Here is a 142,674-nt window from a genome sequence, read left to right on the forward strand (position 1 = left end):
CCCTTTTGCACCAGCCAAGCTCCAGGAAACACTGCAACAACAACTTAACGACAAAACATTCAAGCACCTGCCTGTCAACACAACGCTTTAACCATTGCTTTATTCCTTTCACCGGCTGTTTTTGCAGTAAGCACTTCCTGCACATTCCCATTCAAATCTCAACTCTGTTGTATTTGTTATATTCTCGTGTCTGCATGAGAGATTGTTCCAATATTAAAACTGCTTGCTTTTGTATTAGCTTTATCTTTAGCAGCTCCAACTTTTTGCGTGTGTGTGTGTGTGTGCTCTGAATTAGTTAATCACTATTCTCTGTGTCTCTCCATCCCTCCTCCCTGTCTCTGCTCATTGTTTATCAGCTCAAACAATCAGCGGATATATAAGCGGGTCACCAGCCATGCATACATTCTACCACCAACTCCGCAAACCTGTCAGTGGGCATCCACTCAGATAGTCTTAACGCTCCCCCTGATTTGATATTGGGAAGTCGTTGGTTAGAGCTGACACCATCTTACATTATCTTTAAATCCACATATCAAGCCACTCTAGCATTAGGGTTGACACTAGTTTTTCACAAATGTATCTTCGATGCCCATCTACTGACCGTTTGCTAAAATTCAATATTAGTTGCACAGTGATGACAAAATGGCTTCATAGATCAGTCACAGGATACTGTTCATGGAGTATTTACTCATAGTTGAATGGGGATTAATTAATGTAAGTCATCTAGTTATAAATGGAACCTAGTGTCAGGAAATAGGGAAATCACCAGTGCTGAATATATTCCAAAGATATGACGAAATCATTCGTCAAGGTACGCATTGGTACTAATCATTGAACCAGTTCATCTCAAAAAGTAAACCAGAGCTGAACAATTAACTCAAAGTGGGGCTTATACCAGTATGTATTTTTTTAAAAAGTCTTTGACAGATATAATTCATTTGAATGTGAATGATTAGGTGCCATCTTGGCTCTTAGAGGAGTGTTGGACTGGATCCAGGATGGCAGATGGTTGCTTGTCTGCAGGGCTTGGATTCCTACAGGGCCTCTAATACAGCAAACACAGGCAACTGGGTGGAGGAGGAAGCTGATATTTATTGTCTCTGTGTGTGTTTCTTTTTCTCCGTGCATTTCTTACCTTTTTCTTATCTTCAATTCTCTCAACACCATTTGAGGTTTTCCACCTATTCCATTTTACCTTCTTTTTTCAGTGGTTCCCCTTTGGTTCCCCTTATGTTACAGTGAGAGATAAAAAATATGAAAATAAAACAATAATGCTAGAACTGAACTGAATGCATGTTCCTCCTCCTCTTGGTACTAAGAGGAATTTATGTTTGATTGATTTCTGTAATGATGTGATTTAAAATAGGACCTGCAGTGCAGGTCATGAGTCCTTAAAGAGGGAATCTCTGACTTGCCTGACTACACCTTTTAAAAAAATCACTTACTTTATGTATTTGAACTATTTTGCTGATTCTCTGATCATTGAGATTCAAAATTCTCCTTTTTAGGATCAGTTGCTGATATTAAAGACTCAAGTCAGTCTTTAAAAAAAATTGATTGCCTTCTTCCAAACAAAGACACAGAGAATACAGAGCAATAGAAGAAGAATTATAGGTATTCATTTGTTTTTGTTTTTTTTTGTTTTTTTTGTTTATTTCATTCAGAGGAGAAAAATGTGAACTGGATATAGCGTTCCTACAACAGAGCTGGAACATTATATTTGCATCATTCTCATGTCTACAGCCATTCATTTCTGTAACTCTTTGTCCTCTCTTTCCCTTCTCTGTCTCTCCTCATCACTCCACATTTCTACCACATTCTGTCCTCTTGTGCTCTTTCTGTCTTTCTCCCCTGATTCTGACTCAGTGCCATCCCTCTCAACCTCTCTCTGCCGCTCTCATCTCAACATCCCATTCTCTTTTTACATCTCGATCTCTCTCCCGGAGCAACAGTATGTATACACCCGGTTGCCGAGGCAACATGAAGAGGCCACATGAGCGGGTGGATGAACAAAAGACTAGAGACCCTCATCCAGAGAGAAAGAGAGAGAGAGAGAGAGAGAGAAGGAAAATAGGATTTCATATTTGGGCGAGGGGTTTGGTTTATGTGGAAAATGAGAAGGAGGGAGGAGGGTAGCAAAGGTGAGGTGAGTTCATAAATGAAAGAGAGAGGAAGCGAGAGAAGGGGGAAGGTAAATGTGGTTAACGGAGCAAAAGAAAGGGGGAAATGAAAGAAAAAGAAAAGAAAAGCCTAAAAAATGCCACAGTGCATTATGTAAAACTGCAGCCTTCACACTGCCATGGCCAGAATCTGAGATCGTTGAAAACACTTTGACGTTGAAAAGATTAGGTGTCCAATTTTTATTGTTCACACCACATTGTATCATTTTATTGTTGGAGTGAGATAGATGGAATTTTCAAAGTGATTTCTATGAGAATTCATTTATTTAAATAAAAAAAAAAAAATCTGTCCTGCATCTACGTTACTTGCTCCATCTTATTCTGTAGCAAAGCTAAGAACATGCCAGTCATGTGTAGTGTGTAATGTAGGACAGCAGTGATGTGTGTGGCACGATTTGTGCCTCTTAGCCACTGGGATGATTAAAACTGGAAGAATGCACTGCATTTTGAGTAACTGCAAGAAAAGCTGTCAGCAAAACCCCTCATTTGCTAAATTTTATGAGATTTGTTTAACAGTGATTTTCGTTTTTGTTTCGTTTCGTTTGCTCCAAACAATACGTCCAGTACGGGAAGCCAACATCTTTAGGCCAACTGTCAATCAAAGAGTCATGTGTCCATAAAATGAAATTCAAAGTGTGATAAAACATTCCCTCAGTATTATGGCATTATAGTATAGTTATCTGTGAGTGTTTCTTGCTTTGATCTTAGATTATACTCACCTTTTACATCCACTCAACATATTGTATTACTTTTTGAGTTTTTCATGCAGCCTCAAAATTATATATTTGTTAGCTGAACCAATTGAGTCATCTGATGTGATCATTCAGTAACACAGAAGCAGTGTTTTTATCATAAAATATAAGTATATAGTATTATATGCTGTATAATTACTCTTTGAACAAACCCTGTCTTCCAGTTACTGCGGCTGCACAGAAGAAAACAGCTAAATGGCTGAACTTTGATCAGCGTCTTTGGCTCCTTAGCTTAGCTTTTAATTACGTTGCTCTTGTTGATGCTTATTCTGAACAAGAAGGCTTTTTTCAGTATCACATATTAAGTTGTAACCAGGTAATAATTAAGGGGAGAAAAATTGGGCTTGGGAAAATGTCACGTCTTCCCTTCACTTCAAGACTTCCACTCATTATTTTTGCTCTTTTTCATTAACCCCCCCCCCCCCCCACTCGAAAAGGTGTGAATTCATGCGTGAAAAAGCGGATAAGAAGAAATATGTTATGGGGCTGATTGCCTCGGGGAGGATGTTGTCCTCTGCGATTTGGTTTTTTGGAGGCAGACTGACCGCGCTCTCTGTTATCTATACAGTCACAACCCGAACTCCTCCCTCTGAGTCCATTAACCTTTGAAGTCTAATTATGAGTTGAGTTATTAGCATATGCACTCCTATTTGTCTAAGTAAACGTATAGCACCCTGATCCTCCTCAAAATATACCAAGAGACCCTTCAGGCTATAGTGGGAGAACCATATTCAATTATCCTGCCTATTAAAACCTGTCATAATTGTGTGTGTGTTAGCTGAATAAGGACGGTCTTATGCAAATATAATTACACCAATTAAACCACAGTGGGGCCTCAGGGGTGGTGGCGGGGGGTGGGGGTGGAGGATTTGGGTGGAAAGACTGGCAACGTTTGTGCCAGTGTGTATGGTGGTTGTGGAGCTTCGTCTCTACTGTCTGTGTGTGTATGCAGGTTGATGTGCACACGTGTGGGTGTTGACATTCTGGGAACACTGTTCTTAACACCCTCTCCTCCATCCCCCAATCAGCACTACCGTCACCCCATCCCCCCTTAAAACCTGCTTCCCTGTCTTTTATGTCTTCAGGGAGCTGAAGGAGCTCAAAGGAGAAGCTGGGGAGTGTTTGGAGCAGGGATGGAGGAAGGGATGAGGAAATGAAGGGAAACAGAGACTAGGATACCAGAGAACACCAGAAAAAAGAAAAAGTGAATTAGCTGTGCCTCGGAGCATATTAGCTGACACTGAACAGGAGGAATATAAAACTGACCATTTTCTTGATATCGGTCAGCGATAATGTGACCGATATCATGAGTAAGGATGTGTATAAAATCAACAGGGAAAATTTCTGCCCTTTTATCGGCAAAGAATGAATCTGTAAAAAAAGATGTCCTTCACCTTGTTTGAATTGCTCACTCAGTCACTGAGTTGAGTTGGCTTTATGAAAATAATGTGAACTGTAAATTAAAAATGATTTTAGAAATAGTTCCAAATTGTTAAAATGTTCGATCAACCTTTCACTATTGGTTGTTTGTAGAACTTTCAACGATTGGTGCAGCCGGTGAAAATAGGAAATTCTGTATTTTTTCAAACAATTTTAAAAAAAGATAAACAGATTTTTTTTTTTCCCGAATCTGTGTGTTTGTGTGGACTCTAGTACTTATCTACTCTCAGCAGATACAGGTACAGACAGGCTTAAGTACCTATGAACTGACTGAGCGGAGTGAAACAGCATCAAGATGATGTGTGAAAGTCCCCATCACTGTATTCCTGGATGATTCCTGCTCGATTTTTGCCTCAGGAAAAATCTGATGGATTTGCTGAAAAACAGTGAATCAGGGGCCAAACTGATGTAATACTTTCTGACATGTTTCTCCTGAACAGATCCAAGTAGCTGGTTTTTGCCCAGCGGATAACACCACCAACCACGACTGTCAGATTAAATTTACCCACGGGAAACTACCTGTTCATACAGCCGAAAGAAAAACAACTGAATATTTTGTGACACTGTCTAAAAGGATGTTTTCAGTCCCGTCTCATGGGAGATAAACTCCATGTAAAGATGCAATTGTATCACCAACATCAGTTGTGACATGAAGTTGTTATCAGGCATTTGTGTATTTCCAGAGTGTGGTGACAACATCATACACTTGACTGCATCTCATTGTGTTGACAACATCACTAAAGACACTCAATGAAGCACAGCCAGGTTTGAAAGTAGAGAGCTATTAAAATGTTAAGTTTATCAATGAAAGAGCAGAAGCAATGACTGAAGCTCTCTTCTGAAGGCAGCAAGTATTTAAAGTGTACTGACCACAGTGTAAATAGTATTAAGTGTGTTAAATACACTCACATAGATACTCACCAGCTTTCTGTGACACCGCATATCGACCAAATTACCACAAAATTGATATCCAACAATTTGATTTGCATTTTATTTCAGTTTCACACATGATAAACTGAAGATAGAAAAACACACCTTCCATTAAAAAAAAAAAAAAATCACAAACACCTGAGGATTCATTAACGTTGAGTTGTGTAGAGAGACAAAGCACATTTCTCTCTCGCTTCCATGTGCACACCCCGTTGGAGAAATGTTAGGCAGTGAAACATGGCCTCCCAATCCCTGTCCTCCTGAGGGAAGAACCCTTCCTCTCTTCTTATACAGTATTTAAAGAATATGTGATATATTCGCTCTCCCTACTTTGCAGTTTGTATTTTTAGTTCTCAAACTTTAGGTCGTCTCCTCTTATCTTCTTTTCTGCTCATCAGTTGACAGATGTTTGGGAGGGAAAGATTCCACTCACTTCCTCCTCCCTCCTGTCCACCTGCCACTTCTCCTCTCTCCTTTTAATTCCCTCTGAATTTATTCTTTCCACCCCCAGTTGCAAAATCTTAAAATGAAAAGGCTGTTGTCATGTGAGCAGACACCCGAGTTGGATTCATCCCTCCCACTGTCCTTCCACAAACCCGTTCTCCCTCCTGATGAAATTATGAATTCATATTTGTGTGCTGATTGTTGAACCATTCCCTTTTATTAATAGAAATGATGTAAGTGTGTTTTTACCGTGATTGCATTCGTCGTCTGTCCAAGCATTTTCCCTTTCCACGGCCGTTATAACCAGCCACAAACCAATTTACCCCTCTCTTTATTTCTATTCCTTGTTCCACCCCCACTCCTTACTCTCTGCATCTACCTACTCCCCACTTCAACCCCTTTCTCTTCACCTAATGCATTTCATCTTGTGAGCTTGTGGGAACAAAAGAGAAGGGTAATCGTGAGGATACAAACAGGTAATAAAAGCATACAACAACTAAATGATGCCAGATGAAGACTTTATTGCATATATTTGTAGGCATATTATCAAGCATTTATCTGGTGTAGTCAGATTATTTGTGATCCAAAGGCAGATTTTAAAACATATGTACTCTCTCCTTTCTTATAAAATAACTAGAGATACTGGGGATTGAACCCAGGACCTCATACATCCACTCCACTGAGCTCCATTCCTCCAGCTGAAAGCCCTGTACATTATAAATGGTCTGTTGCATCGGCACATGATCAGTGCAGTTACTTCAGGAGATCATCCAGATGCAAGTGAATTAAATTCATGTTCATATCAAACACTAGATTTAATATTTTTTAAAGTGAGCTGGTCGGAGAAAACATACAATGCTAACTCAGATAAGCACTCTTTACAACTGTGATGAGCAGAAAGCAGAACCTGTCTAACCAAAACTGGGCGCGCTGCAATAGAAGAAGGCTCTGCTTCCATCAGAAAGGAAAAATCTGACGATGCGTGGAGCACAGACATGCAAAAACTAAAAGAGTACGAGTTTGGGATACAGGAGGATGGATGATTGAGAGCATAAATGTGCAAATGAAAAATCTGTGGAATTGAGGAAGTTGAATAATGTTGAGATGAACTAGATCTTTGATTCAATGTTTTTACCACCTTGTGGAGTTTACAAAGAAGTGAGATTGCCTCACATGCTTTACGGTTTTACATGAAGCTCAGGAGCCAGTGGAGATGCTGGGGCTTAATCCCAGGAACTCATACATGCAAAGCTACCCAGGGACTTGTAATCCACTTTGTCAGGGATCATATAGTTTTATTATGGAGGAATATGGGGAGGTGTGACATTTTGGGAGACACTTTGGAGATCCAGAAAGTGTTATTGCAGAGAGAAACATCTACATGCTGCCACTGTGATCCAAAAATAGAAGGATGTTTAGTGGTCAAAAGACTGTTGTATAAATTGTGCATTGTTGATGTTATTTACAAAAACAAATATCTTTACATTATCTTTTCCTCGTCAAAATGTATTGTGTGTATTCCTGGTGTCCAACATGTACTGAGTGCATTTCCATCTTCATGAAAAGCTTTCAAAAATGCTTCTTTGAACATTTCAAATAGCTATTTGTGTACATTAAAGATAGGTACCTCCAGAAAAAAAAAAGAAAGTTTAATGAGTTCATATTTCACAAAAAATAAACAGTCACTCAGCATAGCAAAATATCTGGAGACAATCCTAACATAAAAAATTCTATAGTACAGATTGGAGATTGCTTTAGTCTCAGACAGGAACACATTAGCAGAGCGAACTATTTTATCAGTGGGCCATTATGTAGAAAGAGATACGTAATCAACCACTGAATCAGCTGAATGAAATGATCTTCTCCCTCTATAATCTCCTATACTTTTAGCTCTGGCTGCCGCATAATTATTCCAGTGTGATATTACCCTGTCTGAGTGCAAGGTCATTTTTCCAGTAAATGAGTGTGCAAAGCTTAAAATGAACTCCTCGATCTTCTTGTTATATAGCTGTGTAAAAATGTATGACGGGTCTGAGCTTTGCAAAACCTTTTGGCAGAAACATTTAATTCGAATATGTACAGTTCATTCCGAGAGCACATCTTACCAGGCTCAATTTTGGAATTGAAGTTGCCAAGTTTGTAATCATAAAGACCAAAATAGGTGGTGTGCCCACAGAGCTCAATGCTAGCAATCCAGTCTGCAGAGATGTTAATGGCCCTGTAGGCGAAATACTAACATCAACATGATCTGTTTTACACTGATAACCTCCTGAGACCCAGTAATGCTTTCCAGTTTGGCTTAGCATGTTAGCATGCTAGTATTTTGTAATTAGTAGGGTTCGTTTCAGCCAGGCAACTCATTTAAGCGTATCTTCAGGATGAACAGCGACGGGGTACGTCACTATGAAGTGAAATGGAGAAAACTGGTCTTGATTGGTGTTGAAGCTGGACTCAGTTCTGTAGTTCTGATTATAGTACAGACAAATCATTGCTTGCTCTCAAAAAACACTTTGACACGAAAAGACCTTGAACAATTTTAGTAAAGTGGCTGTTGTCTGAAATGGGAGAAGAAGCATGTTTCTGCAAAAAACAAACAAATTTTTTTTTTTTATAAAAATCAAGCATTGTGTTTTTTCTCCCTTAAATTCCTACTTCTACTTACTGGAAAGCATGATGACCATTACGAATGGCGAGTTAAGTTGAGACTCATTCTAGCTCAGTGCAAATCAATTGTCAAGAACAGCTTAACACATAATAGATCTGTTTTATCCCTCCAGAGAGCAGATCTTATCATTTAGGAAAAAATGGCCGCGGTCGCGTCACATGGTACAAATCTACAAGTAAACATCTTGTCGCATGTTTTTGTCCACTAACCCTCACATATGCAGCACAATGATAATGCGTGTACAGATGACAATGAGGCATTTTTTTCCCCAAAAAGTTTCACTTAGAATGAAAACCAAATATGACAAATCTTTGCAGATACACAAATGCGCTGAAAGCTGAAGTGAAGGAACACATTGACATGACATGAAAAGTAAATATTGTACTGAGAAACTTAAGCTAATAAGGTCAAACACAAGAATTGTAGCTCTGTGCTGGACTCTTTTGATGTATTGTCCCTTAGAGACTTGTCTCCCAGGAAACTGGTCTTACCTGCTGACAACCACTTAAAGAAACATATCAGTCTGACATACTCCTACACAAAGGCAATGGTGGAATGAATTTTTGTGAACCTCCGAGGAAATCATTTGGAGTTTAAAGAAGAAGCAGTTTTGAAAATGTGCCGGAAATTTTGATACAAAAAATGCTTGCAAGAAATGAAAGGTGTGGATGAATATATCAATGGGACATACAAGGGAATGCAAGACCAATAATGTAACTAAATCAAACTGCTATGATTTGCTTACCATGGATAATTCCATCAGTTGAAACTTTGCATTCCGGATTATAAACCGCTACTTTTTTCTCACGCTTTGAACCTTGCGGCTTAAACAACTATGCAGCTGATTTATGGCTTTTTACAATACATTTAGTGTCACATCAGACCGATGATATTACCCAACAGCTCGCAGTGGACCGAATGAAATTGTTCAAATTAAATTAAACGCACCCACAATAAATTCTTCAGATTAGTCATGTATTTTGCGCTTCATGCACACACCCTAAACGTACGAAGCAATGCATATGATGCAGCTTTCAAGTTAAAGATGATTGATCTGGTGAAAAGGCAAAAGCTTTCTGTGTAACATATTTCCTGCCATATGCCATTTCCTCTTCCCTTGAAGTTGTCACCCTGCGTGCCTGGCCACACCTGTAGATCTGCTTCTTCTTCAGCTCAATGATTGTAAAACTCATCTTATATAAAACATAAACTGCTGTTAAAATTAGCTTCATCGCCCTGAAGCACACTCACATTCAAAATCCTGTTCTTGAGATTTGTTCGCTGCAGATCGGAGGTTTTTATTTTATTTTTTTTCTTCAAACTAGTCATGTATTAATGTCACAGTGAGCCAAGGAGATCCACTTTGTACTCGGCACTTGTTTCTTCAATTAGATCTCAGTGGGGTGGAGGCGTACAATGTCATACTCGCCCCAGGCTCCCTCCTACCCTCTCAGCTTCTCCACACAATTGGAGTGGGTTAACGGGATTAAGGGGACATTTACAATGGGTTGGACGGGACAGCGAATACGTTGGCTAGGGCTCCATCATGTTATGTAGTTGGATACCGCTCAATGTGTAGTGTATTTAGGTCAGGTTTGAAAATCCCATACATTAACAGACACGCACAAATACTCCCTTAATACTGATGAAAGAAGAAACTTCAGATAGATAGATAAGATAGATTCAAGCCACATGAGGAAAGGGTGTTTAACACAGTTTAAATTCGGGCTCAGGAGGCTGTGTGGGAAGTTTGTAACTTTATGTAAGAAACAGAGTCTAAAATATAAGGGAGTTGATGTTGGGATAATCTACTTAATCTGATTGAGGGCAGCGTTGTCTTTACAGGCTCAATTATTGATAGCACCATCTGCTGTGGAATCAGTCTACCAGAATGCCACACATAAGGAATTAGGTTAGAGCAACACTGGGTAATAACAGTTTACCTTTCTTTGCCATAAGGAGGCTGATACTGGTGGATTACATGGAACACTATTCTTCACAGTCACAACAGGATGCATGTGGATTTTCGATCTTTAGCTTTCGCTGTGAGTGTAGCCTACCTGCTGCTGCTCTGCCCCTCAGAGAATGAAAAGTGGATCTGGAAATCAATCCGCTGTAATGTCAGCACGCACATATTAAAGTGAGGGATACGGTCATGTTATGTTCCAACCATTAGCTTAAACGATTTCAATCATTCTTATCATATCTCTTTGCAGCTTACGCATGATTTATTATTAATCATAATTAACTACCATTTCTAACAATGTTAAGATATTTCTTTTAGCGTTTTGTGTTGAATAATTTTTCAATCAAATTGTTTAATTATGTTTACCTGTTGTTTTTTATCCATTAGCCTACCGTTATCTACCAATTTTCGGCATATATTGTTGAATCATTTTTCTCACTTCTTATTTGAGCCACTCTTTCCCTGCAACTGCAGGAGTAACCTATACTGCCCACGTACCCCTGGTTGGGAAACCACCCAGGAGATGATTAGATTCAGCAGCGTTTAGTTTGAGCCAATGCCCAGTAGCAGGATTGACATCTGTCAAAGCACTTTGTGATCCTTACATGGATAGCGCGAATGATTATATTTCAGCTTACAATAAAGAAAGGTTCCACCACGGGCGTACAGGCTAATTATAGCTGAAACAAGCCCTTTAATTAGATGAGGTTTTTTAATAAGATGTGGTGCATGTGTGTGAGTCTGTGTGCATTCATGTATATGTTTGCTTATATCCGGGTGTGTGTGTGTGTGTGAGACTGTGAACATGTAAATAATTGATTGTTTAGCACAGTTTGAGCATGTTAAATTCACAGCACATGGATGGCACGCATTTTTTTCTCCCATGGCTGTAAGAGACACATGCCTGCAGTCATCTGCTCATGTTTGACTGATAACTAGACACTGAAAACAAGCACAACGCACTGTATGTGATGATGTGAGACACCTTTGTTTCCCCTGCCAGGCATTGTGTTGCAACAACTAAAGAGATGCAGCTGCTGCCACAGGAAAAGCTGCCCAACATGTATTTGTGTTTCTTGGATGCATCAGTCGTGTTGCATTCATATCACATTGGGAAACATGAAATGTCGGCAGAATAAAGCTACAATTTGGGATTGCTGGGAGAAGTTTTAATCCATGAATTTAAAGACAATAGACGGTGGATTTGATTCATTATGACAGGCAGGTGACATAACTGTATACAGCCTGAAGAGATTCATGGAAGTTGGAGTCAAATTGGAGTAAATGCTTGTGGTTATGGCTTTCTCTTTACAGAGATAAAAGCATGCAGAAGTTGTTTCAGATTCTTGTAGGTTTTGTTTTTCTTCTGTAAGCCTGAGACAAAAGGCTTTGCCACCATCCCTTCAATTACCTTGTCCTCTGTGCTCTCACTCACTCATCTTCATCCGCTTTATCCGTATCCGGGTCGCGGGGCTGCTGGAGCCAATCCCAGCTCACATCGGGCGAGGGGCGGGGTACACCCTGGACAGGTTGCCAGTCCATCGCAGGGCCAACACACAAGGACAAACAGAGACGAACAACCACTCACACTCGCATTCACACCTACGAGTCTCCAGTTAACCTATACATGCACGTCTTTGGTCGGTGGGAGGAAACCCACGCAGACACGGGGAGAACATGCAAACTCCACACAGAAAGGATTCAGGCCGGGAACTGAACCTGCGACCTTCTTATTGTTTTTGTTCACAAAAACAAATGTGAGGCAGGTGATCGAGAGACAAAATTACATCAAGCAAGCCACTTTTGTATATTTGTATTTACAATGCCATAATGTGTCATGATGAAGAATGGGTGGATGATAGCTGTATAAGATATTAGCCCTAATTTCCCACTCCTCAGATCAGATGCAAATCAGGCTAACGTTTTTTGGCCTTTTTTTAACATTCATCGCCTGTCTTTGCACACGCCTGTTAGCAGGTTTTGGTTTTTGACATATAGGACTTTTGGAGGACCCTGAAATATTATGTTTAGTGAAACATAAAACACACATCACTTTCATGTCTATGCATTGAATAGAGAAATCCATCTTGTAGACATTAAGACTTGAATCTAAACCAAAAAAGTGGACTTTTTTGGTTTGCATTCTGAGGATTAAAATCAAAAGAAGATTATGTTACATAAAACAACTTCTGTACAAGAGACAGCTTAGAATGGTGAATATTTATATTTATATTTACAGAGCAAAAAGTTTAAATCAGAGTTATCATTTGCTCTGTAGAAGAGCAAGTCTCTCAGTTTCTTACAGACAGTTCTAGGTTACAAGAGACTTATCATTGAAAGCATTAATGTAAAGGAGTCTTGAACATTCAGTATTTTATGGTCTTATGTGACTGAGAAAGATGCCACCTTTTAAAAGGAGCTATAACATTTATCTGCTTATGGTCCACTTTGACTGAAATCTCATCTAATTAATTTTTTAAAACTTTCTTATAACCGACCTAATGTCTGTGTACCTTGAGATACCTGGGCAAAAATGCATACGGTCATGGAACATTTTGGTGGGCTTAAGCTAATCAAATGCTTTAACCGAGTGTTGATTCCGATTTCCAGTGTCACCTGGGCAAAGAACAGCAATTCAGAGCCACAGTCTGAACGCCCTCCATGAAACAGCACAGTGCATCGATGGCAATTAGTGGGAAAAGGTTTTGGGCTCTTCGTTCAATTTCCTCCTCAGCAGAGGTGAAGGACGCGGGTAAATCAGCTGGCAACAAGCCAACTATGTTACAAGAAGATGAAAAGAAAAGAGGAGGGGGGTGCGCCCTGGACAGATCGCCAGTCCATCGCAGGGCCAACATATGGAGACGAACAACCACTCACACTTATGGGCAATTTAGAGCTACCAATTACCCGAAACATTCATGTCTTTGGATGGTGGGAGGAAACCCACCTAAGTACAGGGAGAACATGCAAACTCCACACAGAAAGGCCCCAGGCCGGGAACCAAACCCACGACCTTCTTGCTGTGGGGCAACAGTGCGAACCACTATGGGGCTGTGCTGCCCTGATGAACTCCATCATGGGTTTAATTAGCTAAATGAAAGCTGTTAACTGAATTAGTTTTTCTGTGCATGTCGCCTTTCTGCTCATTCGGCAAAAAGCCCCCGCCCCTCTGTAACACCCCCGACCCACCCACAGACAATACAGATCCACATTATGTACTGGAACAGAATCGAAAGGCAAAAATTAATGACTCATTTCTCCAGCTAATGGATCAGCCTCAAATTTGTTGGATTTAATGGAGACTCCTCAACAAACTATGCTTTCATCGTGGTCAACAAAGTCCCTGCTCCCATGTTGACCCTGTTGTCCAAGGCCGAGGTCAGTGTCGCATGAATGCATATATATGTGTGTGTGTGTGCATGTGCGTGCGAGTGGCCCAAAGCCGATAAAGGATTCGAGGAGCAGCTCTTCCAGTGATTCGAAGTCATATAATTACATTTGCTGGAGGATGCGTCTTGTCTCCCTCAGCTCTTTCCTCTGTCTGATTTTCTCTTCTGTCAGCCATAAAAATCCCCCCAGCTTCAACCAGTGGTCCCCAACCATTAGTCACGCATGCACACACAGACATGCACAACCTTTGACCTAACCCCGTGTCTGGTTTAGTTTGACACACAACTTGTACAACTCCATGCACGCACGTACTGTACAGTCAGAATGAACAATGAACAGTGACAATGCATTAGGAGACATGAACACCAAACACATATTAACCAAAGGAGTGCAGGGTCATGGATTGCAGCTTCCTTACATCAGGGTGTGAATATTAATGTGGAGGGACAGATAAGCAGCCGTGGCAATCCCTTTAAGGCCATACTCCTCACTGGTTGGTGCTTCTGTTTAATTTATGCCAATCTTAGCAGCGAATTTATGCAAATGTTGTGCTTCAATTTGAATCAGTTTGTGGAGCGGTTTGAGGGCCTCAATCAATGTTGCATCCTGCTTTGTACTTGGGTCTGCTCATCTTGTTTACAGATATCTAGGCAAAATGCTTTTTGCCTGATATCCACATTTACAGCTCCTATTTAGCAACACTATATCTGCACCAGGATTTGGATCAGGGAATCAGACGTTTCAGTGCTTGCTTCACCTGTCCAGAAGGGGGCCGCAGTTTTAGGAGGTTCATGGATTTCTACAGTCTGAATTTAAGCATCCTTATTTCTTTGTTTTATCCCAGAGGGATGGCAATTAGCCTGAAAGCCTACTGACTCAGACGTGGACCTGGAACTAAACTGACATTGATGAATATTCACATCACCCAGAAGTCATGGGTGAAGGCTGGGTGGGGTTAGCCAAAGTGCTCTCAGTTCCAACAGCTGCAGCAGCGTCGCAAATAAAGACATCTATTGTGATAGTGAGTGATAGTTTCGTCATTCAAAAGTCATCGACCGCGTAAAGATGAGACACGCACAGTGTGAGCTTAATCTGGCTTCATTAGAGACGGCGCCGCTCACTTCTTAGCTCCATTTGGCTTTTTCTTTATCATCGCTCCCTCACCTCTGACCTCTTCCACTCCTCCTCCTTCCCCCTCTTCATCTACCAAATCCTTTAATCCGGGCACCTCTCTGACCCCTCCCTTTTGTCCCAGAGTTGGGGTACATGTCTGTACCCCCGCCCCGTGAAATTAGCCGTTCACCACTGCCAGCCGTGCTGCTCTCCTCCTGAGAGAAAGAGGGAGGAAGCTGGAAAAAGGGCGTGCATGTTCTGAGTGTTTCATCAGTGGCGACGGAGCAATTAATCAAAAAATATTAACGCTGTGTCTGAATTAAGGATGTTGCCCTCATCTGATTTCCAAATAACTGTCATTTCCTCCAGGAATCACAGAGCCTCGTATTTTTAGGCACTGAATAAGAATTAGTCTGGACAGAAAACAACCTCTGTGGGGATTATTGGTGTGGTTAAGGCCTGGAGGCTGTTGACCTCACATCCACTGTTTAATCATCTTTACTCTGGAGGCTGCGCCCCTCGCAGTGCCAGATGACTGACACACAGATTAAGGAAACTATAACAGAGTGAAGAGATAAAAATAAAAACTTCAACCTTTAAATGACTGTTTTGAATGAGGATGGTTTAATTATGTGGAACATTTTATTTGAGCAGACATTTTTTTACTTCAATTTAAATGTTTCCCCCGGTTAAGTATATGCATGGGTGTCACTGTGTTAATGGTGGCTATTAATGTGTGTAATATTTTTCCAGACATAATGGCTGATCAAATGTTAATGATTCACAATTTGAGGTGCAGCTCAAACAGTTTACAATCAGACATTGCAGTCCACCTCGTGCTGGAACTTTGAAGGCCCGACTGACCTCGATCGTTGAGAAACGTATTTTTCAAAGCAGATTCATTTTATTGTAATCTTTGCTGTGTGTTATATCTCTGACACTAAACAAACAGTACGGGCTCTTTAATGTGAAATGACTTTCTGAAGGAGGCACACAGCCGCACCTGCCCGCGGGACGTCATCCGCTTACCTGTTGTCCTCTAGTTATGTCTTTTCCGGTGGGCGGGGCTCGAGGAGCTCAGCTCGCGCTCCCAGCAGCACGGCAGCCGGTCACCGCCTCATCGCGCTGTTCACCCGTGCCGGCGCTCGAACCTGAGCGACACTACGCGCTCTCCATATTTCCTACGCTTCTTAGCGTCTTTTCTCGGATTTAAAGGCCATTTTCTCGCTCGAATCGAATGGGATCGTTGCAAAGTGAAGGCGAGGGGAGATTTTGTTGCTAGCGGCGGGACAGGCTCAGCGACACCGGGCAGAGAGCGCGGCTTCAGCTCGCTGCAGCCCGGACATTATTCCCGCACGACTGGAAGGTACTTTTGGATTACTTTGTCTCCCAGTTAGTGACCGGAAAACGGCAAAAAGACCGGGACAAATAAAGGATCTACTGCTTTCCAGCATTTCGCCTCTCCGTGGTGGCCGATCCGATCCCCGTTTGCGCTGAGCGGATGCTTGCACTTCAGCGCGCTTTGTGCAGACTGTAGCCACCTGGAAGAGAAGGAACCTGTAGCCCGAACCAATAATAACATATCTAACAAGTATTTGCTGCAATAAAGAAAGTACAATTCATAGATCACCGTTGGACCGAGAAACCTGAGAAGCCAAGATCGGGATCAGGATGCATCTCAACTGAAACTACGAGTCCAGGACTGAGGAGTTGAAATCGGATCGGACGAACCTTCGCCCCGGCTCTTGGACCTGGAAATGAGCCGAACCAGGATAACTCCTGTCGGGGCCATGCTGTGGCTGCTCTGTGGGGCCACCTGGGCAGCGACTCTGGGCGGACTGGAAGGCGGAAACATCCGGAAAGGTAAAATAAAACAAAGTCTTAGGCTGTGTGTGTGAGTGGTGTTGATCGCCATATTTTTAAACAGTAATCTTTTTTTTGTTTTTTTTTTTTGTTTTACCTGCTATCTCAACAGTTTGATATTTGTTTCTGCTGCAAAAAAGTGGCTCACGACGTTTGCATGTTTCAAAACAATCACTCTAAGAGCGACACCTGCAACTTTAGCCGACTTTGCACGTTGTTTGGCATAAAGTATCCATATGCAAAGCTTATACCCAATTTGGTTTTATTGTGCGTAATAATTTTACTGAAACTGAAGGCTGCTTTTGTACTGTAACCTCTGCTCCGCTCCGCCGCTTCTGCCGCTTTTACGCACCGAGAGCGCGGCGCCAAAAGGCTGCCTTCTGCCTTTAGTGTTGTTTGATAAATGAGCGATGCTGGCGAAGCAAACAGGTGCCAGACTTGTTCTCTGACCTCAACGCCAACACAACAAGTGCCCAGACTGGGCCGAAACATCGGGCTGCTGGTCGATCCAGACACGCAGCAGCTCCCAACGAAAACGCGCTCCCCTTTGGAGAGATTGGTGACAGGTGCTGTTGGGAATGTGGCTTCTCGTTTGCTCTCATCTGCAGGAGGCAGAGGTCAGGATCAGTGGGAGCTGCCGGTGATTCAGCATCTTCGTCTAAGACACTCAGTTGAACGGAGACCCTTAAATATGAATGATGTCGAAAGTGTCCTTTTACTGTCCAAGTGCCTGTGTGTGCATCACATTCACACCCATATTAAAAAAAAAACGTGAAGTGGGAAGATGATGAAGGAAAAGAGGGGGCTGGACGCAGAATTTGGATGGCTGTAAGCCCGAGTGAATGGAAGACGAGCTCGGATCTCTAACAAGCTCCCTCTTTGTGCTGTGACCGTCATGGTCAGCAGCACAGGCTCACCAGCCTTCCTGTTTTCTGCAGACTGACTGACAGTTAGAATGGAAAACATAAAATGAGAAGGGACATCCATCTCATCAAAATAATAAGAGGCTTATGTGGAAATAGTCATACAGAGCCATTTTGTGACCCTCTGAAGATTGGAGTGCAGTCTGTGTCAGTGTGTCTGTCTTTCCATTTGTCTATGGTTTGAATGTATTCTCTTTGTCTGCAGGGTAATAACTATCTATGCAATCTCTTCATTTGGCCCTGTTGTTCCTCCTGTATATTTTTCTTCTTTCAGTCTCCTTTCATTATTTTGTGCCTGATAATTTGCCCCAAGCCTGTTCTGTCCGTCTGGACCATGTGACGGTGTTTACACCCAGATGCAGTGAGGAGGAAAGATTTAGAGGTTCATTGCGTCAGTGTGTGTCCATTGACCATCAGCCTGTATTTCAGTTACCTGACTGTTTTAATGGGCTTTGCTCCACGGCTGCACTCTGCAGCAGAGCTTACTGTGCTTTAACCCTTTGCATCCCCACGACTGACCTGCATGCAAACACGGCCATTTCCTCAGACAGTTACCGCTTGCTGTTGAAATCAGGCTCATATGCTGAATGAATGCAGTATCTGTAAGTTGGGTCCCAGTCTATGTGTGTGTCATTACGCAACAGTGGCCTGTGGCATGCAGGCCCTGCAACAAATACAGTGTGAGTGAGTGCCAACACAGAGCAGTGACAGGGAAATAAACAGATAGGATGACCCACAAAGCAGCTTTCCTCATACTCACAAGCTAAACAGTAGATGAAGAGATGTACCATTATAATTAATGTTGCATCATTGTTATTCTAGGAAGTTGCTCAAGGGAAACATGCAGGACATACAAACATACATTCCTGGTTAGAGTCACAGCAATCACTTATGTTAGAAATAGTTGACATCCTTAACAGGATGTATGTATGTGTGTGTGTGTGTGTGTGTGTGTGTGTGTGTGTGTGTGTGTGTGTGTGTGTGTGGCTGTGACTGTGGGTGTATATGTTTCTGTGCTTGGACGTGTGTTTTGATAACTGCAGAGAGACTCTTAAGTAAGACAGTCGAGATGTTATGCGCAACCAGTCAGGTGATGCGTGTGTTTGTGTTAAGCTTTGTTTGCATGCACAGTAACATCCGAGTGTTGGAGCTGATGGAAACTGCTGCCGGATGCAGTTCTGCTGGAGCAGTCTCCAGATGCTCTCTGACATTAATATCACTGGAGGCTGAATCCTGGTAGGCTTGGTGATATGCTGCCTTTACAGCTAGCACCACCAGTAGGCACAATCTTGTTCAGCATTTCAGTTTTTGACTCGAAGAGTTCAGCTGTACTTCAGGCTGAATGTATAGAAGATAAAACCTTTTAATTTAGGTAATATTACATGTCTCTGGTAATGAGAATGGTTGAGAGATTGTTTTTTTTGTTTGTTTTTTTTTTAATCTCACTGTGGTACATATTATCTTTGTTTTGTATCAGTGTTATGAATTGTGAAACAACTATATCTATATTGGGAAGTTGTGTTCAAATGAAACTGGTTGTGTGTCTAATTAGGCTGTCGTGGAATTTATCCAACTTTCTGGTTAAGTGTTTGGGGAGAAGTCATAAAAGCTGCTTGGCTGAAATTACTCACTCATAATAATGTTACCATTAGAGTGTGGGATTCTACCTTCAAGAAATCACAAACAAGTCTGTTTGCGATAATTTAGCGTCTGGCACAAAACACACTCATAAAGTAGAGATTTCTAAAGAAAAGAAAGGCACGCAAAGTTTAGATTACACAGCAGTGTTGATATAACTTCTATGATGCCTACTGGAATAGACTATAATGTCCCAGTGAAAGAGAAACTGCACACATTTTACACTGTGTGTCTGTTGTGATGCGTTCAGAGAGCAGCCCCTCTGCCAGCCACAGTCAGTTTCAGTGATTTAGCAGCCGTTTTAATGCTCCTCACATGAAACTCATTAGGGTGTCGACACACAAGGGTGGGCCTGGCTCCCGTTGCTGCACCCACTATACGGACCAGGCTCCCTTTATGGCGAATGAGAGAGGAGCTGCGTCTGCTTTGACTAGTTTGGTTAGTAACTATGCAGATACTGCAAAGAAGCATTATGTTGCTCCTCAGGCCACCCAGTGTCCATCTGTACCACCTGCCTGCTCGACAAAACCATACTTTCTCTTTGTTTGTAGTCAACAACAGCTTAACAAGAATCTCTATAAACATTTCTCACTCCGGTAGCTGAAGAAGAGAAGATTTATTAGTCTATTCTAGTTATAGTGCCAACATTTACACTTGGCCGGTGGTGAACTATGTGTGCAGGTGGTTGGGAGTCCAGTATAAGAAAGATTATGAAAAAAACAAACAAGCAACACAGTCACTGCCTTGGTTTAATTGAAAACTGTTGGGTGTAGAGAGAAAGGCTTCATCTGTGTTCGGGCCAGAGCTTCTCATGAATTTTACTTTAAAACTAATGGTTGCTAAATGTGTGGGGTGTTCAAATTTTTGCTTTTCAGGCCCAAATAAATTTCACAATTTTTTTGAATTTCCTTATGTGAGATAGCTGATGATGACCGAAACAAAAGTCACATAGGTTAGCTGTCAGAACATTTAAAAGAGCTCCTCTTCCTATTTCATTAAAAGGTCATTTGTATTACAGAAAAATCTATATTTGTTTTGTTTGTTATACAGCCTGTGAACCTTTACACCGCATTGTATATGGTCATCATGCTTGCTGCAGACGAAACATGTTGTTTGGATGAGTGTTTGGGCCAAAATGTGCAATTGGGGTCAGTGTTTTTATATCAGAAGGGTGTCTGGGGATCTGTCCAGGAAGAGTGAAACCACTCTGTCTCTGAGAATGCAGATGGACTACAGTAGATTATGTGTTTGAATTGAGGCTGCATTGTTGTCTCCCACTGGGGAGTATGAGGCGGTTACGCAGACCCCACATCCTATTCTCTCTCTTTCTTTGTTTGTCTTCCACAGTGCTCGTCCCTCTTCTTCTAAGAGTAGATGATGGGGCTTGGTGCAGTTGTAGTGGTATCATGGGAATGAAAGAAATGCCATCATGCTTCTTTTAGTTTTTTTGCGATAAGCCCCTGGATCTTTAGTCTGACTGCATAACCGAAAGCACTTTCAATTTACAACCTGTCTCTCTTTGGCTTCAACAGAAACGCAACACCTGCTTAGAAATTTTCCCCCTTGGCCTATTGGATTATTAAAACTAAGCATCTCTTCCTGTTTCTTCTCATTTTTCTCTTATACTTGTCACTAAGGACATTTCTATTTACTATTCATCACACATTTATCACATCTGCCTAGGCATCTTTTAAAATGTTTTAAACTAAAATAAATTGGTGAAATATATGAGCCAAAAACAAAGGAATTGATTAATAAGATGAAGTGAACGACAGAAGAGAGAAAGGACTCCCAGCTACCATTGGCCACCTACAGAATATATTCTCTCACTCCTTCATATGTTCGTCAGCAAAGTTCATCGGCTTCTCAGACGTTTGTGCTCATAATGCTCTCTCTATGAAAGTCTACAACGAAGAGAATTACATTAGCAGAGCACATGCACGTAGTTGTTGGAGCTTTCTCCCACGTTGTTTGTGAACGGTCAGCCCACACAGACACTCCTGTGACTGGAGCTTGTCAGCATAAAGGTCAAACTGAGTCAGATGTCAAAGGCCACACACACACACACACACACACACACACACACACACACACACACACACACACACTCTCAGCCACACATGCACGAACATGCAGACACACACACACACAGCCGACGCAAGCAGATTCCCATTGTCACATTCCCAGATAGATTTCACGATTTGGATTCTTGGCAGTTTTTTGTTTCGTTTCGTTTTTTTTTTTTTTTTTTCTTTTTGCACTGCCCTAAATCTGCATCTTGTCCGCTGTGCGTCTTTTCCCACCTACATTATCGGCTGGGAACAGTTTGAACACACAGTTGAGGGTCAGAGTCTCAGTGGGCTGATAGTGCAGGTGGGTCGCTTGTAATTCTCCATCATCCACATTCATTCATTCCTCCTTCCAGCCTCATTCTCACTCCCTCAGTGATGGAAATCTTGTGAAATGTGCTGCGTCATGACGTTGAGACTGGTTAAGTACTCTGGAGTTTCTTGAGGGTTTTAGTATGGAGGGTATAAGTGCGTTGAGTATACATTACCTTCAGACAGCTTTAAACCAAAGATTGCTGTGCACATCTAAAGCATATATGATCAGCTCATTGGCATTCACCCTTGTTCCTGCCCTCATCTCCTTCCTCTCTAGCCCTCTGTTGCGTGAAAATCCCATCTGATAGAAAGCACATCGAAAGCAGTTATATTGTACAGAGAACAATTTTCAGCATTTTGACTCATGGAGTACACTTTATTTTTTCTACCACTTGTTTTATTTAATTTCGAGTTAAAGGGGGAGCTTCAGTCTAGTATTTTAATCAAACCTGGACAACCCCAGAGGCATATTAAATTTAAAGTTTTATTTCACGCGTTGAACGGTTCAGTGAGCTTGAAGACCGTCTCCTGCTGGTCATTACTGCTGACTGTTGTCCAGGACCATCATCAGTCATATCAATTCCTATTGATTTATTGGTTCACCAGCTGAAGGTGGTGTAAAGGAGAATGAAGACAGTCAGAAGGAAGGTCACATTTTAAGAATTGCGAAAGAAACTGGCAGACACGCGAATTAAAGATGGGCAACAAGGAAATAAGCTAATTGAAATAGATCTGATAAATTTTGTGGAGGTGAGCCAGAATCAGAGAATGAGATTCATTCATTCACTGATCTGTCTCACTTAAGTCAAACCCAACCAGACGGACAGGAGGGAGGGACTTCACAGATTTGAGACAAGGTCACTGACAGCATCCACTTAACCTTAACCATACAAAAAAGACAATCACACATAGACACCCTGCAGTCACAAAGAGACGCTCTTCAGAGACGTGGTGGTTGTTGACTCAGGACTGATTAGAAGAGTAGAATCAACAATCAATTGGCCTGTCAGTATCTATCAGGTCTGCCTGTGTGTGTCTGTTTTCAGGTCTAGCACTGTATTTTATTGTATTTCCATCATTATCTCATTCATAATAGATGAAATTATTAGGAAGTTGCTCAATGACTGATTACAGACATGGTTGAGATTGTAATAGGCTTTGTTTACATTTCAGGCCAAGGGTGTGTGTGTGTGTGTGTGTGTTCTAAGGACAGGATCTGTGTCAGCATTAAGGTAAAGGGAGCTGTATGGGAGGGAAAGGAAGCACACTTTTCCAACTGATATCCGCTCAGCCTCTGCTTGTAGACACAACACTCACACATGCTGTGAGTCTGTGAAAAGGTGGAGGGATTGCTTACTGGTGAAAGGCTTCACACCAACGCTGCACTGGGCGTTGTAGTGAGCAGCCACCTATTCCACATTTGTGCCTGTTGGCATTTTTTACTACCACTAACAGACGTGCGCAGAGGAAATATCTTGTAAATTCCAGCTTTACTGCCCTCTTACAACTTTCCTACATTTCCACGTCCGTACAACCGTCCCCCGGTCCCCTCCCAGAACATTTCACCTGTGAAGATATACAGTAAATAGATCAATTCTTCTGGTATTTAACAGTATCGAAAACAGTGAACATCTTATTTTGATTCTGCTCTAATTTGCACTTAAATTGGGGGCTTAGAACAATGAATAAATTTAAATCTATCTACTGTTATACCTTTAAAAACAGTTTATACTACACTTTAAATTACCATTTCAAAAATAGTTAAATAACAAGCTTGAAGGAGAATTTCTTCATGTTTTTGGGGCCTCACCATCTGCGGAGACTATATGACTGATTGACTAGCACAGGCAGCTTGTGTGGGCTTCAGTCTCCCATTTATTTCTAAAGCCGGGGGAGACTGTTGTTGGTAAATGCAACATTAAGGAAGTTGAAGAGAGGTCTAATCTGCTGTGTTTCAGTGAGAGTATCAAAGCTAACCCTTCAGCAAACACACCAACAGCATTGCATTGTTCTCTGGTCTGTTCTCAAGTTACCTGGTTCTACCTCAGTTCGATGCGTGCTTGGCCAACACTTAATAACAATGATAACAATAAATATAATAAATAATAAAGAATGCATGCACATTTAATGTTGGAAGCATAATTAAAACAAGGTCAGCCTGATTGTGTGTGAGATATTCATTTTGTATTGTGGCGGTGCTATGAAGAAGTAATATGCTAAACTAAACAAACACAATCTGTAAAACACATATTGCATCCCCTCATGATGGCCAAAATTTAAGTTGAGCTGATTTCCAGGACAGAAGCTCTGGGATCTCTTTGTTCCTGTGTGGGAATATGCTTCTTTAATCCTTAGCATCAATGGATGTAAAAAGGCCTCAAAGGGCCACCAATGAGTCCAGTTTTAACAGGATAGTTAGGGAGGAAGTCTATGTTGAAAACCTGCATTGTTTCATATTTGTTCTTAAACGTTATATGTCGCAAAATATTTTTGTATTTAATGAAACTACGACAAAGCAAGCCTCCAGCCAGGGTGAAATACAGCTTAGACCAACTGTACAAGACTGACAAGGACAACAGAAATGGGAGGTATTCGGAGTCTAGCAGACGTTTTACCCCATTTTTCAGTGAAATCAACAGAAAGCCTGTTAAAGCATGTGTAATAAAATCAACACAAAAGCAATAAAGTTGCTTTGCTTAAAACAGGAATTATCTTTGTTATTGTGAAGCCATTGAAATAAATAACTCCCTCCACCCTCCATATCCTTTGTATTGTATGCTGTATTACCCAGATGATAGCAGTGTAAATGTAAATGCATGGGACACCGATTGTTTAGCATACGCTGAAGTTGCTCTGAGCTTTCCCCTTTCATCGGAACTGGACCATCAGGCAGAACTGGCTTTCACTTAAAAGCATGAAGTCTTTGTTAAAACTGGTTTCAGTGAATATAGAAACACACCACATGCTATATATAGTCAATTTGTTTTTCAATTAAGTTATGAGAGAGCGTGTGTGTGTGTGTGTGTGTGTGCGTGCGTGCGTGCGTGCGTGCGTGTGTGTGTGTGTATGAGCACCAGGGTGTTTGCAGTGTCATGCAGAGTAACTTACCACTCCTGCCATGATCAAGACAGCACATCTGGTTATAAATCCAATACAGCTACTCCTGTCTGGAACACACACACACACACACATATGCATGCATACTGCACTGCTTGTTTGCAAAGTGAAGCCGAGTAATAAATATCCTAAATAAAAAAGGATAAAGTGTGTTTGTGCGTGTGTGTGTCTGTGCATATTGCACAAAAATATCCATTTCCTCTCTGTGTGTTGTGTTCATTTTTACTTGGCAGCCACCTCCGTACACTCCTTCTCCCTCACTCTTGTGTGTGTGTGTGTATGTCTTTTGGCAGCCATCTTTGGCACAGAACCACAGGCGTCTTCCTAACACACAAACACAAACACACACACTTGACAGTACGGGTTATCCTGCTGGTCCTGCTTTGTGTTTATTGATTGTTAGTGTCTCCTGCTTCCAAGAGAGTTTCTTTGGTAATATTGTGCGTCTGTGTGGGAGTGTCTGTGTATCTACTAGTAAGTTTTATGAGTAGATATTGACTGTGATGTTGACTCTCTCGACGTTGTCTCCATGACTTACTCAAGTTCTCTCTCACTTTTTTTTTGTCATCCTCTTTGCGATATTGACCTCTCTTTTGTGTTTATTTGTGTGTGTGTGCAGTTAAGGAAAGCAGAGAAACATTGGGAGCCTTAATGGCCGGAAACAGACTGAGGCTAACACAAAGGGAAAACTGTCAGCACCCCCCACACTCACAGTCAAACACACACATACACACATACTCTCAAATCAACACACATCCAGGTCAACTTCCACAGCCGTACATGAGGATGTGTACATCCACATGGACTTTTAGAAAACATTCCTTCTGTGTTTTTGCTGTTTTGGACATGCTTGAGCGTTGAAATTATGTTTTACTTCCATATACTGGAAGTTATGAGTGTATGTGATTACGTATACATGTGTGCGTGGACAAACCTCTCATTAAATTCCCCCCTCTGTGTCTCTGTGTGCCTCTCTCTCTCTCTGGCGTGCCCTCTATCCCTCCCTCAGTGCCACTTGGTCTCCCTCCCCTGCTCTCTTTATTGTGGTTTCTTTTAATTGGAGTCTGAGGTGGTAATTACAGGGAGGGAAGGAGGGAGCTCAGGAGAGGCGGAGGAGGAGGAAGACGAAGAAGTAGTAGGAGGCAGGATGGGAACCAGCAGGGTTGTGGTCTGGGAGCTACAGCAGAGTAAGGGGGAACACCTTTTCAAGGGGGGCAGTTTTTGGGAAATGACCCAAATGTGTTTGCAGTACAAATATGTGCTGCTCTAACACTGTTAAGTCTGCTGACACTGCTTCTCACTCCACATACATCTAGGATGTTAACGCCATTTCAGCTTTTGATTTAAGGAGGTGTGCATGCTTGTATGTTTGCCCTTTTCGTTCATTGTGTATATTTGCTGAATAGTTGGTTTCATCCCTGTTAAATAAGTAAAGTCCAGCTGCTCATCTGCATTTTTTTCCTCTGAATTATGAATTATGATGTCTTTTGAATGTTTGCATTGTTTGAATTTTATAATCTGACTTTTGTCTGCACAAATTCGAAGCCATCTGGACTGTCTGACACACAAAGAAAAACACATGGTAGGCTCATCTCCCTGAGGCCTGTGTGCTGTTCAAATAAAGTGCTAGACATCGGGCACAATTTCTCTCTCTTTTTTTTTTTATTTTTTTTTAATTTTTTTATTTATTTCAGTCCTGATACTTTCCCAGCAGACGTTGGCTGGTTCGTCTTTAATTTTGCTCTTGCAGTGAGTGCAGGTCTGTGTGTTTGTCTGTTTGTGTTTATTTTGTGTCTGCATGTTAAGGTAAGAAATGCTGAAGGCCTCAGTATTTCTGCTTTCCAGGGGGGAGTAACCTGTGTTAAATGAGATACAGTAGCTACCTCCTCTCCCGCCGTCTGGGACACACATGCACACACATACAGACACATACATACAACACAGTGGAGAGCCAGCCGTGCTGTAAGGATACATTAATGCTGATCCACATTATCATAATTGAGGTGTCTGCTGAGTCTGTATGTGTACTTTGTGTGTGTGTGTGTGTGTGTGTGTGTGTGTCCAGGGGGAATACAGAAAGAGAGAGACAGGGTCTTTAGAGCCAGACTGACACCATACTTTCATCTTTTAGTGAAACATTACAATGGGAGACAGGCTCCCTGGAATGTGTGGCTGTGTGTGTGTGTGTGTGTCACACACAACATCACTAAAAGCATTACACACATTACACTGATCTCGAGAGCATGTCAATATTACAAAGCTCTACACAGTAACATCATAACCGGAGATGGTTGCAACACAGTACAAAACACACAACCTGGGCCTTTTTTTTTTTTTTTTTTTTTTCCCGAATGGATGTGAGTGCAGATGAAAGCTCATAGATTCAGTCTGCATTTAAATAATTACAAGAAACCGTGTTCGGTCCTCAGACAAAATGTGAATTAAATCTATGGAAACAGGCAAAACATGGAACAAGTCTCTCATGAAACGGTAGCAAATTGATCCAATAATGATTAAAAGTTATAATTTACTGTGTGACATCATAGATAGCAGAGAGTGTGCAGTCAGATGGCACGATGACATCACATTGACTGGCAATCTCATCAGCTTAAGTGCTTTTATTCAACAGTGCCCTTGTCCACATGGGACAGAATAGAAATGAGATCCCAGACATCCATGTGAGGTTAATATTCTGTTTTATATGCTACAAGGACACAGAGGAATCTGGGCAGTATACTTGTAACTAACACCATACAGACTTTGCAAGCACAAATAAACACAAATAAAATGTACTCATAACACATTATATCATTTGTGTGAGTTAGTGAACAGTCCGACACACAAAAAATCAAACAAACAAACAAAAAGACTGGCCTACTTCCGTTTAAGAAATCCAACAAATAGCTGATGTTTTGGGGAAACGTTTTTTTTTTTTTCCTACAAAAAAAAACAAAACCTCTGGTGGATCAGTCATATTTGCAAATTTTAAACAGATGATCATTTAGTTCTTTAAAATTGAACATATAGATTTGAGAAATTTGGCAAGCGATTAATACTTGAAGCAGTTCATGAAGCTGAAATGCCAAATGTCTGTTTTCATGTGAAGATATGCAGCATACTCGTATCGCATTATTATAAAACGCAACTCTTATGGTTTGGAATTGTTAGTATACAGTTTCAAAACATGGTCATGAGTTTTGTAAAACTGTGTGGAGTATTTCTCCACTATCTTTCGACATGTCATAGAAATTTAAAGTGATTACTGGAAAAACGATATAAAGTAAAACCTGTTTTACCAGAGAGAATACCTGCTGTCCATCTCAATGAGCCGTAGCAGACGTTAAGAAAGTTTAAACCTGGAAATTCCTGTTCACTGTCAACTGCCCTCCCCTGTTTCCTTTACCCTCAAACACTGTGTGAAAGAAAACCTCCTTTATTTGCCTGCAGGCATTTAAATTTAAATTTTATCCAGGCTTAAACAAACAGCAACTCAGTGCACTAAATGAATCATCTATTGAACTAATGGGCAGTTGATTAGACAGCAATCTGTTAATGGGTTGTGTGGAGCAACCACTGAATAACAGGACTTAATGCATTAAAGCTGCTAAGAGGTGATGTAGGCTCATCCCACCCAAACATATGGGTTAGGTCACACTATGAGTGTGTGTGTGCACGCTCAAGAGGGACAGCCCTTAATAAGCTTGTAGTTTGGATGCTAATGTGAATTACTTAGATGATGAGTTTTTCTAACACTTGTGTGTATGTGTACATTGATATTATGTAGTTGGTGGGCTGCTGCCATAAGAAACCCTGACGGGGTGTTAATGCATTGCTCATGATTGGCTCAGCATGCTCCTATGTGTCCCATTCTGTAGAGGTGTTTATGTGCAGAGGAAGTCACACTGTGTGTGGGAATAGGAAGTCGAGTTTAGCCAGGTTACCTAGTTGCACTCATGTCAGAAAACACAATAGACAGAGCCATTGCGGAGTCTCTCAGATATGATTGAGCAGCTTGTGTTTTTGCCTCAAGTTTCAAGTGTTGTTGAACGATTAACAAAATGAATGGCTTATTGAATTAGCCCAGGGAGTTATGTACCTACCTGTGCAAACAATATTCTCAACAGCAAACAATGAGCTATTCCGTGTACTATGCTGTGCTGTGTAACAGGATTTTCAGATTACTTAGCTGATTTAGCAATAAAGCAGCAGTCAGGCACATGCCATAATCCAACAGGTTCAGGGAATTTGTGAAAATCAAAACCAGCAAGTGAGTTCAGTCATTACATGTTAAAAAAAAAAAATTATAATAACTGATTACATGAGATTGTGGAAAAAGTATAGATCTCAGAACTGGAATGCTAAAAATGAAATTCTGTTCAATAGTCAGAGTGAAAAGTGACACATTATCTATAATAAAGAACGTGTGAAAATGGTAATAAGGCTGCTCCCATTCAGTGTTTCTCAATAGTGACTGTTTTACAGTTTACCTATCAGCAACAAGTAACAGTGGAAGGGAAAGAATTTTCTTGCGTGTGGATGCATACACGCACTGTTTTCCCATCATTATGCTGAGTTAATATTGTATAGTCCTGTGTGCACATTCTTGCATATGGGTGCATGTTTCTAGTATCGGAGTGCAGCATAAACACACTTACATAAGTACGTGATGCATTAATTTACTTTAAAAACACATTTCCATTTAAAATCTCCATAAATGTCAGCCAACAGATTATTTCTACTGTAGAGCGTATAAATAATACTAACATTTGACAGCTCAACAGGGACAAACTATGAATTCAGCGGGTACAGTTTTTACACGAATGTTGTGAACATTGATTCTTATTTAGTTGTTTTCAGTTTCAAGTGTTGGGAAACAAAGCCAAGTGACAACCCACCACAATGTCACATGATGTTATGCTGTTTGTGAGCTGCCGTCTTGAAGCCTCCGATTTCAATCGATTCTAATTCCATTAAATTTCAACCGTTTGACAGACTATTCAGTTTCCGGAGTATATATACACTCAGTCGCATTCAGCATCACGTTGGGAGTTTGTTTTGTTCAGGCTGTCTGACTGGTTTGCATCATGAAGGGGCAGCGGGTTTGCATATCACGTTTTTCTTGTTGAAACAGAGACGCCAGAGATGTAGGGAAAGATAAAACGGTTGTCAAATTCAGGTAAAATATAGCGCCGACGATTGCATTAAAATTTAAAGTTTAGTCAGTGAGAGGTATGCTAACGGTCACGCTACAACTTTAATATAATCCATGATCAATTCTGCTGGTGATACAGAAGAGTTTACTGTTCATTGCTAAAATGACCTGTATCTGTTATTTTAACACTGATGTTGTTGATGTAAAAACGCAAACCACAAAAAATCTATCTGTGTGACTTCCTGTGTGAGACCTCAGCTCAGTATAGTTTATCTTTCTTGAGCATGCTAACAGTGAGTTCAACCAAGGTGAATCTGCCAGTTTAACAACTCAGCCACGAGGAAGTCAAATTTAAGATAGGAACAAAAATAAGGATTCAGGTTATAGCAGTGGTCTGAAGGTTGACTGAACTGTAGATTGTTTGGTTAGGTGAGATAGGAAGTAAGGGACAGAAAGAGAGAGCGTTAATGGACTAGTCAATTATTCACTCCTAACCTTTTCACTGTCTGTTATTTTAGTGGCTCACTCAGACGAGCTTGAATTGTGTGCTGAAGTGTGCGTTTTTCTGTATGTGCACTCACAAGAGCTATACATGCGGTAGGGGTATTTGCATTTTGTGTTGTGTGTACGAAGAGTCATTATGAAGGACAGAAGGCCACACTATAGATTTAACACTGGCCTTTTTGTGACCACGCCTTTACTGCTCACGTATAAAGTGTGATGTTTCTGTACACATATTATAACATGTGTTTGTTTGTTTTTCCCCAATGTTTTTGTCCTTGCTTATCTCACTCTGTGTGTGTGTGTGTGTGTGTGTGTGTGAGGCCAACCCATCCATTGTGAAACAATCAGTTGCTTTTGGCCTCACATATTGGCCTCACAGCTATCAAACTCGGATAAAGACGTCAGATAGAACGCACTGATAATGTTATAAAAGGGAACCCAGTGCCAGAAACATTTATTTTAAACAAACTCAAGTGAAAAAGAAATCTAGGAGACGTTCTTATAAAAGCCTGTAGCCCATATCTATAGTTTGTATAATGCTGCAACAGATTAATTACGCTTTAAATATTGAAGTCACAATTTTGCTGTGTCTTTTCACACATACAAACACAGAAGCTGATCAGCTGGTTGAGGTTTAGTTTAAAAGCCATAACATGGACAAAGCTTTCCTTGTTAGGTCAGCCACACACACACTAAGAAGGAATTTGCCATTAGCCAGGACTGAGCTGAGGGTCATTAATCTTGCTTTACTTGGAGCAGACTGACCAACTCACCCAATGCACACTCACATTTACACACACATACACCCCTGCTGTCCTTTTTTGTTCTATCTTGTTTCTTGGAATTTAACTCTTGTGTCTGTTCACTGTCTTTCTGAGAGGAGAGGTGAATTTAAGTTCCTGCCATCAGGTCTGTGTCCACGCACAGGTGTGTGCATGTGTACGCAGTGAGGCATAAGCAAACCGAGACGGGCTGGTTGTGCCTCATTTGAATTCCAGTGATATTGTTGGCGGTCAGCTGTTATTTGCATATGGAAGTATTTGTTCATCTGTGTGTGAGTGTTTGTGTGTTGCGCACAATCAGATCTGAAGGTTTGGGTGGCTGATGGGGATTTCAAATGTGGAAGAGCTCAAACTCCTTGTTTGAGCTCTTACCCTCTTACTCCCAAATATGCACCTGTGCTTCAACATTCATGTTAAGTGTCTCAGAAATGTTGTGATGTTTAGTTTAGTTCTTACCACAATTCAGTTTTAGGGTCACACGCACACACACACACACACATTGCTCTTGGATGGATTCATCACAGATAAGACAGAAAGATGTGAAGGGAACATTTTCACCAGGACAAAATGAAAGTGGCTAGCACGAGAAGACGATGATGAGAACAAGGACAGGAAGTTAAGGCAAGCTGTCATGTCTTGTGGCCTTATGGTAGCCTGAGAGGGGGAGAGATGAAAAGAGTTTCTTCCTCCTCCCTGTCTCTGTCTCTCGCCGTCTCTCCCTGTGTGACTCTCTCTGCCTTTCCCTTTGGGTTTAATCAAGCAGACGGATGGTTCAACCCAGTCCAGGGGGAGATTTATCATCAGCGGGTATTAATCTGTGTGACAGGGGTTTATTTGATGGGCATGACCACCCCTGCTGGCTCACTCAGTGGATGGGTCTGGAGCTAGTTAGAGAGAGGTGGCTGGGGGGGCAGATGTAGCTTTAACTTTAAAAAACTACCTTTTTCTCAGAGGGAGATAAAAAGGAATTGGGAATCTATTTTTATTTACTCTGACATGAAGGGAGATTAAAAGCAGGGGAGAGATTTGCCCTTTTTATTTAGAAGGTCAACAACAATTAGATGTGCAGTGGAGACCGGTGCTGTCAATATTATTAGACAGCTGCGTGTGTGTGACAGGGAGAGATGCACTTTGTACACCCGTATTTGTACATATTGTGTGTGTGTTTCTTCTCCCCAGCCTGACTCTCCTACCCCATGAATGACTGATCTTTAGTGCTGATTATGTAACAACACAGCAGCTCTCCAGAGTTTTTGTTCCAACGCTGTGTCTCCTCAGGCGGGGGGGTGGGGAGGGGGGTGTAATGAGACCCATCCTTTGAATACTTTATAAAGTCCTCCCTCCAGCTTTTTCTTTTTTTTTTTCTTCTTTGACCCAGCTGCAGTTTAGTGAGTTCCTGTTGCCCGTTTGGAGTTATGGGTTCTGGTTGTGCTGCAGGAGGCAGCTGAGGGGAGTGTAAATCACTTGTGTTGTGATGCTGAACTGTGCTGACTCACAGGTCTGAGTGCTAACAATGCACTGCACAGATCAGGAGGGTCTGTGGAAAAGGTTATTGAGCAGAGCAACATGATGCTTGGCGACACATACACCATCCTCTATCCATCCAATCATCAAAAACTGACTGCTAACAATGTTTTTGTGAAATATAATTTCTAATGTAAAATCATATTTCTGGGACCTAAAAGCTGTGAACAGAGTTCATAAGATCAATGTGGCAAAAAAAGGTCAAGCATTGCAGCAGAAATTCTGTCAGTCACTGAGCAGTTAGGAAGGTTTAGAGGATGTGATCATTGTAAAAGTTGTATTCTAGGAAGAGACTCAGGCTAATGCTATTAAGTAGCGCTAAATGCCACAGCTTCATCAGAACAACCTTAAACTGTTTGCCCACTTCTGTCTTTCTTGCCCAAATCTTGTTTCTTGGCACAATAAGAAGCTTGGCAGGCTGTGGTTAGTGACTGACCCCCCCCCCCCCCCCCCCCCCCCCCCGAGCCAAACCAATTTTAGTTTTACTCACAACAAACAAACACACACATGATTCAGGGCAACTGCAGAGTCTTGCAGGTGTGTGTGGCAGGAATTGGTGAGTGGGCGGAAAATACCTCGGGACATGAGTTCTCCGTAACAGCGTGTATAATATGTATGTTGAATATGTGTGAGAATGTCTTTATCCTACTGAACGTGATTTGTTGAAGCTAAATGTTCAAATAATTTGTGCAGATGTGTTTGACATGCTGCTGCTTTTGGTTTGATGTGACCTTGTAAATGGGCAGCTTACCTGAGAAGATCAGTTTACGGGAAATCTGCGCTGAATTTCTTGTCTAGAATGAGCGGTGAATTTTTCCACGATTTAACTTGTTGACACTAAAGCTCAACACCTCAATTAGTTGGTGGTTCAGTCTTTTTGGTTTCTGTAACCTTACGCTCCTGTCCTGCAGCTTCAGGCCCCAGACCTACTTCTACTTCCTGTTGCATTTAGGAAAGATCTTAGACTATATTTTTGTTTGTACCTGTGGCTGACAACAGTGCCATTCATAGAGCAAAGACGTTACAAGCATACAGTTCTTGCATAAATCCAAGTGAGAGCTTTTCCTGCACTATCCCAAACAGAGTGTGTGTGTGTTTTTGTATATCCCCATTGTATTGGAGATGGGGTCAGGAAGGAAAGCCCCGCCTCTTTCTTTCCCCTTGACGCCCAGAGTGACAATGACGTCTTAGTGCAGGTTGGAGCTGCATTGCATCGTGGGAAATGGCTTTTGCACTTCACCGCAAGAAGATGCACACAAGTGGACCGACAAATACTTTCACAAACACTGTGTGTGTGTGTGTGTGTGTGTGAAAAGACGAGGTACATTAAATCAGGTTATGAAACTCACTGTGTGTGTATGTTTTCCTGTGCGTGGGTGTGTGTGCGCTTAAGTGAGAAGGAGAGATGGGGTGAGGGGGTAGACAAATGAATGAAGGCGGCCCCCCGACCGCCTTCACTGATCATTAATCACTGATGATTAATGACTTGACAGACTGTGTTGCGTGTTTATTCTTGTGAGCATGTCCTTGTGAGTCTGTGTGTGTTTAGGATTCTCCTCAATCCGTAAACATTAATGGAGATCCCTAAAATCAGCTGTGTTGTTGTTGATGTGCCCAGTAAGCACCATCCACGGTCTATCTAGATACACACACACACACACACACACACACACACTCAGTTGCCTGAAAACCTTGAATAGCTTTACCCATACAGCCACACCGAGGTGCAACCCATCTTCCTTAGGGCTCTTTGTGCATGTGTACAGTGTGTGTATAGTATGCATGTGCTGCTATTTGCATTATTCTCACTTCCTCTCTACAACTGATATTTTTGAAATGTCTAACTGAAATGATCTCGATCGTGCCGGTAAATGCAGGACTTATTTAGTCCAATGTGGCTGTGTGTATGTGTTTGTCACGTCATTATCTCTCAGGCAGAAAAGGTTAAACAGCAGTACTCCGTTGTACTCTCCAGCTCCCTCTCCGCCAGATTCATGTCCTAAACTTCCATCCAGCATTCACCCAAGAAAGGAAAGAGCACAGACTGAGCTTGTGCAGTGTACACTGAGAGTCCTCTCCCTCTTCATCCACCGACATGTGGGTGAGGAGTGCATTGATTCTCATGGTCAGGCATTAATGGTATAAGGTACAGAGTTAATCTTAATCTGTTGATTCATGGACCACTGGGCTTTGTGATTGAATTAGTACAAACATTTTCAAAATGTTTGTTTCTCTCCAGCTTTCAGTTAGTTGTGAATCATGGTTTTCTAAAGTTGAATGTGTCTTCTCACCAACAGTCCAACACTAAACATGATTCACTTTACAGTCAAATCTCCCACTGCAAAAGATGCAAGCAGGGTTTCTGTCATCTTTGCAATTAAAGAAAATGATTAAAGATAGTCCAGTTATCAGAGCAGTTGCTGTCAGCAGACTAATTGTAGGCTCCAAGCCATGATGCTGTAGTCTCATGTATGTATATTTAAATGTCTATGTCTAATATATATTACACATACAGTATATCACATTTCTTCGGCAGCTCAGCAGGCAGGAGGCTTTTTCAGATTCACATCTCCTTAAGTATTTGTGGAATTGTCTGTTTGAGAAGTTGCAACTCACAGTCTCACCCTGATCCTCAATGTTTGAGATGTGATGCTTGTAACTCAACCCACTTGATTCCAGTTATCAGTTAGTGTCAGACGCTGGTATGGCATCATTTTAAAGTGAACACAGTCTCAGCCTCACCCCTCAGCCTGCCCCACTTTAAATGTTGTATGTAAACGATCTGCATGACTTCTTCCTCACCCTTTAACTCCCCCTCTCCCTCTCTGTGTTGAAACGCTTTATCTGCCTTTAACATCAGAGACTTGAGGTCGGGGAAACATCTTGCTTCGTATTTTAATGTTTCAGTAGAATGTGTGTTTACCCATGTTTGAGATTTCTCTGTGTGCTTCTGTGTCTGTGTGCGCTCCGGCTCACTCACAGTGCAGTGAATCAGCACAGGAACTTCAGCCATGTGGAAAAAACCAAATCATTTATTTAACATGGATTGTCGTGTGTGTTTGTGTGTTTAGTTGAGGTATGAGGTGGGCTCACAGGCTCTGGTTTCATAACTGCATTAAAAATGTGTATGATGTGTGTGAATTATGTATGAATACGTTGCTTTCTCACCTGTCCAACAATACGTTCTTTAGAAGCTAATGGCTCAGCAAAGATCCTCATTACTGTCAGATACCATCTCCTTCAGCCAGAAAACACACAAAGACACAAACACACACAGATCTACCTTTCAAGCTATTGTCACAGACAGATGATTGCGTGTGATTTGTGACAGCAGATAATCTAACCGTCTGGATAATGCTAATAGACAGAAACACAAACAAAAAAGCCAGCATTTTGTGACACATTCGCACAGTCTGACAGTGCATGACAAGGATTGTGCTGATGTGCACATACACAAAAATGTGTGAGGGAAATACTTTAAGTTCGCAGTTACTTCTAAGTAATTTGTTGCACCATTAAAGTAAAATTGATCTTTCTTCTGTTGGTTGACCTCACAGGACGGAGAGACGTAGTGCTCTGATTGGTTGGCGGCTTTAGAGGGCGTGTCCAGAGCTATCTGTAGAAAGGTCAAGGAGGCACCTGGTCTGGGTTCATGCTCTGATCCAGCCTCTGACCCGACCAGACAATGAATAAATAAAATGTGCTGGATGTGATAGACACTTTTGAGGTCATTCATCCCCTGGGACTGTGACTGTGTTGATCTATTGTTTGTGACACAAAATCACACACAAATACACACGCCCTCATGTCTTTTAACAAATGTTTTATTCATGTGTGACTGCGTGTGAGTAAGAGGTGTGTCTCTCAACGCAACAAAAAAAAAAAAAAAAAGGGTAGACAAAGATGTGAGGTCAGCGATACATAAATTATTTCACATACACAGTTGGAGTCTCATGTAATATTTGTAAAAACAACATTTGTTTTACTTTTAAATCTCTGATTGATGGGTTTTGCATTTCCATTTTTACGTCTGCGACATGACAGGTCAAAAATCAAAATTCATAACACTCTGTCTCATGAAAGTCCAACAAAAACAGATTTCTGTCCAGCCAAATTAAAGCCAGCATTTCACCCGTTTCCTGCAAAGCTGACATTTAACCAACAGCACACTTCTTATTTCATACTTGCAGCATCCATCATCCTGGCAGTTGTTATTAATAAGTGCTTATTATTTTCCCATGTGACCCCTGGTCCTGTATAAGCTTTCAATAGCCCAGTGGCAGCAGAACGTGATGTATGACGTATGAGGCTCCATCTGTTCGCTCAGTTTGGGCTCTTGGTACTGAGATTTGCCTGCAGGATAGATAAAGCTATCAGCACTGCAGACATACTGGGACCCTCAGCAGCAGTTTTACATGAACAGAAGACTTAACCTGTCAACCTTTGCTGCTATATATCACCCAAGACACGCACGCACACTGAACCACTGCTGTTTGTAACAGGTAGCTCAGAAAAACCACATGGTAAGCAGGTTTCTTATGAACCTAGTTATTAAACATTTTAAACACACTGGATTGATTGGTACTAATCTCGTTCTGGCATGTTTCATTTACAGACAGCGGGAACACAGTAGAACCTGCCACCTGCGCCTCATTAAAAACCCTACAGCGCTCAGATCAGCGTGCAATGCTTGAACAACACAGGCCTCCTCTCACAATCCAAAAACATGCAGGTTGCATGGAAAACCAAATTACCTGTAGGTGTCTGTGAGGATGAATGATTCTTTGTGTCAGCGCAGTGATAGACTAGTGACCTGTCGAGGGTGTAACCCACCATCGCTCAATGTCAGTTCCCCCACAGCTCGGACATATCACTTATCCCTAAATCCAAGTCAGGAAAAGAAGCTGCTGCAAAGTCACCCAACACGTGTGTTAAATTGTGTTTTTTGCATTTAAGCGGCAGTAAATTGGGAATATGCGTTTTGACGTTTTTTAGAGATTAGAATTGTTAAAATAAATCACGAACTAGTTAATCACTAATGCAGCAATGATATGTGTAAACATGCTCTATATATATATATATATATATATATATAATATATAATATATATATAATTGGGTTGCAGCATGTTTTTTTTTTTTTTTAACCAAAGATATTTTGGCACAATCAAACGATCTGGTGGTATAGATAGATTGTTTCTACATGAATAATCTGCATCTCTACCATTTCCTGCCCACCTCTCTCTCTCCCCTTCACTCACTTTCACTACCATAATTTATTCTTATTCCCCAGTTCCTCTTGTGTGATTTGGATTTGGTGTTATGCTAAATAGCTTCTAAAAGTAATCTGTACACACACACAAACACAGGGGGAGGTAGTGAACTGCTAAAACAACACTGAGATCCAGCTGACCTTGATATACTGTAGCAGCCAAGTATGGATGGAAAAAGCCAGAAAGACAGAGCAGGAATAAGCAAATAGAAAGTAAACGAGGAAGTACAGAATTATTCTCTCTCTATATCTCTCTCTTTCTTGCTCATCCTCCTTTCTGATTTGGAATCCCTCCATTTTGTTTTGTGAGGCCGGTTTCTGCAGCTGCAAGGTCATCGTCCATCATCTACCACTACAAACACATTCATACTCACTCACACGCACACACAAACACACAATGGTACTGCATCAAAAGAGTTGTTATCAGCTCCTGTGGTGCTAAAAGTGTGTGAATGGCTCATACTGCTTGGAGAAAGGGGTCACAGGTCAAAGATGGTGTCATGTTTGTGTCAGCGTCTGCTGAGAACGACTGGGGTAGAACTTCTAATATAAATACACTGGCAGCCTCATGGTGAGTTGATCGCATGTCTGATTTTAACTGTGAGGGTGTAGTTTGGGCCATTTACTGCAGGAAGAGGTAGTTATTTCGGAGATGTGAGAATGGCTTGTGTCTCACTAACAAAGCAGTCATTGTTCTATACAGTGAATGAAACCGAAAGGAGAGGAGCAGGAGAACCATTGTGGGAATCGAGGTACTGGTGGTCAATCAGCATGACCTTTTCGGTCATGCTGATTGGAAATAGAAAACTCAAACATTAAGCATTTTGGCGTACACCCACTCCCCCAAACACGATTACACACATCCCCGTAGGGTTCATCGGTTGCCAGTGGTTAAATCTTGTCTGCTTTAATCTGTGATCTCTGTCAGTGGCTGAACTCGGTTCAGTACACTGGCCGCTTTGTCCCATTGTCGAGGACAGACCCAGCCCCAGACATCATGAGTACAATGGCTACCACAGACACAACATGGACTCAAGATGTGTCCTTTTGAACGCATTGTCGACTTTGAAAAAGAGAGTTGTGGTTTTCACAGCACAGTTTCTTTTGGAGGGATGACCACGGATTGGATAATATAGATTGAGCGCCAATGTTCGGCTTCAAAGTGTTGAGAATGTAATCTACACACTCAGCTGTGGTTGGTTTATTATATTCTCCCAGTGAGAGGATGACAGGTGAACATTCATTACTTGAGATACATGTCCTTAAGCATAATTTTTGATAAAATATATCGAACTGAATGCTTTTTTACTGTTGATTGATCATTTCAAATGCTTTCACGTGGTGTGTTCGGAGTTAAATGACACCATCGGAAGTGAGAACCTGTCTCAAAACTTCACCTGGGTCTTATTGGTCTTCTGGCCTGGTCATGAGGTTGAGTCACTGAGGCAGCATGTGATTGGGAGGATGGAAACATGAAAGTAGTGAGCAGTGTGTTTGCATGAATTACAGGCTTAGGTTGTGGAATCGAGGATGTAGGGTCTGGTATGTGTGTCACTTTGGCCTCCTCCAGCTGCCTGTGTGGATGGAGGGTATTTTCTGGAATATATCTGCAGAGACCACTGTTCCCCATTCTTTCATTCATTTTATACATTCCATGTTTTTATAGTGTTCTTAGTTGTCACATACTTATTTATTGTCATTAATATAATAACAATAATAATAATAATAGCGGTGTTGCCCCACAACAAGAAGGTTGCAGGTTCAGGTCCCGGGCCTGAGGCCTTTCTGTGCTGTCACTCAACCATCAAGGCAAAGAAACTCTGATTAGATAATTGAACTTGAAGCAGTTTAAAGTGATATCAGTGATTCCTGCTCCTTTTCCAGTCTGTATAGGAATTGTTTTTTGTTTTTTTTTACAATCTACTATGTTGAAAGCAGTATTGAGGTCTCAAAGAACTAAAGTGGCTCAATACTCAACATCATTGGCCAGTAAAAGGTCACTAGCGTTAATGTTGAAACAGCTTTTCCCACTCCTCCACACCCCACTCCTTTCCTCTTCTCTCCACCCCTTTGTTTCTGTCTGTGAGACAATCAAATTACTATTAATGGCGTGACCTTTAACCTCTGCTTTCTACCTCAGGGAAGGGGGTTTATGAAGTTGAAATTGGGAAGAAAGGAAAGGAATGAGACGGATGATGGAAAATAAAAATGAATCCGAACATCAGAAAGCGGTAATACGAATGTACTGTCAGCAAAATCAGTGTCCCAGATTCATCTCCTCTCCTCCCCTCCCCTCTCAAAACCATTTAGACCAGCAGGCAGCTAATTGATGTATCTATAATTGATTTTCACAGTTTCCCTTCCCTATTAGCCTCTATTACTATCTGGTCCACTAATGGCCAAGCTGCTAGCTTCCTGCTCAAACTTGCTCTCAGGCCTAAGCCACCTCCCGCCCTCTGCTACTCCACTGTGCATTTTTTAATCATTATTTTGCCACTTTTAGTATCCATTGGCTTTCTCTTTTATCTCGTCTGTCATTCATGTGTCATATTATAATCTGTATGTATGTTGCATCTATGAGAGCGCATTGAGACAACAGGAAAAGGACATATGAGAATCATGTGGGTGTGGATGGAAGAAAACCACTTTGTAGGTGAACAGTGGCTGTAATCAGTTACAGGAAATGGGCTTTGTTAAATACTAAAAGCCATTGTAGCCAAAGTTGAAGCTGATCATGTGATTCACTCACACCCAGACTTAATAACGCTTTTATTCATCATCGACTGACATTTAACTTGTCAGTCAAAAACCTCTTAGTGATGGTATGCGTGGTCACTTCCTGCAGGTTACAAACGTTTACTCAGTGTTTGGTTTTTAAGTGAAACCAGTATGAAAACAGACTCTTCTTTTCCCATTTCAGAGAAGTACTGATTAAAAGCTGAACTGCAACTAGGTTGGCTGGGTGCATATGGTTCTAGGTCCTATTGATCTTCCCACTTGAACAGCAGTAAAAGCTGACCTTTGGCTTGTGACCGCAGAGGTCATCAGTGACACACATGTGACACCAACCAGCTGTTGCTTCAGCACTTGCCTGTGGAAACCACATGCAGATAGTTGCTAGAACTGTGTGGTTTTTTTGCTGGTTTAATGAGAAGTGTGTGGGGTCTCTGTGCTACAGAGAAAGATTTCCCAGTCACACGCAGACCACCATGCCACAGATATACACACATGTGCACAAACCCACCAATGCAGCAGTTGTGGTATCGTATACCTGCTGCAGTATGTGCTGCCTAAGAGCAGCCACCCACAGAACACATCTGCTGAGAATCATCTCGGCGTGGATTTGTGTCTCCTCCCGAGGTGTACGTTCATCTCAAGCCATTTGGTTTTTGCTCTGTAATGGACAGAGAACGTCTGTAACAATGGTATTATAGATGCAAACCTATAACACAAGCTTTGCATTGTGTGCTTGAATTAGAACGATGAAATGTCGTTCCAACTGTAAGTTTCAGCTTTTGTAACATATTAAAAGCGGTGGCATCGATCAATTATCAAGCCCCCCCCCCAAAAAAAAAAAAAAGAAATAAACAAAAACTAACAAAAAACACTGTAGGTGGAAGAGAAACTGCAGAACATCCCCAATGCTCAAAACTCAGATCCTAAGCTCTGGTAACCAAAATGACCTCAAGTCAATTTCTCAGAGGTAAAAAGTGATGTGGTGACTAAAACCCTCCGGGAAAAGTAACTCTTTGCTTGGACTGCTTATAATTCACAGCCACACAAAGGCCATGGTCTGTCAAGTTGGGTCTTAAGAATACATTGCATCATTGCCAGAGATAATAAGCCAAAAAGGGTCAGAACAACGGCTGTAGTGTAGCAGATGTTGTGGCTGCTCCAGCTCTATTTGGCTTCAGAGACGCAGCTTCCTTCACTGTTTAGTCTCGATCCACCAGGCAGAACCTAAACACAGTTAGACAGGTGAGCGTCTGGGTGTGTGATGTGTGCCTTTGTGTAAAAGATGTGGCCATATTAAAAATGTGTGTAGAATGGTTTCCTCACAGATTTACGGGTAGTTATGTTTTTAAAAATAATAATTATGTCAATAATGGAAATATTTTACCCTTATTAGGCCAATACTGGGGACATACCTAATGTATATATATTTTTTTTTCAGACACAATAGGAATTCATTATATTTATCTGTACAGTCTTACTGTAAGATAAAAATAACAAGATTGTGTTGATTCAATGACTCATTCATACAGAACCACCCCCCCTTCCCCATCCTCCACCCCTCTCTCTCGCTCTCTCCTTCTCTTTCTCATGTACACACACCATCAGTGTGAGGACTGGTGGATGCTTCAGGCATCACGCTCCTAAACCAACACACTGACATAAACAGCGCACACACTCACTCGCACATGCTAATCCTGCAGGGCATGGGCGAATTTAGGGCAAGCCTGATTAGTAGTGCTATTGCTTATCACTCAGAGCCAGAGAGAGAGAGAGAGAGAGCGAGAGAGGTTGGGGGTGGGAGAGAAATTGGGGAAGAGCATAGAGGTGGTGGGAGGTTGGCATCAGGGGAGAAGGGGATGTGAAAATTGAAGCAAAGTGGATTCACACAAAGGAATTTGTTTTTCAGTGTCATCATTTATTCATCTATAGCCATCCAAATGAAACACACACAACTGCACACTGGAACACACCTGAAGAGGAAAGAGGGAATAATAAAAGGACATTAGAAGATGAAGAGTAGCAGAACATTCAGTGAGGAAGTGGGCAATCAGTCACTGCAACCCTTCACCTCCTCCTCCCTCCTTCCGTACTCTCTGGCCTTGTATAATTTCCTTTCTGCTGCTCCCTTTCCTCCCGCCTACATCTCCTTCAGTCTTACCCTCTTCTCCTCTCTGGCTTTTTTCTCGATGCCTGGTAATCTCCCATTTCCCAAAGGACTTGTGTGTGTGAAGCAGAACCTCAAAGGAGAGGCCAACGCTGTGCATCAGGGTCATTTTGTGTTTTTGATGTCTTTACCTGTGAATGGAAAGGAGCAGGGCCAGAGGTGCATCCCAAAGTGAGCTGACTTGGGAAGAAAATGGTGATGGGAGGTTTTTGGTTTGTAACTATTGGCTTTGTCGGTTAAAGCCCCCCCCGCCAAACTAAAATGTGTGCCGCGCAAACAATAAAAAAATAACTTAAAAAAAAAAAAAAAAGTCAGCGTTACAAAAAATAAGAGAAATTGAATACGCTTTTAATGAGAGCATGGACCCCAGTGCTTCTAATTCATTAGCATGTATAAATGCACTTTTGATAAACTAGTGTAATAACCATTTATTGCTTGGGTTATTTGGGTTAACATAATTTCGTTATCATTACATAGAAATGGACTTTTCCCTACCTAAACTTTAAAACTTTAAAACTTTAAAGGATCCACAAGGGTAGTCACATTTTATCACAGCAGCCAATTCCATCGCTTTTCACATAAAATAAAACCTCCACACATGGTCCTAAAATGTTTGCAGTTTAGAGATATCATTTAAAAGCCACCTCTACTGCCATTAAACACAACCCTTAAACCAGTAATTGACTTTCAAAGGTCCTAAAAACCATGTGGTTTCTAAGTATAGTGTTTTTCGATGGAAAAATCAGTTCAGTCACACACAGACACACACAAACACACACACTGACATTTTGTTCTGATAAGACAGACATTTTCATTTAACAATTCATTTCAAGGTGGAAATTGTCAATGGCAAGAAAAAACAGACTATCAGGAGGACCTCGCAATGAGACTCTGATGTGTTTTTGAATCAATTTCAGTGAAGAGTGACCTTGTTCTTTACCGTCTGTGTGCCCCAGATATATTTGGTGTGTTGCAGATGCAGGACAAGTATCATGCAGTATCTATTAATCTTTATTTTTATTTATTCATTCATTTATTTATTTATTTAAATTCAAACTGAAACCTCCTTTGTTGAACACACCACCTCCCCTTTTTTCGTACTTACATGAACACTAACAACAGCTGGGGACAGGATATGCCTGAACAGCTGACATCCGTCATCAAAGCAAAGACAATGAACTACTTTGGAACCATAAGGACGGGTTACAAATCCTTACTGTCACACACATATACAGTGGTTTACATTCTGTCAGTCTGGATGCCTTGTCCATAATTCTTCGTATAGTATAGTGCTCTTTATCCTAATTTAAAAGCCATTCTTCAAATGACAGCGGGATTGTCTCACTTTGTGCAGTGCTACATATCTACTGTTACTCGTCATAATGTAGGCTGAAGTGAAGCATGGAGGACTGGAGTGTGTTAATGGCTTCGTAGTCTAATGCGACAGTCTGCCCAAAGCTGGCTTATTACCTTAACCTGTAGAGTGCATGCCCCCACCCCTCGAATGCTGCTGAACAATTCTGAGAAAACCACAGCTGGAAATTGGCATTGAGTGGATGATCGGACTATAAATGTGTGTTTCTGCAAAGTGCACAACTGTGTGGATCATGCAGCTGTGTCCTGTCTCACCACAGGAGCTGTGTGTGTATGTGTGTGCATCTGTGTGCATGTATATCTGTTAAGAGACTGTGGGGGCAGGAGCATGTGTGTGAGCCTCTCTGCATCTTTTTTCCCCATCCCGTTAGTTTTGATTGACAGATTAAGGAGGGAGGTGTATAATTTATCACTTCCTGGTTGGTCCAAACCCACAATGCCCTGCAGCCAGAGACTGGGGTTGGTCCCCCAGAGCAAAAAGCAGTTTATTAAACCCTTAATGGACATGCCACACACACACACACACTCACAGACTTTGTTGGTCTCTCTCCCTGGCTGCCTCTCAGTCATGTTTAATGTATAATGAATGAATGATTCATGGCAGGGGAGAGGATTTTGTATTTTAGGACTACTTATTCATTTATACTCACACCACCCAAGGTGTGATTTTTATTTCAACATGTATAAGGTCGGTGTTTTTTCCAGACACATTATCTAAACCGTTTTTAGCTATAATTCTTTATTACCCAGTAAATCCTGTATTATGTATGTATTGCCAGGGCATTTTGAAAACGCTTTAGCTAGTTACCACTGCGAAATTTTTAATATTCACACATTCGGGGAGGGCAGTGAAGGTATCATACTCTCTCCCACACCAACACCCTGCTTAACTTTTACATTTAAAGCTTCCCCAATCCATATTTGTGCATAAATAATTGATCAGATTTCTACATTTAGTCAGGAGTGATGACTGCACTTCCACTCAGCTGTTCACAGCATTTCTTCAGCTCATTGTTTTGGTCTTCTGGTCACCCAGGCTGCTCACATCAGTTTTGTCTCCAGACAACGTGGCCAGGAGAGGAAATACTCTGATAATCCAACTTGGTGTTTCCGTCCGGCAGAAAAAGTAAGCAACAAGCTGCCAAAGCAAGTGAAGCATTTATCGGCTGAAGAGCCAGATGTTTTCATCAGGAGTAGGTATAACAGCAGAGTTAAAAAGGAATAATGCTGAACTTTGGTTTACCATTCATGATTACTAGTGTTTCTACGTATGTGCTGATGTTTTAACAGAGATATTTGTGACATTCTAGGACAATATACATATGACACTAATATGTCATACGTCCTGCACCGGGCAAAACAAATCAAGGAAGGAAGCAGGAAATTTATTTGAGTGTGGAGAAATAAGAAATAAATGATAAAATATTGGGTCAGCGTTTTTCTACCAAATAGTGTGTTTTCATGTGGTTTGATCTTGACGGACTCATTAAATCATATCTGTCAATTTGTTTATGTGGTTATGTCTGTTAGTTAATTCACATTCACTGCACAATTAGTTTACTTTGTCTCTTCCACTTTAATCTGTACAGCCATCACTAGTCTTTGTTGTAACATTTGTCCTTTTAGTCCCGTCATCACCACACATGCACACCTGTGCATACACACATCACGCATGCACACATGAATGGGCAAACAGTGATGCACAGGCAGGAGGTGATATTTGATACATGAGCTTCAGGGTCCTGCTGTCAAAGGGAGATATTTACCCAACCTGCAGAGCATCCTCCCTTCCTCTGTGACACATGCCAACGCAAATTTATTCGCAAAGGGCTTCGAACAAGCAGCTCCGTCATAGCCTCATGGGGATAGAGGAGAAAAAGCAGATGGAGAAAGTAATTGCATTAATATTTGCAAAACCATGCATCAGGCCTTTTTTAGTCTGGATGTGTAGGGTCAGAGGTGTTTTTATGTGACTGTGTGAGAGGGGGTCAGATGGTGTAGCTCTAGGAATCATCTCTCTACATTAGGGTGCACAGCAGGTGGTGTTCTAATGTGCGAGTGTGTGTTATGCCCTACATAGCCAGCAGGGACCAGTTTCCAAGGACATCTCTCCAGACCTTGCCTTTGGCCTATGTCACAAATGCTCATGTCTGCTTTGCTGCATGTTTGTGTGTGATTTGGCCCATTGAAAGGCAACTGTGTAGAGACAGTTTGAAGAAATAATGCCTCTGTGATGAGGGGGTTGCTGGGTGACGACAAGATGGATGGATGACAGCAACAAAGAAGAGGCGACTTAAGTATGAAAAGGAGAAGAAGGGATGTTCTCATTGCCTCCTTTCATTTGAAGTCACCTTTGATTGACAGATTGAGGATTAAAGTGTTTATTTCATTAGTTCAGGGTGTATGAGTGGGAAGACGATATTAAACTACAATAGCTTAATCAACATGGAGACACTTGGCTGATGCACACATCATCAGTGTTAGGGAAACTTCAAATGTAGATTTTATTATTGTATAGTACGCAACTCAAACAACAAATAATTTGAATTTCATTTGTCTACAACAATTAGACCCCTATTTCCCCACCCGCTGTGAAGGCATGTTCACTTTCATGTAATGCATTTCTCAGGCAACCACCACCACCACATATTTGACCTTTGTGTAGCTCATATGCAAAAGCCCAGCCATGGGCAACGCTGAATGGTCGCACAAAGGCGGCATCACCATGGATAAACATCCTGAACATAAGCCCGAGGAACAATCACTACAGCCAAACTTAAACCGACAAGAAAATTTCCACCACTGAACTATCATTATTGGGACATAGTATTATATAGTTTGTGTACGACCGGTACACAAGTGCCCATCAAAAAACACAAACACACACAGACACAAGAGTTTCAAGAAGTGGAAGACCTTGGTGAGTGAATCACAGCTCCTTTGCTATTTGACTTGCCTGGAGGCTTTTAGCTGAGCAGATGGCTTCTTAGTGAATGAAAAATGACATTCATGTGAAACAGACAGACTCGCTGGATGAGAGCGTCTTGATGGAGGCAGGGGGGCTACTGTCTGTGATTTGGTTACAAGCAGATGTCAGTGCATCGGGGTCTTTTTTCATCTCATAGAACAACACAGTAAGGCTCTAAGTGGAAAACCATGTCTGCACCAAGGCAGTGCCATTTATCAGGACATCCTGAAATGGTACTGTGACTCCCGTCCTCCATAACAGAGGATAATTGTACCAGTGTAAATCTTTTAGTTGACAGCTGCTAAAGTGGGATGTCAAGTGCCTCAAATTCTATTTCTGACCCACAGTCCAAAGGATTTCCCTCCAAAGATTTTGGTAACTATTCTTGTTGTAATGCTGTTGTGCTGTTAAATGAGCTCCCCTTTCAATGTGTCACACTGGACCTACAGAATAGTACTGGGTGTGTGCATGTATGTGTTTTCCCTCTTTTTTCCCTCTTTAGAATTTTCCTTATGTTTGTTCTTTTGCTGAATATTTATTACTGAGTTTAGTGCTTTCACGTTAAGTATAGTAGAGTGTGTGTTAGTAGCGAGTAATAAGCCTTTGAATTTGCTCTGCTTACTAAGAAGACATGAAGATGATAAACGCTGTGTGTGTGTATACAAACGTGTGTCGTCTATGTCTATGTGTGGAGTCATTTCATCTGTCGGGGTTCATCAGTTGTGTCGTGAACAAGGTGTAATGTAAATTAATATGTATAAATTAACTACGTAAATGAACAAATATGTAGACATATTTGGAGGACAACTGATAGTGTAGGAGTGTGAGAGGGCAAACAAGAGCTGGGACACAGTTCTAAAAGCTTTTGGGATCTTGTTCGTAGCTGAGATTGCACTTCAAATAATATGTGGAAGCATAATGAATTATTCATCCCATATCATGATTGTGTTTATTTTATTGTATTCCTGCTCAGTAGTGGGGTTGCCTGAATGAAATATGTAGCATCCCATTTTAAAAAGAAAACCGACGAAGAGAGAATTATAAAAATATATAAAAGATGTTCAATACAACAAGATTGCAGTAAATGAAGGAAACAAAGTAAAAAAAAAAAAAAAAAAAGTGAAAAAGACTGATGAGGAAATGGATTAGAGGAGTTAATCTTTAGCAGGGTGAAACAAGGGTTACTCTCATCTCTGTCCATCCTATCCTCATCCCTCAATTCCTCAAGTTTGATTTCTTTCACTCTGTCACCCATTTGTTCTCACATTTGCTCAGCTGCTGTAAACAAATATATCCTACTTTAGATCTTGTGGAGTTAGCATTCATGTTGTTTCTTCTGGTTGACAGCAGGGCTTGTTTGTCCTCTAAAATTTGAAAAAATAGATAAAGAAATCTCCCTTTTCTCGTTTTGCTTCACTCCAAAGATATCCTGGATCCGAAGAGGTTCGGGGGCGTGGCCAACTTCAGTACGTTTCTACTAGACCGTTCATCAGGCATGCTGTTCCTGGGAGCCAGGGATGCCATCTTGTCTGTAGACACTAATAATTTGGACAAACCGCCACTCAATGTAAGAAGTGTGTGTGTGTGTGTGTATGTGTGTGTGTGTGTGTGTGTCACATTTGCTACACTACACATTTTCAAGTTGTCTTTTCAAGAAGGGCTTTTAGAGAGGAAATGCTTTTATTATCCCAAAATGAAGTAGGTAAAACAAAATAATTCATTTCTCTTAACTCTAGACTTCTCTCAAAAAATGTTTTCAAGTTTTTGATATTTTACTGGAGTGAAGTAGTCGATGCATTTATATTATTTATTATTTATATTATGTGTATATATATTTTTATTTAAGTATGAAGTGTAACAAAGAAATGGGAACAGACCAAGTCATGATGATGTACATCATGACTTGGTCTGGATTCTTTGTCATTCAAACCATCTCACTGAAGAGATGGAAAAACTGGCATGTTTTTGTAACAGTTTTTGATGGAGACAGTCATTGACAGACTGTTGGGCTGAACTAAAAATGCTAAGTGATATTATATGAATGACGAAATCACTATGACGGACTTGAAATGACGAAGATCCATTAGCATTTTACAGTTGAAGAAGCTCGGTCAAATGAATAATTAAGTTAATTTCATTCACCTGCTTCAGCTCATTCTCACCCTGTCATTAGCAGCATTTCTGTTTGCCCTACATGAACAAAAACAGTGATGCAATAAAGTAAAAATATTTACATAGTCTGCTGACTGTCAGGTAAGAATTTAATTTACCTCCCTTCTCTGTTGATGCAGATTACGTGGGATGTGCCAGAGGAGAAGAGAAGGTCCTGTGTGGCAAAGGGAAAGACGGAGGTGAGAGCTGTGTGTGTGTGTGTGTGTGTGTCTCCCTGCACAATATACATGGTTGCAATCAACACATATGGAGGTCTACTGTATGATTTCCTAAAGCTGTAGGAACCGTGCAGCCAGCAGCAGAGGATCCCTGTAAGTGGACATTTACAGTGATTCACAGTATTTACCGTCGCTGTCTTCTCCAATAATCCTGTTGAAATAACGCTGTACAGAAACATCCAGGGATATCCTGGAAACCACAACAGCTACTCAAACAGCTGTATGCTCAGTCCCTCCAGTAAAAACCTGTTTGTGCTTCGAAATATGCTTCTGTTTTGCATCCAATTTCAAAACCTTGGATTCACTAAATGCAGAGTCAAGGTTCAGACTGTTTTTTAACAATTGGTGCCTTGAATGTATTTCTTACTCTGCCATTGACTATTAGATTATTTAAAGGTTTTTGTTTTTCTAAAATTGCTGATGTATTACCTAAGTAGATTGGATAATTACCTACAAAGACTTAGTTGCTATAAAAGGTTTTCTAATCCTTGCAGTTGGTAAGAACTTATTTTAAATATTTTTTATGTTTCAACTGTCCTCTGACATTTGAAATAAGTAATTATATGGGCGCATATTGTGCGCTTCAGCATGCATTTGTATGTGTTTGTGTCAGGACCCCGTGCTGTTAGACATCAGATGGGAAGTTCTGGGACTTATGCCAAGATCTCGTCAGGAGTGTGTGTGTGTGTGTGTGTGTGTGTGTGTGTCTACTTTGGTCTGTGTGTGTATGTAGAGACAGAAAGAGCAGGAGAGGCTGTGTGTGAAGCCAAAGATGCCCAGTAACTGTCTTTGGAAACTAATTAAATAGAGCATTCTGTACACTCATTTTGCTGTGATTACAACAGGACTTCAGTCAAACTGCTTACAGGAAACTAACTGCACTGGAGCTCCCTTTGTTGAGTAATGTCTAAATGGCTAACTGGTTGTAAAAGTGTACTGAGCAGTATCAGGTTAAAAAAAATCCTGGTCATTCTCAAAAATGCCTTTCACTTTAGGGAAATTAGGTCAAATCAGAAGATAAAGAAAACCAATGAAAGGTCAGGATTTAGATGAAGGGAAACCTATTTTACACAATCACCACAAAGGAGGGTTTCCTGCTTTCCAGTGTAAAGGGGGGGTGGATAGGTGAAAGACTGATAAAGGCAGGAAAGAAAGATGTTGTTTTTCAGTTGAGACACTAATTCCAAGATTACATGTGAGTCAGAAGGATTTAGAAGAGGGAGAGCAGATAGATAAGGAGACAGGAAGGGGAAGAGTGACAGACAGTGGATGGTCAGGAGGGATGAGGAGTAGCATTAGAAGAAACAGAGGAGAAGTAAAGGATGACGACTGGAGAGACAGGATAATAGACTCAATAGGAAATGTCCCTGAAGCTGACTTTTGGAAACAAGGTGTGTGTGTGGAGGTGGGGGGGGGGGCTAAATGTGAATCATGCAAAAGCTACAGACTCAGAGGGGCAAATTGGGGCATGTTACAGACACTGTCACCCGGGTGTTGGCAAACTCAGGAAAACAGAGGATGTTGTAACAGATGAAAAGATAAAAAGATACTTCAATATATTAGTCAAATTCACAATAAGTGTTGTTGTTATTTTACCACGTACAAGGAAATTATGTTCAGTGAAAATATGTACAATGAAATCAGTTTTTTCATGACTAAATTTTGTGGTACTGTCGGTACTGTTTGGTGTACACTCTTCCGTCATCGACCACGTCCCGGCCTACTCGCCCTGTCCCTCGTACGCTGTGTGTGGGTTTTCTGCTTGGGTGTTTAAAGCATCAGCACATCTGTAGTATCAACACATGGTGACAAACAGATAAGAACACTGCCGCTTGTTGTTTGAATGTGTGAAAAATAGTCCGCTATAATGAACTTTGTCAAACATTATTTTTCCAGATTGAGCCTGGCTCTTTGTATAGGCATGTTTTTGAGATAGGGTTAGGCTTAGGGGTGTTATAATTAGTCCTCAGGTTTGTGATCATTGATATTCTGGCTGTCTGAATCCCTTTTTTGAGGTCAGGGGGAGAATACAGTCATGACATGGTGTGTGCAGGATCAAGTTGGCAGAAGAGAGCAAGTGAAAGAAATGCAGAGTAGAAGGAGAGAACAAAGGTTCAAATCAAAGGAAGAAAGTAATGCCAGGTTTACGCATGGTTTAATCTCCATAATTGTGTTTTGAGTAAATAAGAGTTGACATATAAGCTTGTAGATGTTTTGGTGGCAAGACACTTCATTTTCTACTGTGAGCACAGAAGCTACAGAAGCTTTCAACTTGAAAGAAGAATAATTAGACCCAATTACAATGAAGGATTGTAAAGAATCAAATACAGTAGAATAGAGCCATTTGATCCACCCCATGCCAGAATGTGAATGAAACTTATTAGAATGAATGAGGTTAATATGAGCCAATGAAATAGTTAATCCAGAGTTTATCCCATTGTTATCAGCCTCAGCTCTCCCCCTTTCTCTCTGTCTCACGTTGAGTATGTGTGTGGGGTAGACGATGCTGGGGGGCTGATTTGGCTGACATGATCTGGGCATCAGAGAGGATCAGGTCCTTGGGGAGGAGGTGACTCAGGCCCAGAGCTGATCCAGGGTGGCATTCACAGAACACACAGACGAGCTAAATAAAACGGCCCGTGTCGCAAGTTCGTAGTAACTGGGAAGGGAAAATGGTGCCTCCTCCATTTCCAGTATGGTTGCAGACATAATATAAGAGATATAAAAATGATGATGAGAAGATGAAAGAAAACAGGGTTCAACAAATACACTGTTGATTGGTGTATTTCTCAGTATTATTTATGCATGATCATGAGTAGTCTTGGGTTTCATATTTGCCTGTTTGTGGGTTATTAAGTTGGTCTCTGCCAATACCAGTGGGGGTCTCAAATGTCTCCTTCAACAGTGGGTTTCTCCAATTTCCAATTAAAATCATTGATACTGCAGCTGCTCTCAGAATCCTCTTTTCCCCCGCAAAAACAAGCAAGGACCTCATGACAGTTAAATAATGTTTAGCTTTAACACACCGTCATAGAAAACAATTGATGTGAAGATCCAAACTGTTTAATATTGATGTGGTTAAATGTAAACTTAGAATGAGAATACCGATATACAGTACAGGCTAAAGGTTTGGACACACCTTCTCATTCAAATGAATAGGAAAGTGTGTCCAAACTTTTGGGCTGTTCTGTATATTTCAATTATGATAATGTTTATTATGTGCCCACCTTTGTTTTTTCACTAAAATGCTAAAATGTGCTAAACAGTGACATGTAAACATTATTGGAAAAAAAACAGCACATTTTGTTTTAATTTGTGAGGATTTGTGTCCCTCTGCAGGTCGACTGCCACAACTACATCCGGCTGCTGGAGTTTCTGGAAGAGGGAAGCATCTATGTGTGTGGCACCTATGCCTTCGACCCCCAGTGTGCCTTCCTGGTTAGTGTGTGTGAAAGAGACCATCCCGCTATTTGTGTGTGAATTTATTTTTTGCCGAGATATTACGGGGAAGATCTGTGCACATTATGAGCCGCAGATAAATCTCTGTGACAAGTTCCCACAGTCACTCATACCCCAGGCCTCCATCAAAGGGTCAGGCAGAGGAGCACGCACTCACATGCTGTTAGTCATCCTCCCACAGAAGCACATTTAGTCACATTTAAACTAAATAGTGCTTTTTAAACTGTAGTCACGCACTTCCCTTTGTAATTATAAGAAAAATGTCATTTCAACCAGTAAAAGCTTTCAGATGATTTGTTGCCATTGACATTTTCCAGCCGGTACTTCGAATGCTAAACTCACAGAAGCTTTTACATGAGCGATCATAATGTCATATCAATTTAGGTTTTCCCTAAATTCTCCTATTTTCCTGTCCTCCTGAAGGAGCTCTCCACTTTCACACTGAAGAAAGCTAAGGATGGAGGAGTGCAGATGGAGACTGGGAAGGGCAAGTGTCCCTTTGAGCCCAGTCAGCACTACACAGCTGTGATGGCAGGTAAGGGCTATGATTGGCGTTGATGCTCAGTTGATAAAGTGTTATTTGTACGTAGAATTTTTAAAGAACTTCTGTTTATTTGTTCACTTTTATTTATTTTCTCTCAACTACTTCTTCGTGTGGTGTTTGTGTGTCTAGGTGGGATCCTATACACGGCAGCCACCAGTAACTTCCTGGGAACGCTGTTTGACATCTCCCGGGCAACAGGTCTTGAGCAGGAGCGCATCCGAACTGAACGATCCATCAACTGGCTCAGTGGTGAGACGCACATGCACTGTCACACACCACTGTAAACCAAATCCACACATCCACACATCGGCATTTCTTTCTTCATTCTTTTCATACAGGAGTAAGAATAAAGTTCTTGTGTGCGTGCGTCTTTTTTAGACCCGGAGTTTGTCAGCTCAGCCTTCATACAGCAGTCAGCTGACAGCAACCCGACAGGAGATGATGATAAAATCTACTTCTTCTTCACTGAGGTTGCCAAAGAGTATGATCTCTACACCAAGGTCAAGGTCCCCAGAGTGGCACGAGTCTGCAAGGTAACCCTGCTCCCTGACTGAATCATTCATTCATGCATTGCCTTTATTGAATCTCCATTATCTCTGTCCTCCTGTGTGCTCAGTCTGATGTGGGCGGGATGAAGACTCTTCAGCGTCGCTGGACCACCTTTCTCAAGGCCCAGCTGGTGTGTGAGGACAAACCCAGTGGTCAGCGCTACAACATCCTGACTGATGTTTTCACCATGCAACACACACAGGGGGACCCCAGCAGCACACACTTCTATGGACTCTTCACCTCCCAGTGGTAAGCTAAGTGCTGAAGAGCAGACCAGCGACATTTTCACAATTTCAACTATGAAATGAGAGCGATCGCGATTCATATGGGAGGCAGAGGTGGACGGCACTTCTTGGTGATAGCCAAACTATCAGATGATAGTCCTTGGACATTAAACATTTTTAACTGTTAAGAGATCGAACCATGCCTTTTCTTTTTCACAGGGAACATGAAGAATTATCAGCAGTGTGTGTTTTCAGTTTGTCTGACATAAACAAAGTGATGGATGGTCCCTTTAAAGAGCTGAAGAAGACCTGTGAGAATTGGATCAACCCTGAACCCATCCCCACACCAAGGCCTGGCCAGGTGCTAAACTGTCTCATGCTTCCGGCTGAACACCAACACTCTCTGTTACATTTACTGTCCTAGTATAAATACTCTGATCTAACTTTTCTTTCTCATTCTCTCCATATTTTTTCAGTGTTTGAACAATGCATTAAAGGCTGAAGGATTTGAGTCATCTTTAAAACTCCCAGACAAGGTGCTGACATTTGTGAGGGACCATCCCCTGATGGAGAACAGTGTCACTGCAGCACCCTTGCTGGTGCGCAAAAGAATCAGATACACCAAGCTGGCTGTGACCCAGGCAGGCAGCGGGGAGGAACCAACAAGAGCAGTCCTGCACCTCGGAACAGGTTGGGACAGATGAGGACAGAGGGCAGATATATTGAACTGAAAGTAGAAGAAAAGAAAAAAGAGAAATGAAACTGACATTTAAATTAAAATGTGCAAATGTGGAAGAATTTTGTGAAAGACGTTACTTTGATAATGGGTCTCGGGACATTTTAAATCAATCAAAATTTGTAGAAAATTGCTCAAATAGTCTAAATAACATTAGGTTTCAGTATGAAATAAGCAAAATAACTTTAATGATAACTTTATGTGTTGCAGACCGTGGGGAGCTCCACCAGGTGGCGGTAGTGGGCCAGAATGCCACCTTACTGCGGGAGATGTCCCTGTTCACAGCTCAAGAGCCTGTTAACAATATATTACTTCACAAGGTAGAGCTCGTGCATCCTTCACATATAGTTTGGACAAGCAGTAATGCATATATTCACGTGTTGTGGCATTGTTGTCCAGTGATTCACTAACAGTTCCTTGTGTTTGCAGGGCCAGGCCCTGGTAGGCAGCCCTCTGTCTCTGGCTCGTGTGCAGGCTGAAGGCTGCGCTCTGTATCCGAACTGTGAGGTGTGTGCCAGGGCCAGGGGCCTGGGCTGTGTGTGGAAAGAAGATGCCTGCAGGGTAACGGCAAAGTGAGTACAATGAGATTATCACGTTGAGGCATTTATTTTTATCGTCAAACTTGCTCATTATTGATCAGGTAATCTGTTTGTTTTTATGACCATATTTACTTTTTATTCGGATGTGGTCAGGTTGCTCTACATATCAAGTAGTAGTGACTGTAGGGAGATGCAGTTTCACAAATAAATGGGTTGAAGGGATGTAGACAATCAAGGAAACAAGAAAATGCTCAGAAACCAAAAGAGTTTGAATCAAAAACGTGAAAACATTTTTTTTGTGCGTGTATTCAGACCTGGTCCAGGTGATACAGTGGAAGATGCCCTGATGAAATGTGACACAAAGGATGGTAAGCGTCAGATCACACACTCTGCTCTTATTTGTTTGCGCAGTTTTCTGTGATTAACCTCTCTGCTGTCTCCCTGCTCACTCTCTCTCCTCCAGAGCGTTGCCACCCATCCCCCAGAGAGCTAAAAGTTTCCATGGGTCTGCACCTCCTGTTGCCATGTGTCCAGCTGTCTCCCAGGCCCTGCAGCTGGGAACATCCTCCGCACAGACACACCAGGCAGCACCACTCCAACCTGGAGGTGACTGTCACTGAGGAGACCCTGGGAAAATACATCTGCACATGCCAGGTACACAGGCACAACTACCATCAATCATTTTCCCAAATTATTTAAAAGCTGGTTTTATTCACTTTTCTAGCATACATGCTGTTGTTGTAAACTGAACGGTTTACAATAGTTTACAAAAACTGAATATTTGATTAAATAAAAAACTGTCTAGATTTTACTTTTATTTTATTGTAAAAATGAATATCTCTGTCCTGTCTGTCATGCCTTTCTATTCCAGGAGGTAGGACCAGCTAACAGAGACCCCGTCCCCTGCCGCAGAGGAATCTATCACCTGACAGGAGAGGACCCCAGTCTTGGAGGAACAGTGGCAAGAGCAGGAAGTCGCCACGTTCTGGCTATTTACATCCTTGTCTTTGTTGCTGGTTTAGTGTTTGGTGTGTTTTTCCTGTACTTCATAACCAGGCGGCACAGCATCCGCCGCCAAGGCCATCACCTGCCAGATAACTCGCTGTCGTCAGAGAAAGGCCGGGACTTGCTTGGCTCCTCCGCTACTCCACAGTCCCCTAGCAGTGCCAGCTTGCTGTCTGAGGGGTTCCGGCTGACAGAGAAACGAAATGGGACTGAAACTTCAACCACAACAGCTACACTCTTCAGCAACCAGGGGAACGGTGGTCACCATGGTAACAGCTACACTGGCAACTTGATCCACAGCAACCCAAGCAATGGCCACGGGAACTCTTTGTATTCCAACTGTAACACAAGCAGCAGCGGGATGAAGTTTTCCTCCGAAATTTTAGCTGCAGACATGCTGGATGGAAGGACAGGGGAGAGGGAGAGGGTGAGATCCGAGGGGGGTGGGAGGGAGTCAGGGGAGGGGAATGAGGTGGATGAAGGTCTGCAGGATGGCTTAGCGGAAGGAATAAAAGGACTAGAGGAGGAGCTTGCCAGCTTTCCCATGTTTAAATCACCAGCACCACTGGCTAAGTGTGAAGAAAGCTCAATATGATGAGTTGATATAAATATATCTGTGATTGCCCCATCATGCATCCTCCAAACAAACTGATCAGTGCTGGGGGAACTGCAAACTGGCTCCTGCCAAATGCCTTTGAACAGGAGCTGTGACATGATGCCAGACTGCAGAGATGTAAGAGGAATATGTAATAAGTTTATGTCTGTGTATGTGAGAGAGACTTTTTGCATTTGAATAGAATGGTGAGACAGAAAGTGTATGAACAATTTTTGGGAGAAACTACAGATTACTGAGTTACTCAGGATGAATAAATAGCTGATAAAACAGCTGAATAAATATATCAGATGTAAATAGAGCTGTAAATATTGGCAGTCTGAAGCTGACTGTGGACCTGAAAGTTAGCATGTTATATTCACATCTAAAATATTAACAAGGAATCAAAGATGAAACGTCCACGTATGTAGACAAAAGCCATATTGTCTTCTCCCTTGAATTCTGTTCTCTCTCTCATTCTCTTCTTGTGATGGCACTCTAAAAGAAAAGGGCACTTTGAATCTTTCAGCACCTATCTGTGTATTTATATTTCTCTCTCTCTGACACACCACTCAAATCCAAGACCTTCACGGGTCCAAAGGCACCAAAGGACTGTTGCTCCATAAACTGCCCAGTGCAGGGCTTCAAGCAGATATGTCACTGTTGGACTGAAGAAACATACGCTGCGGTTGGGCCATTCCTGCCTACAATGCCGCAAAGGTCAAGAGGATGATAGCTTCAAGGTCACCTATCAGATAAGTGTCAGTTTGGAAAACCTGACACTGCCAGCTGCCCAGGTATGTCGCTGTTATGAGACAGTAGGTAAAAGGCTCCTAAAAGATATTGAATTATTTTGCAGGATTACCATGAACCAGACATAAACCACCATCACCTTGTGTCGTGAGTGTGGGTTTCAACATAAAAATTTATTGTTTTGTCATGTTGTTTTGTAATAAAACCAAAATGAGTTGCTGTGTGGTGAAATTCTGGATGCGAGAATGTGCAAAACTTTTAGCTCTTTTTCATTTAGATAAGAATAACTAGATAAGGTAGAGAAAAAAAAGAGTTGACACTCTATATATATATATATATATATATATATATATATATACATATATATAAAACAATGTTTAACCAGCAGATATGTACGAACAATTGGCAGTTGAATTGCGCAACTTTAACTAAACAGAAGGGGTGTGTGGTGTGCAAAATTTGTGTGCACCTTCACACCTTTATGTCCACATCACATTGAGAATGTAGCAGTAGATGAAGCCATGAGTATCATCCACAGTCAGGTTTACCAGCTCCGGTTTCGTGAGGTCCAAAGGCAAACATCCGTCTTTCTCAAAGCCCCGATATAATCCATGATAATCCAAAAGTAATCATAGGTGAGGTTTGACATTTTCAATCCCTCAACACATTTTATTGATTCCACCATACAAAAGATAAACAATGATCTTAAAAGAATAAACCTATTTTCAAGCAGAAAGCGGATATGCAGCAGGAACTGTGAGAAATCTACAAACACACAAAAGCAAAACTTATATCTGTCCTGCTTATTTGATACTTTCAATACCCCTAACCCTAACCCTCACAAATTGTGAGAGTAAACTGAAATATATCCATGAGATAGATGGTTTAGTGGACAAAAGCCAGACATTGAAATAAAAAAAATAAAAAAAAATTTACAGAGCCGTTAACAGACATTCGTCTGTGTAACCACAGACCAATTAGCATCACTTGTAATTCCCCTTTCCACAATTAGTCTACATTAACATTTTTAACATTTTTTTGTTTGTTTGTTTTGGCTAAGACATCAATCATATGGTTTCATTTACTGAAGTTGTCCAAAGCATGACTATTACCTCAGTCATCAAGCACTTCAGTAGGCTTTCTGTATCCAAACAGTTTGAAGTCCTTCTCGTAGATCTTGTACAGCTTCTTTCTGTCCTCTAGGGGCACTGCTTTGAACCAGTCCACCATCTGGTCAGAGATGGTCATGTTTTCATAAGACACTGGAAACTTAATCTTACTCTGCAGGTTTAAGGTTGACAACAGTTGTTCAGCATCTTCCTGAAGAGTTTCCTGATGGCCAATGAAATCATACCTGAGAGGAAAAATAATGCAGTCATCAGAAATCATTGGATGTTAAAGGAGGTGAAACTAATTTTTCTTGTTTCAAGGAATGGCAGAGCATGAAACAAACGAGACTTCATTAAATAAGCTCTCATTTCAGTCAATTTAAGGAATGAAATTCCTGAAAGTCAAACATAACAGGTAGAATGAAGACCTGGCAAACGTTTCTCTCTCTACTGTTACAATATATTTTCACAGAGTACATGACGTTTATAACTTTTGTCCTGTTAGCAAAGATGGCCTTACTCTATGAGACAGGGCCGGCACAACCTGTTCATCTCTCTCCAGTGAGGTTCAAATGGGTTGCACTTCCGTGTCTCCGGGTCCAGCAGATACAGAATGAAGTTGTGAAATGAAAGGTGTATGCCTGATTCCAACGCTTGCTTAAATGTTTCTGGTGGTTTAGAATGGTTGCCATACCTTTTCAGTATGTACCTCCCATAGTTTTTATAGAATGGCTCATTTATTTTAAAAAATTTGTCTCTGAAGGCAGAGATGAGACGGATGAATGGGTCTCGGACAAACAAGAACTTGGTGTAGTGCTTCAGCTTTACCTGTAGTCAACACAGAAGTATGATGTAGATGAATTATCTGCCACCTGAAATTTAAGCTTACATTAAGGAAAGCAGCTAATGGACATATTTTGTCATGGTGAGGACACTTTCAAAGTCATTGACTGACCTTGATCTCTGTTTCTGGGAGGTCGCATAGATAATTTAAGCGCTTATCGGTGTGGACAGACACATCAGGAATTGACATGGGGTCACTGTATGGTTCACCCTTATTCAGGATGATGAAAACCCTTTTCCAGTTGGTACATGCCACCTGCAGATAAGAACAAGTACAGGAGTTGTGGATCTGTGCCCCTTTCCTCAAGCACACTATGTCTGTATTATCACTAAAGACAAAGCACAGAGTACTGTTTGAGATAAGATAATAATCGTGTGTGGAAATTTGTACGTCAAAGCAGCAACTGACATATAGACAATGCCATATGTGACAATGGAAAGCACACATGAATAACTACATTGAGTAGAAAAAAGAAATTGACAGAACGAATAAATAAATGAAAATATAAAACAACATTAAACCGACAGAAATGTAAGAAGAATTGGCAGTTGAATTGTACAATTCAACTATGTTTGTTACTAAGTAACTGAGGGTCAAGTTTTAAGACGAAGAGTAAAATTTTGTTAATAATCAGGTTTTGTGTGTTCATGTCTACATCACCTTGGGAATGTAGCAGTAGATGAGGCCATGAGCATCATCCACAATCAGGTTTTTCAGGTTTTTGAAACTTATCTTGCCAGAAAGTGCCTCTTTGTCACAGATTTCTTTAATCCGCTGCTTCCTCAAATGCTGCACATTCCACTTCTCTGTCGGGGTAAGAAAAATGATAATGGCATAGATATAACTACATAAATTTATTACTGATGAATAATTGATCTTTAAGTTATCATTTCTCTGAAACCGCTGACAGTGAGTAACAACCAAAGGCGAGCCACACATTTAGGTAATTCCATGTCCATTTTACAGACTACAGAATACGAAAGACAAGCAATGAGTATAATAAATCTATTTTTGAGCAGAAAGCAGATATGCAGCAGGAACTTTGAGAAAATTATAAACACACACCTTAACCTTTAACCTCATTCATTTATTAATTTTCTACCACTTATGCATTTCTGGGTTGCAGGGTGTGCTGGGGCCAATCCCAGCACACCCTGGACAGATCACCAGTCCATCACAGGGCCAACACACAGAGACAGACAGAGACCAACAACCACTCACACTCACACTCAGAGACAATGTGATATACTTATCTGTTTTATTTTGAATGTCTGCAACTTTGTAAACTTCCTATATGGGGACAGAGCTGAGCCTGTGCAGGCTATGCTCTGGACACACACACACACACAGATTGTACCTTTGTTTCCATTTAGCATGTCCCATTGGTCAAAAGACAGTATGATGAGAAGTGCGGCTCCAAGAAGCAGCAGGAATCCAGTGTGCACTGCTCCCATGACAGCAGGAGTTAACCAACGTCTGAGCTAATGAAGAAACGATGATATTTAAAGCTGCAAGCAGCGATGAACAAGCCACACCTATGCAACAGCACAATGGACTCGCCCTCAGTCAACCAGACCATTTTTTTTTTTTGCATGGCTGAGGCCCCAGGCCCAGGAAGGACACCCAGCATAAAAACTGGCCAAACCTACCAAACAAGCCACGGAGCTGACTTGTTGTGGCGCCCCAAAATAGGGAAAAAACTGGAAGAAAAAAATAATGAAATTTAGTTGTACATTAATACAACTAAAAGCATATTATTATTTTCTATGCATTCTCAATAGTACAGCCCAACAAAATGCTAATGAAAGCTTACAATTTTTCCAGTTTATTGAAGTTTTTCATGAACATGCCAACAACAATCATTTTCGCTCTTTGGTTCCAGGTTACATTTTTCTCCCCCCCTCAAGTCTATTGTTCTCTCCATTTAGTGTACATGTTTGCTATTAATGACTACTTTGTTTTAAACGATTGTTCCAATGTAGTCAGTTTATTCTGGTTGTCTACACCTTTGATTTAATATTTTTCTTTTTTTATAGAAAAAGTATTGAGCAGGCTCATTTTACAAGAAAATATAGGTCAAATCAAATCAAATCAAATTAAAATCTGTTTGTATAGCGCCAAATCATAACAAAGTTACATCAAGGCACTTTACAGATAGAGCAGGTCTACACCAAACTCTTTATAAAATTATTTAAAGAGACCCAACAGATCCCCTAATGAGCAAGCACTTGGCGACAGTGGCAAGTAAAAACTTCCTTTAAGAGTCAGAGGACAGGGAGAGAGAGTGGAAGAACTGGGAGAGACAGAGACTTCAGGAAAACATGGTTAGTAAATGCAGTACAAATGCTTACACCTGGGAGAAACAGGGATTTTTAGGAAGCACGGTTCTTATCAGCGCATGCAAGGGGGAGGGAGGGGGAGGGAGGGAGAGAGAGAGAGAGAGAGAATCTCAGTCCTTCCCCCAGCAGCCTAGGCCTACAGCAGCATAGCTAAAGAGTAGAGGACTTTAACTTTTTAACTATAAACTCTGTCATACAGGAAGGTTTTAAGCCTGATCTTGAGAATGGCTAAAGAGTCTGCCCCCCGGACCGATGCTGGAAGTTGGTTCCAACGAAGAGGAGCCTGATAACTGAACGATCTGCTTCCTGATTTACTCTTGGAGACTCGAGGAACCACAAGTAAACCTCCATCTAGAGAGCGGAGTGGCCTGCTAGGACAGTAAGGAACTATGAGCTCTCTGAGATACGATGGAGCTTGGCCATTAAGAGCTTTATACGTTAAAAGAAGGATTTTGAATTCTACTCTATATTTTACTGGCAGCCAATGAGGAGAAGCTAACACAGGAGAGATATGATCTCTTTTCCTAGTTCCTGTTAATATTCGTGCAGCAGCGTCCTGAATTAACTGAAGGCCTTTCAGAGATTTGTTTGGACATCCAGATAGTAATGAGTTACAGTAGTCCAGCCTAGAAGTTACAAATGCATGGACTAGTTTTTCTGCATCATCCTGAGAAAGGATGTTTCTGATTTTCCTAATGTTTCTCAGGTGGAAGAAAGCTGCACTACTGACTTGTTTTATGTGAGGGACAAAGGACATGTCCTGGTCAAAGGTTACTCCAAGGTTTCTCACTGTGGAGCTGGAAGCCAATTTGTATGGACAGGCAACAAAATACTGGATGTCACGACTCACAATATCTGTCAGCATCAACATGTCAAGCAAAAAGAGGTAACTCAATTGTCCGTAGGTGCTGTGACGGACTGGCGACCTGTCCAGGGTGACCCCCCCGCCTCACCCAGTGTGAGCTGGGATTGGCATCCCCCACGACCCAGAAATGGATAAGCGGTTGAAGGTGAATGAACGAATGAATATGTGGTAGTGAATCAAAACGTGTTCTGACATGAAACACTCTACCAACTCTTAAAAATGAAATCTATCACGAGACTCCACTTATTCTGAGCTTCAAGTGCAATCCACCTAATGAACCTTGAGACATGAAGATGTTGTTCAACCACATCCTCGAGCATGTTTTGGCTCATGTTGACTGTCATTTCCATGAATGAACTGTTCATTAGACTACGGAACAATGCTACATTAACTAAGATATAGACTGTGCCCATAATATTAGGGGCACCACCACTGATGCTGATTCAGTACAGCTAGACATATAATATTCATAGTTCACATAAGCGATGTATCACACACTCAGGGTTCAATTAGTAATTTAAAAAGTGAACAGAGACAGTTTGCGCTCAGGCTACCTAATGACTTTCCTCAGTTGACTGTGTCATTGCAAATATATAATCTTTCCTTTCTTCTCCTTTGTTGTCTTGTCTTTGCTTGCCTTTTAGGTGTTTTCAAAGACTGTGCCAGCAATAACAGTCAATTCAAACATACAGTATATCAAACCTTTAATGAAATATGAATTCACATGTTGTCCAATATTTAATCATACACATTATTAAACAATTTCAATACAATGATCTTGCTGATGTCAGTAGGCCTGCTTTAATATTATGACAAGCATTGAGCTGTCTTGATTAAATGAAAATACTGAGGCACAGTAAGCCCAACCTGTGCTTTCACTATTATGGAAAAGTTATTGTAGATTGTAAGTGCTTCTAATAAAGGTCATTTTGTCACAAATACACTGCACACTATTAAATGTGATGGTCCTAGTAAACTGGCCTGTTATTGTATTTAGTATGAATCTTTATCAGATGAAGGCATCACTTTATATCTCTGTATTAGACAAATTACCACTTAGTTTAATTAATGATAAGCCACAGTATAACCAGTGTCATTGAATCAGGAAATATACACGAGTTAACACCCTGGGCTAACACATAGACATACATATTTCTAACACAGGTTTGTATCATCGTCACTGTGCAACACCATGTGCAACATAGTCATGGAAAACAATTCAGTCCATACTTTTGTCCAGAAATAACATTCCTGGAGATCTTTCGAGCGGTGGGGCACATTAGATAGTGGCACTTTCTAAAAATACAAACAAAAAATCAACAACGAGTAGTTATGTTTCGTCAGAGGAAATTTCAACTGACTTACTCCATATTTCTATTTCTATTTCAGTCCCTTTTTTATGTAGTATTACAAATAAAGAATACACAATTCAACCATTGTTCCAATGTAGTCGGTTTATTCTGGTTGTCCACACATTCACTTTAGTTATTTAACATTTAATTATCCAACATCAGGTATTCGCAGCTCATTTATTACCAACTGGCTAAAGTTTATCTAAAAATTTAAAAGCCACACATGTACAGATGCAGACTGGATGTTATAGTTTGTATTACAGTCTTTGTTAAGAAAAGTGTGAGAGTAAACTGGAAAAATAAAACAAGAATGTCATGAAGCCTACTTAAAAATACAATATTGAAATGTGTTCATTGAATTTTACATACATTGTTTCCAATCAAAGTGTACCCATACATTGTTTCACATGTGTAGAATTAAGTAAGATATATCAGAATATTTTACATCTCTGCCACTTCTAAGTTCCTCACAAACATCCTGTTTTATGTGAAAATGGGAAAAGAAATGAATAATTTCAAGGCCAGCACATTAAATGTTATAATAAAGCTGGAAAATCCAGCCACCAGCTGACCTGGTTACAATTCAGAATGATTCTTCTGAAGGTCCATGATGACTTCATTCATTTTTTCCATCTTCTCAAATAATACAGCCATGTCTTCAATGTCACTGTCAATGTAAGCCTTAACTGTCTTGATGAAGTTTCTGCTGCTCTCCACTAATGGCTCCACTGAGGGAAAGCCATTATTCAACGCACTCGTGCTTTTCTTGATGAATGCTGTTGCTTTGTCCATTAAGATCAGAGTTTCATCAATGAGCTCTGAGCCGGTGCCAAGATCTGACTGTAGGAGAGTAAAATGTTTTCATGTCATAAAGTCAGTTTTTTATGTTGTAACATTATCTACTTCCACTGGAACACATTCACAGTAGTACTTGCTTTAAGTTACACCCCTAGAGGTTGATGCCAGCATGTTGGTAACATTTAAACTGATTTACTCACCTTCAGTGTGTTAAGATCTCGCTGCATTTTCTCATTTTGTCCCTTCATCCGTTCCTGGAAATAAACAGTGACAATCAACATACAGGTACATGGAGCATGACAGCAGCTGAAATGCAGGACAGTGTGTATCAACTGCAGATAAAATAAATATAAAACTGTTGACATCTTCTTTTATTGACTCAGCAAACTTTATGAAAAAATCAAGAACATTTAAAATAGTTGATTTTCAGATGCAGATTCAAACATGAAATGATCCTTTATAGAAAAAGGGAAGTGAAGCGACAAATAATATACCAGTTGATCTTTGTCCACCAGTGAACTTGCAAAGCAAACCAGACACAGCAGAGTGAAGGTGAGGAAGAGTCTTCTGGGTGCTCGGCCACCAGCCACTGGTGTGCTGCTGAGAGATGCTGATGCTGCCATCACTGCTCTGAGTAGAAATTAAGCACAAAAGATCAATCAAGAATAGAAACTCTCCTGAATACAATATTTAGTTTAACTGTGTGTTACAGTTTCTGATCTTACCTGTTCTATCAGCTGAAGAAGAGGTGATGAACTGGTGAGGAATGACAATGTGATGAGATTACAGGCACCCAAACCTTTATATTCTCCTGGTGTCACCTCCCCCTTGCACAACTTCCATGTGTGATCAGTTACTGCATGCTTTATAGCTCTGTCCCATAGATGTGATTTCTTAAGTTTCATTTTAATAGAAAAATCATTGAGCAGTTTCATTTTACAAGAAATACTGGATGTCACGACAATAACTGTCAGCATCAACATGTTACAGCAAAAGAGAGGTGACACAATAACTGATATGCCCGATAACTGATACACAGCAGAGTGAATGTCAGGAAGAATCCTCTGGAAATTATCAACTCGTCTTACCTGCCTAGTAAAAGGGAGTAGATGAGCATTGTATATGCTTTTGGAGTGTATGTGTGTGTCATTTGCTGTTTTATCTGTATTTTTCTCTTTATTTTTTAAAATGACACTTCTTCTCCATGTTCAATTTCATATAAATAATACATGCTTTTGGATGCATGGCAACAAAATGGTTAGTGCTGTTGCCCCACAATAAGAAGGTCGTGGGGTCGGTTCCCAGCCTGGGGCCTGTCTGTGTGGAGTTTGGATGTTCTCCCCGTGCCTGTGTGGGTTTCCTTCAGGCACTCTGGTTTCCTCCCACCGTCCAAAGACATGTCTAGGTTAACTGGTGACTCTTAATCGTCCGTGGGTGATGTAATGTCCTGTCCTGTGATGAACTGGTGGCCCGGCCTCGCCCATAGATGTAAATTCTTAAGTTTAATTTTTATTGAAAAAGTATTGAGCAGTCTCATTTTACAAGAAATTATTTGTATGGACAACGAACTAAATAGTGGATGTCATGACTCACAATTAACTTTCAGCATCAAAATGTTACAGCAAAAAGGGTGACGCAAGAGGTGACATGAGGATATTGTTCAACCATAATCTCGAGCATGTCTTGGCACATGTTGACTGTCATTTCCATGAATGAACTGTCGCTGGCGCAGTAAGCCTAACCTGTGCAGGGTCAGCAGGTTCTGTTAGTTTCTGTTTTGACTGTTTTATTTTGCCACTTCCTGTTTTATATTGAAGTCCTTGCCTCTTCCCTCGTCCTGTCAAGCTCCCACCTGTTGATTGCCTTCCCTGCCCTAATGTGCCTGCACACCAGTCCGCTCCCTGCCAGCCCCTTGTTGTCACATTAAGTTCCGTCTGTATTTAAGTCTTGGTTTCTGTCTAGTCCGTGTTGGATCCTTTGTCCTCTCGTCCCCTTTGTTTTCATGCTCCTCTGGCTCTCCTTGTGTGCTGGCAGCTTGAGCAACACTGATGTGTCTCCTTCAACTGGAAAATAGACTTTTCTCATCTGAGAAACAATGAATATGCACTTAGTATTTTACCACCAAAGCACATATACATACCCTGATCAAAAACCTGCACCGGGGTCTGATTGAATATCCCCTTGTATCCCCTCCATGATCAGCTGCCCTTCATTGTTTGCAAGGGCCAGCTCCTCTGAGGCCGTGTAATCTGCTGGAGCAGGCCCCTCAATTCTTTCTCCTCTATTAATTTTCCTCTTGTTTCCTTAAAATAATATCAACACTAAATATGTCACGCAGTGTATCATCCACATTCCACTAAAAGAGTGATAACTGCACAGCAATACATACCACTTTGGATGATATTTTTGTGCCTGGTCCAGATGTGCACTGCTGGCACTACAACTAACAGAACACAACCACAACAACAACCAATCGGAAAATTGCTTAAACTTTATCACAAATAAGACAAATCAAATTAATTTCACTTTGATTTGGCCCTAATCTAAGTGATTTCCATGTATTCGTCACTGTGAGACAATGTCAGGGAGGGAAATAAAGTTATATAATGATATATTGTATCAGCTATATTAACTTACACGATCTGAAATTTTTTGTCAGGCTTCCTCTCTTGCCTCGTTTGTAGAAACTGTTGATTTTAGCTGTTCCTATCGGTCAGAACTCTTCATAGCCCTCCATTATCATAATCTGCTCCTCTTGGCTGAAATATGCGGCAAGTAATCGAACAATCTTCCTGCGGAAATGGCGTCAAAAGACACCTAAGCACCCCTTTTCATGTGAACACGCACAGAGCCTGACGAGGCAAGCCTGGGTTACCTGGGTCGACGTGATACTTGTTTACTTTGTCGAGCCAGCTCACCCAAAGAAAGCCCGGCTGTGTTGAGCTTCCTCCGTAGTGTACCCCTCTGGTAGCCCCTGTATCCCTAAGAGCCCTGCCATGTTTTTTTTTGTATTTGTTCCAGTGTAGTCCTTCCTGTTTTGAGTCCTGTTAGTTGTATGTTCATGTCTGTTCCAAGTCTTCTTTTTTTTCCCCCCATTAAATATTTTTGCCACCACCTTCAACCTGCTTCCGCCTGCTCCTGCACTTGGGTCCTCACCCTTCACACTCTCACTATTTTGGAAAAGTTATTGCAAATTGCAAGTGCTTTTAATAAAGTCCATTTTGTCCTGAATACACTGCACACTAGTAAACTGACCTGTTATTGTATTTAGTATGAATCTGTATTAGATGAAGGCATCACTTTATATCACTGTATTAGCCAAAATGACCACTTACTTTAATTAATGGGGGGCCAAGGTATAACCAGTGTAATTGAATCAGGAAGTATACAGTCACGCACTGACACACGCACGCGCGCGCACGGAAGGAAGATACAGAATAGGACCGTCTATACCATAGCAATCCATCAGGGGAGTTGGCAGCTCGGTTGTGCTGCTTCACCGGGGGTCCTGATATCACAGCCAGCCTCCGTCACTATTGCGTCAGCACTGGTGAGCTCAGCGTTATCGGTCGGGGAGGGAGGGTGACGACTAAAGGGTTGGAGAGAGAGAGAGAGAGAGAGACAGAAAATAAGCAGAGAGGGAGCAGAGAGCGAGAAAAGAACTGGGGTGTTGCCGCGGCCGAAACGCACTCACGCATCACAGAGTAACAGCAGCACGGTGAAGACACCATCTTCCCCTCACGGCTGCTTTTTGACTTATTGAAGCCGCAACAAAGCCTTTTCATTCTTAAATATAATCAGAGCCGACACCGCGGGGATAAAGGAAACCTCGGCGCTGTGAAAGCAGGCGAGCCGTTTCAGCACCTCGGACAGCAGCCATGGCTCCAATGGTGGAGGATGGAGCTCAGCTCGGTGAGTCCGAACTCTCGAAGAGCACACAGGGGCTTCCAGTCTTCCTGTTACTCACTCTTCCTTTGAAATTGAGGCTCTGTCTTCTGATTTCCTGTGTGTCAGAGTAATGATAAGAGGTTGCATGTTAAAGTTGTCTGTTTTATGAGATATTTCATCAAGAGCCAAATGTGACAAATGCGTTCCCTGAACATTTTGCTGTCAAACGCAAGGTGTGCCATTTCCCGCCTCCATTTTGCGGCCTGCTTAAGGGCAGAAAAAATAACTAAATTAATAGGATGGCAATAAAAGTAGATTTTGACATTACATTAAAAAGGCAATTTGTTACTTGATTGGAAAGCCTGGACAGCACCTGTTTGTTTGTCTTTAATTCCTCTGGCTTCAGCATCTCACACCGCCCTCCCGCTGCCACATCCATCTGTCTGTTGTTGTTGCCTTGAAATCCACCCAGGACACTGGAATGCAATATTGATGAAGGGAAAAGAGAGAAAAAGAGTCTGTACAAGTGCTGTGATTACAGCTGATTTTCCCACCGATGGATGAGTCTAAATGATTCACTATATGATACTATATACATTCGTACAACAGCCTACAGGATGCAAGTTACAAAAAGACCCATAATAATCAAGATTGAAAGCCATACAGTCAAACTGTTATGTGATGTCACCAAAGATTCCTACAGGCGATGTAAAATACATTTTCTTTTCATACAATTTAAAGAATTCAGATGTTCTTTTACATAAATGACTGCAATTTTACCGATTAATGTCAATGATAACATTGATTATCCAACTATGTATTTCACACCATCTAATACATGTGAAAAACATCAACCCCTGCCCCTGTCTTTCAGCCTCTTTCTCTCTCTCTTTGACTGGGTGTTAACCTGAGTGATTTTCCACTGGGCTGCCCTCTTAATGGCAGACAGTAGTCTGCGTTTCCTCCATTGAAATAGGCCTATTAACTCTTACTGCATGAGAAGGCTGCATGATAATTGTTGAGTCATAGTTCAACACCAGAAAACAAAGCCTGTTAAGCATTCAGTGGCGGATCTGCCTGTAAAATAGTCATGCTTTTTTTGGAATTATGTTATAGGACACAAACGTATCATTGAAAAGAATTAGGTCTCTGTCAGTACCACTACTTGACAGGAAAATGTGTTTAAAAGCTGTTGGATTAGGGTTAATACAAAGCTTTACACTATTTTGCAGATGACATCTTAAGAAGAACGTCCCAACATATACAATACTTACAATTTATAAGAATCTATATCACTATATTCGAGAAGACTATGCTGCTTCTCTGTATCCACTGTTCCATTGATTGGTCAAAAATCTTTCCAAATATATTTACATAATGTGCCTGCATATCATCCGCTAATGATGGTGATGATTTTTATAATCCTTGTTATCATAGGGACAAATGTTATCACACTAATTCAAATCAAATCAGATTTATTTATATCGTGCCAAATCATAACAAAGTTACATAAAGGCATTTTACATACAGAACAGGTCTACAGCAAACTCTTAATAGAATAAGAGTGTTTGAATTTTGCTTCTGCATTCAGCCATTTTTGTAATCCTGCCATTTAGAATTTAGCCAGTCACATAATGATGTATGTAGTTTTCCTGGCAGCTCAGTACTTTCATTACACCAGCTGCTTCCTGTTAATATACCACGGCCATGTTTGGAATTTGAACACAGTAATGATGAGTATTCATCAGGGTTGGACAGATTGGCTGTCATCTTTCATCTCCCTCTGAGTCAAAACTGTAGACTGCGTCAATCAGAAACATAAATGGACTAAGTCAGGACAATAAAATCAGTTGAAGTTGTGCAGTGCCTTTTTACTTGTACAGTGTTTGTTGGGGTGTGTTGTTAAATCTGTCTCTCCCACCTTCCACTCTCTTTGTCCTCCTCCACAGTGGCAGTGCCAGTAGGTGTAGCTGTGGTGAGTGTCTTTGGCCTCGTGTTCACCGTGTCAGGCTTTGCATGGATTTGCTGTCAGCGTAAAAATGCCAAATCCCAGAAGACACCTCCATATAAGTTTGTTCACATGCTCAAAGGGGTTGACATCTACCCAGAGAGTCTTAGTGGCAAGAAGAAGTTTGCTGCCCCCGTGACCGCTGAAACAAATGACACCAGTAAAACTGACATAAATGGAAACTGCCACACTGTGTCACCAATGAGCCCCTCTGGAACCAGTAAACTGGCAACAAGTCCAAATGGTTCCAGATCGGCACTGCATCTGGATTTGGAGAAGCGGGATCTGAATGGCAACTTCACCACTAAACCATTTCACCACCATCATCAGAAGGTGCGCAGCTCTCCAGACCTGGAGCTTCCTTCTCCTCATGCTGGGTTCACCCAACCGGGCATAATGGACCGGCGTGAACTCCCTTCACCATCTAGCACTCTCTCCAGCCAGGCGCCCACTCCAGCTGTGGACAAGCCCCACAAAGAGGAGAAGGAGGGTGGGTTGGGGACTCTCCACTTCTCCCTCGAGTACCAACCTGAGAGGAAAGCATTCATTGTCCATATCAAGGTACCCTAAGTATTTAAGCTGAAGTTTAGGTGTGTGCGTTATTTTATAGTAATTGTTTTTCAGTCTTGACTAATGAATTGATTTTGCTTTTTGATCCAGGAAGCTCATGGCCTGACCCCAACTGATGAACAGTCACTGACCTCTGACCCTTACATCAAGTTGACCCTTCTGCCAGAGAAAAAGCACCGGGTGAAGACCAGAGTCCTGAGGAAGACTCTGGATCCTGCCTTCGACGAAACCTTCAGCTTCTATGGAATCCCGCTGGCCAAAGTGTCAGAGTTGGCCCTACACTTCATGGTGCTTAGTTTTGACAGGTTCTCTCGTGACGAGATCATCGGGGAGACTCTCGTCCCCTTGTCTGGGATTGATTTGTCAGAGGGGCGTGTCCTCATGAGCCGAGAGATCATTAAGAGGAACGTCAAGGTAAAATATAAATCCATTCATTCTTCTTTTTATGGTCTTCAACCTGAATTTCATCAGCCTTGCTTTCATTCTAATCTTTCAATGATTTCCTTTAAATTGATGCAATGGGATTTTTAAAAAATCTATAAATTAAAACTGTCTGTTAAAATTTGGTTATCTGCAATAGTAACAACTCCAGAATCAACTGATTAGGAGATCACTTAAAATTACAAACTTGTTCCAATAGTGACTCTTCCATTATGAGTATATCAATTAGTATATAGTCATTTTAAAAGTCCCTTTTCTTGTTCAAAAATAAATGCACATTTACATATTTCTTTCAAATCTTAATTTAACAGCAGTGGGGAAAACATTAATTTCAAATTTGTCTAAATTGTTTTAGTTCTTAATAGAATTTGTTTCCTTTCCAAAACCATTGAGGGAATTCATTTCTTCATTGTGTATAATTCAGAAAAGTGTAAATTCCAAAATAAACCAACTGAAAAAGGAGATGGGATGTGTATCCCTCACAGCTTCACTGCTGTGAATTTTCATGCTGATACTGAGGCCTCGGTTTGACCCTCAATGAACTGCTGTGTGTTCCCTAAAAGTATCTGGCACTCATTTTTTTAATTTGCTTCAACTGTTTTTACATCAGTTCATTTAGCATTTTTTTGTGACATCTGGAATAGCTCATAATTGAGTCGTTTGACATTCAAGTCAAACATAACATGTTTCGTTGAAGAAACATTTATCAATCAAGGCTCAGAATATTAAATCATTTAATCTAATATTAATTTATTATTTATTCTGTATTTCTTTTAGATCCAAACATAAGAAAAGCAAAACAGTGATGGATGGTTGGCTAGTTTGAAAGCTAATAGGCTCACATGGACACTCCCAGTAGTGTATCGAATAGACAGAGTGATATCCGCACCACACAATTATGGGTCTGTGTGCTGGTAGTCAATAGGCATATCCTCTAGGTTGAGTGTTCCTGGCAGTCATGAGCACCACATATATACACAGTTTAGCTCATTTCCAGTCAGACATATTTTCTTTTAGAGGAATATAGTGCGGTGTTAGTAGTGTGGGCATGAAGGTATTATATATCCTTTAAATGGCTCGGGAACTTGGATTATATAGCAGCAGGTTTGGTTCCCTCACATTCTGTTTATTGATAAATATAAAATGAAGCACAGGGAGATATCTGTATCCTTATTATAGGTCTGTGGATGAGCAAAGGTTCATAGACAGTTGCTTTAGATTTCAGTCTGTTTTGCTGTAGATGAGCATTTGTCCATTTGTAGGTGGAATATGAAAGGATATCAATGTAGTAATAGATCTGTCTGCTATTGTCCCATGCTAAGTGCTGTTTAAACGGAAGATCTGTGTCTACCAGGTTGAAGTGAATATGCACCTTCCCAGGAGCAATGTGAGCTTTCTTCTGTATCCATAGAGACCTTTAATACAATATAGTTCTCCAGAAAAGTGTCGGGATACATGGCTGCGATTCAGAAAGATACAAAAGGTTCATTCCCTTCCGCTGAGCTCCCTAACTATTTTTTCATCAATATTCCTTTAATGTGCTGAGGATTCTCCCCACACAGAATAACTTTTGCTTCATTCAATTTCTCATTTGGTTCTCAGGAGACAAAAATCTCATAAACAGTTGTACTATCTCAACTTGTTTTTGTGCACTTAAAAGAAAACTGGCTTTAGATTTGGTGCATCTGTGTGTATCAGCTGCACTCATTAGTTTTTTTTTTTTTTTTTTAACATAATATCAAGTGTGACGACTTTAGCCTGGATGATGTGAATTTAAAAGAAATAGAACAGTTTGTTCAATATCACATCATGTATTAATGTCTGTCTGTATGGATTTATGTGAATGAATCCACTTTTCTGCAAAAGGGTGTTGGCCCCTTTGTCTGCATGGCATAGATTTTATCCTTATGTATGTGTGTGTGTGTGTGTGCGCGTGTTGGAGTTCATGGAATCAATACAGCATGTCATAGGCAGTATAGCCTTAAACAGGTCTCTCCGAGAACGAGACTCTGTCTCAATGAGATTACCTGCATACATAAAGGCAAAATAAAAAGATTCTAACAAAGCCATAACCCTGTTTTTACCATGGCAGAAGGCTAAGCCAGTACAGTAGAGTAAAACATCTTCTTTTTCTGTAGGAACTCCTTCCTGACAGCTATAACAAATTACTGTGTCCACAAGAGAGTGCAACAGAAACACTCCTACAGCATACCCAGGCTGTTTTTTTCTTTTGTCTTTTTCCCAGAAACCCCAACATGAACTCAGGGCTAGAAGTAGTCTGGGTGCTACTTGCTCATTACCATGGCAACCAAGAGCTGAGGTGTGATATCCTGTTAGGTGTGATCACAACATCAGAGGCATCAAGTGTTTTGGGTGTGGAGACAGGCGTGTATGTGTGTAATTTGGCTAGTTTCTTCTACTCTGTCCTTTCCCACCTGCTATCTCTACCTTCATCACCTTTTTGTTATCACTCTTACTTTGTTTCATGCCACCACTCATTCCATTTGCTCCTCCTTGTCTCTCCACAGAAGTCTTCGGGCCGGGGCGAGTTACTACTCTCTCTATGTTACCAATCCACCACCAACACTCTGACTGTGGTCGTCCTCAAGGCTCGCCATCTGCCAAAGACGGAAAACAATGGACCAACAGGTACTTAGAACTAGCCCTTTCAAAATCAGATGCATGTTCCACATAGCAATAAACAGATGAGACTGGAATGTGCTTCCTGTCACACAGCCTGGGCTACTTTGGATTCTGTGACAGTTTTTGTAAAAAGATGGTGTGACCGCGCCCAAGTAATCTGATAAGGATGTGATACAGAGCACTTAAATTACACAAACACATACACGTGTGCATGTGGGTGGGCTTGCACTAAGTGTTTACACAGACAGCCTCCTTTGTCCTCAATCCTTTCCGCTCTATTGATCACTATATTGATCTGGCTTCGGAGTGATGCGCCTCTCTGCAACTGCTAATGGTGACTCTTCACTCTGCCTGTTTTTCTTCTGTTCATACCACGCTCATCTCTCCTTATCATTCTTCCCCTTTAGATCCATATGTCAAGGTGAACATGTACCATGGAAAGAAGCGTGTGTGCAAAAAGAAGACCCACGTGAAGAAGTGCTCCCCCAACCCGGTGTTCAATGAGCTCTTTGTCTTTGACCTGCCATCTGACGAGGGCCTGAGGGACACCAGCGTGGAGCTGCTGCTGATGGACTCAGATACAGGCAACTCACGCAGCTCCAACACTGTCCTTGGGCGCCTGGTGCTGGGCACATCAGCAGCAGGTACTCCTGGCGAGCACTGGAGAGAGATCTGTGACCACCCCCGTCGCCAGATCGCCAAGTGGCACGCCATGTCAGAGGAGTAGAATGTCAGGGTGCTGGTAGATCCTGACATCCAAACCTTATGTGGTCCATGAGAGGGGTGGAATAAAGATGGGCAGGATTTTTTTGTCCCACTGGCCAGTACCCAATGGACTTTCTGTGAGGGCAGGTGGGACACTGGGGTGGGTGGGTAGGTGGGTACAGGTTGGGTGGAATTGTTTTTGATGTTGTGGGTTGGGTCATCTTAAGTGATGTCATCGTTCAATCAATCATTAAATCATGTATCTTTGAAGTTAATGGGGTTCACTGTGGTTGGTGGGGCACGACAAAGGGGAACCCCGTAGCTTTGAACAATTCCAAAGACTGTCACTGAAAATCACCTGGTAACATGCAACTTCATTTCCATGGCAACAACCAATTGTCACGGTAACCGTGTGCAGTGCAGAATGTCCTAAATGTGGCTATTACTCTTCTTTTCTTCCTTTGCTACTGCTCTTCTTTCACCCCTCTTTCTATAAATAGTAACCTAGTTCATCTATTAAAACCAGAATGAACCACATCTGATGATGCTGTAAAAAGGTGGATTATTAAAGTTTATTTTATAATGATAATGTTTTCTTCATAAAGATGTAGGTTGTTTTCTTTTATGCTTTTGTTTTGTACTTTTCTGGTTGATTTGTTGAACATGTTTTGTAATATAAGTGGTATTTCATATATCATTACAAGAAAACCTAAATTAGGTGGTTTGAGAAAAGACTGGAACAGATTGAGTGCATTGGGGGCAGCAGCTGGATCCATTTATGCGTGTATTTCAATATGAGAATGCTTGTACTGGCACGATTGTTTGCGTGTGTGGGTGTGTATGTTATCTCTGAACAGATGTGAACCACATAATGTTTACTGTAGGTGTTTCGTCCCCCTTACTGTGAGCACAAAGACAGCTGAAGTGTAAATGTCTGTACCTTACTATAAAATATGGCAAGTTCTGACGAAAATTGCATTTGCTTTCTTTCTTTCATTTGATATGCATGCAACGTTTCAGCAGCCAGTTAAAACTGCAATATACAAAGTCTGGTAATCAAAATGTAAAAATATTCGAGGTTTATGCCAGGTACCTCTGGAAGAGCTTGTTCCATGAAGGCCTCGCCTTAATCACAGCAGCCTCGGTTTGCCTCTATCTATTGTTGCTTTCTGTTTAAAAGCCAAAATCCATGAAAAAAAGGATTTAAAGAAAAGAAGTACAGTAGGTAACAAAACCCCTTGACAGTGTTTCTCCACATTAAGATATATCTAGGAGCATATTTCAACTAGTTAAATATTGCTGCCAATAGACCTATGGAGCTTTATGGAGTTTTGTCATTTTAAAGTCTCAGAAACTCTTTTAAAACACTAAAGTCAGAGCATTGACTTTCGTGTGTGTCCTCACCTCCAGCACCATGGGGAGAAAATTATTTGGACCCTTTCCAGCTCTCATGATGTAATATATGCTGAGTGGCTAAGTGCTCAGGGATGAAGTCATCATGTCTGAATTTAATATCAGCTAAGTGGTGGAGTGAGGGAGGACAGCTGGCTCAGCTCGCACACCCATTTTCTCCATTTTTGCTCTACGAATACAGCCAAAAACACCCTTCAAGTCAAACTTTGCTAGAGCTGTTCCCTTAACTAACTCTTAGACCAAGAGACATTATGTGTTTGGTCGTGGATCCTCCAGAGAAGCAGGATGTTCTGTCATCATGTAGATCCTCAGTCTTTGTGACCCACAAGGTTGCTTTCTGTTTGAAACCTTAACTGGCTTCCTTTTGAAGCAATGAAAGAAACAAGTGCAAAATGCACCCCCTCACCCATTCAGCTGGTTATTTTATTTCAAGGGCAAGGACAGCAGGAATTGATAAATATTTGTCATGTCGTTTATTATTTAAAGCATGTAATTAACATTCATTGTGATAAATGAATCAAATAACTACATTAAAAGAATTCCTTGCATTGCGAACGCACAGAAAAGTATGACACAAGCTTGGAGTACTCCTCTGCTCTCTGGAGTAAACTATATCTATATCATCCCAGAGCTGATGACCTCAACTTCACTCTTACTGCCCTCAGCAGCAACAAAGTCATAACAACATCACCCCAAAACACACTTTATGTTACCACCCCTGTGCATTGCATGTTCCAAACAAAGTTAGAAGCTGGCTGCACGTCATTTAAGCGCTTAAGTTTCATTTAACTGCTGAAGAGCCAAATATTTCCCTCAGAATGTGATGGAGATTACAACAGAATTTAAAGGGGGTGAATGTTACGATTACGTCAGGGTCAGGGTCAGGGTCAGGCTGTCTGCTGGATGAGTGAATAGACAACTGTTTGCCAAATCATTTGCCACAAATTTGTATGGCATTCATATCTGTTTTCCCAAAAATATTTTTGGAAAAGGACGCATTTCACGAGTGAAATCACATTTCAGTGTGAATGGAGATCATGTTAGCTTGGTTAGGATGACTCAGAATGCTTAGCAGTGGTTCTGTGTGTGTGTGGCAGCTGGCCCAGTACAGCAGTTAGTAGTGGTACCTTGGGAGAAATCAAGTTTTTTCACAATCATCTCAAAGCTTGTGATGCTACACTAATTTCTGTTTACACTGTTGACTACCGTTGACTGCATTTGCCTTTCTTCCAATTTTCCTGCCAAATGATGTAAAGGCAATTGTAGTCTAGTGAGCCATTAGTATGAAACAGATTATAGTTAAGGAAGAATCTAGAACGGACTTCACATGAAGCAGTGATTTGTGAATAGCTGATGCTACCCACAAAGGCTCTAGCCCATTAAGCTTTTTTCCACAATTAAGAGTAAAACATACTTCTTTTATGACTAACAACAATACACTGTGGGAGCATAAAAAGAGCAGGATACGTTAGAATAAAAAGGCTGATGATGTGAGGCATTAATAAGTGTAGAGATATTTGGTTCATGTCCTCTCCCTCAAGTTCCCTAATTAGGGCAAATCTTTTTCCTTTGCATTTCGCACTCTCCCTTGCACTATCCCAGGGAGACATATCCACTCTCTGCACCCACCTCTCTGAACCTGATCTGAATCCGCTTATCCGTTTTTGGGTCGCAGCGGTGCCGGTCCCCCCAGGACCCAGAAACAAATAAGCAGTAGAAGATGAATGAATGAATGAACACACACACACACACACACACTGGGGAACATCTAGAACATACATACAAAGTATCTCGAGAAATTTCATTATCTGACCACCAACCCCGAAGTGATAATAGCATGAAGCATCTGATTGGAAGCTTGCATCAAAACACACATCACACACCCACACACTACACAATTAAATTAAACAACTAAATTAAGGGGAGTTGAGGGCTGCGCATTAGTAAGACTGTAGACACAGAGAAATCCATTAGTTAGGGGTTAAAACCATTAGTGAGGCAAAGAGGCTGGCATTGGTAAATGAGAGCAAACTTTGGTGGAGTTAGAGCAGTTATTGAACTAATGGCACCAGACCATGTGGCTAACAGAAAGTCACTACACATTAACATCTTTATTTTAAAACGCTTTCTTTAAGTTTTTAGAACAACCAGTCAGTGTGATGACCCATGAAGGCTGCAGGCCCACACTCCAAGCAGCAGGCGGTCTCTCTGGGTAAGCTGCTATTCTGTTTGTTTGAAAGGGAAGACAGATTCTGGGAAGTCATCGCTTTCTGTAAAGTGTTACACGATCCTCTGTCAACGCTCCATAGTCCGCAGCAGGAAGAATGTCCCTTAGAAAATTCCACAAAGAAGTCACGTGATGGGAGAAAAAACGTGCGCAATAAATTGAAAGGTATTTAGATCTTACATTTCACTAATTAGTGGATACAAGGGGAAAAGCTGAAATATATCATTATTGAATATTTTCACCCAAAGAACCTGAAAGATCAGGTGAAGGATGCACGTGGGTTACTGTGGTGACTGCAGGGAAGCGACAAGTGTCTATTTTGGAGAAAGACAGCAAATAAATGGACAACAAGATACTTTTGGGGTTTATGAGACAGATCCTATAAAGCTTCAACCACACTAGGTTTTTTGATCTCTTACCTTCACTTTGCCTTTGCTGTCATGGCAACAGGGCACTGTAGTGGTTTCAAGGCTAGGCGAACACGAGCTACCAAGGGAGAGGATAACAAATGGTGGAAGTTGGGAGGAATGTGACACAGGAGGCAAGAGATTGAACAGAGGTCAATTTAATTTAATCATTTAATCCTTCTTGTACGCTCTATTACTGATACTCTCCCATTTAATTTGCAGAAAGTCCACCATCAAAACAACATGTTAACCTTTCATTTCAAAATGATAACAAAATAATGTCCTATAAAAAATTATATTAACTATGTTAATAGTATGTACGTATGGCACATAAAAGAGACCTGTGATACTCATACATAATTTTTAGTGGAAATGTTTTTAAATGGACATGAAATCAATTGAAAAACAGACAGAGCTTGTTGATCTGAATATACTTGTAACATGTTTGGAGAAACATGTGAATCTGCTCTGTAGTAGCTGTTGAATTATTCAGAAGCACTTGGCTCAGACAGATTGAATCCACATCTAATAGACCTTCATCATCTGTCTCCTCCTGTGTCTCTCCAGCTGCTTGCAGAGAGGAGGCTAATAGTCTGAGGATGAGAAAGACGACTGTGCAGGAGTGTGGGTTCTGGTGTGAATATCATGTGTTGTTATTAACAGACATTTTACAGCCCAAGGCGCCAGATGAAAGCTGGGAAAAGTTGCCTTTGATCTCTCACATACCACCCCCTCTCTCCCTTTCTGCTTTTCCTTCTTTCCCTCCCTCAGTGGTCTCATTCTAACAATTCACAGAACATCCTCTTCTCTTCCTCACATCATCATGTCTCAGATGCAACTCTTGTTACCAATCAACATCCCTGCTCTCGCTGCCCTTCTCACCACACTAGCCTGTCATGGAACATTATCAGTCACACACACACACACCCACACACACGCAGTCTTGATCTCTGACCCCTCCTTCTCTCCTCCATCCGTCTTCTGCCATGTCGTAAAACCACTGAAGTCGTAAATCCTGCATCGATTGCCACAATCCCCTTTCTGTTACTTCTTTCCCCTATCAGTCTTTTCATCGTGCTTTTCCATCTGAGCCTGTGTTTCACTTACATGAGGGAAGTCCTGACAGCACTCACATTATATTCTGCAGCATGACTCACTTACCAAGGTACTGCACCACAATCAACAACAGGGACATCCAGAGTCCTTAAGAATGTTTCCAACTATGAAACGTATTACAGCAAATTCCCTCTCTCTCACACACACAAACACAAATGTCTCCTCACTAATTACATTCTGTCCATGTTTAGAGCTAAGCTCTCTGTAATCACCTGCTTAACCTTTTGATGACTCTCAATTGTGTGCGTGTGTGTGTATTTGCATGTGGTTATATTTACTACAGAACAAAATTCACATAAAATATTCAATAGTTAAGTCATTTCTTGATGTTTCTGTACGTATGTGTGTTTCCATTGATCACATCACGGAAGTGATCTTTGTTTTCAAAGATATCACATCAGTGACAACAGAGTTGAATATTTAATGTCCATATAAAGTCAGGGGCCAAGTAGAAAATGAAATGTTTATTTTAATGAATTGGAGAATGATGATTTGCCAACCAGCATTGCCAGGGACGTTGCTCTTCAGGGACAATACTGTTCGTCAGATTGACTGCATGTAGGTCAGTCATTGTGGAGCTGAAACAGAGCACACGTTCACAGGTGCCAAACTTAGAGGGCTTCCAGCAGGAGTGTGCTATTGTAGTTGGTGTTAAAGAGGCTATTTGTTTGCACAGTGCAGTTTGTGCTGCAGCTTAATTTGCATAGAAACTAAAAGGATAGTGCATTTTCAGACTCAAAGCCAAGCAACTGAGGCCCAAAAAAGAAGATATTACCTTCACAACAAATCCTCTGTGCCGGTAAACAACTCAACATATTCATGCTTTACCGTTCAACCAAAGATTCTTAGTCTTTAATTAGAAAGTGGGGCTGAAAGCTAATTTACTTCTTTTGGGGTCCACTGACACCACTAATCTGTCTTCTTCCACTTCTCCAGATTTAGCAGAGGAAACCTAGATTTTAAGGGCTAACTCTTGGCCAAAGCTCCAGAGACAGGCTAGATGTGGGTAAGCACTGGGCCTTTTCTTGTTGTTGTTGTTGTTATTTTTTTACTGAGCACATTTGACACAAGTCGCATATTGACTTGATCTGACTTAGTAAGCAAAGAAATAAACAGATGGACAGGATGACAGGCTGCGCATGCCTGAAGGCGCTGATGATGCGCTAAAGATGCAGCAATTGAATACGAATTTGTTGAATCCTGCACTTGACTTTGCATGTGATCCACTATTGCCTATATTAGGATGTGGAAGAAGGGAGGAGGGTACAAGGAACGAGAAATAGAGTCAGAAAGGCAGAGTCGGGTCTAATGATTTTCTCAGCAGTACAGCCTACACATTTACTGACACAGGCAGACACACACAAATGCAGACAGCAAGCACAGACAAACAAGCAACACACACGGATATGCTGGTTTGATCGTTAAAGCCTCTGTAATGATCACTTGTCTTCATCTGCTGCAGCTGGTTAATTGCTCAGCCACTGGAGGGATGGACGTTATCGATATGGCAGTGCCACTCACCTCTATCACCCAGTTTAATGAAAACTAAAGGTTGTTGGTGCAGAATTAGATCTGTTACGAAGTTATAAAGGTATGTTATGATGTGGTCACGCCTTTATGCACCTGAGGCAAATTACAATAGAGAAAAAGAAGTTTGGAAGTGAATGAGCGGATGTGGATGAATAACAAATTGAGGTTAATCAAAGGTATAATCTCAGATCAGATGGGGAAATAAAGAGTTAGACTTCAGGCCAATTTTATTTTGTGGGTCAGATATAACAGATATATACTCATGCTGAACCCTGGAGGTCCAAGATGGCTGCTAACACTGGAAATGCCGGAGCACAACAATGCAAACGTGTCAATTTCCAAACAGTTTCAAGCCATGAACATTTAGATCATCCCTCTATAAAAGAAAATATAAAATATAAGATTAAAGTGCAAGTTTTGGGCGTCCCCCGCCATATTTCAGCCGTTAAAAACCCTGCCCCTGTCCCTGCCAGACTTCCAATTCTTGTGAGAGAATCCTTCCCCTTACACTGCCGCCAGGATGAGAGCGTACAAAAGTACGGACAGTTACAAGTGTTTTACAAGTGTTATAATTATATTTATATTTATTTCTTTGTTCAGTATATTTACACATTTCTGATCATCTCTATTTCAACCTCTAAAGGCCATTTCTACACTATGTAAACAATCTAAAGCGGTATGTATGGCAATGTGATTTAGTTTTAGTTTTTTTTAATAAATAAGTCTGTTCTTGATAAATTAGAAGAGAAGGTTGACACTAGTCTTAAGGAGTAAATGACTATAGGTAGCACCCATGAAAGCTGGGCCAAATAAAAATCACAATTATATTCAAATGAAGCACATCCATATTAAACATAATTTAAAAAGTCATCATTGTTTTAGCATTTTAGCAACGTTATTATATAAATATATATTATATAATTTGAATTACATAAATACATATATATTTATATTTGTTTGCTCTTATTCGCTACTGTGTTATCTAAACAGTTTTATGCCCATATAAAGCAGTTAATCCACACAGCTGGTGTATCACGTCCTGCTGAGGAGCACAGCAGTCTCAGGTGATGAGTCACACACAACGCACAGCAGTCGCTCACCACCTCCATGTTTTCTGTTCCCCTTCCCCCTTATGTTGTGTATTAATTTGATTGGATTGGGTTTGGTTGTCCTCATTTCTGCGCAAGCCAAACAAGGTAGCATTCATGGATGGAGAGCCGCTGAGCTATTTTTAAAACCCTCCTCATAACACACAAATCAGCCTCTATCAGCTGAATATCAATAACAAAGCAATGGATTCTAAATGTGTAATTAATATATATATATAACATGAAGCTTTCAAAGTAGCCACGCAAGAGCAAATAGCTGTTAGTCACAATGTTTGCAGCTTTCATGTTGTAAATATTTGATGCCTATAACTCTCTAGTCATTGGGGCTCCTGTCTAATAGCATCATCAAGACCGGGCCTTCAATGACTACTAAACATTTCCTTTCCTTGAGTGCTGTGCATGAAAAAAAGTTCATACACATGGTGATTTGAAGGAGTGAGAAGGCAAAACAGGAGAACGGAGCTCATCACATTGAGGACTCTCCTCTGGAGCAGCATGGACGATCGCTCCATTTATCTTTCACCTCCTTCCATTTTTCTCTCTTTTTTCTCCAAATGCTTTTCCTAATAGACTGTGAAGACACAGAGCCTATTGTAACTATACCAACTTCAGAAGTCAAATTTAACTAAGAGATATTTTTAAGATTGAATTCAGACTTCATTCAATCTCAGTTAGTGTCATTTTAGTCAAAAGCAGCAAAATGGGGTCAAATGAACAGTATGATACAGTTTTTCAACTTCCTGCTTGCATTTCATAAGAGGAGTGAAGAAAGAGAGCACAATGGCTAGAAATGGAACAATATGAAAAATGCCAATCACCATGGCAACAGGGGAAAATTATTTCTCATTTTCTCCTCTCCTTGCCTCTCCTCCTTCATCACTCCGCAGCCAGCACAGTAATCCTATGTCCTGCCTGTGCATCATGTGTGCTTCACTTTCCACGGGCTTCTGTGGAGTTTCATTATTCATCATTTACAAACCTCAGAAATCTTTGAATGTTGTAAAATGATTGACTTCTGGAAAAACCCTGAAGCAAAGTGCCATGATGGACAGTCTAGATGTGCTGTAGTTTCGGCAATAATTTGTGATGCTCATGCTTGCTTTACTTTGCAGATTGGATTCTTTTTTCTTTTTTTTCCAGGCTACTGAGTAAGACAATATTTTAGTAGCTTTGAGGGTTTTTTCTGAAATGCTTCAAATGCTCACTTTAATTGGTATCTTGTTCTGTTTTTGTTTTTTTTAATCATTTTAATTTAAAACCTGCCTGAGGTTAACATAATAACCGCAACAACAGTTGTTGTTTGTGTGTAAAATCTTTTTTTAATGGGTGGCACAATGATGATTGGCCAGGTCCATTACCTCCAGTACGAGGGCGGAGTACACCCTGGACACGTCGCCAGTCCATCACAGGGCCGACACACAAAGACAAACAGAGATGAACAACCACTCACGCTCACAATCAGACCTGCGAGGCACCAACTAACCCAAACATGATGTCTTTGGACGGTGGGAGGAAACCGGAGTAATCCACACAGGCATAGGGAGAACATGCAAACTCTGCACAGAAAGGCCACTAATCACTACGTGCCATGCTGCCCCCTGTCACAATATACATATGATAATAGAGCTTTTTACAAGCTGCTCCGTGCAAAGACTGGCGTAGGCTTAGATGTTAATCTCATTGCAAGCAATGATACAATCATTAAAACATGACTTTGGTGAAAATGGGTTTGAATGCCCACTCATAGCACCAAGGCCAGTGTTTTAGTGACAAACATCCATTGTTATGATATCCATCCATCTATTGCTTCCTCTTATTTCAGCTCAGACTACCAGGGGTGTCCATCTGTATGTTTTATTCCTGCAGCTTCTGAGATTGATGGAAAGACTGAAAGAGCGGAAATGGACAGAGGAAGCTGGATGTATTTACTGAAGCAAATAAAAGATGGATGGAGTTAGAGAGAGGAAGGAAAAGGCAGACAGATGAGCTGTCTGGGGTTTCTGGAATGGCATGCCAATTCCTAAATGCAAAAACACAGCTCTTAATGCGTGACACAGTATTATAGTCTTCAGGCCCTCAAATGAATATGCAATGGCCGCCATACATGTGCGCACAAAGTCATGCATATTATTTCTTTTTTTCCAAAGTCACATCTCTGTGTATCTGCAGGGGAAGTGAAATCATAACAGTTTTCTATAATTCAAGTCATCTAAGAAATCTACAAACATTTTGTCTACAAAACTGACAGCAGGGGACTACAAGCGCTGTACAGGTATGCATGCACACAAACACCCAAATAACTTGCGCTAAAGTCAAAATGTTCTCAGCTGAACTTAAAGTGGAGACAGAACAGAACTAAAAAATACTTAGAATGCGGTTAAAGCAGTTTGAGGAACTTGTAAAATTTGTGTGAACGTGTTCACACTAAGTCAAAGCTAACGCTACTGCCTCTCAGAAGTTGTTGTAGAATCTGGTGTCACTTGCGTATTCGAGTTGCAAAGATAACAAGATTTTGTATTACCCTTTTGGGAAAAAACTTGAGATAACATATTCATCCACTAATGGCTTTACGAATGAAGGGAAGACAAACATTTGTTCTCACACTGCAATAAAAAGTGGATGAATAGCTTAAATGGACAAACAGTGGGTGGGGAAATGTCAAAGTGGACCTGACAGAGAGCAATGTACAGATAGGACAGGGACAATTGTGAAATGTAGCAGGGGTGGGTCCAACTTTCTCACTAGTCCTTGATGGGGGTGAACTTTGTTCTCATCTGTCACAGCTGGGCAGAAGCATAGTGAATACATTACTCTGTGCCCCAGTTTATAAGTCATCCCCTTAAACCTCGGCGGAAAAGAAGGAAAAGGGGAGAGATGGAGAGGAGGGGGGTGAGAGATGACTGAGAGGCAAGGAGAGGGAGCAACATTAGGCGCGCAAACTGAGGGTGAGAAGAACAGAAAGTAACGAAAAGCTTTGGGTTAACAACATATTTGTCACATTTGAAGCGGTGTGGTCCAGCAGCAGCTGCGATGTGGATGGAAACAAAAACAGACGTGGAAGAGGCCAGGAGGAGCCGTACCAGCTTCAGTCGGCGTGTGTTGAACACTTTGCTGTCGTGCACCGGAGACATGAAACATTTGGATGAATACATGGAGGGTAGGAAGAAACTCCACAGTGCTACATCCTGAAACACTGTCTCACTTCTGTTCTTGAAGAACTAAATGATGTGACCTTTCTAAAAAATGTGTTTCTAAAAAATGCATAATTCATCATGTCTATTCTACAAGTGATTGATGACGTTACCTTTTGAAAAGAGGAAACTTTCCCAAACACTTGTGTGAAAAAATGCATAATTCATCAAGTCTGCTCTGCATGTGACTGATGAAATTACCTTTTGAAAAGAGGAAACTTTCCCAAACACTTTCGTTAAAAAATGTGTTAAACTGTGATAATCATAAAAAAATTATTCTGAAATGTTAGAATAGCCTGAACCAGCATCGAGAAATCCAACTGAAAAAAAAGCCTCTTTGTCTGCTTGGCTTCACTTTTTCAAGATCTGTTAAAAAAAAAAAAAAAAAAAAAATGCTGAAATTGCTGAGATTGTTTTTCACAGGCTGTGTTTTCTTTTTGTCCTCAGACAAGCTGTTTGTGCTGCAGCTGGTGGTGTGGGCCCTGAGAGGGGTGGCCAGGGTGACTCTAGCCAACAACCCACTGACTGGTGCCCTCATTCTGGCTGCGTTGTATTGGGCTTCCCCCTGGCAAGGCCTGCTGGGAACGCTGGGTGTACTGGTCTCTACACTAACAGCTGTTATCATGGGACAGGACAGGTAGAGGGACATGAGTAACAAAATCTAAAAGGTTATATGTACATATGCAACAACATGTAAGTGCACAACACAAAAATGTTCCTTTTAAACAATCAAACCCTCACTGAAAAACCTGCCGAATGCAACTTACTGGTACCATTCAACAGAAGTTGATTGAGTGCTCTGTTTAAAATTCATGACAATAACAGCTCCATGACAGATAGGCCAATGTTTAGCCACACCCACCCCCTGGCCACCTCTTATTTCAACTCCTGCCTCACTATGTATGCCACAAAGAGTTTCATATGCTAATACATAACCATTTTTCCTTTCAACATTTAAAAATAATTGCAGCTGAACAGTTTTATGCCTTACATGTTGAATATTTGTGTGACCCTGGGGCGTTTGTTGTTTTTTTTTTTTTCTCATTAGAACTGAACACTAAGTTTCATAAGGGTCCATAAAAAGCTCTGTGACACAAATCATTGTGTGTGTATATGTATGTGTGTGTTTGTGTGCGTTCAGTGCTGAGGTGGCAGGAGGTCTCTATGGCTTTAATGGCATGTTAGTGTCCCTCTTGATGGGAGTGTTTAGCTCGGCTGGAGACTGGTATGGGTGGTTGCTGCTGCCTGTCTGTTTTGGATCAGCTACATGGTGAGGAACAGACACATACGCACACACGCACACAGCACTGGTGTTACATTTAAATGAGTGATTCTGGTCAAAATTTAACATATTTAATTAAATATAATTTAATTCATCATTCCACCTGATGTATGTGTCAGAGATTGGGAGTGACTGCTTGAAAAAGTCAACAAAATCCAGAGCAACCGATGCTGATCAACACGTACTCAAGACTGAACGCAAAAGAAAGCAAAGTTATTTATTTTCTCAAGTTCTTTTTTCACTTGTAAAATAGATTCTACAGGGCAGCCATTTTGGCTGGGCTCTGCATTCAGGATGTATACCTGAACAAGTGAAATGTGAACATTTTTCTTAACATGTAACACAATAACCAGTCCATCTGCTCTTGTCCCCCTCCCTTTCTCTCAGTGTCTTTCTGTTCAGTGGTCTCTCATCAGTGTTGGACCGCTGGGACTTGCCTGTCGCTGTGTTTCCCTTCAACATCATCATCATCCTCTACCTCGTTTGTGCTGGCCAGGACAACCCATATTTTCCACACCTACCGGCTCTGCCACCAGGGACACTGGAATCCAATGGCACCAAACTTATGGCCACAGAGGTAAATAAGCAATTAAACTTTTAATTAAATGTTTGTACATAAACGCATATTTGTAGGTTTTGTAACTGTTGAATTATTTTTCGTAGATCTACAGTAAGTCCATAGTCGTAGTCCATATGAAATGCATTATTACAATGTAAATAAATGTGTATTTCAATCCCGATATTGCTAATGCCACTAATGCTCCACTCAAAATGAGCCATGGACAGTGTGCCCTATGCACACAGATGTGTCAGCATATGCACTTGGAAGATTTCATTATCATACCTCTGGTATACATTGGAATTGTTGGAACCATGCACAGATCAAGGCCAAACTTCTTCTTAACATGCAGTGCACTTTCCACATGTACTGACAGTTTAATGGTGCCATGAGTCTGGACAATCTTCTTAGAGGAGAGTAATATTCCAAGATGTGCTGCAAGTGGAGATATTAAGCATCTGAACTATTCTGTGACGGGAAGCTAATGTCTGATATCCTGTGGTCTTCACAGGACTACACAACTTTCACAGAAACCTGCACAGGATGACCCTACCTGCCCTAATAAATAAATGCAGCATTAAATAAAGTAAAAATAAACTATTTTTAAATCAGGTTTAAGATAGAGAGAAAAATGGAGGAGTGGAGGGAGAGGAGAGGAACTTTTTGAACCAAAAGTCGCCATTCGTCTTAGTCTATATAATACAAAAAGTAATTAAGGATCTTTATGTAATTTCTGCATTGATATTCACTTAGGATAAAAAACAAAACAAAAACAAAGACATTATACAACTTTTTTACAATAGTACCACACTGAAATTGCATAATATTCAGCAACTTGGACATTTTTAACAGTGGTTAATTGTTATTTGCAGTGCAGCCTTGGTTCTGTTTTATTGCATCGTTTTTTGTTCCTTTGAACAGACAGAGCTGCCATCATGAGGACATCTGTCACAGTAACATTTGCAGTGATTTTAAAGTGAAGGCAGCGCATCGAGTCACATGATAGGCACAACAGGTGCAGTGCTTAGTAGCCTCAAAGGGAATCATTGCATGTTATGGGATACAATGAAGCGTGGACAGACATCAGGCTGCACCGAGGCCGGAGTTATACCAGAGTTATCCTCTGTGCAGCTGCCATGTTACAGCCTGGTCTCTAGTGTGAGCAAGAAGCTGGTAGGAGCACAGTACGCAAGATCAGCCAGCTATGACTCACCAGTTACTTAGCAACAGTCACTGATGGAGCCCTTCTTAGGAAATTATAATCAGCCTAAACTGTTTTAATTAAGGATCTTGGTGATTGAAACTCATGGTGACAGTGGGGCCTAATGTCTAGAGATGTTTGTTGAGAATATTTTGTTCACTTCCTGTGGACTTAGCTTGAATATAATATTTAGCACTGTAATGACAAGTGAGCTCAGACTTACATGACAAATGTGGTGCATGAAAGGAAGAAAGATTTTTCTGGAAATTTGGTTCCCTTCCACCTGCAGACTTTTGGATTGGAGTTTAATGGAAGACTGACGCTTTACACTTTAAACACTTCTCCTGTAGCAGAAAAAACTTCTTTGCCCAGCATGACCTTGTTTCATTATTTTGTCAAGAAAAAAATCCCCCTAAAATATAATAATGAGGACTCCTCACTAGACCTGTGAAATTATCTGATAAATAAGAGTGACTGAATTAGCTGCACTCATTTAGAGCAGGAGGGTTTGTGTGTTTTAGAAGCACAGTAAGATGCAGAGGGATGATATATGTCTACACACGTAGAGCTGCCAACCTTGAAGTTGCGTTAACAAGATTAGCTACGCTGACTAAAGCCCGTCAGTGCTGTTAGGTGTCCTAAATAACGAGCCAAGATTTAAACACGATTCCTTTAACAAGCATCACACCTAGTGGCACAGTGTGTACCTCGTGCAATATAATTACTTTCCAGAAGTTTCAGCCCATCCATCCTCTCTCTCCTCGTACCTCTACCTATTTCAGTCTCTCCTTAATTTTCCTCCCTCCACCTATCGCTCTTTTTTTTTTTTCAAAGCATTTACATATATTCCTTCCACCTGGCTGTCTCTGACTTCTAAATGTTGCCTATTTTATAATATAAATTCCCTTTTCATTTGTTACTTGGGATATTTAAAATTCGACGTCCTTCTTTTTAGCTCTCTGCCTCTCCTGTTCCCAGGCTCTACCAGACTTTGCTTTGCAAATCTCCGTCCTCCTCCTCTGACTTCCTCAGTTGCTTTTTCAATAATCTCACTTTTTTTTTGTTCTATTTTCCTCTCCTTTCTCATAGTTCAGTTTGCCATAACCAACTATACCTCCACATGTTCAAGGACAGGATTAGAAGTAACATGTTTGTTCTGCTATTTTCCTTGGGGAAACTATCTACCCCTTATAATTCTCCATTCTCCATTCTCTCTTCTTTCTTTTTCTTCTGCCCGTCTCCATTTCCTCCTTTCTTTTCTGCTCCTCTTTTATATGGCTCTCTCTGGAGATGGTGCTGACGTCAGTTCTATTTATATTTAATGTGTTCAGCTTTTACTGTGCTGAGGATGGTGCTCGGGCTGCACTACGACGACAGTTTAGACTCACTGAACGCAAATATACATGTGCACGCATGCACACACACATGCACACGTACACACAGAATCACACAGGCACGTATAAATTGTTGCAGCAATAGGCTGACTGAAGCTCATTTATGGCTTGTAAATACAGGCAGGTGCTCCCATCATGTCGCCATGGAAACTCCTCTCTTCTCACTGTCAATTGGGAATCCTGTGTGTGTCAGGATTATTTTGTATGTTTTATCATACAATCATGTGTGCAATCAGGATGAGCACTGACCCTTTCCTCATTAAATGGTACCCACATTTTTCGACATACGCAGCATCTAAAAGTCAAGAACAGCCACTCTCAACCCAGCCAGGGCAGAGTGACCTCTCCAGTCCTTTTCACGGCGTCTACAAATGAGCACACCCACACACAAACACACTCTCTCTAACAAGTGGAATGTGGAACGTGGATCACTGACTGCAGGACAGTCAGTGATCCACGTTCCTATAATTGTGTTCATGTTGCTATAGATAACAGGCTAACTTGGACAGCCGGTGCTGACTATGCTCCAGGCTACAGGACAGGTGTTTTCTAAAGGCTTAAAGTGCATGTGATAGGCTATGCAGGTTTAGAATAATAACTTCTGAGTACATTTAAAATGTGGGCTTGCCTATTTTTAGCCTACAATAGGAATTGTTTATTAAGAGGCAGGACACAGTATGAGCTATACAGGCCATTGTCTCTAGACGGATTTTGAGATGGACAGATTCAGTAATGTATTGTCTGTGAGTGGTGCCATATGTTGAATGCTGTTGACCTATGAAATGCTCACATGGTCCATCAAATCCTAACATTTTGTATTGCATTGTAACCTATTTTTGTATCATTGTATCGTGTCATTGCATCATGTCGCGTCATTTCCTTATATCACCTTATAGGTGATGCGTGGCATCCCCCTGGGTGTGGGCCAGATCTTTGCTTGCGGTGCCTTGGGTCCCTCCTTACTTATCCTGGGAGCTCTCCTGCTCTACTCCCCCCTCATGGCTCTCCATGCTCTGCTAGGATCAGCCGTTGGCACTTTGGCTGGTGAGTTTCATTGTTCATGCATGGCGCATATCAGTTGTTTCATTTAAAAAATGTTTAATTGTATTTAAGATTAAGTTTAAGACTGCCACGGTAAACAGACACAAGCAGTTACTGCAAACTTGTCACGCAGGTCCGTTTAAAGAATTGTCTTTTTGTCAACTGAGGTTATCTGGCCTCCCTTGCAGATCTCTCCTGCATTCATAGTTGCCAAACTCATCATACCTGTTCCATTAGCATAATGCAGCACGATAAACTTTTGTGTTAGGTGACAGAATAGACATTTGATTTACTGACCTACCAGTAAGGACCTCGAAAAGATGCAAGCTCAGCTGTCTGCACGGCGACTTCTGCTACTATACTATGTTTTACTGAGATTAAGATCAGGCAAGTTGTATCAATCAGTCTGGCAATCAGACAAAATGTTAACACAACACTTAAGAAAGACAGCAACCGGTAATGCTGATAACCACTTGGTTATTTTCAAACAGACAGCCCTGTTGTTAAATATGCCTTTTACATCTGCCTCATTGAAATGGGGAATCACTGGAAGTTTAAACCTTCCTGGTTCCGTCTGCTAATACTATAGTGTCCTGAAACTCGTTAGAGAGGGTGTGTTTGTGTGTGGGTGTGCTCATTTGTTGGTAGACTCATACTGTACTTTGACAAAGGAGTCAATTCATACATTCACACACACAAACAATGGATCAATGCATGCAGTGGCAGCCATGCACACACTCACATATACACACACACACACACACACACACACACAGACAAACACCAGAACACATGCCACAGCAATAAAAACAACAGCATGACAAGATGGTGATCAAAGAGATGTGCCTGTAATGTGTCGGCAATACAACCGAGAGCAAAGAGTGTGCTGGTGCATTACAACTACATGCTCAAGAGTAACACCGCAAACAAGCACACACACAAACAATTATGGTCACCATAATTTTCTTCCCTTGACCCTGTTTTTTCATGTTTTGCCTGGTGACCTAATTTGAATTAAGTAATGTGTAGCATTCAGCAAGGTTGAAAAACTCACCCATCTTTCATTTCTTTCATTTGGATGCCTCGGTCTTCAAGGTGCCTGAATTAAAATGCAGCTGTTTCTCTCTTTAACACTTTTCAGTGAAGAGGGCTAAGTGATAAATCACTTCCCCAACTGCTCGGGACTCATGTGGCTTGAATCGTTGAATTTTCAAATGAAGTTTCTGAGGTTCTGAAGAATAGGTTGAGTGATGTTATCTATTTTATTTGTGTCAACAAATCCAATAAAAAGATCAAAATGAAACATGAATTCAAGCCATAATGTCTGATAAAGACAATTTTTCTTTGCCACAGACCTCCATCATTGTCCAAAAAGTATGAACACAAACATCCGTCAGCACTGCCGCTGAACTGGATGGGGTCGTTTCAGGTTCTACCACACAGTTTTTTGACTCTTCTCAGTAAAAAACGTGCTACAAACTACAGTAACTCTTATTACATAGGAGTATATAAGTACATAAGTAGATTCGCCTTGTATCTGGTTGAATGGTTAGAGATTAGGTTGTGTATTTAGGATAAGAGGAGGCTAAGTTAAGTTTTAACCTAAGTGGATAGGCAGGTGTTGAGAAGCCAACTTAATCCATCTCAGCCTTAAAATCTAAAATGGAATGAGGAATTTGATGTACACGTATTTGTTTTTGTGAGGCACTGGAAGAATGTGATTAAAAAATAGTGAATTATCACCATGGTTGTGGTGAAGGAGGGATATGGACATTTGACGCATGAAGAATCTTTTCGCATGTAGTTGGTGAACAGCTGCCCTGAATAAATGCAAAAGCACAAACACACAACCACATAGAGAAAAAAATGAAGCTGCAGTACACAGTACACTGTCTGACAGAGAACCGGGGGGGTGGGAGAAAGTGTCAGCGAGAGATGGACAGGGGAGAAATGGGATGCAGAGCTGAGGAGCAGAGAAAGAAGGAGCTGTAAATTTAGTGAGAGAAAAAAGAAGAAAAATAGCAGTACCCAAGAGAAAATTAACAAAGTGCAAGTGATATTAAATGCAACAGAAAGAGAAGAAAAGAGGACTCCCAAATTTGTTCAGAGATCTGAAAATGTGTGTCTGTGCGTTTAGAATCTCTCAGACAACAGTTCAACCCCTGGCTCTGTTTTTCCTCTTTTCTCCACATCAACACTCCTTTTTATCCCCTCATTCCAGATTCATAAACCCCCTCATTTTAACATCCTTCAAAACTCCTGTCATCTTTATTTTCACTTGCATCAATCTCTGATGTCTGTGAAAGTATAAAGCTCCTATTTTGTTTTCAGGAAGAAGTGTATATGTGTGTGTGTGTGTGTGCTGTCATCAATATCACCATACTTGATGACCAGAATTTATTACTATCACCTTTGATCCTTCATTGTCTGGTCATATTTTAGCAACCATAACCAAGAACGGCATTTCCATCCAGCTTTGGATTTCTCCACATGCTGCTATGGTGTGCAAGGCCCTCTAATTAGAGTATTACTGATCGGCAGAATTTAGACATTTAACCAACTCCAAATGTCATGATGAAACACAGTTTTATTCTTTTTATGCGCAATAATTCAAAATGATGATGGTGTTAACTGCTTCCCCCGACAATACCAGAGCAATTCTATTCTTTTATTTTTTTCTTTTTCCAATTACTACTCATTTTAACAAATTATGTATTTAAGACCTTATTACAAGCCTCTCACTTTGAAACAGGACACGATACTTGAACAGAATATCATAAACCTGTTCATTGGGGTGCCAATTTAATCATATCATCAGAACCCCTTTTGTAAACAGAATTATCACCATCCTCTTCATGTGTTATGATTACCTTTATGATCATTATCTTAGTTGCTTTATTTTTTTTCACAATTTTTTATACCAACATTCATGGAATTTTCGCTGACATCGATTTCCATTTTCTTCCTCGCTGTAGCCATTCATTCACCACTTCACAATAGCAATCTACTGAAGTGCCACATTCCTCCCCACCTTTTCAGGCTGTTATATGCTTAGTCTTTTATAAGGAAAAAGCTGAGGTGAGATTCAAAAAGAAAGCTGACAGCGAATGTTGATATGTGTGGCATCCTGATGACAGGCAGAAGAAATCTGTATGAGTAATCAAACAATAGCTGCTCTGTCTGTGAGAAGGGGTGAGATGACAGCGCTATAGAGATGTATGGGTCAGAATGAGAGTGAAAAGATGTGAAGTTGTCCTGGGACAGGCAGAGTAAGGCCATATTTAGAGCTGTCACTCAAAGCTCTGTGGTGTAAACTTTTCCCATAAGGGGTTTCCAGGGGAAAGGATCATGGGCTGTATGTAGGCCAGAGCCTCTACATTCTGCTGTGCTCATATTGTAGGGGAGTAATTGTAGAAATACTTCAAAGTGGGAGCAGAATCAGGACAGTGAGGCACTTGTAGAAGTCAGCTGGGGTTCACTGCTCAGTCTTTAAATCTCTATATTGACAGTGAGAAACCCCTCAAAGTTTTTCAAGTAAAAATCTTAAACCTGCCATCTCTTGTTTGACAAACAGAAGTGGGCTCTCAATTATCCACAGCACCTGGGGGCAGTTTATTTATAACCTATAGTACACGGCAATATCATAATGAGTTCTAACTTTCTTTTTGTTATTGGAGTTATTTTCAAAGCCATATGTTTGATTTAGCCCCAAAGCTTGAAGAGAAGCTATTTGTATGTAGTCCAGGGAATGAATGAGAATTTACTATAAATGACTGAACTGAAACTTAGGACTGTGTCTTTAGAAAGTTAGTCATGCAGTAGTAGGAGCAAAGTATGGCTATGGCGATTTATCAGTCTGTCTCCAACAAACTATGACGGAATGACAGTGCTGGAATGACAACCATTTGCATCCCTAACCATAAACCAAACCCTAAAATCATAGCAGGATAAAATAATAATTTAAAATGCAAATATCTGAGAAGTAGTGGAAGCATTCACCAAAGAAGATAAAAGAGCAATGTAGTATTTGAAATGAGGCTGTTCAGCTGTCCCTTCTGTTATATCCATGAACTGTTTACCCCTTGCAAGTGTCAGATGGGACTTGATGGATTCCCCAGCTGAATGAAGAGCAAAATCCACCATTAGCACCATTGGAAAGAATTTATGTCCAATTCATTTCAGTTTTTCATTCCCATCTATGACACTCTCCTGCATATAGTCTGCGGCCAGTCATTGTGCTGTGATGCAGGCAGGAAGTGGAGGAGAGGAGAGAGAGGGGAGGAGAGAGAGGGGAGGAGAGGAGAGACAGTTCATGATAAAAGCTCTCTGACTGATACCATTAGCATAGACAACATCACACTGAGAATGAGTCACACACACATACATATGTACAAACACAGCAGAAATTTTAATGCCCTCTGATGCCTTTTTCCTACATTGCCATTAGCCTTTAATAACACCCTGGAGTAGGGAGGGAACAAGGGCACGAGAGGATTGTGATGAAGAGAGTGGGGAAATAAAGAAAGGAACAAGGCAAGTGCTGTGAGGGAGAAAGAAAGGGAAATAGTGAGACTGAAGAACAGAGAGATGGAGAGGAAAATAATGAGGTGTGGGATGGAGAAGAGACAAGATGATTGTGGATGCAGCTGGAGGAGTTTTAAGGCCGAATGCTAGACAGGGAAAACAAACGGAGAACAGAAAGATGGGACTGGATGAGACACACAGCCCTGCACACACATAGAGAGGCAGCAGAACTGGGGTGTGGTCAGTGCTTCAGGACCAGACTGCTAAACTGCAGCCCTCAGTGCCTGGTAATAAGGAAATCAATCATAGCGCAGCCTGAGCATGTTGAGCACCGTTTATATACAAAATTTACGTTACTGCAGATGATCTCTTTGGAAAAATCTGTATTAATACCACGATGAGGCTGGGTGGAAAAGCCACAGCAATAACATGTGACAGGGGATGTATTCTGGGAAATTAAATTCATTTCTCAATGAAAATACATGATAGTCACCAAAGGGGAAACGTGTTCATGTGTGAATGCAGACAGATTCATGAACAAAGGAGGGTCCAAGAGTGCATTCAGTTGTCTGCACATGTGTAAATAATACATAGCTAGAGCAAAGAATCATTGGTTTAGTGGCTCGCTCTTTTCCACAGTCAGACATCAGCATTATAATAAGAACAGTATTATTAAAAAAAAAAAAAAAGTAAACACTTATTGGTAAAGTGTTCTTGGTGGTACACAGATAACTTGTAAGTATGGTTACAGGCAATCTTCTCTCTAGCTGAGTGGTGGCAGGATCATTATTAACCTGGGTGGGGCAGAAAGACAAAGGCCTCTGCGTACAGCTGCATGCCTTGGGGCTTATACTGCAAAGTGGGGCTGTTACTATCGAATATTCTACTGAAAATTCCATCGATTAATCGGATAAAACATTTTCAAGAGCAATTGCAAATATACACGAGGAAATAAGACATTTCATTTAATAATGAACAATTACTTTACTTTTTTAGACAGTCAACATTTATCTTTGTCATCGATGTCTTTCCTGCAGACAGTGAATTTAAACCACACCAGAGGGGAAATCATTGACTTTGTATTGTGTGAAGGTGTCGATAGTCGCTCTCCGTGTGCCAGTAAACACAAATGCGCCAAAACTGCTGGCTTTTTAGAACACCGATCTAAGTTTTCATAAGCTGCCGAACAGTAAAAAAAAGAAAGAAAATAAATAAAATAAGCGAGAGAAGAGGATACAGGCGGTAAGACGAGAGGCGCTGTCGTCGGATATACATCAGCCTCGAAGGCTTGGATCCATTCACTTATAAAAAGATTTATCAGCATCCAAATATGTGAAATTTCTCATTGTTGTATTAGTGTATATTGCTAACAAAGAGGAAGATAATTAACAATCAATTAGCCATCATTGGATACTCTTCTCATGCCAAGCCTTTATTAGAATATTTTGTAACATAAGGGGTGTAATGTTAAATTAAAACTAAAGCTAATAAAAAAAAGTAAATTCTTTTTAACTCTTAAAATAGCTGAATTGGCAAGGCTAACTGTAGGAGCTGAAGCTAACCGAGGCTAACTGCGGGAGCTGAAGATAACCGAGGCTAACTGCGGGAGCGGAAGCTAACCGAGGCGAACTGTAGGAGCTGAAGCTAACCGAGGCTAACTGCGGGAGCTGAAGCTAACCGAGGCTAACTGCGGGAGCTGAAGATAACCGAGGCTAACTGCGGGAGCTGAAGCTAACCGAGGCTAGTACATCTACCAACTACGTTTCAGCCCTCCTGCAAAGGTTGCCAGGCACCCCATGACTTCCGGAATGTGCGTTCTTTTTTGTTTTGTATTGTATATTTACATACAGATATGTATATATACGCATGTATAAAGATTGAAATATAGCTATTTGATGCTATACACGTCTTCACCTAGTCACATGAGCTATATACCTTGTTTTGTTTTTTTTGTTTTTTTTTTATATACATACAATTTGACAATGAGATAGACACATAGCATTCTGTCAGGCCAGCCGTGCTTTGCAGAAGGGGGACTAAAGAGAGAGATGCGAAAGGAGCCGGTTAGACAAACAACTTAGTAAGTATGCTGAACAGTTTAGTTCTGACAGTTCAAAATAGTTATTAGCAGCATCCTCCATATGTTAGACTAGATTTTTGTATTTCCCCTGTGTTAAAATACGGTGATAGAAAAGCACAATGAATCAAAATTTCAAGCTTATTAGATTTCGCGCACAAAGTAAATACAGCAATGAAGCTGGAGAATACAACTGCATGTGTCTACCACCACCATATGGATTATTCTGGTAGTGCAAACATTGTGTGTGTGTGTTTGGCAGGTCTATCCATGGCGGTGCGTCATGATTCTCTATATTCAGGCCTGTCAGGCTTTAATGGAGCTCTGGGCTGCATGGCAGTTGGAGGACTCTTCTTCACCTTCAGCTGGAGGACACATCTCTTGGCCATCGTCAGTGGTAACAGAAACACACAAGAGCACACCCACAAACAGTAGCTGGACAATAACAATGCATAATGTTTCTTCAATGGTCTTAGACTGAAGAAACAGAATCAATTACTAATACTAACGATATGATCATAATTTGTACATGCATTTTTTATATATATAATATCTGCTTTACATTTATGTATAATGTCACTTGACAGGAAGGAAAGGAAGCCCTATACCCTTTGAAGTCTTTTCACCTTCAGCCTAAAGATTTCCTCTACAGTTGCATCATACTTTATTCTTGTGTACATTCTGGGGACGGAAATTCTGAGATATTTTGCTTTGCAGACTATGTAATGCATCGTGTTGTGACTTCAATTATTTTGCCTGCGCTCTCTGAGATACCCACTTATTGCATTGCTGTCCCTCTTGGTGAATACTGTACTCACTCTTTTGCTGAATCATTCCCTTTGAAAGGAGGAACAGATTCTTTTGTGTAAAAAGGGAGGAATATGGGCACATTTCTGATGTCTTTCTTTCTGTTAAACTCAGCTGGCTTTCTACAAACAGTTACAGGAGAGCATATCCCTTTCTTTATACGTCTTTGTATCTATCAGCTTGTTTTATTTTTCTTTAATTTTTTTTACAGTTAAATAGCTATAGTTGTAGGGGCAAAGTTCAAGTCTGATTAAAGTCATCTACTCTACCTCTGACAAATTTACAAAATTACATCTGATATTAGCTCTGATCAGTTTGACAGACAGCTAATCTGCAAAAAATTGGTCTAAATTAGAGCATTCATTGCATTTACTTAGCAGGCCAACTGCAGCAAACCTCTCTTTAAATATCAGCAACCTGAGGAAAGATACAGAGTGAGACTGGAATATATATTTAGCCTAAATCTCTTTTCTTCTCTCTGCAGCCTTCCTCTCTGCATATGCTGACATCGCTCTATCCAATTTGCTGGGAACTGTAAGTACACACACTGCAAGGCATACGTATATGAAACTGCAGCACATTCATCTTTAGTTTCAGTTTTTCTTTCATTTAATGAACTCTGTAGGACAGTCCTGTATATCTATTTGTTGAACTGGAGAGGATATGGATGATGAGTTTTTGAGATTAAAGCTGCACTTGTAATCAAAGTCAACAGTGATGTCCAGTTGAAATGCAAAATAAATTGCTGCAGTACATGTATGTCAAGTTACTGATGTCTTTATGTAGAGTAAATAGGCAAAACGAAACCAGAGACCATTGTTTATTGGTGTTTAATTAAATTTGTAAACAAACAGTTTCACATAATAGGCAGTCAGGCTCTTGTGCTATTGATCTCTCGAGAGATCAATTTTATTTTGTTGGTTCTTCTGTATACTCAAGTAACCAAAAGAGAAGATAACACCTGCTGCTATTCCATATGTATTTGTCCTTCCCATTTTCATGGAGGTACAGGATTCCCTGTAATGAGCAAATAATGTCTAGTCATTCATGCACAGTTCATTTATGAGGGCCATATAATCTGGTAAACTTTTGTTCATTCTGCTTCATTCAGCCATCACAGCTGCCATTATTATTGAATTAATTGATTTATTTTAAACCTCTCTCTCTTTCCCACTTCCTCTTTTTGCCTAGGTGGGTCTTCCAGCATGCAGTTTGGCTGCTACCCTGACAGCCACACTAATGCTGCTGCTGACCGGCAGTTTAGCAGCATACCGCATTCCTATTGGTCAAGTTATGGCTCCTGAACACAACTTGCGCTCTCGCAGCCAATGGACAGCTGGGAACGCTACAGAGACAGAAAGCACTGATGTGTAGTGCTGGGACACACACACAGTACTGTACTATATCACTATTTGTTGAATGAGGGACACAACGTATTTCGATTATAAACATTTTATAAATGGAATCTCAGACAAACAATGTTTTACTCACCTTCCTCTCTGTTCTGAATCTTTCAGATTTTTTTCAAAAAAGTGAAATGAAATTTCAAACAATAAAACTTCATGAGGTATCTTAAAAGTTGTTGTGTTGTCTTGTTTGACCGGACTCTCCTGACTGTATTTAATTGAATTTTTCACCATGATACACAAAAAAGACAAAAAAAAAAAACAAGAACAAAAACAAAACAACAATGTTAAAGGGAAAGAAAAGATATTTTAATCAGCATTAAATCAACAAGTCAGTTCCATAAAATCATTGTTAAAATGACAGTCTTACTGTTATCAATAAAAACACAATGAATTCTACAGTAAATATCTTAACCCCTTCATTACCCTGCATAGACATAAAACATAGCACTGTACTGTAAAAACAAACTGTACAAGTTCCTCATTGCAGGCAGACAAGGACACAATGAGCACACGCAGTCGACAAGTAATGTGTTTCTGAAATGGACAGAGTGGTCAGCTACATGGGCCTGGAGTTTGAAGGCAACCTTTAGAATTGTCATCATCTTCATCATTATTACTATTAAGAGTCTCTTCATTTTTGTCTTTTTTCACAGTGCTGTATGTTGCCTGTGTAGTTCACATACATATCACTATTTCTATTGCCAAACACACACATGCCCACAATCACACACAATTTTAGGTTACACCATACATCATGAGGTGTACTATAAAAAAAAGTGAGAACCTTCTTTGACAAACATTGATATCTTCTCCTAAGTGTCTTTACTTCATGCATTTCTATCTCAGATATTTTTTTCTACATTATTTTCAGTTCTGGGACTAAACTCTTTTTTCATGAACTATCTCACAGACAACAGAAATGAGGTTGGTAACGTAACAAAACATACAAAAGTGCCTTTCAGCCTGTGATTGATCGAGCATAATAATAAAAAAAGAAAAATCAAAAGTAGAAATATAGATACTTGCACAAAGTGTCTTTTTTTAAGCTGCATTACAAAAAAATGAACATTCGTAGTTCTACATACTTTCAGTTGAATCTGATTGTGAGTGCTGTTGTGCTTTTTTAGCATGATTGTGTGTCTGTGTATGTGTGTGTCTATGTATAATTGTCTGTTTTTGTTCGGTTGAGAATAAAGGCAAAATGACAGAGCTGTCTAAGTTGACATATTTTATCTGGCACACACTCAAACCAACATACCCTTCATATAAATCATACCCACACATCACATGTACACACCAGTGATGTTCTGATGTTGAGCAACAGTGTAAATGCTGTGGAATGAGGAAGAGGTATCTATTATATTCAAAGGAATCAAGTGTAAACAGATACATCAGATAAGCGTGTTTATTGTACGTCCATCTTTGGGTGTGTGCTTTGTATACCTTATCAGTCCGAATGATTGTTCTCATGCACATGATTCTCTTGATGAGTTTTGGGATGTTGTTTTTTTGTTTGTGTATGTTTCTGATGAATTCCAGCGTGCATTCGCTCTGTTATGTTTTCTCCAAAGGCTTCAAACTATGATGGTTGAAAAAAGCCCAATATAATAACATCTGTTCTGTTGAAATTAAGTGTGTTTTCCAGTGTCAGTGTAAGCACATGTGATCCTACTTTGTAAACAGCCACATAATGTTTTGTTCTTCATGCATGTAAACATTCATCTAAACTAAACAGGTGTAAACAGTGACGCTGTGCCTGGTTCTCTCCCTGTGTGGGCAGACTACTTCACCAGGAGCTAAAAAAAAAAACCCAAAAACATTTAAGAAATAAACTATCCTTTTTACAAAGCAGAGGGAGCAGAGCACAAGATTGACCAGAGCAGCTTAACTGTGGTAATTTTCAAGAATAAATGATCTTTTGTCATTTTGGAAAAGTAAAATGTCGAGATTGTTGCCATTCTCACATTTCTATGCTAACAATGTAGCTGAGTTTAGCACAAAGGGAATTGGGTGAATTAGATAGTCTGGCCCTGTCCTTGGAACTACCTGTAATCCTAAAGCTCACTAAGTAATAATTCAGATCTCATTTACTTAATCTGTACAAAACAAAAATGTCTCCACTGACCGTGTGGCAATCACATAGTAACTGCAAGTAGCATACTGCATATGGCCAAAAGCGAGACTAGTGTGCCCCTCTTTGTGGAGGTGAAGAGGGAAAGGAAAAATAGATGCCTGCTGCAACTGGGGAGCAGTCCTGATGAGCGAGGGAAAGTTGTGGGAAAGAAAAAAAACAAAACAATGCTGAAAGTTGCAGCTCTGTAAGAACTGAACCATTTAAAGCTGTGTCTCTCTGTCACTATGATTCACATACAGGTAATCACACGATCTTTTCTTAATAAAGATATTTATAATAGCCACTTCAAAAGTTCAGTTGATTGTTCTAACTTTGTTGCTGCTGTGATTTATCACTCTGCTCCCTCAACAACCTGTTCTGTAACAGACTTCTTTGAAACTCGACTAAATCTTGTAATCCTAAACCAGGGGTAGAACCGGGACAGATTAGCGCAGTGCTGCTGAAGTTTTCACTCCCAGGCTTATTTTATTTTTTGTAAATCCCTCCAAAATCTCTGGGTTGATTTCCATTACTGCCACTAAGACGCAAAGCAACCCAAGATCCAGAGCTGTTCCTCCACCTTGATTTTACTTTCCTCATGGAGAAAATTGATTTTCATATTTTTCTTCTTTCTGTGTATGTAAGTGGCCGTGTGTATCTAGTACATGGTGTTGTTCCATGAGTCTAGAGATCTGTGTGTGTGTGACTGTATGTGTCTGTGTGTATCTGTGCGGGCCGTTTGTGTTCAGAGCAGCCTCCCGAGTACTACTCCCTCTCTGCTCCTGGCTTCTCCTCTGAGGATTTCCAGAAAACCCAGTTTTGTCAAGAACTCCAGCCTCTGACGGTCTGTTGGCTGCACTTCACAGAACACACCCTGAGATCCTACACACACACACACACAAGAGAGAGGGGGTCATAAAATACGTGGTGATCTTGTCCTTTTACTACAGATAAAAATATACTATATGCTTGTTTTCATCAAGTAGGAGGTTCATTTATATTATACAAGTACTGAATTTACTGCTTCAAAAATCTCTATGGAGTCCTGCCCAATGGATTATATAGAGCATTTTTGTGACACTTCTTCAACCCTCCTTATAGCCTTGTGCCATTGAGTGCACAGTCCTTCACACATAGTGAACTTTTTTTAAGTACAGAATACATTCATACTTCCATACAATAGTTCAACACTCAGTCTTTACCGTTTGCCTTGAGTGCATTGAGTAGGGCAGTGAGCAGGGTCCGGCTGACGCTGATGTCCACCAGCTCTGGCAGGGCATCCAGTCGCAGTTGAGAGGGGAAGTGATAGAGGAGGGAGTCTGGGTACTCGCCCTGGTCCTCCTCCATCAGCTGGATCAAGTCCTAAACGGACGAGGGCAGAGACACCAGAGCGTCAAAATATGCTGGTAAGGATAAATAAAGATCCTGCTAAATATACTTTGATTGTGTGATGTGACATTTATGAAAAATGTTTCTATGTTGTAGCTTCCTTTAGCTGCCAGTACCAATACTAAAGACCCATACTTTAAAAATTGCACCTTTCAAACTCATCAGACCTGCAACCTCACATTAATAGTGATATGCAAACCTTTTCCAAACATTCATACAATCAAACCCTTGTAACATCAACAGAGTGTCTGCTGTATCATTTCTTATTTTGTAAATGCAGACATAACCACATATAATAATAACACAAGCATATTGTATTTATGTCTTCAAATATTATGAAATGTGCAGTACAGGCTGAACAAATGCCAATTCAAATGCACGTTTTGGACTTTTCAACTTGTGTACCTATGGCTGCAATGTGAATTAGAAGGGGTGCTGTCAGCATGATGCACAGAGTGCACACGTAAAACCTGCACAGATGTCAGAGAGTGACTGGGTGTGTTGCTCACCACCGGTTCTGAGAATACTGAACAAATTGTTAAAGCAACAGTACAACCAAATGTGTGACTTCTTCCGATTTTCAACAGCCATACATATACAGCTGTAATATAAAGTGATACAAATTCATGAGGGTACTTGGAACAATACGGTTTGTGTGTGTGTCTGGCTTTTTATTTTTTTTATTTTTATTTTTTTATCTGTGTGCACCACCTTCCTCCCAGTGGGTTGTTAATCCATCACAGAGGGTTCCAGATGGTGTGACAACAGGCACTGATATGTCTACACGTTTTGTAATTTTATGTGTATCACGTATGAGTGTCTGTCAGTAAAATAGTTAAACTCCTGTAGTGCTGAGAGTGGGAGGAGCTATCTGAATAAATTGGGAATGTTTAAGGTCTTCTTAGCTCCTTCCCCTTGTCTTATTCACCTGTGTGTTCGGGTGTGTGTTGCCTCCCTTCGGGGGGTATTTGTCCTTCATGGCGGGGATCCAGGTGGCCTGGCACCGCTTAGCAAAGGAACGAACATCCAAGATGCCCAGAACGCAGCCACACACACCAAGCTCATCCTCCAGGATGAAGCTGTACTCAGGGCACAATGCCAGGCACGGGCCGAGACATCTATAGAAAGGAAAAACATGATTATCAGGAAAATGTGACTACAGCTACCTCTTGTGTGAATGCTTTCAGAGAGGATTTATTTCCCTTTTTCTTTACTCATTAAAATATATACCTGTCTCCTATAATATCTGGGTGAGCCATACTGGACTCTTGGCCACCCTGAGTCCTCAGGTGAAGTTGGCGGACCATCCGATACAATTCCACCTACACACACAATTAACTATCTTTTAGTATTCATATGTGAAATGGTTGTAGGTATACATTGAGCTAAAAAGTTACAGGTGACTGAACAATCAGGTCCATTTGAAGCCTCTCAAATTTGGCAGCATGTTGGTGCACTGGTGTGATTTAAAAATATTCCTCCTTCCTGGTTTGCTTCCAGGGTGTTTCAATAAAAATTAAAATCTGCACCTTCCTGAACTGTAACTGTATAAACTTTCACAAATATCATCTTACTTGCTGCCTCTTGAAGGAAGTACTTTGACTCCCATGTTATTTAATGAATTATCCTGGCATTTTGTGTGGCGTATTAATGTGTCTGGGTGTGAGTGCACACCTTATCCTTGCTGTGGTAGGGCCTGATGTTGTAGAGACGAGAGGTAGGGAAGAGAGGAGGAGGATGACTAAAGAGTTCACTGCTACTGCCTATGGGGAGCAGCATCTATGCACCACACAAACACACAGATCAACACACATATGTAAATGCAGTTCTAAAGCTGCTAAGTCAAATAAGGGGAAGACATTAAGAATACAAGTGTTTACACGTACACGCCAAAAAATGGGAAAGATCTGAATCACTGGAGAAAGAAAAATAAAATGCAAACACATGCCTTACCTGGACCTCCCCAGACACACCCCCTTTGAATACCCATGGCTCTGACTCCACTCCCAGTAGGTCTGCCCCTGTGGTCTTGCCACACCCTACCATGGACAAGGATTAAATGCCAGGGTGGCGATATCATGTGGTTATTACCAGCAGACAAAGAATATTATCTTTGTGACAAGTGCTTTAAACATTCCTGCCAAAACTAAAGTTCAGTGTTCTATAGCAATAAAACTTCTGCTGGCTGACGTTTTGCTGTTTTTATACCACTGCCATAAATATTTGATGCACAACTGGTGGTTTAGTCCTCACTGCACCATTAGTTACTGAGCTCCATTGAGAAAGTGGTGAGAAATAATGACTGAGAGTTGAGCGTCAACTTGTCAGGATAAATTTACTTAAGTAAGAATGGTTTGTGCAGTCGAGGATCCTCATAGTTTGTTATTTCAGACATAGATAGACAATCAATTTAAAGGTCCCGTGTACTCACAATGGAAGCAGTTCCTCCAGGAGCCCAGAGTAGAGCTGTCACTCAACACTCGTCCATCTGAGCAAGGAAGTTAGAGGGTGAGGCAACTGAGTACTCACAATGAGACAGCAACACCACACTAACCTGCACAGCCTTTTTAACTACCCTATGCCCCTAGCTATATGACACAATACTATAATTCAATATTATATTACAATTAACGAAAGTACTAGAAAAATATCATTGAGTTGTATAGTATAGTATCGGTATATGCTGTTATGGATTATATTACAGGTTAAGAATAGGGTTGCATAGCATGGCAGAGTACTTGCATACTATATAAGTATTTATAGAACTTTTCACAGACACAAATCCCAAAGTGCTTTACAGCAAAAATGAAACACAGGCCATAAAAAATTCAAACTGATAAATGTAAAAAGACAAATGAAAAAAATTAAGGTAATCACAAATAAAAAAACAATAATAATACAATGCAATATAATATAGGGTATAGTATGGCATAGTATGGGAAAAACTAACATAGTCTAAGTAATGTACAGTGCACCATAATGTGCTGTAGGACGTATTGGAGATTGGCATGGTATAGTCAAAGTATGACATAGTACAACTTAGTAACAGTATGACTATAGTATACATTATACAGTAGTACAGTAGAGTAAACTGGATGACACTACACTGTACTGCAGTTTTTTTCCTGCTCTCATGTCTCTATGTCCGTACCCAGCCAGCATATGAAAGCCTTCGCCATCAGAGCTGTGTTCCTCAGGTCCCACACATAAGGGTAAAGGTCATAGAGTACAGCCCTATTGGCTCCGCCCACCACGCTGCAGTGAAGCTGTGCTATGTCTTCACACAGAGACAGGAACCTGGAGGCCCGACCACGCCACTCATCAACCTGAGGACATGCACACATGTACACAAGGTCATGAGGTCACTGCTATTGTAAATATGATGCCTTCCCTTACATTCACATATGTATGTGCTGCAAGATATAATTAGTACAAGTTCAGAAAAAGACACTGTAAAAGAGACATACAGATAAATTAAAAACCCATCACAAACCTTCTGAGGCGGTGTCTTCTTGGTGTTAGCACTGACCAGGTGGCAGTTTGATTTGAGCCAGGTCAGATCCTGTAGAAGTTTCTGGGCAGATGGGCCATGTTCATGGGGAAGATAGTGAAGCCCAACCAGCAGTCGGACCTGGGACTCACTTAATAGGCCCTTACCACTGCAGATTACCCGGCCCTGGGTCTTCTGTCCCCGGCTTCCACCTGAAGGTGGAGCCTGGTAATTGGCCTGACTTGGCGGATTTAACCTCTTCCTCTCCCCATCTCGCCCCTCCCTCTCCTCCTTTACTTTAGTGGGTGATGATGGAGGTGAGCTGGAGTTGAGAGGGAAAACAGGGAGCTTGGCCACAGCAGGACTCCCCCTGAATGTGGATGGGCAATCAGATCTGTCAGGAGTTTTGCAACGAGATGGCGGAGCAGAGGTACGTTGGTCAGCTCGTGTGCTCTGGCGACCTGTAATCAAACAGGCATAGATTATGTTTTTATACACAAATACAAAACAAATATTTGATTGTTTTCAGCCAACTGTGCACTGAAATAAGGCAGCTATAGGTCCCATATTTTTCACTTTTCCTGTCTTTGATCTAATGTGTTGATTTCCATACAAAGACGCAAAATTCAGGTTTTGCAAGGTTGTATAGTGGGTCCATCAGGGCCGAGATTGGGGCATACTTGAGAGCAGTTATTTCTTTGTTATGATATTTCAAAGCTGCAGAAGTGCCACCAGCTGGATTTAAGTTTTTGAATACAGGCTTTAACACAATGAATGAAGAAGAATCTTTTGGTTCACAATTTTTGAGTAATCCATTCTTAGATTATGTAAGTAACTGAGCAGCTGAAGTGTTGAAATTCAGTTTAATATCAACAAACGCAGGTACAAGCAGAGCACCAAATCAAAATGTTTCTCACCTGCTTGCAGTGGTTGGTTGAGTTCCTCCATCCAGTCATGTAGGGCAGTAGACAGAGCTCGATCAGGACAGTAGTCACACTCCTCACACTCATCTAGAGCATTCGCAACTTTGTGTTATTATATTTAAGAACAAAAAATTATATATACCCATACAATAAATATACCATAAAAACACAGTTGCGCAGTCATTCAGGTGGAAAGATCCACAGTCGATGTTTTCTGGCCTGTTGAAGCTACAGCTAATGGATAAACCGACAAGTTCCCCATTGGATTATTTTCCACAAATTTACCTGTCTAGAAATCAGAAAGTTAGATGTCTTACTGCAAAAAAGGACCTCATCAGCGAATTACATTACTCACATAGTACAGTCCCCCTCCAGCTCATCTAATCATCAAAATTCTTCTTCCATTTTAATCCACATCATAGTCCTCAGCCAGCCCTTCATCTCTTTTCACTCCACTACCTTAAAGTCTATTTCTTCTACAGCCCTACAGCTCATTTCTCCTCCACAGAGGGACCCGCCTCTCTTCACATTTCTTCCTTCATCACACAAAACAATTGCTTCTCCATCATTGTCCCCCCACCCCCAGTGGGATTGGTTCCAGCACTCCCCCCTCCCCCGAAACAGGAAAGCGATAGAAGATTAATGAAGAATATACTGTAATTCAAATACAAAATACAATACAAATAAAAATTAATTAAACTGGTTGAACTAATTAGAAGGAAAATATTTTCAAATAAACTTAATCTGAAAATTTATTAGGTGGCTTTGTCCAGGACAACAGATGGAACTCTAAATTCCTAGAAGCTAATTCAGTTGTTAAATAACAGACAAAATTTCTGTGTGGTGGTAAAAATTGTGTTTGTTGCCAGGCAACATAGGCTTACTAAACATTTCTGTGAAAGCAACAGTAACTGTGCATGGTAGTCGTCTGGCAGAGCCAGTATTTATTAACTGGGGACAGCTCCTGTCTCATCAATGCTTCTTCCGCCTCCCCTCAGCTGATGCCCCTCACCTTTCTGCTCCTCCTTTCCAACTCTGTACCAGCTACCCAGCGTATGCAGAGGAATGTAGTTGGCTTCAAACTCGCAGTTTGGGTTGAGTAATAAGCCCCTAAGGTGCCTTCTCAGCTGAGGCTCTCGACCCTTGAAAGGCCCCAGGAAGAGACGTCTGGAGTCATAGTCATTAGCATGCAGGTTGTCCCAGATGAGTGGTGGGCGCTGGAGGACAGACTCCACCTCAGCCAGGCATTCCACAGATAATTTCCGAGAGATGACCTTGCTGCCTGTGGGATAGAGAGTGAAGAGGATGAAGTGAAGTTTTGATAGACAGGCAATACGATAGGACGCTGAAAGAATGCCACTGATACTGTAGATCAATCAGTGTTGTTGAATTTTAGAATACTTGCCAAACAGCATCACTATAATCACTTGACTATAATTCTGGCACCTTATACTTTGTCATGCACAAATATAAAAATTACACAATTCCTCAGAAGTTTGCATCTTCCATCCTTTTGACACTATACACTAATCAGAACAAATATCATCCCTTAGATAAATGCATGAGCTAATGACCTGAAGGAATGAGGTAAGTCAGGGCAGAACATACGTACAGGATACAGTATAATATACTGTACATGTATGTGGAGAGGAAGGTTTGCGCTACTATTCCTGTGAATTGATTTAATTCATTAATTTAATATTTTTCGTTTGATTTCTCTTTTGATATTTTTTCTGAAAATTATTATTATTTTTATTAATTGATTTAGTTGAATAAAGAATAGAAAAAAAAACATTGTTTTGCAACAGTACTATGACAATTTTAACCTGATATATCATGGTAAAATAAACCATATATCTTCTGCTGCAAGAAAATTCAAAAACAAGGTCAAAGAGGACAGAGACGCAGTAATGTTTGTGTCTCTACTGTATTTCCATGTGCAAGTGGGCGGATGTGGACTTGCATAATTTTTTTTGTTCTGCCGAGGAGGTTGTGAGTGGGTGAGTGGTGCACTTATTTGCATTTGTGCATCCTGAGTGTGTGTATATGTACATATGAGTGTGTGCGTTTGTGTGTAAGTGTGCCAGTGAATGCGTATGTGTCTGAAGGACTACAGTTTTGCTTCTCACCTGTCCAGATTACTGTAATGTTGGGCAGCAGGTCCTCTCCAACAGTCTGCAGGTAGGGAGATTTAGATACGCTGGGAGAACACAGAGATCCACAGTATTCTACAGGGAGAGAAGAAGAGTTTCCTTTATTTGTAAAGCTGAATGTATAGTTGTATGAAAACATGAGTTTTGAATGTCCATGTTCCTACCCGTTGGGCAAAAAAGGAAGACAGGTGGTTCCCCCAAAAACCGATAGATCTCATTTGTTACATTGACCTGAGCATGGGCGAACGAAGAGAAGACCTCGCTGTCAGCCTGACACATGGAGTGATCGATGTCATCAAACAGAACGGCAAATGCCTGGCAACCCAGGTCTGATACCTAGAGACGGAACAAAAGAGGGGGCAGGATGGAGCAAGGTTTGGCATTAGAGGAGTCAAACAATTAAACAATTACACTTCAATAGTTTCATTTCAATTGTGTTATCTACCTGTCTCAGCTTGCGTTTGAGCAGCGTCAGGTCACAGGCAGAAGAGAAGACAATGTCCTGACCAGGGGAGAGGGCGTAAACAAACCTCAGGCCCCTTGACTGGGCCTCCAGTATCAAAGTACGCAATTGAACTGAGAAGACAGGAAAGGTATTTAATATGGAATTTAAAGTGAAGTAGAATCAGATAGACTTGTGAAAACAAAAGAAAAATTTAAATGAGCAGCATTATTTTGAAAAAACAGATACAGAGGGTTTAATAATACAGTGTGATACACAAAGAGAGCTTGACAGATTGATTCAATATGGTATACATGCATAAAAACAGGATTTCAATTAACAATTACACATATCTGAGAGTTCTATATGCTTTCTGATCACAGTTTTATGCTTCTCTAAGGGAAAATGGTGTGGCTCTAAAGAATCGTGTCTAACGCCAACCAGGGTACAATAAAAATAATAGAATGGACAATATAAAAACTGTTGATCCCTTTATGATGGCAATGAAAATTTACTTAAATAGTGGTATCAAGAAGGCATCATCATCATATCTGGGAAGGGGAATGTTCCCCCTGACGGAAGAGAGAATCTCCTCAGGCAGTGCTGGTGCAGATCTGAAACCAGTTCACCACCAGTCAATATATCTGAGCTCTTTGGGGTCTAATGAGCCTCAAGTCCTGAAAGCATACAAACAACTAACTACAGTACCCCGATGATTCATAAATACACCCTACAACATGAAGGATATTATTTGATTGATGGAAATTAATTAAATGTATAAATAAGTGCAAGAAACTGTTAGCATATATAGTAGGAAAAATGCTCAGATAAATCTACTGACAGATGGACAGGTGGATGAAAGGCTTGTCCTTACCTTCCTCTTCTGGAGAATATACCTCTCTCCACAACAGTCTGTGTTTTAGGTCATCTTTTGGCCCATAAAGATAGGTGTTCAACCCCCAACGCTGCATCCTGGCGGATAAAGACAAGGACATTCATAGGGAAGAAGTTGTTTCATTGCTAAATCCTTTGATCAGTGCAAAATAAAGACATCAAGGATTTTTTAATTTCTAACCCTAACCCTTCATCAAAATGTAAAACGTTCTTTTCAACACAAACCCTGTAACTTCTTGGCTGCAATGATTATTTTGACCTTTTGATTCAACTTCGCAGCTCTTCTATGTTTTTCTTTCCGCATACAAATTAATTTCTTTGTGTAAATCAAATCGTTACATTTGTTAGATTTGAAACTGCTATATTTTATTTTTGCACTGTAGATGCGGGGCTAAATGAAATAGTCAAGGACAGTCAAAAGAGAAAAAATGAAAAGTAACAGGCAGCAAGAAAATAGATCCACTGTATTGATCTTGGGGCTCCAAAGCTGCCTCGGTTACAGGAAATGACCTCCTAAATTATAAATAGAGCATAGTACTAGCAGTGAAACAAAATCTACATCAGCATGAATGTGTATACACACACACTCATACACACAAATGAAAATATTATTTTTCTCTCTCCCTCTCCCTGGACAAGGACCAGCGCTTGTTTTTCTTGTCATTTGTGGGTGGACTGTGTTCTCACTCCCTCTATCTGCTTCATTTCCTGGACAGATGGTACGTAAGTCGCCTCCACAAAGCTGCAGCCTACCTCCCATCAAACACACAATCGCAAACTCATACAAGCATACTGTAGCCCCGCTCTGCCAAACTTATGCAACACTCAGTGTATGAATTTTGCCTACACCCCACACTTGAGTCTAAAAAAGCCAACCTATAAATAGACTTGGAGCCCATACACTCAGCTGAGTTTTTGGAAGTCAGATCCTTTTCCATGGTCTCTTTACAGAGTAGTGATGGCCTGTTCAGCAAACTGTCGCTGCTCTGTCACGCCCCACATACTTATTAAAACATATATCACATGAAATAATATAGTGACTAGATCAAGGTTATAAATTGTAGTACGAGAGTTTGATTTGCATTTTAAGCACCATTGCAACCAGAGAGCAAAGGGAACAACTCTTCTCTAGGGATGCAGACAGCTGCTACGATTGGCTGCTCATCGACAAAACTGTGTCAAAGCTCCCAACAGAGATTTAAATAACTTCACTCATATATAACATCAGTGTTTCTTCAAGAAGTCATTGGTTCCCCATGTGCTAAAATGCATTAAGATGACTCAATATAAATGTATGTAAGGGAATGCTTCATACTTCATTATACACAATTTTGTTACTCTTGATTCATACTGTAAGTCTCTTTGTGAAGCTGTTTTTTAAAAAGTGTTGTGGCAGACTTAGGAAATAGCTGATCTTGATTTGTTAAGTCAGAACATACTTCTGACCTTGTATCTTTTATATTAGATTGCTCTCTCTGGGAAATTTGTACTATAAATAGCATTTGATTATCTTGATTGCATTTGCTTAAAAGGGTTTTTGTCCACATTTTTGTGCTGTCATGATATTTGGGTCTCATTTGCAAGAGACAGAGCTCAGCACTAAATTGTTATTAGCACAGACTGCCACCAACAGTGAGTGAGCAGCTCCCTGGTGTGAAGGCTCAGCATGGAAAAAACTGTGCTATTGCTAAATTAAGAGCTTGGGGCTCAACAAAATGTATCTGAATGAAGGTGATGTGGACACACATATACACTACAAGCATCATGGAAATTTACTGTTTTAAAATTCCAAAAATATGGCAAAAATTTATTTTTACTACCATTGTTTATTACAAGGCAGCAGAGTATGACCAAGTTTGATGAATGCCATTGCATCATTTACCTTTCATTTACTTTGTTTAAAGGCTTTTTGCAATAAATTGGACATACTTATGCCGAAAATTCTGAACATAAAAAAGTCTATACATTGAATTCTGTAACACACAACTTACTGAGAGCGATGACATGCAAACAATGAACAAATCTACAGTTTAACTGGGGCTGCTAATGTTAGCTTGCTGACATGCATCAGTCTTTCTTTTTTAAGTGTGGTGAAGTGTCAACATTGGCTATTTAGCTCTAAACACAAAAGGTAGGTGGGTACATCATTCATTTTTCAAATGACTGTGCAATGGCAGGACTGATGGACCAAGTGTTACATCAGTACCGCCGCCACACTAGCATGGCAAAGAACAATATGTATGGATGTCTATATTTATAGGCCCACAGCTCATATTTTATCTGCCCCCACCCTCTTTCACTTCTGTCATCCATGGCTGAGTCTCAGGTTTGAGGATGAGCCTACCCTTTGCTGTGGTGTTATTCTGTGTCAGTGATGTCTCTCTGCAACTGCTTTTAACCCAGAGACATCAGGTCAGTGGCTCCTGAGTTCAAGCTATTTACATGAATGTGAAACCATCTCCCCTGACAAAGTCAACAAGCCATATGTACATCTGTGACCACTTAGTGAATGTACGAAGCAGTGACTGCAGGGCTGCAGAATAACACCAAGTTAATAGGCTTCTTTTTAGAGTAGTGAGAGACTTACCATTGGAAGAGAACTTTCCTCTGGTCCATAGACCATGGCCTCCCGTAGAATCCTACAGTAGAAGAATAAATAGTAATGACTGCATGTATTTCACATCACTGATACAAGAGCTTAAGCCATGACAACTAACACTTGACTAACACTTCTTACAGGACTGAAGAGTGCCATTTGGTCTGCTAATATAATCGACCACTTTATTACATTATGAGAATTCAGCAAATATGTGTAAGTAACAAAAGTGAGACAGTTTTTTTTCCACACTTGTACCTGCTCAGACAGACCTATTTAATGAATGTACATCATCATAGCAAAGGAACCGCATCATATATTTGGAACTCAGTATAGTGGAAATTCAAAACATTAATTGGCCATGCTTGGGTATGTCACAGTTCCCTTTGCTGTTTTTCTTTTCGTCCGCAGCATTTAGTCATAAACTGGACAGTTACCAGCTGCAAGACATTGTTAGCTAACATTACAGCTCCAGCACTGTGCATATAAAGCAATGAAAGCTCCTCCAGAGCTTAGGTAGTCATATAATTCATCTCTAGCTATACTCTTTTAGAAACGGGAGCATCTCCAGTGTCCCTCTCCCTCCTTTGTGTTTTGAATAAGTCTGCAATGTGTATGTGTGTTGGCAGGGGTGTTACGGTAAGTGGGCCACAGTCCCGAGTAAATCAGATTCATGAAAAATCCAGTCTGCTTTTCCCTTCATGCCTGTGGCAAGTGTCTATTTTAGTGTGCATGTCTATGTCATCTCTACCTGTGCACATGCATGTGTACATGTGAGTGGCCAAACTAATGATGCTGGATGCCACCACATGGGATTCAGAAGCAAACAGGTTTGGGGGGCTCCACCACGAATTTTAATAATTTAATAAATGTGTGTGTGAGAAAGAAAGAGCGAGAGAGAGAGAGAGAGAGGGAGAGAGTGAGAGGCACAATGCACACATTGCATCTCAAACGCTGTGAAACCAGATTAACTGGGAATCACTGAGCTGGAGAGTTGAGACTCTGCATAACCACACCATTAATGAAGCAGTTCATTTACACACCAAAAATGATGGCCATAATTTAATTAATTTAATTTCATTATCAGTAAAATCAATCATTGTACAACCAACAATACTAAAAATCTGCTTTTATAGCTTTGATTGGGATATTTTGGTGTAAGCAAAACCTTCAACAATTACACTAGACTAACCAATTTATCAAATTTAATTGATGAAAATGTGTGGGGTTTTTTTTTTATTGCAGCAATTAGTGTTATTTAAAGAGGTGTCAGAAATTTTTCCACTTAATTTTAGCAACACACAACACTGCTGTCACAGTTAATAATAGATAATCATTTTCATTCTAACTACTCAACACACTATTTTGCTGTATCATGCCTGCACAACTATGAATGGTCAAAAGTGTTATGATTGACAGACTAACAAGTAATTTGTCACCTGATGTCACAGAGCAGTCTTATTCTTCTTGTCTGGTGGCAAAATATTAGAAACCATCCAATTTCATTTGATAGAACACAATATTGGTGCTTTATTTTCATGGGACTCAAAATGCAATCGGGACATATCTATAGCATAACATAAACTTTATTTTGAAATCTCACCGTCGAATAATCACAGGTATACAGACGACTTTCTTTACGTCATGGTTGTGAGGTGAGCAGTGGGCCATATGTCACAACCATGACCTTCATTCCATCATCATCAGTTTATTCTCCTTCAATTTCTTTATCATACTTAGTCCCATTTAGCTCTATCAGTTTCAACATAAGCATCTCCAATATCAATACTCTTGTTTATTGACATTCTCAAATTGCCTTTACTGTGTCATCGTCTCAGCATTACAGCCTTCTTCCTCACATCCTCTTTCACACTGTCATCATCATCACTGTCCTGTCATCCAAACAACACAACAGTCTCCAGTCATCATCATTATCTTCACCTCACTATGAGTGTGAACGTCAACCAGAGCGTCATCGTTCCCACCATCATCATCATCATCATCACCACAGCCATAACTAAGATACTCATGATTATGATCGTTTTCATTACTACCAGCCATAATCCAGCGTGGTTCACCTTTCCTGAGGCTGCAGCTCTTTGATCTCCACTTCGAGCCTGACTGATCGCCAGCACATCACCTCATACAGATGCCCGATGTGTCTGTTAGCCTACCACTCCCACGCCCCCCTTACACTAGTGGGTAGAAATGTAGGTCACACGGCGGTCTATGCAAAAGCATCTCCCCGAGCTAAGAAAAAAAAAAAATCACATGATGAGACAGGAGGTTAGTTATGAGGGCGGCCGCTCTTACCTTCCACCACCCCACAAAGAAACTGCTTCTTCTCGTCCATCCTGCGCGAAAGCCCGCTTCCTGTCGGCTCCGAACGAGCAAGGGAAGACAAGATGCTCTCCCCGTCCGTCAGCCTAGTTACGGTGGATGTTTTTCATGCTTCCCTCCGACCTGCCTCCACCTCCTCCTCTCCCTCCCCTGCTCCCCCACTTCGCTGAAGGACACGTGCTGCGTTCAGGTGCTCAGCAGAAACTCGGGGACAGAAAGCGTGAATTGAAACAAGCCTGTAAAATTGTGAACATCAAGTTAGATTTAAATCGATTTAGGAATATAGTTTTGTGCAGTAGCTTAGATATCCTACATTGCCAGAAAAGAAAACTGCTTAAATACATTGAACTTCATAACATATGCATAAGCAGTATTTATTTGTAACATTTTTGAAACAGGTTCATTGTAGCGCTTCGTTTTTTGGACAAAGATTTTGGCACGTAAAGAACTTTCCGCCAATCAAAATGGCTGCATTCCGATTAGATGAGTTGCTTCCATGGCCCAGGTACTGTGTACGGTGTCTCGTTGGCCTGTTGTACTCGGGCAGGTAATGGAACACGGCCGCCTGTGTGGAGGGGAAATGGCCGACCTGATTCCATGGTATGTGTCTGCTAGCAGGCGGCTGAAGAAGCCTGCTAGACCTGCGAAAACCTGAAAAGGTAAACAGTCACAGAGAAACTTTATCTCATTATTTCCTTCCTCTTGGTAAATGAAAGTTTTACGCCAATGTTCATTTTCTTTACGACTGCTACACCTCGGTTAACCGTCAGCTAGTTTAACGCTGGAGATGTTATCAGTGTAGTGTGGACAGGTGCACATTTACAAAAAAGGTGTTTACATTTCTGAAAGATTTTTGCTATAAATTTATGTAAATCTATGGAAATTACATGAAGTAAAAACAACAGCAAGGGAGTACTAGTTACACTACAGTTAAAACATCAATAAATTAAAGTAGGGCTTTAAATTAACGAGTTCGCTGAAGTTGTTAATATATTTTTAAAAAAAGGACAATATAATTGTTCCACACGGCATTTCAGCATGAATATCAGTTTAAAGTGTGTTGAAGATGTGTTATAAAGACAACGACAGTGACCATTCTCCTCAAAGATGGGATCCAAACCCACTCACTTCTTTCAGCCTTCTGATTTCCATTTTTTTTATAGCCGTGAAGGCAGCATCAGCCTCCGCTTTCACTTTCCTGCCGCACAGGCGCACTGATTTCATACTAGAAAGGTAAAAAGAAATGTGTGATGATTAGATGTGTACACCTTACGGAAGGTGTGTGTATTTGTGTCTTTCTCGTATAACCCTATTTACCACATTGAATATATTAGGGAAATCCCTCTTCTGTGGGAACCGGTACACTCTAGGAAACAACTTTCAAAACTGTCTGCTTACTAGAGGCAATATGCTCTCCTAAGGTCTGTCTTTGGTATTATGATAGTCTGAGGAACACTTTATCACAGATTATTGCAAACTGACAGCACCTACCTGTAGTATTTGTTTTTGTAACCAGGTATTATATTTTTTTCATACATATATTGAATATCTTTGTATATTTTCCATAATATCATTGTGTTTGATGCATTATAACATGAAGTTATTGAGCTCTGTTATATTTGACTGTGACCCCCCCCCACCCCCCACCTGGAATAAATTGTAATTGCATCATTACCTCATAAATCAGAGGTCTCCAACTCAGGTCCTGCAGAGATACTGTCCTGCGTGTTTTTGATGATTCAAATGAGTGGCTCCTTATCAGACATTAGCAGAGCTTGATGATGGGCTCTGCTGAGGTCGGGCATTATGTATATTAACTGTTATTCAGTAATATTTAAAATCCTGTATTTTTGACTTGGAAGAAATTAAAGGGTTATGGTAAATAGAATCAATAACCACAATTTTCAATTGTCTTTTGTCAGTTCCCTTAGGACAATAACTTTTCTTACAAACATTAGAAATTTTAGAGGTTAGTTCAGGTATGTCCTTGTTTTGTGTGCTGTGCATTTCAAAACAACACAATTAATATAGAAAATAACAAAGAAATGTTGTGCAATAGAAACCCAGCGAGGCAGCTCTTTTCAACATTTACTCCTCCCACCTTAGGACAATATGGTGTTTAAAAGCTTTGAGGAAAAAAGTCTCAGAGGGAGTGGTAACAGATAAACCAGAGCTACTTTGGCATTGCAGTCCAAGCATTTGCCTTTGCGACCTGCGAGAGCAAGTTTCACATTGAGGTAGGCTCGAAAGACTAACATATGTTCAAGCATTTTGTTTTAATTTCAATATGTCGTGTTCCAGGCAGGTAAAACAGTGTAAGAGGGACTGAAGTTTGAACTGGCTCATGCAGTGAATTTTGGGAGTGTTTTCTTCTTGCAGAATGAGGAATTATACTATGTGGAATGGGACATGCTTGCGACTGTTTAGATTGTAATAGTGTATTCAAGCCATAATTGTAGTTGAATTTATAGTGTTTCTGAAAGTGAAGGCAAGACTGAGTTATACGACCATGCAACTGGACTTCGGCCAGTGGGCTGATTGTTGAAAGTTAATGATAAGTAAGTTCAGAAGTTCCAGGTCATGCAGAAAAGTATTTATAGTTCCCAGCATTGATGCCAATAACAATGAAAGCTCTGGAAAATTCCCTAAAACTCACTATCTGGTCAATGTTAATGTTCAAAGAAATTGCTAATAGTACGGTGATAAATTTGCTCTGTGACTCAGTGATTAATTTGGTCTTCATAACCAGTTAATCCTGCCTTTCTTTGGAATGTTTCAGGTTATGGCTTCTCTCAGCCTTCTGTCAGATGTGCAGTTTCAGTGTTGCATCTGTCAGGATGTTTTTTCTCACCCAGTCTCCATCCCCTGTGGTCACAGCTTCTGCTTCACCTGCATCACATCACACTGGGACAACAGTCTTGCTCTCAGCTGTCCCAAATGTCAGACCATCTTTGAGGGCCGCCCAGAGCTTTGTGAAAACTATTTTGCCAAGGAAATGTCTGAGCAGATCCAAGCAAGAAGGCAGAACAGCATATCAGGAAAAACCATATATTGTGATGTGTGTGTTGGGAAGAAATCAAAGGCCCTGAAGTCCTGCCTCTTGTGTCTGGCCTCCTACTGCAAGAGTCACTTGGAGCCCCACCTAAGAGTTTCCACTTTGAAGATTCACAAGCTGGTTGAACCCACTGCAATGTTGGAGAATAGGATCTGTAAAAGACATAAAATGCTCCTGGAACTGTATTGCAGGAGCGATCAGAGGTGTGTCTGTGTGCTGTGCACTGAGACTGACCACTGGTGTCATGATACTGTCCCAGTAGAGCAGGAGAGTCAAGAGAAAAAGGTGAGATCCTAAACTCCACCACCCCCACTACCAATTCTTTGACTGTCTTTGGATTTTGACTTGAGTTTTGGTTTGAATTCCCGTTGTGATCATCAGGCTCAGATGAAAAGGATCGAGGCTGATGTGCAGCATATGATTCAGGACAGGTTGCAGAAAATGGAGGAGATCAAACTCTCTGTGGAGCTCAGCAAAGTGAGTTCAGAAAACATAAGTTCTGTTGGTCTATTAGCAGCATTTTAAAGTTTTTTTAAGATTGTAGGGAAAGAGGATTAACTCATATCACTTACTTACTTAAATCGTAATGAATTCAATTATATATAAACTCTATATATACACACAAAAAGACCCAACTTTAAACTGTCATAGTTTAAGTTGGGTCTCCTTAAAAACAGCTTCAGGGGGCCTTGGCACTGATTCTTTGTATGATATCTGAGACTGAAGGCAGTTGCATATGATCAACCATTTAAGTGACCCTTTGTACTGTTTGGATGGTGGCTTTGCCATCCAATTTCTTCACTTCTTCAAGGTTTTTCTCTGTTAGTGGATGTTTATGAACTGCAGTAATGCCAGTTTCTGCTGCTCCCAGTTATTAATACATTGCTTTTACCCATATGTACTATGCACACAATTTATTTTTTTCCATATCCAATGTTTTCAGCAAAACTCAAAGAGGGATATTAATGAAAGCATGGAGGTCTTCTCCATTCTGTTTCGGTCTATGGAGAGAACTCAGGCTGATCTAGTGGCCACGATCCAGAAGAAGCAGGCAGCAGCAGAACAGAGGGCAGAGAGGCTCATCATGGAGCTGGAGTTGGAAATCAATGAGCTGCAAAGGAAGAGAAGTGAAATGGTGCAACTTTCTCAGTCAGAGGAGCACCTTCATTTTCTGCAGGTCAGGAATCCCCCACAGCCTGTGATTGGCCTGAAAAAATATCAGTTTGAATGAGTGAAGGATCAGATTTGTTTTGCTGTCAGTTTACTGACAGTTTTCTTGCAACATCATCTTTTTACAATTATCATGTAAGTGTGATTGTCATCAGGAAAAATAGAGGAAACAGTTGCAGAGCACTATAAAGAAAAGTTTCTCAAACTGATTCTAAACTAAAGTCTTAACTCTGCTTTATTTCTCTCTTATCTGGTTTATTTTGTCAGAGGTTTCCAGCTCTGATTTCTCCTCCATCTGTCAAACCATGCTCTGATATCATTGTCCATTCAGACACATGTTTGGGGACTGTAACTAGAGCAGTGGCCAACACTGAAGAGCAGCTCCAGCTGGCTTTAAAAAAGCTTTGCATTCAAGGTCTGCACTCTGCACTGCAACACAAAAACAAAAGCTTTTACTGAATGTCAGCGGTCACAGTTTAAAGACACAAATGCTGTTCATCTCATAATGGCTTGTGTTTTGATCAACTTACAGAGCATGAGAAGATGCAGCAGTATGCAGGTACAGTTTGACTTAGTAAAATACATCCATCACTGATAATAAATGTGTATGGATAGATAGAAAATAAGAAAATAATGAAAAAATCCATGTGAACAGGACTATATTTCTGAAACGGTTCAGGACCTTTCATCACATATTTGTTACATTAGTTTTTTATGAAGATGGAATAAAAAAATACTTAAATTTAGAAAGAGCAGAAACTTTAGATTCTGCATAAACTGTATAAACTCTCTACCAGCTGATGTTCACTTGGACCCAGGGACAGCCAACCCTTGGCTTGTTCTATCTGAAGACCAGAGACAGGTCTGGGATGGTGATGATGAGCAGAAACTAGCAGACCTACCAGGGCGTTTTGACACAGCACCATGTGTTCTTGCCACCAAGGTAAATTAAATGTGATTTGCACAGTATGTATTTCTCTTTGTTATGTGTTTCTTTAAAATACTGACAAATAAAAAGTCAGTGACCTGAAGAATTCTTGTTATTCAGGGTTTCACCACAGGGAGGCACTACTGGGAAGTGAACGTGGGAGACAAGACAGCATGGGACTTGGGTGTGGCTCAGCAGTCAGTCAAAAGGAAAGGTGTGGTGACACTTTGCCCAGAGGATGGCTATTGGACTGTTTGTTTGAGGAAGGGCAGTGAGTACTGGGCATGTGCAGGACAGGCAGAACTGCTGTCTCTCTCTCACAGGCCGCAAGTTGTTGGGGTGTTTGTAGATTTTGAGGATGGGACAGTCTCTTTTTATGACGCAGAGGCCCAGTCGCATATCTATTCATATACTCAGTTCAAATTTACTGAGGCCATCTTTCCATTTTTTAACCCAGAAATGAGTGATGGTGGCAGCAACAGATGTCCACTTATCATCTGTCCCATTAGTAGAATCAAGGAAGGCGGGGATTTGGATGATATAACAATATAATGCATGGTGTATGTTCAGTGTCTGCTTTCATTTTGTGTTCATTAAACAACATAACATTCTACACTGAAATTCTTCTGGTTTTACTTTTATGCTTTTCAAACACTGTACTGCTAAATTTTCTGTACAGCATTTCATCATTAGTTGATGTGCTATTTACAACAGTTAAGAATTTCACACATGGATGAACTGTAACCTCCGTCCCTCAATAAAATCACTCACTAAAACTCCCTCTTCTCCTCTTCTTTACTCATCTCCTCTACCCTTGTGCTCTCTTAAAAAGGAATACTCTTACAGATCCAAAATAATAACAGTCCATAGTTGTTGCAGCCTACAGGGTAGATCTGCAAGTTGTTAATAAGATTAGCAACGGGTGAAGATTAGGCTCAAGGCAGATGGAGCTCAGATACAGGCTTCAAGATCGAGTCTTGGGAGGAGGACTCATCAACAAGACTGCACATTGGGCAGGTATGTCACTGAACCAAAATGCACGAACAGAAACACATAGTCATTAGAGATGTTTATGTAACACTGTTTGAAATTGATGAGAGAATTTCAACTAGAAAATATATCTATAATGACTAAGCTAAAAGTGACTGTAAAAGAAGACAGAAGGGAGGAGGGGATGAAGGGGATTAAAACTAATATCATCCAAGCAGAAGACAGACACATATCTAGAGAGCTTGCAGATTACAATGGATGACATCTAAATCAGGAACACAAAACATTTCTTTACTAGAGTAACGCTGACTTGAGAGGTCCAGCTAACAGGTAAGTCAATTATTAAGCTCACGTTTTGTTTTGTTTTTTGCTTGTTATTTTTAAGAAGACAAGATCAATAACAAATTCAAAGTTAAATTACGTGTGTTGTAGCCATTTTGACTGCTGCTCATCTATTGCATGTGTGTAATATAAAGCATTTCTCCCAAAAGGCTGAATCTACATGTTAAAAACTAGGGGAGGTATAATATTGCTCTCTAAATACACCAACACAATGCATACATTTATCAAGTCATGGTTACAAGAAGATACATTTTCTTGGTTTCTCTGTTGTGTCATTAGTCATTAGAATCTTTAATAAAAACATTCTTCATCTGTTTCAGTTTGTCCCTTCACCTAATGGAAACCAGTGAAAAAGCGATCCATATCAGTATTACAAATTTGCTGTTGGTATCAAAATTGGAAATTTTTGATCGACTGTGTCGAAGAGGAGTGGTGTAATGTCGCCAGTTGTGGATGAGACAGCCGGGGACCTCCCGGTCAGAGATGTGGGCCTGAGAGGGGGGCTTATGCCAACTGTGCCAGGTCTGTGTGTGCAAAGAATGGTCTGTTGGAAGTGGACCTGCGTCCTGAAATGAGATTTTAGGACACAGTCCATCAAACAATGACAAAATAGACATTTCAATAAAGATTATCAGGTCTTAGTTCCCTGATAGCTGGCTAGGAAGACTGCATATAAGCTGGTTAGTTGGGCTTGCAATTCATTCATTTTAAATATTGAATGCCATGACCCGATTTTGATTGGGGAATGAATTTTCGGAGGTCAATGATGTATTGACCCTACCTGAGGATACAGCTCAGTGGTAAAGCTTGGGTTCAAACCCAAGCTGCTTTGTGAACCATTGGTATGCTTGTGCTGGTCTGAGCCCAGATAAATGGGGAGTTATGGAACTAAATATGTTGAGCTTTCTGATATAAATAAAGTCATTGTTAATAGTCACATATTAATATTATTCAGTGTAGATAGAGGTTTCACCCAATGAGAGAGACCCAAACTATCCATATATCCTAATCAAAAGACTAGTGTATTCCTCGAAGGTTAGACAATTAGCTTTAACATTGATTTTGAGAGTAGGAATTCAGATGGGAGATATATACTGCTGGGTTCTGGGAATTCTCTGATAAAAGTGCAGCTTGTGTAAATTCCACCATCCTGCTGCTTTTCCCCCAGATACTCTACGTGATACAAAGCAATGGAAGAAGAATCATTCCATGAAGACTAAATGTAAATCCTTCATAAAAATATCAGATTTTCAGTTCTTTAATGGAAAGCATACGGAAGTGCAATCAAGTGCAAAAATGGAAGTGAGAAAATGCTTTTCTGCAATTTGCTGCTTCTCTCTCTCTTTCTAGTTGATCCTCAGCGGGTGTTTCGGTTTCCCAGAGAGCACCTTGAGGACTTGTGTCTGCGCCTGCAGGAGGAGAACAGTGTTCTGAGACAGCATACACGTACACAGGAGCAAAGGCTGCGCAGGTAACACAAAGAAAAACATTCATACATTTTGTAAAGAATGTTCTGACACCTTGACTCACAATATCATTTTCATGGAATCTCATTTATTTAGGGGTGCTCTGCTTTGTCATAACACTATAATGTGATTCAAAGAGAAATTATAAAGGCCCTAATAAGGGTGATTTACAGGATGTCCACAAGATTGATGCGTCTCCGTCAAGCTTGTCCTGGGTCTAGTGGTGTGAAAGAGAGGGACATGGAGGATACCATACAGGAGCTAGAAGCTTGTGTAGCTACGCTCGAGAGCCAGAAAGGGATGCTGCAGAACAAACTTAGCCTGGCTAAACAGCATATTATGGACCTGGGTGGACGCACATCATACAGGTTCAGCAAAGGTGAGTTGTGAAAAAAATCCAGTTTGCAAATAGAGACCTGTCTTTTCCTTCCTCTTCTATTGTTGACAACCTCCCTTTCATGCTCTTTTCTATAACAGGCAGAAGTATGGAGATGGAGGGCTTAGTCAGGAGAGCAGCACAGACAGCACCACCCCGCTATGGCCCCACACTGGAAGACAGCAGGGCAGAGATTGAGAGATTGTAAGTGTCTAGTGTGTAATGTACACACTGACTAAAAATAGAAATGACATGACACTCTGCTCAGGTCCATGACTAAGTATTTAAATAATTTTTGAGAGTGCAAATTCTTGGGTGAGCAGAGTCTTTCTGATTCCACACTTGCCATATCTTATTTACACAATCCAAGTAAAATCAAAAAATGATCCCATTATTCTATCTTCTTCCCACTCTCTGCGTTCTCTGTATGTCTCCTGTGTCCCAACTTTGCCTTGATCTCACCATCTCTCCAATGCAGCAGGTCCAGTTTGACAGAACAGGTGAGGATGGCAGAGCTGGAGCTGACTACTCAGACCCTAAGAGACACACTGAGAGAGAAAGAGAAAGAGATAGAGGGAACTGTGAGAGAGATGAGGAAGCATCAGGCTGATAGACACAGGTGACGACAGCCAAGATGTTATACATCTTCTAATGCAAACATTGTTAAACATTGTTTCTTCATTTACAAAAGCAAACTATCAATGATGTAGTATCTTCTCATCTTGTTATTGTGCTCCTACTACCAGTAGTAATATAAATACAATATTTCATTTTGTCCTATGATGTCAGAATAACGATAAAAGAGAATGTTGATCTGATTCGCCTACAAAAGCAACTTTCAGATAAGAGCACTGCTCTGAGAGTTATGCAAGAGAAATTCAAGGACCTGCAAGAAGTAAGATTTCTGAATTTCTTCTAAACATTAGTTGCTTGTTTTGATAATATCTATTTCTCACTTAAGTTACTGGTCAACATTGATAAATAGTGTCCTTTTCTTTCTTTCTTTTTTTCTCTCTAGGCATTTGAGAATCAGCTAGAAGAGGTAAAAGTTTTGACACTTATGATGAATCAATGAATATGAAAATATGAATAAGGATTCATAAATTTGTGACTGGTCAGATTAATTTTAACTGTACAATGGCTTTACCCCAGAGTCAGAAATCACTCAAGGAAAGCCAAGGAGCTCTGCTGGGGAAAGTGGAAGAACTGACTGAACAGCTCAAGCAGGAGAGACAAAGAGCACTGGCACTGGAGGGACAACTTGGCACTGCCACCCTGTCCCTACAGAGCCTGGATAAGGTACTGCAACTTTATCTGCAAGTCTAAAGTCCGACTCAGATACAAGAACCCAGATGACAGAAAGGGGCAGTTTCATCATGATCGACTACAGCTCATGTAGCAAATACTAATTGAATTATTCTTGTTTCAGCTACAAGAGAGGATATCAGACCTGGAGGGAGAGAGAGATCTGATAAAAAATAACTATGACACACTCCTAGAAAGGTAGGAGTGAGACCATTTCTTGGACCACAATGTACAGATGAGCATTTGCTTGTTGGAATAAATTTCGATAAACATGCATATTGCCATTAAAGACTCAGGAAAAGGTTTGGTTTGGTCTGATAATTATGGATTCTTGGTACATTACAAAATGATTATTAAACAAATACTACAGATTTAAAAAGAGCTATATTTACAAAATGGATTGCAATGCATTGACACAACTGTCTGTTCTCTGTCGTAGCACTTTATCTGGTCAAAGCAACCAGGAAGGCCATGTCAAAAGACAAGGTGAAGTGAACCAAAGAGGTGAGAGCGTGAGGGAAAATGTAAGCAGGCTGGATATCCATAAACCGGAGGAAATACTGACCACAGAAAGGCAGGAGAGAGGCAGATCGGAGCTGGACAATGAGAAACTGAGACAAGAGAAGGCGATATTAGAGGAGCAAAGGGATCGAGAGAGAGGTAGCAGTCTCAGGGCTCTGGCATTCAATCTAATAAAGCTTAGTACCTCAATTTTGGAAACAATCATTGTAAATCTGCTGTTGAAAATACATTTGGCCACCTAGTAAAGATATAGTTGTTATAAAAAGTAAATGCACTCCTTAAACAGACATTTTAGTCAACAATATAAATATACAAGCTTATTTGTTTTCTTTAGAGTATTCTGTGATGATGAAAGGCAAACAAGAGCATCTAGAGCAGGAAGTTCACCTGTACAAAGAAAAGGTCTTTGCTCTGCAGGAAAGGCTGGACAGTGTCACGAAGGTCAGAGACGTTTGTTATATGTTTTCTGTGTGCCGTCCTGCTTTTAGCACATATTCTAGCGCAGCTTTCATCCTGCTTTTTTTCCCCCTCTAGGAGTTTGACATGAGTGTTGAGGAACTCAGTGAAACTCTAGTGCAAATCAAGGTTTGTACTCTTGTAGCTTACTGCTTTAAAATGTTGTCATTGCTTTTTAACCCGATGTCATTGTTTTCCTCCAATTAAAGGCATTTAGAATGCAGCAGGAGAGCAAAGAGGTTCTACATTTTCTCTTAGCTGATGGAAAGTCAGAGGATGTTCCTCATGAGCTGGTAAACATCCAGGCATTGCATGCTGAAACTGTGTTGGAGTTACAGAAAACCAGAAACCTTCTGCTGGTTGAGCACAGAATCACGAAAGACCTGCAGGTACCTGCACAAACACACTAAACATCTGTCATTCAGGAGAGACTGATTATTGCAGCGGCTTGAAAAATAAAGTAATCACATTTAGTTGACATAAAGTGCACAATAGGTCAAGCTGAATTGGATGAAAACTGTAAATGAATGGGATAGGACAGGAATGACACTGACATAACAGCCTGAAGCAGCAGAGAGAGGAACAATGAGATGAGTGTCTCATTAAAAAATCGATTGAAAGTTTCAACAGAAAGTTGGGACTTAATAGATTAAACATAAAGATGGTCTTCCTGATTTAAATGTCAACTTCTTTTGCTATAGGTGAACAAGACTGAATAGCAACCAGCACTGATACTGTTATAATCAAAATCAGCTTTCTCTGTTCCCATTTTAACCCCAAGGAAGAATTGAACATAGTCAGCCATAAGATGGCAAGAGAAAGGGAGGAGAGCTGCAGGAGGATGGTAGAGAAAGACAAACTCTTATCAAAAAGAGCTCTTCAGATCAACACTTTGCAAGGTATGAACCAAAGTAACAGAAAAGGAAAGATAATGTTCAAAATAAGATATTCTGAATGTAAATTGTAATGTTAAGTAGTTTTGATCATATAACAGAAGTAGGTAGTTAGCATCAATGGCAAACAGTTCCCTTCGGAATTTCAAACTTTACTTTTGTCTTTGAACTCGAAAGCCCAGTTGAAAGAGTTAGCATACAGCCCCAGGAACTACAAACGGACTATACCAATACAGTACACTTGGCCGGTTGGAGATGAGGAGGTAGTGCAGCCCATTGAAGATGACATGCCTTTTTCTCAACTAAAAGCCGGAGAGTCACTGCTAGAGATCCACCTGAAGGTGATCATTTAGATTATCTATTTTTTTAATCCTGAATAATTTCATGCATGATCCTTAGCTGACATCTACAAGCTCCTGTTTTTGCACCCACAGAATGCCACCTTCACTCCAGCAGGGCTCCGGATTATTCGAAGGATCCATGCAGGATTGGGCACTGATGAAGATATTGTGACCTTCTGCACCTACGCTCTCCTTGACTTTGAGATGCACTCCACTCCTCTTATTTCAGGCAGTCAGCCCAACTACGGCTTCACGTCACGCTACGCTCTTACGGCCCGTGATCTTGGCAGGCTGGGAGGCCAGGGCTCAAGGGTCAGGGTTGAGCTTCACCAGGCAGTGGGAGGGGTAAAGTTTATGACTCATGGAAGTGGGCAGATGTCTCTCATGGCTGCAATGGAGAGGAGAGGGGAACGGATCAGTGGACGTGTCAGTATCACAAGTAAGTAATTTTATATACTTAAAGCAGTAATTCAGAATTTAATGCTTCTTTCTTCTTTTAAAAATATTACATTCCTTTATAATTATTAATTACTTTTTGATGGTAAATTAAAAAAAATAAATAAAATGTGCATCTGCATTTCTCTCTGAGGCTCTGAAGCTGAAGCTGTTGGTGTGGTGGATTTCTGGGTACGCCTGTTCCTCCCTGCAGAGCCCATGGACGCTGTGTTAGAAGCACCAGCCAAAAGAAGCACAGTGACACAGAGAAGTCCTGTGCAGATCTCTTATGGTTGGCAAGAGAGAAGTCATGAGGTGATGAAAAGTTTTCAACAAAACATATTTTATTTGTTTCTAAACCCAGTTTGTGACAATATAATGTCATTTTTAGTCCTCCTGCTGTAAACTGTTGCCTTTCAATGAAATATATTTTTTTTTATTTGATGAACTCATCCTTTGAACGAAGATGTTCCTCTTCTGTGTCTGTTCAGAACTTCTGTTCATGACCAAATTTGTTAAATATGACAGGAGCTACATGACTACGGTCAGGGTGTCCCAAATGAGTTGGCAGTTGTGTTGGAGCGCTGTGTGGGCCTTAATGCTCGCTGGCCAGGACTACTCCCTGACGCCTACCTGACCTACAGGTTCTACGACCTGCCGCCTCATGTCTCTCAAACAGTTCAGTGCACTGCTGACCCTGTGTTCAATGATACTACCAGTTACCCTCTGGCAGTAACAGCTGATGTACTGAATTACTTGAGGTATGGTATACAATTTTTAGGTGATGTGACAGAAGTCTCGGCCTAAAGATGTAATACTTTATACTAATAAGACTCACCCTGCCCAGGTCTAGTAGTCTTTGGGTATATGTGTTTGATGACAGCGATGACCAGATACCACCAACCTATCTGGCCAAGACCCCAATCCCACTGCGAGCCCTGGCTACAGGCAGAGAGATCAGAGGTGAAAGAGCAAGAAAAATAAATATTTACCATATAGTGATAACAGTAATCATTTCTATTGCTCAACTGAAGATGAATGAAGAGTGGCAGGAATTAAATGACCCATTCAGCAGTTTGTAAATGTTTCTCTCTGTGCTACAAGGTGACTATGTCCTGAGGGATCCTGCTGGTGGGCCAAGGGGCATAGTCAGGATCCTTATGAAATGGAGGTACCCTTTCCAGGCACCTGGGGATGAGTTGTTGAGTAGAGAGAGAAGACAGGACAGACTGAGAGAAAACACCGAAAGGGAAGAGAGGATAATTGAAGAGGCTGAGGTGTCTCAAAGGCCTATAGCCAAGCCCAGAGTAAAGGTGATTTGCATTCTCCTGTGTCAACAAAAATGGATTACCAATAATAAAGTACACTTCCTCCATGTCAGTTTGTCGGAATGATATATATCAATTGCTAAAAGGGGGCATCGTTAATGCTAAAATATACATTCAACAATTTGAATACACATTATTCTTCTTTGCCACAGACTCAGGTACTTGAGCCAAGAGAAACCAAATTGCAGAGAGAGACGAACACCTGGGTAATGTCTAAAAAGCTGCATAAGTGTTTTATTTACTGCTGATCTGCGTGTTTTCAATATTATTTGGTTCACTAGTGTATTAATTTCCCCACAGCCTCGGCCTCCACCTGTCAAACAGAAAATCTCCCAAACCATGGTGGAAACCACCACCTCTAAACCTTTAGCCACTCACCAATCTAAAGCCAGAAAGAGATCGACTAAGCGTTCACCAAACCTTTACCATGGTGCAGCCCGTCTGACACCTGAGCCAAGACGGACCACGCCCTCCCATGTACCAGCTAGAAAGTAAATTGTGATTTCTTTTTAAATTCTGGAGATATGCTACTTCACTATTAGATATGCTACTATTTACTAGTAGATTTACTAGTAGATATGCTACTATTTACTTCATTAACCCAAATATTAAAAATATGTGACTGGAGGTGTTACACCATCTTCGCCATCATGAATCTACATTGAATAATGAAAATGGGAAAATTATGTCCTTTCATTTAAGATCTTCAGAGGGAACATCTCCCAGACATTCACCAACCACATTGTCAAGGAGAAGTTCTGCAAAGACTCCGGTAGGAGCTCATTCACTGACTATCAGTGGGCAGGACAGTAGAACAGTAGAAACTAGAAGGCACTGACTGAAAACTGTCTGTTGTATGGGGTGATATCTTACTCCTTCCTCACAGGACATTCTCTCTGTGGATCAGGTGTCAGCAGATGAAGATGAGGAAGAAGAGGGAAGGAGTGAGAGTAGTACCTATTCATTTATACATAATAGACCTATTAACACCTGCGTTACCTTTCTCTCAGTAATTTGAAACCTAATTCTACCATTGATTAAATCGGTTGATAAAAGCATTAATATCCCATTTGACCTCATAGCATCAGAAAAATATATGGAATATATATGAAGCTGTGATACCCTGACAGCTTTTTTTTTTTGGTAAAATTGTAATTAAAAATAACCTAGCTGTCATATTATCTTTCACATAGCTGATGCCCAAGAGAGTGAAGCCATTGAGTCTTCAGACTCAAGTTCCTCACAAAGCCACTTAATCATCATACTACCTAAACGAAAAATGAAAAAGGTAATTTCTTCCTAGTGAGTGAGAGAAAATGGCTCAACAAAAGAGACGAGGAAAAAATTTACAACCACATTCTCCTATTGTTGTCATATGTGCCTTGTGGTTGTAGTACAAATTTGAATTTCATTGCCTTTCAGGGAGACAAACTAAGAGTTGAGATTTTGTCCCTGGCATTTGAACAATCCTCTCGTGTGGCACTGGACGAGTCAGTGCAGCGTGTTTATGTAGAATACCGGCTGCTGGGTGTTCCTATGGAGACAACAGAAACCCCCATGTCCCTCCGCAAACCCACAGAGGGTGAGGAGGTTCACTACAACTTCACGCGAGGTGAGAATTTGTGAGCTCTTTATGTTTCTATAAAGTTTTGTTTTTTGTTTTTTTTTTTTGCCACAGCCAATTTACCTAACCCAAGTCTCTCTCTTTTTCCCTTAGTGATTTATGTGGATGGTTCACAGTCAGCTCCGCTCAGACAGTATCTTTATACTATGCTGGAGGGCACTGACCCCAATCAGGGCAGGTAGTATCATTTGTTATTTTTGGGAAATTCTACAAATTATACTTCCTCTCTTTATTGATGTCTATTGAGCCAAACCATAACATTAAACACTAAATGTTGTTGTGTCTTGTGGCAGGTTAAAGTTCACAGTAGTCAGTGAGCCAATGGATGATGATGAGGAGTGTGTGGATGTCGGGCACGCTTTTCTGGACCTACAAGAATTGCTTCTAACAGGAAATGATGTTATTGAACGACAGATTGACAGTAAGTATCAGTATTTGTGTGGTATGTTTTGGGGTTTTTTTGCCACATGAAATTAAATTGCAAAGACTTTTACAGCTTATTAAAACTGGGATCAACTGCAACTCAGAAAGTTGGTGTGCTATTATGTCTGTACTGTTTTCTTTTGAATGCTATAGCATACTAGTCCTTCATTCACCTTCTACCACTACCCATAAGCAGGCTGCTCAACACACCGTGTTGATACTGAAAACTAAGTAACATGCTTGTCACTTTAGTGTTATAGTGAGTGAGTAAGAGAAGCAATTTATGCAAAGAAATGGTACATTGTCGGACACTTATCTTTACCCTACTTCAGATTCAGGCTGTGACAGATGCTCTTTCATATCCCTCCACTTGTATATTGACACATACTCATTTCTTCTTGTGTTTCTCTTTCCTCCAGTCATGAGTTTGGATGAAGAGCAGGAAGTGATAGGAAATCTGAAAGTGTCTCTAGAAGCAGCAAAAGCTCTGACTGGGATATACAAGGAGTTCCACCAGACAGATGCATCCACAAAAGAAGATGAGACAGATGAAGAAAAACAGGAGGATGATGAGCAAGAGGAGAAGAAGAACAAAGATCCAATGCTAGTGATAGATTATGACAGTGACTTCTGAAAGTTTGATATGAAGGCTCAGAGCACACAAACAATGTGCTCTTTTCCCTCTTGTTTATTTCCAGATGACAAAATAAACAACCATTTTTGAAACATTTTTTAGGCATCTGATGAGTTCATTCACATCTTTTAAATATTGTATGGATATTCATGTTAACAACACACTGTAGGCCCTGCAAACCAAAGCAAATGGTTTAGTATAGTATGGTAATCATTTTAATTATTTTAAAATCTTGTATTTGCATGTTGTTGTAGTTTTTTTTTTTTTTTTTTTACTAAGTAATAAATTGTGTTATCAGAAAAGTCATCCCGCTTTCAGCTCCAAGTACACTATCAAGGGTTCTTGAAAGAGACGAACCGCTGCTGAGATCACGTGACCACGTGTAACTGTCCGCCATATTTCCCCCGTCAGGAAAATCTCACTAATTTAGTTTCACCTGCTTATATCGGCAAAATGTCCGAAACAGACAACACCGTAAGTTTTGTGGCTTAAGTTGTATTTAATAAAATCTTCCCCACGGTTGTTTTTAAAGGCCAAGACTTTTAACAACCTTTTTCAGTGAAAGAGTCGTGTTAGTCGTTGAGATTTAAATCGTTCGCGTCCTGATTCCAAAACCGTCCGACGTTAGCCCGCCCTGGAATCTAACGGCTAACGGCTAACGGCAACAGCTTCACGTTTACCATTTAAACCGAAGAATACTCTGACAAGGATCTCCAAATTTAATGGAACACCAGAGCTTATTTCACCTAATTGCACTTCAGTCATATGCTAATGCTAACTGAATGCCGGACCTATCGACCTAGCTTAATGTCCGCTGCCATATTTCACGTGTAGGTTAATGTCTGACTTTCACTGTATTTTCATGCGGGGGGGAAATTGCTTTGTAATTCCCAGAAGGAAATGATGAAGTGTGTGAACCAGCAGCAGGCCAGCAAGCTGCTACACAACAAGTTCGTTGTGGTGTTGGGAGACTCCAGTAAGTTGTTTTGTTTTCCCATTCATTTAAAGTTTTGAAAAGGAGCCAGCGAGATTGACACCCATGGAAATGATTCCTCTATCTCTTGAAGGAACTGGCAGTCATTTCCTTTAAGCAGTAGAGATAGTTTTTAATGAATCTGCAAGCATATATGTGAAGATTGCTGGGTTATCAGGCTGACAGATTTTGAGACTCTGTGTTTCCCATTTCTGTATTTCAGTCCAGCGGTCTGTATACAAGGACCTTGTTCTGCTGCTACAGAAGGAGAAATATCTGACAGGGAAACAACTCAAGAGCAAGGTAAGGACTAACCTTTACCTGGTTTACATTAGGAGAGACATTAATATGCAGCTATTCAAAGTAGATTTGACTCAGACGTCTTGATCTGTCCTGACAGATGACTGTCTCTTTGTCCTTTGTTGTTGTTGTCTCTTATCAGGGGGAGTTGAGCTTTGAAGAGGACTGTCTGGTAGAAGGAGGTTGTCTAAGCCTAATGCACAATGGAACGCAGTACAGGGAAGTTCGACAGTTTCAGTCGGCCCACCACCTTGTCCGCTTCTACTTTGTGACACGCATCTACTCTCGCTACATGCAGAGCATCCTAGATGACTTCCGCCATGGCTTGAAACCAGATGTAGTCATTGTCAACTCCTGTGTATGGGATATTTCAAGGTGATACCTGTAGTGCTAATTAATTGCTACTCTTTTCATGTAAAAATGTAACATGCACATTACTAAATTAGATATTGTATGGCATTTTTAAATGTGACATTTTTTTTTTTATTTTTTTATTTTTTCAATTTGTATTTATTTACTTACAGGAATCCACTTTTAAAATGCTCTTTTTCACAATTTGCCCTGCACCCGGAACTCAATACTTATGTTTATCCAATGAAATGTGATTCCATCAGCAAATATATCCCACCATATAGAACTGCACTTTATCTTTTAGGTAATGAGCTAGTTGAGCAAGTTCATGGAGTTAGTTATTTGCAGAGTTTCCACATCGTGATGGGACTGTAAGGCTGAGGGAAATGGGGCTTATCCAGCCATAGGGATGGTTGTAGTTTGTTCCTAGCATGTTCCTTAAACTTGGTGCTTGACCTCTGCGAGACAGCAGTGGTTGTACTGGTGCAAAGAATCACAAAATGTGTTTTGATTAATCTCCAATTTGAGTAGTTTGTGCATATATATATATATTTTTTTTTAATTTGCAGATACAATCCCTGTTGGATGGATGACTATGAGGAGAACCTGTGTAAGTTCTTTGATGAGCTGAGAAGGATACTGCCTGAAGAAACCCTGGTCATATGGAACCTCGCTATGCCGTTAGCAGAGAAGATCAAAGGTGGTTTCCTGGTGCCTGAGGTTTGTGCCCACCAAAGAACTCATGACAGACATTGACATCCGGTCCAGTATGATCTCTAAACTATCTTATCCTTGTCATTCACTCAAACCACACTGATTCAGTCAGCATTCAGACTTTGGATGGAGTGAACTGGGCTACATCATTTAGACTGATTAGTTGTATATATGTTTTTGTGCTATGACAACACGATTCTTTCTCTCACTCTCTTTCCCATCAGATTGAGCACAAGGCCCCCCACCTCCGTCATGATGTGATAGAAGCAAACTTTTACAGTGGGACTCTGGCTGATGCCTACAACCTGGATGTTTTGGACCTCCACTTCCAGTTCCGCTTCTCCCTGCACCATCATACCAAAGATGGAGTCCACTGGAACGCTATTGCTCACCGCAGGATAACCTTCTTGCTTTTACAGCACATTGCAGCGGCCTGGGGTGTCATTATGCCCTGTCTGCTGACAGCTGTCGGTGAGGAAGCTTACACATGTAAACACAAACTTGCAATCCCACAATTTGCAATATTTCTATCTAGAACACTGCAAATTGTTCTGGATAGAAATAGCTTGATAATTTCAGATATAGGAATTTTTATGGCTGACATGTGTAATTTAGTGATTTAAATTCTCAAATTTGTTCTTTTTAAGGAAATACTGAAGTTACTGTCAAGGGTCCATCCAATGGAAATGCTACAAGGTCTGCAGGTAAGACATCATAATCATCTTACTGTTAAATTATACAAGTAATGGCCATCACACATCAACAGGTGGCATAGTAATTCAGCAAAAACTTGTGGACTTTAGTGGGGTTTTACTAACTATCACTGCCATCATCCTACCAACATGGATGGGCTTCAAAACACAAGTTTCTACTTTGTCAGTTTATTTCGTTGTGAATATTGGTGCTATGTTACATGAGATTCCATCCAGTCATTAATTGAGATACAGTTTTTTGGCAGCACAGGCATGAGAAGTCTTAACTATATAAAAATACCTGTTTGCTCTTGTTTGTACTAACCAGTTTAATGTCCTATTTAAATAAATTACCTACATGTAATGCAGGCGGAGACATTAATCCACAATAAAGGAACACATTGCAGTGTGTCATCTTTTCCCTCTTCACACTCATATTTTGCCTGCTATGGTCATCTTCTCCCCTCTTGTCTCTTGTTCACAGTGAGGCACCGAACCAAGACAAATTCTGACCGCATGGAGGAGTTCTACAGTGATTCCCTCCCTTATAACTTCATGAGCTTTGATGACAAGAACTGGCACCAGCAAAATTACAGACATGAGGCTGCTGGAGTTTACAAACCCACCCTCTCACGACAGCGTCACTCACTAGTCTACAGACACGGACATGTTGGAAATGGTAAGTGTACAGACAGTACAGTGAGAACATTTGTTCTGAGGACAGGTGTTCTTGAGCTGCCGCTCCCAACCCAGAGCTTGTTTAAATGTCCTGTATGTTTTCTAGATTTCCACTACCGACCACCTCACCACTTTGAGCCCTACAGGCCCTACAATGAGCACCATCAGTATGTGATGAGGAGCACACGCCGCAGATACCACTATGCTCCATACACCCATCACAGGTCCAAATGGGACACAGATAATGGACGCTAGATTCAGACTTGTTCAACTTTGTTATTGCGTTTCTTACTCCCATTTCCTACATTACCTGCAGAATATTGTTCCAACTCAGAACCTTTTATAGGCTTGTAACTAAGTGAAAGTATAAAAACTCACATTGTTGACTTCACATCTGAATTTTAATTAACTAAGTGAATGCTATTCCATATATTTCCTGTTAATTGTAAGTTAGTACTGTTTTTTGGCATCAAATAGGTTTTAAACTTTCTTTTTTTATTCTGCATTTGAAATAAACAAGTCTTGTTCTATTAAAATTTGTTGTAACATTTCAGGAAAGTCAACTGTCGGCTTATTTTATGAAATGAATCAGTTACTATAGCTCTAACAAATGAATTACCTTATCGATCTTAACTTCCTATACCGGTCTTGAATAGAATAAAAATTGTGCTTCCCTCGGTAACATTCTTGCACTGGCACAGAATGAAGATGAAGTTTTGGCCAAAGCAGACAACTGATTATTTAGCACTAATGAGACTTCACGAGTGGAAATGTGTGTAACGTTTGTATATTGTCTTGTTAATCTTGATTAAAACTTTTCACAACATCCTTAAATGATAAACATGGCCTAATACCATCAAAGCCTTTGACAAGCTAATGTTAACTACACGAGGCATTGGACTTAGAGGAAACTACACATTTCCCTTTCCTCTGCTGTTGTGCACAACCAAACTATGGACCTTGATGTTAGTCTGTAACCTCAACTATTTTCTGTCAAAGAGGCAAAGGGCCTTGCACTTGAGGCAAAAATGATTCATTTATAAATATTTGCTCTGACGTGCCTATTTTTATTGAATTAATTACTACAAATACAAAAGATACAAAGAGACAGCAAAACATGACTTGTTACTTAACCTCGAAGAGTTGGCAAATTGGTGCTTACAAATGTGACACTTTCATTATGTGACATTCAGGAGTTAAATCCATGAGGACTTCACTTAAAGTTACACCAATCAGTTTTAGGTGAACATGCAGACATTCCTCTGCCTCAGTCTTTGCAAATATTGGATATGATTTCCTGAGAATAGTGACAAGCAGAAAGGATACATAGAATGTTGAAGTGGAAGCTGGAATGAGAATAAATGAGATTAAAGAACAAAAGCTTTTTTAAATCAATCTTGGCTGTAGTTCACGAGCTCGCTGCCCTATGCCATAAGGAGGCAGTGCACTCGCTCCAGCTGCTGCTGTGATAGGACCAGGCGGTGCACTTGTTCTTGTCCGTGGTTGCATGGAATAGAAACACGACCTACTAACACTGTTCCTCCTTTCTTCTCTTCCTTGGCCTAAGAAACAAGGCAAATATGTGCATGTGTGATTTCACATTTGTAAAGTAGTGAAATCTAAGTTGAAAATAAAATACTTTTTGAACTGGATGTTTTTACCTTTAGGAAGGAGGAGGCTGGGAAGGTAGCGAAGTCAGAGGAAGCCTTTGCTCCAGGCTGGTATGAGACTACATGTTCAGCTACTTCTCCCTGAAACACAAGTGTGTTGTCTTTATGCTGGTCACATTGTACTGACGTGATAAAGCCAAACAATTTCAACCATGAAGTTGTCACCTTGAGTTTGTCCAGAGCGTCGCTGAGGTTCTGCAGCCGAGCTGTCTGCTCCAACAGCTGGGCACTGGCACTGACTGGAAAAAAAAAAGAAAACATGTATTATTAGCTGTATTATCAGCCAAAATGCATTTCAAATTAGTTAATGAAAAAGTTTGAATGCTTGCTCACACACTCACCTGCTGTCTTCCCAGTGATGTCTACTACTTTAAACTCTGCGCTCAGCTTGAGCAGTGTTGCCAGCAGTTGATCGGTCCTGCGGTAGATCCCAGTGTTGAGTCCCTCTGGGAGCGAGGAGCGTTCTTTGGACATTTGTGGCAGTTTGGGAGGGCAGAGTGGAGGCAGGGAGGCCAGCTGGGCTCTCATCTTCTCTGCCTGTGTGAATACACTCCAGCTCAAAATTACAAGAGTAGACAACCAGCAAAATACAACAACATAGCTACAAACCAACATACCTTGAGTCTATTATTTTCATTCTTTAGGTGCTTAATACCCAGTCTTTGAGCCTCCACCTGCTGCCTGAGGAGAGGGGAGTCCACCACCTGCACTGACCCTGCCATGGGGGCAGCCAAACCTGTTGAGAGGGAGGAAACGAGGGTTGGTTGTTGCTTTGGAGGAGGTAAAATTAAAGGCTATCACACTTGTATCAAACAAATCTGCTTACACGTGACCATAATGCTTAGTAATTTACCTCCTGCAGATCCCTGAACAATGGAGGCAATCCCAGAAGCAGGTGGACCTCTCAGTCCTTCAATGGTAATCTTTGATTGGTTATTGATGCGCTGTTTCAGCTCTGCCTTCTCTGCCTCCAGCTGGTCAATATCAGCCTGCAGAGCGTCCATTGTCTCCTCAAACTCCCTGAGGGTGGGCGAGGGGTTAAATAAATAAGAGCGGTAACAGGAACAAAACTGTGACACAAAGTAAAATCGGCCTTAAGTTATTCAGCGTCCATAGTTCTTACTTTTCTTTCTTCTTCAACAGGGAGAGATTTTCATCCAGTTTGGTCTGAATCTTCTCAACCCGTTCGTCTGCATCTTTGGTGGAGGTGTCCAGCTTCTTCTCCAGCAAGCTCAGACGGACATTGGCCTCACTCAGCTCCTCACCCTGGGGGGGAGGTACAGCCTCAATAACACCTGCTCTGTGTCAGATTCTGGCAGTCTCATTTACAAAACGTGATACGGTGTTTTCTTTACGATGTTACCTTGATTTTAAGAGACTTCTTGAGCTCCTTAATGACTGTCTCTCTGTCTTCGAGTTTAACTCCTAGACCCTCAGCGTCAGTCATCTCAGCCCTGACACTAGCTGCTCTCATCTCCACAGGAGGAGTCTGAGGATGGGAAGAGAAATATAACAAGAATTTGAATGAGGAGTAAGTGACAAGGTGCATATATCTACTTTGATTTCAGAGTCTGCATGAGATGGTCAGGCATAATAATACCTTGCCCTGAGGTTTGTCAGCATCATATTCTCCTTCCTGCATGGCTGTAGCCATTTTGTTCATGGTGGCAATGACAGAGCTACAGGACTGACGCAGACACTCTGGTCCATTTATGCCATGGGAGCCATATACCTTGGTAGAGAAAAGAGGTCAGCAACAAAAAAAGAATTCAAAAACCCAGCTGCTACTGGAGGAAATATCCCAGATCCCAACAAATAACAAAATTTTGTGTTGTAACTGCTAGTTGCCGATTGGTTCAGGCCATCATTCATCCCTCATCAGACTGGCTGTGAAATGATTATTCACAGTACCTGCTCCACAACCTTGCAGGCAAAATCTTCCAGTTTAAGGGCATTGACTCCCTCCTGTTCTGCCAGAGAGGCAACCATCTGAGCTCCAGCTGCAGCCACCTCCTGCAGCACGGCAACCACACGGGTCAGCTGGCGCCTGCAGTCTGTCAGTGTCTCTGACACCTGCCAGATGGGACAAGTCAGTCAGTCAGACATATATTGTAGGTCAGAGATTATAGTTTGGATATTTTTTCTGACTCCCTCATTGTAAATTGCTTTGGATAAAAGTGTCTGCCAATAAGCATCAATTTATGTCAGTCATGTTTATGTTTCGATCAGAGTAATAACAGTTGTACTGCATCTCAGTCATACCAAAGATAGAGGGTGAAAAAGGAACATTCTAAAGCATAGTTATTAACTACATATATGTATATTTCTGAGCATTTGTGTATATTGTTTATACCGGAGGTCCAAAATTGAGAGCAGCAGGCACTCCAACCACATCTGTTCCAGGCATACGACGACGGATCTTCTTGCAGAACTGTCTGATATCAGAGCAGGAAGTGTCCAGGTCCTTCAGAAGCACAGTGAGGCCAGAGCTCTCCTGACCTGGTGCCAGGAACGCTCGCAGACGAGCAACTTCCACTCCCATGCAGTCCAGTGCGCTCTGGGTAAACTGAAGGTGAGAAAAAGAAATGGAAGTGGTTAAAAAGCCTGCTTTACTCAGTTCAGCAGAACGATGGCACCACAGGAGAAGCTTGATATACCTTGATATGGTCAGCCAGTTGCACAGTGCAGTCCTCAGTGAGATCTGCCAAATGGACGCTGTAAAGTTGCTGGAAAATGAAACAACAGTGAGTTACTCTTCTATACGTTTTGATCATGTTTGAGTATGAATGTACTGAACCTAAATGATATTTTAACTATGTCTTTATACAGGAAATTGTGGTTTATGGTGGTGACAATTCAGAATAATTTCAAGATATATCTAAATTTTCTGTATCTTATTATTTGTGTGTGTTTTTTAAGAATTTCTTCAATGTTAAGTTTTCCTTACCTGATAATACTTGATGGCCTTAGTCAGGGGTTCCACCTGAACAGTCTCATCCAGCTGGTCTTTATGCAGCAGGTCGATGAAATAATCCAGGGAGCGCTCATGAAAGTTCATTTCAGAATAAAGTGTCCCCATTCGCTTGAAAACCTCCACACTGCAGGTATTCAGGGCCCTAGAAGGAATAGGTTTACAGTATTACAGCAACTAAATATTGAAGTAATCTAATCATACATCCTAGAATCTAAGTAAGTGATAAAGTGCGCACTGTTCATATTTGTGAAGGGTAGCCTGCAGCAGGTTGAGGGAGTACACCAGTCCTGAGGCAAAGCTGCGTTGTTCTCCTGGAGGCCCTCTGAGTCCTGGTCCTTGTTCCAGGTTCCCATTCAGGTCAAACTTCTCCTGGGCCTGTTTACTGAGCAGCTCAGCCTAACAGGTACACAGATACACACACTGAATATACAATTAACAGAAACAGACACAAAGCACAAAAACAGTAGTTTGTGGAAAGTCTCACAGAGCATCATACCTTGCAGATGAGCCTGGGGATGAGCAGAAGGACCAGTATGCAGTCATGATCTCCACCATGATGAAGGAAAGAGTCTGGCATGAAGGAGGTGAGGAGTGTCACCTGTCTGTTTGACTGAGCCACTTCCATTTTCCTCAGCTCCATCTCAATGGCCTGGAGATACAAATTAGCAGCGTTTATAAAAGAGACTGAAGGACAAAAAGGACACAGGCCGCAAAAGTGTAAACCTGGTAAACTTCTATCAGTCTTATCAGGCCTCCTACCTTGGCATAGGCCTT

General features: G+C 40.8%; 9 protein-coding genes and 1 long non-coding RNA gene across 11 annotated transcripts in view; 6 read left to right on the forward strand and 4 right to left on the reverse strand.

The window, feature by feature from the left end:
* Positions 1–15,948: 15,948 nt before the first annotated feature.
* sema4f (sema domain, immunoglobulin domain (Ig), transmembrane domain (TM) and short cytoplasmic domain, (semaphorin) 4F) lies at positions 15,949–58,290 on the forward strand. The gene is made up of 15 exons (XM_029526542.1): positions 15,949–16,743; positions 48,705–48,847; positions 49,572–49,631; positions 53,010–53,108; positions 53,553–53,664; positions 53,803–53,922; positions 54,052–54,206; positions 54,290–54,471; positions 54,666–54,807; positions 54,923–55,136; positions 55,393–55,502; positions 55,612–55,754; positions 56,034–56,089; positions 56,185–56,375; positions 56,593–58,290. Exons 1-15 carry the CDS (start codon positions 16,638–16,640, stop codon positions 57,319–57,321), a joined length of 2,562 nt encoding a protein of 853 aa, XP_029382402.1. The 5' UTR covers positions 15,949–16,637; the 3' UTR covers positions 57,322–58,290.
* Positions 58,291–58,689: 399 nt separating this feature from the next.
* Positions 58,690–61,505, reverse strand: LOC115058973 (carbohydrate sulfotransferase 12-like). Its single transcript, XM_029526543.1, has 5 exons — positions 61,382–61,505; positions 60,685–60,830; positions 60,136–60,279; positions 59,701–60,008; positions 58,690–59,425 (listed from the first exon to the last, which is right to left on the reverse strand). Exons 1-5 carry the CDS (start codon positions 61,476–61,478, stop codon positions 59,185–59,187), a joined length of 936 nt encoding a protein of 311 aa, XP_029382403.1. The 5' UTR covers positions 61,479–61,505; the 3' UTR covers positions 58,690–59,184.
* Positions 61,506–65,293: 3,788 nt separating this feature from the next.
* Positions 65,294–66,136, reverse strand: LOC115059211 (uncharacterized). The gene is made up of 4 exons (XR_003842180.1): positions 66,104–66,136; positions 65,873–66,008; positions 65,579–65,632; positions 65,294–65,420 (listed from the first exon to the last, which is right to left on the reverse strand). It is a non-coding gene; the product is annotated as an uncharacterized LOC115059211 (long non-coding RNA).
* Positions 66,137–69,256: 3,120 nt separating this feature from the next.
* Positions 69,257–75,655, forward strand: syt4 (synaptotagmin IV). The gene is made up of 5 exons (XM_029526684.1): positions 69,257–69,290; positions 71,216–71,835; positions 71,935–72,258; positions 74,814–74,934; positions 75,336–75,655. The coding sequence occupies exons 1-5, from the start codon at positions 69,257–69,259 to the stop codon at positions 75,653–75,655; spliced, it is 1,419 nt and encodes a 472-aa protein (XP_029382544.1).
* Positions 75,656–86,465: 10,810 nt separating this feature from the next.
* Positions 86,466–100,992, forward strand: LOC115059295 (urea transporter 2). The gene is made up of 8 exons (XM_029526953.1): positions 86,466–86,592; positions 87,074–87,263; positions 87,768–87,896; positions 88,296–88,485; positions 91,959–92,106; positions 98,967–99,101; positions 99,996–100,045; positions 100,703–100,992. The coding sequence occupies exons 1-8, from the start codon at positions 86,466–86,468 to the stop codon at positions 100,883–100,885; spliced, it is 1,152 nt and encodes a 383-aa protein (XP_029382813.1). The 3' UTR covers positions 100,886–100,992.
* A 2,786-nt stretch (positions 100,993–103,778) lies between these two features.
* Positions 103,779–117,273, reverse strand: LOC115059069 (protein O-GlcNAcase). The gene is made up of 17 exons (XM_029526665.1): positions 117,234–117,273; positions 114,912–114,963; positions 112,305–112,402; positions 111,434–111,564; positions 111,153–111,324; positions 110,965–111,063; positions 109,848–110,117; positions 108,830–108,922; positions 107,916–108,373; positions 107,574–107,748; positions 106,854–106,910; positions 106,376–106,461; positions 106,097–106,201; positions 105,653–105,744; positions 105,351–105,540; positions 104,236–104,395; positions 103,779–103,915 (listed from the first exon to the last, which is right to left on the reverse strand). Exons 1-17 carry the CDS (start codon positions 117,271–117,273, stop codon positions 103,779–103,781), a joined length of 2,415 nt encoding a protein of 804 aa, XP_029382525.1.
* Positions 117,274–120,042: 2,769 nt separating this feature from the next.
* On the forward strand, positions 120,043–122,965 carry LOC115058924 (probable E3 ubiquitin-protein ligase TRIML1). Its single transcript, XM_029526485.1, has 7 exons — positions 120,043–120,600; positions 120,697–120,792; positions 121,259–121,492; positions 121,753–121,900; positions 122,018–122,044; positions 122,283–122,428; positions 122,534–122,965. The coding sequence occupies exons 1-7, from the start codon at positions 120,043–120,045 to the stop codon at positions 122,963–122,965; spliced, it is 1,641 nt and encodes a 546-aa protein (XP_029382345.1).
* Positions 122,966–124,182: 1,217 nt separating this feature from the next.
* On the forward strand, positions 124,183–133,548 carry rpgrip1 (RPGR interacting protein 1). Its single transcript, XM_029526954.1, has 27 exons — positions 124,183–124,267; positions 124,914–124,967; positions 125,096–125,216; positions 125,385–125,590; positions 125,689–125,791; positions 126,066–126,206; positions 126,377–126,482; positions 126,606–126,629; positions 126,740–126,886; positions 127,017–127,090; positions 127,332–127,552; positions 127,749–127,855; positions 127,949–127,999; positions 128,080–128,259; positions 128,652–128,769; positions 128,941–129,104; positions 129,198–129,543; positions 129,694–129,854; positions 130,068–130,300; positions 130,387–130,502; positions 130,644–130,846; positions 131,570–131,639; positions 132,061–132,155; positions 132,290–132,479; positions 132,585–132,669; positions 132,785–132,912; positions 133,334–133,548. The coding sequence occupies exons 1-27, from the start codon at positions 124,183–124,185 to the stop codon at positions 133,546–133,548; spliced, it is 3,744 nt and encodes a 1,247-aa protein (XP_029382814.1).
* Positions 133,549–134,451: 903 nt separating this feature from the next.
* Positions 134,452–137,511, forward strand: fam113 (family with sequence similarity 113). Its single transcript, XM_029526955.1, has 8 exons — positions 134,452–134,524; positions 134,745–134,824; positions 134,964–135,196; positions 135,742–135,892; positions 136,111–136,357; positions 136,534–136,590; positions 137,063–137,257; positions 137,363–137,511. The coding sequence occupies exons 1-8, from the start codon at positions 134,452–134,454 to the stop codon at positions 137,509–137,511; spliced, it is 1,185 nt and encodes a 394-aa protein (XP_029382815.1).
* A 789-nt stretch (positions 137,512–138,300) lies between these two features.
* LOC115059013 (dynactin subunit 1-like) overlaps positions 138,301–142,674 on the reverse strand; it is an 11,673-nt gene continuing 7,299 nt past the window's right edge. The window contains exons 14-29 of one of the 2 annotated variants that reach the window (XM_029526599.1): positions 142,660–142,674; positions 142,397–142,549; positions 142,136–142,296; positions 141,874–142,042; positions 141,584–141,652; positions 141,280–141,492; positions 140,838–140,999; positions 140,527–140,658; positions 140,290–140,415; positions 140,050–140,192; positions 139,780–139,946; positions 139,544–139,662; positions 139,268–139,463; positions 139,092–139,165; positions 138,918–139,007; positions 138,301–138,818 (exon numbers count right to left, since the gene is read on the reverse strand). The exon at positions 142,660–142,674 is cut by the window's right edge and continues 102 nt beyond it. In XM_029526599.1, coding sequence (XP_029382459.1) covers positions 138,681–138,818; positions 138,918–139,007; positions 139,092–139,165; positions 139,268–139,463; positions 139,544–139,662; positions 139,780–139,946; positions 140,050–140,192; positions 140,290–140,415; positions 140,527–140,658; positions 140,838–140,999; positions 141,280–141,492; positions 141,584–141,652; positions 141,874–142,042; positions 142,136–142,296; positions 142,397–142,549; positions 142,660–142,674 — 2,127 coding nt within the window. In that variant the 3' untranslated portion in view covers positions 138,301–138,680. The remainder of the gene's footprint in view (positions 138,819–138,917; positions 139,008–139,091; positions 139,166–139,267; positions 139,464–139,543; positions 139,663–139,779; positions 139,947–140,049; positions 140,193–140,289; positions 140,416–140,526; positions 140,659–140,837; positions 141,000–141,279; positions 141,493–141,583; positions 141,653–141,873; positions 142,043–142,135; positions 142,297–142,396; positions 142,550–142,659) is intronic. The other variant, XM_029526598.1, reaches the window with a different exon arrangement.

Source organism: Echeneis naucrates, chromosome 18 (genome assembly GCF_900963305.1).
Source record: "Echeneis naucrates chromosome 18, fEcheNa1.1, whole genome shotgun sequence".
NCBI classification, from domain to species: Eukaryota; Metazoa; Chordata; class Actinopteri; order Carangiformes; family Echeneidae; genus Echeneis; species Echeneis naucrates.

Bases quoted from the DNA above. Each gene is read 5' to 3' on its own strand.
- LOC115058924 (XM_029526485.1), top strand. From the start codon at position 120,043: ATGGCTTCTCTCAGCCTTCTGTCAGATGTGCAGTTTCAGTGTTGCATC. The intron at 120,601-120,696 runs GTGAGATCCTAA...TGTGATCATCAG, and splicing joins AGGAGAGTCAAGAGAAAAAG to GCTCAGATGAAAAGGATCGA. The intron at 120,793-121,258 runs GTGAGTTCAGAA...CAATGTTTTCAG, and splicing joins TCTCTGTGGAGCTCAGCAAA to CAAAACTCAAAGAGGGATAT.
- LOC115058973 (XM_029526543.1), bottom strand. From the start codon at position 61,478: ATGGGAGCAGTGCACACTGGATTCCTGCTGCTTCTTGGAGCCGCACTT. The intron at 60,280-60,684 runs GTGATGTAGACA...TCTTATCTGCAG, and splicing joins TCTACTGCTACATTCCCAAG to GTGGCATGTACCAACTGGAA. The intron at 59,426-59,700 runs GTAAGGCCATCT...TTTTCCTCTCAG, and splicing joins TGCCGGCCCTGTCTCATAGA to GTATGATTTCATTGGCCATC.
- sema4f (XM_029526542.1), top strand. From the start codon at position 16,638: ATGAGCCGAACCAGGATAACTCCTGTCGGGGCCATGCTGTGGCTGCTC. The intron at 53,665-53,802 runs GTAAGGGCTATG...TTGTGTGTCTAG, and splicing joins CTACACAGCTGTGATGGCAG to GTGGGATCCTATACACGGCA. The intron at 54,472-54,665 runs GTAAGCTAAGTG...TCTTTTTCACAG, and splicing joins GGACTCTTCACCTCCCAGTG to GGAACATGAAGAATTATCAG.
- fam113 (XM_029526955.1), top strand. From the start codon at position 134,452: ATGAAGTGTGTGAACCAGCAGCAGGCCAGCAAGCTGCTACACAACAAG. The intron at 135,893-136,110 runs GTTTGTGCCCAC...CTTTCCCATCAG, and splicing joins GTGGTTTCCTGGTGCCTGAG to ATTGAGCACAAGGCCCCCCA. The intron at 136,591-137,062 runs GTAAGACATCAT...TCTTGTTCACAG, and splicing joins AAATGCTACAAGGTCTGCAG to TGAGGCACCGAACCAAGACA.
- LOC115059069 (XM_029526665.1), bottom strand. From the start codon at position 117,273: ATGGACGAGAAGAAGCAGTTTCTTTGTGGGGTGGTGGAAG. The intron at 106,202-106,375 runs GTAAGGCATGTG...TGTGGTGCATAG, and splicing joins GTGTGTCTGGGGAGGTCCAG to ATGCTGCTCCCCATAGGCAG. The intron at 104,396-105,350 runs GTGAATAAGACA...TCGTCCGTTTAG, and splicing joins ACACACACCCGAACACACAG to GACTTGATCCAGCTGATGGA.
- syt4 (XM_029526684.1), top strand. From the start codon at position 69,257: ATGGCTCCAATGGTGGAGGATGGAGCTCAGCTCG. The intron at 71,836-71,934 runs GTACCCTAAGTA...TTTTTGATCCAG, and splicing joins CATTCATTGTCCATATCAAG to GAAGCTCATGGCCTGACCCC. The intron at 74,935-75,335 runs GTACTTAGAACT...CTTCCCCTTTAG, and splicing joins GGAAAACAATGGACCAACAG to ATCCATATGTCAAGGTGAAC.
- LOC115059295 (XM_029526953.1), top strand. From the start codon at position 86,466: ATGTGGATGGAAACAAAAACAGACGTGGAAGAGGCCAGGAGGAGCCGT. The intron at 86,593-87,073 runs GTAGGAAGAAAC...TTTTGTCCTCAG, and splicing joins TTTGGATGAATACATGGAGG to ACAAGCTGTTTGTGCTGCAG. The intron at 87,897-88,295 runs GTGAGGAACAGA...CCTTTCTCTCAG, and splicing joins TGTTTTGGATCAGCTACATG to TGTCTTTCTGTTCAGTGGTC.
- rpgrip1 (XM_029526954.1), top strand. From the start codon at position 124,183: ATGTCGCCAGTTGTGGATGAGACAGCCGGGGACCTCCCGGTCAGAGAT. The intron at 125,792-126,065 runs GTAAGTGTCTAG...TCTCCAATGCAG, and splicing joins AGGGCAGAGATTGAGAGATT to CAGGTCCAGTTTGACAGAAC. The intron at 132,480-132,584 runs GTGAGAATTTGT...TTTTTCCCTTAG, and splicing joins TCACTACAACTTCACGCGAG to TGATTTATGTGGATGGTTCA.